The sequence below is a fragment of the Balaenoptera physalus genome, assembly GCF_965194825.1.
Source record: "Balaenoptera physalus genome assembly, chromosome: 17".
NCBI lineage: Eukaryota > Metazoa > Chordata > Mammalia > Artiodactyla > Balaenopteridae > Balaenoptera > Balaenoptera physalus.
This window is the reverse complement of record NC_138895.1, coordinates 43,826,856-43,971,034: the sequence shown is the minus strand read 5'-3', so window position 1 is coordinate 43,971,034 and position 144,179 is coordinate 43,826,856. Positions and strand designations below refer to the sequence as shown.

The window sequence follows — 144,179 nt, the reverse complement described above, 5'->3', positions numbered from 1 at the left end:
AGCTCCATGAAGCTTGGAGGGTATGCAATATGCAAGAACAATTAAGGTGAGCTTGATCAGTGAAGGCAGGTTACAGGATATTATTTATTAAGCAAGTTATGGTTTAAGAGATCTAACTGATGACTGCCTTTGTTTTCAAAATCCTTGCGGAATCCAATGTTATGAAACTTTTCTTCTATGTTTTCTTCTAAGAGTTTTATAGTTTTAACTCTTATGTTTGGGTCTTTGATCTATTTTGAGTTAATTTTTGTATGTGGTGTAAGGTAAGGGTACAACTTCATTATATATATATTTTTTGCATGTGGGAAATAGGCTTCTTGCATCATCTAGAATTCATTGGTTACAAGCAACTGAAACTGAGATAGGCTGATTATTGGTATAATTCTAGATTGTTCATAGGAATTAAGGGAAGCTCTGAATGGTAAAATCTCTGGAAGTACAGAATATGGCAATGATTTAGGAATCTTAGTAACAGGAACTCACGGACTGTTTCTAATGATGCTGTGATCTGAGAGACTTAGCTCCAAAAATCTTGTGTGTATTGTATTTGGCTGGGAGGCCTGTAAGTGGAAGTGTGTGTGTGTGTGTGTGTGTGTGTGTGTGTGTGTGTGTGTATTGAGGATGAGGCAGCATTGTTACTGAATTATCTCAACGAACAAGCCCAGATGAAATGCAGGGTTTGGGTGGGTGGAAGGGAGGGAGGGAGTGATTCCCCAAAGGAAAACCAGAATGTGGTTACAAAAGGACGCGGGAAGGGGTACTGGCTAGGCCAAACAATAAATACTTGCTATTTTTCCTCACTGAAAACTTTCTCAGAAGTTGACTGATAATGAATACATTGTGAATCTCAAGTAGGCAGGAATAGGATAGGGAATGTTTCCCATATCTATTTGTCTAAGATACTCTTAAGTGCATCTTACAGGATTGATGTTCCATAGAACATGCTTTGGGAAATGCTCTCATATGCTAGTAAAAAGAGCTCTGTACTTGTACAATAACAAGTTCAATCCAGGTTGACTCTTTTCTTCAGCGTGTAAATTAGACACAGCTTACATAAAGAGCAAGGACACATTCATGTTACATACATCCAAGCACTGAGCTGAAGTGGGTCTGGACTTCCCAAGTTCGTGCTGGGAAGCTAGGGGTCAGATTCAAGTAACCCTCTTTCATAAACTCACAGATTTAATGATGACTTCACATAAGCCAAGCAGAAAAACAGTTCACAAAATTTTTTGGTGTACATATTATCTATGTGATGGGAATACGTTTCTCTGTGACACTGAGATGTGAGAAATGATACGTTTCTTTATTTTTTAAAAGAAAATTAAATCTTAGTTCAGCACTTTCTCAGCAGGGCTGGTCTTTTTTGGGAGACCACCACTCCTTTGGCTTATTCATGATACTATGGGACTTATTCAAGGCCCAAACAACTGGTCTCTAGGGAATGGTTATCTTAATCACTGTTCTGCTTTCTGATACACAGTACCTCCACTACGTGTTGATCCCCCATGTTTTGGGCACTGATGCTCTAGGTGGGCTTCTGAGATGCCCCGCCCCCCACAGTGCTCTTCACCCCTGACCTCATACTCAGCATGGGGCTCTCAGTGTGGCTTCCCAAATCTCTTAGCATTGGCTTCTGCAGGCACCCATGAAGCCAAACCCAAACTCAAGTCCTCTTGTGTGTGGAGTGGCACAGTGGAATGCTGGGGTAGACCTTCAGAAGACCCCTCCCTTCCCCAGGATCTGGGATTCCAATTCCATTTGACATTGAGTCTTTTCTCTTTCTTACTTCAAAGCGTCAACACCTCCATCTCCTCTTCCTCTGGCACTTAGTGATCCAGCACTTGGGGTAAGGGGAGTGCAGCCCAGTAATCAAACTTCAGTCTCCTGGGACTTTTGAAGCTCCCAGGGCTCTGTCCCCAGAAGTTCTGATTCAGTTCCAGAGGAGTGGGACCCAGAATAAGCTCCCGGGAGAGTCTGATTCAGCAGGTCTTCTGACCATACTTTATGGGCACTGGCCTAGATCTGGGGACAAAATCCTGACAAGACTCCTGGCGGTGGAAAGAGCTCAGTCTTTTGAGATGCCATAGCTAGTCTCCTAGCTTCCAAAAATAGACAGCATGCTTCTAAAGTAGCAACATATAACAAATATGGTTCAATTTCCATATCCTCATTAAATTTGCCATGACTCACCTCTGTAGAGCTGTATTTTGGAAATCCCTGTGAACAGAGAGAAGAGAGTCTCGCTATTGTGGCCTGCAAGGTCCTGGTAGGACCTTGGCCAGGTGCCTGGTTTGCTAACTCTTGGTGTCTGAGAGGCTGTGGGCTTGAAGTGATAGGAAGCAGATCAATGTGGGGGATGGACAGGGGCCTGTGTTCACGGGCATGGCTTGTCTTCCCCAGGGCACAATTGTGAATCCGTCATTGATCTGGGGATCTTTTGTGACTTTCAGAATGGTCAGAATGGGTGCCTTTTTATTGCTGCCAGCGCTCCTTCTTCCTGCTTCTCCAAATTCCATGCAGGCATCCGTATTTCTATTGTTTCACAAATCCTGGTGTTTGAGAAATGAATGGCTGTCCACCAGGACTGCAGCAACCCCCTCAGCTCAGGGAAGGAGGGAATGATGGTTTTTTTTGGTGTTGTTTGTTTTTTGTTTTTTGCATTAGTAGTTCTGTATTTGTTTTCTTTTTTTAAAATTACTTATCTATTTTATACATATTAGAGTATACATGTCAATCCCAATCTCCCAATTCATCCCACCACCACCCCCCACTTTCTTCCCTTGGTGTCCATACATTTGTTCTCTACATCTGTGTCTCTATTTCTGCCTTGCAAATCAGTTCATCTGTACCATCTTTGTAGATTCCACATATATGTGTTAATATACGATATTTGTTTTTCTCTTTCTGACTTACTTCACTCTGTGTGACAGTCTGTAGGTCCATCCACATCTCTACAAATGACCCAACTTCATTCCTTTTTATGGCTGAGTAATATTCCATTGTATATATGTACCACACCTTCTTTATCCATTCGTCTGTCAATGGGCATTTAGGTTGCTTCCATGACCTGGCTATTGTAAACAGTGCTGCAGTGAACATTGGGGTGCATGTGTCTTTTTGAGTTATGGTTTTCTCTGGGTATATGTCCAGTAGTGGGATTGCTGGGTCATATAGTAATTCTATTTTTAGTTTTTAAAGGAACCTCTATACTGTTCTCCATAGTGGCTGTATCAATTTACATTCCCACCAACAGTGCAAGAGGGTTCCCTTTTCTCCACACCCTCTCCAGCATTCGTTGTTTGTAGATTTTCTGATGATGCCCATTCTAACTGGTGTGAGGTGATACCTCATTGTGGTTTTGATTTACATTTCTCTAATAATTAGCGATCTTTTCATGTGCCTCTTGGCCATCTGTATGTCTTCTTTGGAGAAATGTCTATTTAGGTCTTCTGCCCATTTTTGGATTGGGTTTTTCATTTTTGTAATATTGAGCTGCATGAGCTGTTTATATATTTTGGAGATTAATCCTTTGTCTGTTGCTTCTTTTGCAAATATTTTCTCCCATTCTGAGGGTTGTCTTTTCATCTTGTTTATGGTTTCCTTTGCTGTGCAAAAGCTTTTAAGTTTCATGAGGTCCCATTTGTTTATTTTTGTTTTTATTTCCATTACTCTAGGAGGTGGATCAAAAAAGATCTTGCTGTGATTTATGTCAAAGAGTGTTCTTCCTATGTTTTCCTCTAAGAGTTACATAGTGTCTGGTCTTACATTATGTCTTTAATCCATTTTGAGTTTATTTTTGTGTATGGTGTTAGGGAGTGTTCTAATATCATTCTTTTACAAGTAATTTCATTCCTTTTACATGATGAGGAATGATGTTTGTTAATTCCAAAACTTAAGGCCAGGTGGTGGGTGATTCCAGACCCTCCAAGGACGGGTTTCAGAAGGCAGCAATCAGGGCTTTGCTGGGAGCCTCTCAAGGCTTGGATCAGCATTGCTCCTCAGAGGGTCAGGTTTGAGGATGAATGACCCGCATGCCGTGTGCAATAAGCTGGGATCAATGAGAATGGGCAGTGGGAATATTCCTGGTAATGAGGATGGTGTTTTCTAGAATGTGAACCAGGAGGCAGGACACTGGAGACCTGGGACAAGCCTCAGCTCTTCCACAAATGTCTCATCACCTCTATGCAGGATATTTTCCTCTAGAAAGTAAGGAGGGTTGGACTAAATCTATTATTTCAAAAGTAAACGTTTACTGAGCTTTGATGATGCACCAGGCTGTGTGCTAGAGGGATGTGACATTAAATAAAGCCTGACGCATGCTCTTGTGATGATGCTTTCCAAGGTCTCCTGACGCCCCTGCATTCTATGAGTCTATAAACGATGCCTACTCATGGCAGCCCTTGAACACTGTGTTTTCACACACATTATCACGACTGCACTGTGAGATGTGTCATCCTTCCCACTGCATGGGGGTCAAGTGTCTTGTCTAAGGAGACACAGCTATGAAGCAGCAGAACTGGATTTGAATCCTGATTTTCCAGTGTGTCCCATTGTCCCCTCTCCCCTTACTGCCACCCTGTGATTTTCTGGAGGAGTAAACTGGATGTGAGTAAAGCCTGGATACATCCTTATGGTGGGTGGCTGGTAATTTGAGAACTAATTGCCAATTGATAGCTGACCCTCCAGGCCCTGGATTTTAATTATCATGTAAGCAGCCATGATAAGCTTAGACTCATTCATTAGCAAAAGGAAGTGTGTGGGATGTGCAGAGGCTTCAGAAGGACCTTTAAGGTAACCAGCAGCTCAAGTGGAGTAAACAGAACAGCCTAGAGATGAATCTGCAAGCTGCAGGGCCCCAGGAGAGGGGGCTCTGACGGCCGGTGAAGTCACCGTTGCATGACAGATGCTAATGGACAAAGGTCATGGCCTCCATGGAGATGGGCATGAGGCATGCTCTGTGAGTCACTCACAGGCTTGCCCAGAAACTCTGGGACCCGAACCAAGCTGTCGCCAGAGCCACCCTCCTATAAAATACATGATTAATTATGATAAAAGCTTCTTACAAATGTAAGGCTCCAAGCTGGGTTTGCAATTAGCATGAAGAGACAGTGCTTCACATTCAATTAATTTTTATTTGACCTGCCTGATCTCCTGAAGCAAAGCTTGGCCGCTGCTGTAAGGATTACATTCTCTGCCAGGGCCGGGGGGAGCTGAAGCTGGGGGTCCTTCCAGACTGGAGAGTGTATTTGTGAGATGTGCAAACCGAGCAGATGGGGGAATAATGAGATTCACTGTCCTCTCTCCTCCCCCCCCACCCCCCCACCCAGAAACCTGGGGAAGTAAAATCGAGCCTGTTCCTTTGGAATTTGAAAGAGAAATCAGGTGGCACAGTTTTTTCCTCAAGAAAGCATATTTTTTCAATAGATGCAGAAAAAGCTTTTGACAAAATTCAACACCCATTTATGATAAAAACTCTCCAGAAAGTGGGCATAGAGGGAACCTACCTCAACATAACAAAGACCATATACGACAAACCCACAACAAACATCATTCTCAATGGTGAAAAACTGAAAGCATTTCCTCTAAGATCAGGAACGAGACAAGGATGTCCACTCTCACCACTATTATTCAGCATAGTTTTGGAAGTCCTAGCCACGGCAATCAGAGAAGAAAAAGAAATAAAAGGAATACAAATTGGAAAAGAAGTAAAACTGTCACTGTTTGCAGATGACATGATACTATACATAGAGAATCCTGAAAATGCCACCAGAAAACCACTAGAGCTAATCAATGAATTTGGTAAAGTTGCAGGATACAAAATTAGTGCACAGAAATCTCTTGCATTCCTATACACTAATGATGAAAAATCTGAAAGAGAAATTATGGAAACACTCCCATTTACCATTGCAACAAAAAGAATAAACTACCTAGGAATAAACCTACCTAGGGAGACAAAAGACCTGTATGCAGAAAACTATAAGACACTGATGAAAGAAATTAAAGATGATACTAACAGTTGGAGAGATATACCATGTTCTTGGATTGGAAGAATCAATATTGTGAAAATGACTCTACTACTCAAAGCAATCTACAGATTCAATGCAATCCATATCAAATTACCAATGGCATTTTTTATGGAACTAGAACAAATTATCTTAAAATTTGTATGGAAACAAAAAAGACCCCGAATAGCCAAAGCAGTCTTGAGGGAAAAAAACGGAGCTGGAGGAATCAGACTCCCTGACTTCAGACTATACTACAAAGCTACAGTAATCAAGACAATATGGTACTGGCACAAAAACAGAAACACAGATCAATGGAACAAGATAGAAATCCCAGAGATAAACCCACGCACCTATGGTCAACTAATCTATGACAAAGGAGGCAAAGATATACAATGGAGAAAAGACAGTCTCTTCAATAGGTGGTGCTGGGAAAACTGGACAGCTACATGTAAAAGAATGATATTAGAACACTCCCTAACACCATACACAAAAATAAACTCAAAATGGATTAAAGACATAATGTAAGACCAGACACTATGTAACTCTTAGAGGAAAACATAGGAAGAACACTCTTTGACATAAATCACAGCAAGATCTTTTTTGATCCACCTCCTAGAGTAATGGAAATAAAAACAAAAATAAACAAATGGGACCTCATGAAACTTAAAAGCTTTTGCACAGCAAAGGAAACCATAAACAAGACGAAAAGACAACCCTCAGAATGGGATAAAATATTTACAAAAGAATCAACAGACAAAGGATTAATCTCCAAAATATATAAACAGCTCATGCAGCTCAATATTAAAGAAACAAACAACCCAATCCAAAAATGGGCAGAAGACCTAAGTAGACTTTTCTCCAAAGAAGACATACAGATGGCCAAAAGCACATGAAAAGCTGCTCAACATCACTAACTATTAGAGAAATGCAAATCAAAACTACAATGAGGTATCATCACACACCAGTTAGAATGGGCATCATCAGAAAATCTACAAACAACAAATGCTGGAGAGGGTGTGGAGGAAAGGGAACCCTCTTGCACTGTTGGTGGGAATGTAAATTGATACAGCCACTATGGAGAACAGTATGGAGGTTCCTTAAAAAACTAAAAATAGAATTACCATATGATCCAGCAAGCCCACTACTGAGCATATACCCAGAGAAAACCATAATTCAAAAAGACACATGCACCCCAATGTTCATTGCAGCACTATTTACAATAGCAAGGTCATGGAAGCAACCTAAATGCCCATCGACACCGAATGGATAAAGAAGGTGTGGTACATATATTCAATGGAATATTACTCAGCCCTAAAAAGGAACAAAACTGAGTCATTTGTTGAGACGTGGATGGATCTAGAGACTGTCATACAGAGTGAAGTAAGTCAGAAAGACAAAAACAAATATCGTATATTAACGTATGTATGTGGAACCTAAAATAATGGTACAGATGAACTGGTTTGCAGGGCAGAGGTTGAGACACAGATGTAGAGAACAAACGTATGGACACCAAGGGGGGAATACCGCGGTGGGGTGGGGATGGTGGTGTGCTGAATTGGGCGATTGGGATTGACATGTATACACTGATGTGTATAAAATTGATGACTAATAAGAACCTGCAGTATAAAAAAACAAACAAACAAAAAAAGCAACTAATACTAAACTTTCTTTGGGTTATATGTATGGAAATATGTTAATATAAATGTTTCAGATGTTACATGAAATTTCTAAAAATCTTATATGTTCTGGTATAATGTTCTAAGTCATAATTCTAGTTATTACTTTAAAATGTATATCTCAGAAATAACTAAATTTCCTTGTCAATTGCATTATTATGAACTTTCATCAAATCTTTAACTGTGGTCATTTTTAAGTCTTTTGTCATTTACAGACAGTTCTGGGTGTACTCTGATGCTTTTGCAAAAATGTTCCTATAAAAGGGTTTCATCTTCAAGGAATTCATGGAAAAGACTCTGACAAGTACAGGTTTCTGGTAACTGACTATACTGCTGAACTGAATGAATAAGCATTTTCAGAACTCTAATGGAAAACTGATGAATTCATAAAAGTGCTAACAAAAGATCAAGATAAAAAAATAATTAATTACATGGGACTGAGTGAACTGATGAGGATGATTATAATTTTTGTGACTTTCTGTTTGAATAAAAAAAAAATCCCACAAGGACTCAGAGACAAAAAATATACAAATCAATTTTCACTGCAAAGTAAAGGAGCTGTTACAGTGGAGGATTACTGGACTGAATGTCAATATTCTGACATAGTATGAGTGTGTTTTGTGTTTGTTAATTGCAATCATTGTTGCTTTTGTTGTGGTCATCCATTTACAATGCTTGGTGTCAGTCTATTTATCTCTTGTAAAAATAAAATATAGTGTGTGTGTGTGAAAAATAAATAAATAAAATACAGTGTGTGTGTGAAAAAACAAACAACAACAAAACAAACAAACAAACAAAAAAAGAAAGCATATTTTTAGGGGAAAATTTCCAGCATCCAGAGATGATATTGACCCTGCACTGGTAGAGCGAGAGGGGCAGGATCACAAGCCGTGGGTTCCTGATGTTTTCTGTGATGCCCCAGCTTTAACTTGCCCATGTCTTGATTTTCCCCTCCCCTGTGTCACACGGATGGTCGGCGCACACGCTGGAGTGGGTGAGGCTTTCTCTGGGCTGCACAGCCAAGCACAGGCTCTTGCAAAAAGCGCCGCATCTTGGGGCAGAATTGGACCACTGGGTTGAGCAGGGAATGCTAATGTGACCCCCGGGCTGGTCTCCTGATCTGAGGGCCCAGTCCTACCACATGGGGGAAGACGGGGTGGTCACAGGAACTCGGAAGCACTGGCTCTTGTTGAAAGCAGTGCGGATGGGATGGGGGAAGCCAATGGAATTGTTCACCAGAGAGAAAAGTCCGAGGCGGCTGGTTGGGATGGCACTTGAATGGGATGGGAGGATTTGGATCTTGGGATTAGGGGTCACTTTATTCAACCTTTACATAAGGCTGGGGTACAGTGGAATACCACATCCTGGGAAGCCTGGAAGTTTTGAGTTTCAGGAAGAAGGGTTCAGAACTCCTACCTCCTAATCAGATTTACTCAGAAAGCTTGAGTCAGACAAATGCAGTTCTACCTCCTCCCTGTTGAGTCATCTTCGGGAGGTTATTTAACTTTCTAATCCTTATCTTTATAATATGAGAGTAATAAATACCTCCCTGTTAGGGCTGATGTGAGGGTCAAATGGAATAATACCAGCATACCCAGGGGTCAGCTGCTGCGGTGTCCTGAGCCCTCTAGCCTGAGAGACTCATCTTTTCCTTGATACCCTGAAAGTCTTACCTGAAGCCCACTCCACACACTGTAGCTGGTCCCATCTCCCCTCCTTCAGGGCTCTCAGAATTCTTGGGGGGATTTTGTTTTCCTCCTGAGGATTTCTCACTCTGATTTCCTGCCTTCAAAGAATTTTCAGGCCCCGTCTGCATCTTTCTTGCTGTAACTGCCCTCCTGTGACTCCCTGACCCCTGTCCCTTTTATTTACTAGGAAAAGTATCATTACGAAGGTGGTTGTGTTTACTGAAGATCTGGGTCTAGTTGGGGGTGGTTCAAGAGGGTTTACAGCACAGACCAGACAACAACCTAAAGCTGACTGTTAGGTATTACCCTTCTAATGTCTCTCAGCCATTCCACAGGCCGTCTCACTAGTCATCTGTATCAGTTAGCTATTGCTACATAACAAATTACCCACAATTTTTGGTCACAATTCTGTGCATTAGCAATTGATGGTCAGCAATGTGGTTCTTCTGGTTTCAGCTGGTCTCTCATATGGATCGTCAGTTAGCTGTGGTCAGTTTGCTGATCTTGGCTGAACTCTCACATGTCCGGGGGCTTGGTTGGGACATGTAAGCTCTATTTCATGTGGTCTCTCAACTTGTAGCAGTTAAGCCCAGGTTTGTTCACAGGGCAAGTGAATGGAAGCATGCAAGGTCTCCATGATGTAGGCCTACAATTGGCACTCTACTACTTTTACTGTATTCTGTTGGTCAAAGCAACTCATAGAATCAGCCCCGATTCAAGAGGAGACAAAAAGGAATCTCCTTTTGGATACAAGGAGCTGCAAAGCCACATGGCAAAGGTGTGGATACAGGGCAGAGTGAAGTACTGTATCTATGTTTTGTAACCTATGACTCCATCTTTTCCCCTCAGGGTCTCTCCTATTGTCTTATTGTTGGATCTTCAGTCTCTCCTCCTGGACTGTCTGGATCTCTTTCCAAAGAGATCTCTTCTCCCTCTTCTAGGTTCCCCAACTCTTCTTCCTATTTGAAGGACACTCCAACTTCTTGTAACTTTATTATGCAAAATGTTTATTTTTCTTTGTTGACAATGTTTTACTTTCCAATCATGTTCTCACCAAAAATAGTCCTAAGTGTGTTGATTAAAGTATACCAGTGGTTCTCAACCTGGGCATCAGAGTCACCTGCAAAACTTTCAAAAATTACTGATGACTCGGTCCCATCCCCAGATGTGGGGTAGACTTTGATGTTGGTATTTTTAAAAAATCTCTCCAGGTGGTTCTAATATGTAGCTAAGGTTGAAAACCACTGGAATAAACAAAAACACCGTGTATCTCTGAGATGAATTTTGCCCCTTCTTTAAAATGTGGACATCTTAGAAGCTGGATTTTTTTTTTAAATGAGCAAATTCCCTTTTCATACTACACTTGTGTAGTGTCCAGTGCATTGCAGATGGCTCACTAAATATGAGCCATCATCAGTGTTACTATTGCCATCAAGGATAGGACAGTGTGTTGGTAAGGAACGTGGGCTCTGAAGTCAGACCATTTCACCTCTCTCTGCCTCAGTTTCCTCATCTATAAAATGAGGATAATTAAAATTCTTACTTCATAAATATCTACTTACCTCATAGGACTGTTGTGGGGATTGTCTTAATGATTGAACTTAGACACAGAGTAAGTGTTCAATAAATGGTGGGTACTCTGTAATTATTGTTTTATTCTTTCAGCACCCCATTTTTTTTTTAACTGAGCTCAGTTTTCTTTCTCTTTGGACCAGTTTCCAAATCAAATATGATGACAATGGATGGGGAGAGGTGGTGGTGCAGTTACACTGGAGCGTGCTGGGGTTGGAGGATGCGGAAGAGAGACATTTCCATTGCTCGGGGGAGCCCTCAGCTCTGCCAAGTCTAGATTAGTCACAGCATTAAGAAAATTCTCTCACAAACTTGGGAATTGTCTTTCTTTTCCAAGCTGAAGTTTTCTTCAGCCCAAACATTCATTTTAATGGAGGCAGCTTCAAACTTGTGCAATTACTTGAGTAGTGCATAGTTGGCACATTTAGCTAATTCAGATGTCCTGAAGATAATAGATGTGAACTAGGATGCGAAAATCTGCCAGGAGCCTGGACCGGGTCTGAGTGCCCGCCTGGGTGGTGGGGTACAGTCAGCACACTGAGGGGGTGGTGGGTAGGACAGAGGACATCTTGGAACCACAGAGAGAGTCAGTGGGACCCTCTGATGTCTAGACCCACATACAGGGAAACAGAGTCTTAGAAGAATTAAGCATATCCAAAATCACATAACTGTGACTGGTAGAGCTCAGACTAGGGGAATCATGCAGATGTTAACTGTCATTGTGTCCTTCCTTGTGCCAGGCTTGTGTTGGGTCTCTATCTTTACTACCTCAGTTATATCTCACAATTCCAGGAAGTAGGGATTATTGACTACATTTTGTAGCTGAGAAAACTGAGGCTTCAAGTTATGATGCCGCAGCAACTAAATGAAGAGTTAGGTCACCACACAGTGAGCCTGTGACACTACAAGGACTGTTTAAGGCATTGGAATGACTTAAAAAAAAAAAAAACTCCTATAAAATTTCTATTCACCCAGAAGCAAATTGCTCACCTATCTGCAGATGCAGAATGGAATTATCTCCATGGTATGATTGTAGGAAGACCATAAATTAAAAAAAAATCCTTTCCAAAAACTGAAAATCAGAAAACCCAAATCTCACTTCAGTTTCCTCTCACCTTACTCATTGATATGTGAAAATAAATTAGAGCTCAACTTAAGGCTTTAATTTCTGATACAATGAAATCATTCTTGAAAGAAGCTAAAACTCAGTTTGACCTGAAAGAGGCAACATGGTACAGGGTAATGAGCAGTGTGATCTCATATTTTAAAGAACCAATTTGGGTTAAAACTTGGCTGCCCAGAACAAGTCACATATATGGAAAATTCTGGAGGGAAGGGCATGGACAAGATCTTATTTGTTGGAAAACAAGTCAAAATTATAAAATACTTAGAAAATATACAATTTTATTATTATTATTTATAAACAAATGTATGTGATATTTTTGAACTATAAGATGGGGATAAGGAAAAGATAAATCTCAACAGCCCTATTAATGTCTCACAGGCATAAAAACATTACAAAATTAGGATGCCGTGTAGTAGGGTGGCTAAGTTTTTAGACTTGGGAGTCACACTTCCTGGTTTCATATTCTGGTTGTATCATGTTACTAGTTATGTTACTTTGTGTAATTTTAGTTAACTTCTCTGGGGTTGGGGACCCCTGAGTTAATGTATTATTATCTTCTTCCCAGTGCAGGATTCTCTTAATAGAAATCCTCTCTGAATTGTTACCTTATTGCTAGTAATATGTTTTTTTGATTTAAGGCAACCACTTTCCTGGTTTCTGGTCATTATCTTGGCATCGGAATGTCTGGGATTATCTCTTGTCACTTGCCCATGGTTGCCTTGGCTTAGACCAGCTGCTCTTGCATTGTTTTTCACATTAGTCATGATTTGCAGAGCTTTGGCAAATGTACACTGGCCCATTGTTGGCAGCAAGAGGCACTATGGAGGGGAAGGCAGTTTCTCCTGTGTCATTCCCACCAGAAGGTGACCAGGGCATATTTGCTTGCTCTGGACGTGTCTGTTGGGTGTGTAACTCATGGATGGGTGTGTTATTTTCATGTCTGCACCCAGAGGCTTTGCCTAGCACTCAGCCTCTTACCTACTCCTGGTCCTCCTGGAGATCAGGCACTGCACTAAGGCAGGAATAGGGTTATCTGGGACCCATACGGAGAAGAAAGAGATAGACTGCTTTCCTAGCCAAAATACCACCACAGACATTTTTTAAAATTAATTTTTATTGGAGTACAGTTGACTTACAATGTTGTGTTAGTTTCTGCTGTACAGCAAAGTGAAATCAATTATACATATACATATATCCACTCTTTTTTAGATTCTTTTCCCATATAGGTCATTACAGAGTATTGAGTAGAGTTTCCTGTGCTATACAGTAGGTCCTTATTAGTTATCTATTTTATATATAGTAGTGTGTATATGTCAATCCCAATCTCCCAATTTATCCGCCTCCCCAATCCCCCTTGGTCCAACACAAACTTTTACAAGCAAACAGCACAAATGTTTCTATTACCACGTTCTTGGATTGGAAGAATCAATTCTGTGAAAATGACTCTACTACCCAAAGCAATCTACAGATTCAATGCAATCCCTATCAAATTACCAATGGCATTTTTTACAGAACTAGAACAAAAAATCTTAAAATTTGTATGGAGACACAAAAGACCCCGAGTAGCCAAAGCAATCTTGAGGGAAAAAAACGGAGCTGGAGGAATCAGACTCCCTGACTTCAGACTATACTACAAAGCTACAGTAATCAAGACAATATGGTACTGGCACAAAAACAGAAACACAGATCAATGGAACAAGATAGAAATCCCAGAGATAAACCCACGCACCTATAGTCAACTAATCTATGACAAAGGAGGCAAGGATATACAATGGAGAAAAGAGAGTCTCTTCAATAAGCGGTGGTGGAAAAACTGGACAGCTACATGTAAAAGAATGAAATTAGAACACTCCCTAACACCATACACAAAAATAAACTCAAAATGGATTAAAGACCTAAATGTAAGACCGGACACTATAAAACTCCTAGAGGAAAACATAGGAAGAACACTCTTTGACATAAATCACAGCAAGATCTTTTTTGACTCACCTCTTAGAGTAATGGAAATAAAAACAAAAATAAACAAATGGGACCTAATTAAACTTTAAATCTTTTTCACAGCAAAGAAAACTATAAATAAGACAAAAAGACAACCCTCAGAATGGGAGAAAATATTTGCAAATGAATCAGCAGACAAAGGATTAATCTCCAAAATATATAAACAGCTCATGCAACTCAATATTAAAAAAATGAAAAACCCAATTAAAAAATAAGCAGAAAACCTAAATAGACATTTCTGCAAAGAAGACATACAGATGGCCAAGAGGCACATGAAAAGATGCTCAACATCACTAATTATTAGAGAAATGCAAATCAAAACTACAATGAGGTATCACCTAACATGGGTCAGAATGGCCATCATCAAAAAATCTACAAACAGTAAATGCCGGACAGGGTGTAGAGAAAAGGGAACCCTCTTGCACTGTTGGTGAGGATGTAAATTGATACAACCACTATGGAGAACAGTATGGAGGTTCCTTAAAAAACTAAAAATAGAATTACCATATGACCGAGCAATCCCATTACTGGGCATATACCCAGAGAAAACCATAATTCGAAAAGACACATGCACCCAATGTTCATTGCAGCACTATTTACAATAGCCAGGTCATGGAAACAACCTAAATGCCCATCAACAGATGAATGGATAAAGAAGATGTGGTACATATATATAATGATATATATAATATTCCATTGTATATATGTGGTACATATATACAATGGAATATTAGGAATGAAAAGGATTCCTTAAAAAGGAATGAAAGCCGTAAAAAGGAATGAAATTGGGTCATTTGTAGAGACGTGGATGGACCTAAAGACTGTCATACGGAGTGAAGTAAGTCAGAATGAGAAAAACAAATATCGTATATTAATGCATAAATGTGGAATCTAGAAAAATGGTACAGATGAACCGGTTTGCAAGGCAGAAATAGAGACACAGATATAGAGAACAAACATATGAACATCAAAGGGGGAAAGCGGTGGGGGGGGGGTGATGGTGGTGGGATGAATTGGGAGATTGGGATTGACATATATACACTAATATGTATAAAATAGATAACTAATAAGAACCTGCTGTATAAAAAATGAATAAATAAAAAAAAAGAAAAACAAGTTACGCAAGTGAAAAAAAAAAAGAAGAAGAAATAAAATAACCATACCTTGAAATTGATATGAAGATGCTCTCATCAGACAGGTGACCTCTTTGGAGGGCTCCAGAAGACCCCTGGTGCTTGGCATTATGGTGTAGATACTTCCTTCCTCACTTTGTGATGAATCTTGATCGTGTGTGTGTGTGTGTGTGTGTGTGTGAGAGAGAGAGAGAGAGATTGTGACAGTTAAGGGACAATTTGGCTGGGCCATGCTGCCCAGATATGTTGTCAAACATATGTGCTTCTGTGAGAATGTTTTTGGATGTGATTAAAATTTAAATTGGTGGGCTCAAGTAAAGCAGATTGCTCTCCCTAGTGTGGTGAGCCTTACCCAATAAGTTGAAGGCCTGAACAGAACAAGACTGATTTTCCCCTGGGCAAGAATTCTGTCAATCAATGGCCTTTGGACTTGAACTACTCTTCTTGGTTCTCCAGCCTGCTGGCCCACCCTGCAGATTTTGGATTTGCCAGCCTCCATAACTGCATGAGCCAATTCCTTAAAAGAAATCTCTTGCTGTTGGTTCTGCTTCCCTGGAAAACCCTGACTAATTCTGGCGAGACAATAAGGGTATCAGTGTTCTCTGCTGCCTTGTATCAGCTGAGGGACTTCACTTGACAACCCTGCTCATAGCACTTTTTTCACAAAGATTCTTCATTTTAGAAATACTGTAGTCTTTTTGTCTTGTGCCTGCTTTTCAGTATTTCCTTACTTGGGATAAATTAAAAGCATAAAACAGGGAATAATATGGTCATTTTTAGATTGTACTATGTTCAAGGGAATCTTAATTCAAACTAAGACCAAAGACACACACCCACTCCTCTTCTGATGACAAAATAAAAGACAATATAAGCCAGTTTCCATCAACGTAGTTCTATTATAAGGACCTACAAGGCAAGGATCATTTTAATAATTATGATAGTAATAACAATAGCTGCCACTTAGGAGCCCTTACCAATTATTTGGCATATACAGGACTTTACATATATTATTTCCTTAAACAAGATAATAGATTTGGACAGCCTCCCCAAATGTACCGGGGAATCACTGCAGGCTTCCAAGTTGTAGTGTTTAGTATCTCCCTAGAAATGATACATTTTGAAAGGGGTATCTCCAGATGATTTTCTACCAGATTCTTTCCAGTTCAGTTTTATCTATCTTCAACTCTCCATGTGGTAGAGTAAATATGTACGGTGGAGGTTTTGTTTATCTAGATCCAATGACAGAAAAGCCAGCATCATCAGAAAATATGTTTATTCTGGGTAATCAAGTATTCTGGTTATATAGATTTCACATAACCATAAGCAGCTGAACAGTTGTCAGATAAATCTAATTCAATAAGATATATTTAATGCTCTGCCTCTGGAATGTAATTGCATTTTGATGGGTCATAAACCTCTTTAGGATATCTCACTGCCTTTGGGTCATCTTCACAGTCATCAATTCTCACTGTATTGTACCACTACTTTTTTTTTTTGCAAGGGTATAAACTTTATTCCTAATATTTTATGTCATAAGCTGGGCAATAGTAACATGGGAGTTTAATATATAACTTACATCCTTCATGTCTAAACTGTTTAAAACAAAAAACAAGAACAAAGATTCATGCAATCTCTGCTTCCAGAGAGACCTGGTTTTGAATCCTGGCTCTGTTACTTACAAGCTGTGTAATGCTGAGTAAATCACTGAACTCCCCTAAATGTTAGCTTGCTTTTCTGTGATTGAGGTTAAAAATAGAAGCTACCACATAGGAATGCTATAGAATATTGAAATAACAGGATACATTTAAAGCTCTTAGCATACTGCCCTGTTCTAGAATAAGTGGCAAAGAAGAATAACCTCTGTTTAAACATGTTTAAATAGTCTCCTTGATATTTTTTATGCTCTTTATTTTTTTTTGACAACTTTATTGCAGTATAATTGCTTTATAATGTTGTGTTAGTTTCTGCTGTATAACAAAGTGAATCAGCTATACGTACACATACATCCCCATATCTCCTCCCTTTTGTGTCTTCCTCCCACCCTCCCTATCCCACCCCTCTAGGTGGTCACAAAGCACTGAGCTGATCTCCCTGTGCTATGTGGCTGCTTCCCATTAGCTATCTATTTTACATTTGGTAGTGTATATATGTCCATGCCACTCTCTCACTTCGTCCCAGCTTACCCTTCCCCCTCCCCACATCCTCAAGTCCATTCTCTACGTCTACATCTTTATTCCTGTCCTGTCCCTAGGTTTTTCAGAACCATTTTTTTTAGATTCCATATATATGTGCTAGCATATGGTATTTGTTTTTCTCTTTCTGACTTACTTCAATCTGTATGACAGACTCTAGGTCCATCCACCTCACTACAAATAACTCAATTTCGTTTCTTTTTGTGGCTGAATAATATTCCATTGTATATATGTGCCACATCTTCTTTATCCATTCATCTGTCGATGGACACTTAGGTGGCTTCCATGTCCTGGCTACTGTAAATAGACTTGCAATGAACATTGTCGTACATGACTCTTTTTGAATTGTGGTTTTCTCAGGGTATATGCCCAGTAGTGGGATTGCTGTGTCATATAGTAGTTCTATTTTTAGTTTTTTAAGGGACCTCCATACTGTTCTCCATAGTGGCTGTATCAGTTTACATTCCCACCAACAGTGCAAGAGGGTTCCCTTTTCTCCATACCCTCTCTAGCATTTATTGTTTGTAGATTTTTTGATGATGGCCATTCTGACCGGTGTGAGGTGATACCTCATTGTAGTTTTGATTTGCATTTATCTAGTGTGTATCACTACTTTCTAATCAATAGGATGCTAAATAAATGAGCCTTTATTGCATTACTTGCCACAGGGGAAAAGGGTCTGTGTTTATCTATAAAAATATCATTTGAGGTCTATTTAAAAGTGTTATAAGGTAATGGGAAAAAGGAGCTGTGAAATATACTTTCTCCTTACTCACTGCCCACCAGCACCTGTCAGGCTTTCTGGATGTTTTTGTCCTGGATTTGCTGCCCGGATAGGCGTCAGCGGCATACATTGTCTTCTGAACTCACTTAACTTCTGTAACAGGTATTCATCCTTTCCCTGATGGTGTCGTTGCCCTTATTTCAAGGGGTAGGATTTTCACCCAGGAAATGCTCTGTGCATGATGCCTGCAGTGACACCAATCACTGGTGTCCACAAAGTGCTGCCCAAGGCCTGCCAAACCCAGACAGTGGAGGAAGGGTTTTGCAGGCAGACTTCCCTAGGTTCGAGGACAAATGAAGTTACTTGCTAGCTGTGTGACCCTGAGAGGATAATTCGACCTCTCTGAACCTCCTTTTTCTTATCTGTAAAATTGGGGTGATAATTCCTGTGCCATGGTGGGGGGAAGGACTGTGAAGATTCAATGAGGTAATTAATATAAAATGCTTAGTACATGGTCTGGAATGATAATTCATGAACGGCAGTGAGTCTAATTGCTTGTAAACCTGCCATCAGCTCAGATTTCCCTGACCATTGGAGACACAGAATCTCAAATCACGCTGTGAAAGGCTAAAGACATCCCCAAGATGTCTGCAAATTCCTGAGGCTTAATCTCAAGTGGACAGTCTGCCCCTTTCCCCTACACCCCCTTTGCTTCCAGGTAACCAGCTCCTCTGTCTACAAGCACTACTTCTGTTCAGACGCTAACAAAGGAGAACAGTTCTTCTGTTTCAATACTAATATTGTAGTACTTTGACCTCCAAATTTACCTTCCAGTTCAGGAATCTTCATTTACTTTTTCTGAAAGGCCAGATTCAGAATGTGAAATTAGAGGAACAGCACATGGGGTTACGGTGGAACCGTCTCTCCTCCGGCAGCTTTCCAATGAGAATGTGCCCATCACTGTCTCTAAAGAAATAAATGTCTTGATTGTTTGAACAAAAAAAATCACCACTCATCCATTATTGACCCAGATCCTTTGCTCAAAACATGATCAAGAAGGTAGGGAAAGTCAGGGTGTGTGCGTGTGTAACAAATTTTTTCATTTTAAAGTTTTCTAATAGAACATGTCAAAATAAACAAAAGTAGAGAGAATAATGTAATAAACTCCCATGTACCATCATTGCCCAGTTCCTTTGGCAATTATCAGCTCATGCCTAGTCTTGTTTCACTTCTGCTGCCCTCTACCATACTACCCTCCCCGACAGCCGGAATGGATTCTTTTGAAGCAAATACAAGATAGCTGGGCTTCCCTGGTGGCGCAGTGGTTGAGAGTCTGCCTGCCGATACGGGGGACGCGGGTTCGAGCCCTGGTCTGGGAGGATCCCACATGCCGCGGAGCGACTGGGCCCGTGAGCCACAATTGCTGAGCCTGCACGTCTGAAGCCTGTGCTCCGCAACAAGAGAGCCCGTGATAGTGAGAGGCCCGCGCACCGCGATGAAGAGTGGCCCCCACTTGCCGCAACTGGAGAAAGCCCTCGCACAGAAACGAAGACCCAACACAGCCATAAATAAATTAAAAAAAAAAAAAGAGTCAATCTAGAATATTAAAAAAAAAAAAAAGATAGCAAACCACTTCACCCATAACTATTTTTATGTGTATTGCTAAATGAGAACATTTTAAGAACTGTAACCACATAACCATTTTCACACCTAAAAGTGGACAACAAAAGAATTTCCCTATTTATATGTATGTTTTTAAAAAAAGAATTGGTTTGGGGAATTTCCTGGCAGTCCAGTGGTTAGGACTCTGTGCTTTCACTGCCGAGGCCCTGGGTTTGATCCCTGGTTGGTGAACTAAAATCTCACAAGCCTCGGGGTGTGGCCAAAAAAAAAGAAAGAATTGGTTTGTTTCAATCAGGTCCAAATAAGGTCCACACCTTCTCTTAAATTTCTTTAAATCTATAATCTTTTCATCTTTTTTTCCTTTTCAATTTATACATGGAAGAAACAGTCATCTGTCCTGCAGTTTCTCACATTTTGTATTTTGCAGCCCTGAGTGTCATTTCATCTGTAACTTGTTCCTCTGACCAACATTTCCTATAGACTAATTCTTTAGACCTACAGTCTAGAATGGTAGGTTTGATCTGATTTAAGTATAATTTTCCATCAAGAATTCTTCATAAGTGGTATTGCATACTTCTTTCAGGAGGCAAACTGGGTGACCAGTTGTCTGTTTGTTGTAGTTTATCATCTTTGATTAGATCCGATTTTTCAGTAGCGATTGCAAAATGGTAATATTCTAATTCTATCATTCCTTCATTTATTCACTGGAAGACTTCTAGAAAGAGAAACTTTTCCTTAAAACTATTTGATTACCCTGAGATACAGTTTGTATGGCAAGGGCAGATTAAATCCTTGATTCTTAAATGTGTTCAGAATAATGAATTGGTTCTCAGGCATCCTCCAAAGGTGATCAATGAGTTTTTGTTGTCAAGTATAATTACAACTTCATGGATTTTAACATATTTGATGTGTTTCAGTTCATTGCCATCATTATTCTTTTTGGTTTTCAAATATTTCCACCTTTTGCCTCTGAGAGCCTCTTTCTGTTTGCTTCTGAATCCTTTGACACAACCTCAGTATTTTTTGATAACTTCCTTGCTGTCCGTTATGACAAATGTTCTAGGTACGTTTTGTACATTTCCTGCTCCAGACCTAGAATCAGCAATTTCTCCAAGGAGGCTTAGTTCCTTCTGTGAAAAACAATATTTAAAGATCACAAGCTGGCTTTAGGGCTGCTCACTGCTTATGAGTTGGTCATTGTTTCTAGGCTGTTTCAGTGGACAGAATGATAAAAAATATTTAGGAGAAAATACATCATGAGTTCCTGCTAATATTTTGAATTTGAACTTAATACTGCAGGACTTTAACTTCTTTGATTTTGTATTTGTATATTTCCACTCTTCTGCCTAAAATCTTGGTTCCAAACAATATTAACATAATTACTTTTGACTTTACTATCTACTTTTCAGAATGATGATATTAATATAATTGCTAGCAGAATGATTTCTGGAAACAGTTCAAGATTTTTAGAGTGATTTTTGTCCTTAGGTTCTAACCCACTAGGGTTCACAGAGATATTACTGTTTGGTTTTTTTTTCCTTTTTTAAAATTTTATTTTACTTTAATTTATTTTTTGTTGTGTTGGGCTGCGCGCGGGCTTTCTCCAGTTGCAGCAAGCTTGGGCCACTCCTTGATGCGGTGCGCGGGCTTCTCATTGCGGTGTCCTCTCCTATTGTAGAGCATGGACTCCAGGAGCACGGGCTTCAGTAGTGGTGTCTTGCAGGCTTCAGTAGTTGTGTCATGCGGGCTCAGCAGTTGTGGCTTGCAGGCTCTAGAGCCCAGGCTTAGTAGTTGTGGCACATGCGCCTAGCCGCTCCGCAGCATGGGATATCCTCCCGGACCAGGGCTTGAACCCATGTCCCCTGCATTGGCAGGTGGACTCCTAACCACTGTGCCACCAGGAAGCCTGATATTACTGTTTTTAAATTACTTGGATTAGTTCCTCTCAGGTTATGCTTCCGACTCAATATGCAGCGAAGTTCATTTGTTTAATTTGCTTTCTATTTTTAGGAATAGCTCCTTTTCAATTTGATTTAATGTTGTTTTGTAGTTATGTAAAGAATTTACATGGTTCCAATGTCAAATCTATACAGTCAGTTATATTCAGAGAAGTTCTAGTGTCTGTTCTTATTCTCTCCACTTGGATCCCTCGCTTCCCCTAAAGTAACTATTAAACAAATATAGTTTATCCTTCTATTTTCGGAAATATAAGCAAATACACACTTACATGTGTTTATATATGTACATAATTTTATATACATACAAATATATAAATTTGTATCTTCCCCTTCTTCATTATTAGATAAATGGTAGCATACTATATATACTTTTTTCAATCTTGCTTTTTTCACTTAATAGTTATCCTAGAGATTGCTCCATAATGGTATATAGAAATCATCCTTGTTCCTTTTAACTGCAAACTGTTCATTGAGCGGGTGCACCACATTTTATTCAACCAGAACCTTATTGTGGATATTTTGGTTGCTTCTAGTTTTTTTGGTTTTAGGGAATAACTAGTGCTGAAATAAATGACCTTGTACCTACATGTTTGGATAATTTAATTTTTCCAGTGTATCTATGGGATATATTCCTAGAAGTGAGATTTCTAAGACAAAGGGTAAATGTAATTTTGCTAATATTGCCAAGTTCCCATCCACAGCGTTGTTAATACCATTTCGCATTCCCGCTGCTCCCACTAGCAATGTATGAGAGTAGTTCTTTCTCCATAGCCTCTCCAACAGGACTTGTATTTTAGATTTTTATTAATCTGATAGTTAAGAAATAGTCTTTAACTTACAATTTTTTTTTATTTTTAGTGAGGTACAGTGTTTTTCTCATATGTTTTAGGGCTATTCGCATTTCTTTCCTGTAAACTAGTGTTCTTATTGCTTGTCCATTTGTCTACTCTTTTGGGTCTTTTTTGTTTCTATTTTAAGAAGCTCTTATACATTAAATATTTCAAGTCTTTCTCTGTTATATGTTGCATGTGTTTTTTTCCTAGTTTATCATATCTTGATACTTTGTTCTTAGTGTTCATTTCCATGCAAAATTTTAAAAATTAATATTATTAAGTTTATTAGTCTTTTCATTGTTGCTTCTGGATTTTGAGTTAGGAAGATTTTTCCACTTCCTGATTGTAGAGGAATTCAGCCATGTTTTCGTCTGGTACTTGTATGTTTCCTTTAAAAAATTCAATCTGTGGTCTACTTGAAATTTGTCCTGGTGTGAGCATCCTGGTGTGTGAGCATTCAATCTTTCTCATACTCATTCAGGGTTTTGATCAGAACTGGGTAGCAGCAGCCAGACAAGACTCAGCTGGTTAGAAGCTGGTTAGAGCCTGGAAGTCAGTTATTCTAAGTTGTTGATTGGAGGCAGCTATAGATCATTTGTTCAACTCATGAACTTCTGTGTTCAAAGTCAGAACTCATGAACTCCTAGTTAAGAGGCAGAACTTACCAACTTCTGTGATTAAGAGAGCAAAATTCCTCAAATTGTCTACACCAAATGGGTGATGTTAAGAGTAACTTGCATGGTGCCTCTTCAGACTTGAGCACAAGTAGACTTGGAAAAAGCCTCCAAGGACCTAACCAGTACAAGAGGAAAAGAGAAGTTACCACCTTCCTCATCCTCAGGAGAACCTTAGTGAGCCCAGGAGGCTTCTGAAATGGAGAGCATGGCATTTGGACAGAGCAGTCTGGATGAATTCATATAAATATGTCCAGGAGGGACTATAGAAGTAGATGAATTAATAGGGCTTGTTTAATATTGCCTACTTGAACATTAGTGAGTTTACCCAAAGCAGCAGTTTTAGTTTTGACATAAATTCTCCAGAACTTTTTTTAAGACTATGTAAAACAAAGTTGGTTGTATACTAAGGCCTCTTCTGATTGGTGGAGTCACTCAAGGCCAAGTGATGAGAGAAAGGGTGGGGTCACAGTGTCCAGGGTAGAAGCTGTGACTAGGACATCTCTATAAATCAGGAGCAATGTTCACAGTGACAAAGATCTTGAGTCAGTACATCTGAGTTCAAATCCTAGCTCTGTAACCTACCAGCTATGTGTCCTTTAGCAAGGTATTTGACTTCTCTGAACCTCATTTTCCTTAACTGTAAGTGGGGTTGGAGATCGTGACCTAACTTTCAGACTTGTGTACATTAGAGATAACATAAGCCAAGCACTTTGCCCAGTGCCTGGCACAGAATAGACACTTGCTAAATAGACATCATCAAAGTAACTGTTTAAAAGTAATTCAGAAAGAGAAAGACAAATACCATATGATATCACTTATATGTGGAATTTAAGATATGACACAAATGAACTTATCTATGAAACAGAAACAGGCTCACAGACATAGAGAACAGACTTGTGATTGCCAAGGGGGATGTGGGGTGGGGGAGGGATGGACTGGGAGTTTGGAGGAAAAAAAGAGAAGGCATAAATAAACAAATAAATGGAAGAAAAACAAAGTAACTGCTTAATGATCAGACTAAACAGTTAAGCAGGAACTGGGGACCATCCCTAAATTCAGCAGATGAACACTTTAAGTGGCAAAACAACTTCTGGGGCAATCAGATGGGCTACATTTGAAAACTGTGCAAGGTTCCTGCTGGGGAGAGTTGCAGGCTCCACAGAATATGAAGATAGGGTTATAAAGAATATGCTGCAGAATATAAAGAATATGCTGCAGGGTTATAAAGTCAGGGCAACTCTCTAGTCAGCTACCAATAGAAATCAGAGTTCCCACCGCAACTCCAGAAGTCATTTCGTGAGAAACATGTCCAAATTGTGTTCACTGTGGTGTCTAATGACTCATTTCAAGCTTTCTCACTGATGTTTGCTGCATTTTAACTTTTTAAATAGAAACTTATATGAGGATTTGAACTTAACTTTCTGTGGCTTCCTTTGTATTTGGTTTGCTATGTTAACGACACCAATTTTAGTTTCCTAGCAGGCTTTGTAATACAACAAGATAGGGTGATCAAGCCTCCTAGGCTTGTGACAGATGAGGCTAATTGCTGTTGGTTTCTGGTCTGGGCTTGGGAGGCAGATGGCAAAAACACTCTCAAGGCAGGTGGAGTAGAGTTGAAAAGCTGTTTAGAAAAGTAATTAATGGAAGATGTTGGGATTTCCTCTTTCTACCGTCGATATATTCTTAAATATATTGGTACCATTTTTAGACAGAGTTCAGAGCTCCCTACAAACACCCCTAATGCATCTTAGTTTTTCACCCCCTTGGGCCACTGCAGTTATGAGCACAAACAGACTAGGGGCTGAGGTATGGAGGGTCTAATCTAAGATTTCCAAATCCATGTTGGTGATAAATATATAGAAGTCAAAGAATAGCATTGGAATTGGGATTCAGATCCTAATTTGCCAGTACCCAAAATCTGTTGTCTTAAACACTCTGACTCAGAGAATAGTAGACTTGTTTATTAGGGAGCTAAATAAATCCGGGGAGAAATAAGTTCTCATTGCCTATGTCAGTCTCATGAAATGTGTCATTGACACTGAGAACCCCTGGGACTGGCTCCCTGGTAATTTTCCCTTCATTCTTTCCCTCATGATCAATAAAAAAAAGGACCAAAGAGTACTGTATTCTAAAGACAGAAGAAAATTAATTTTCAAAGTCCAAGGTTCTTGTTAAATTCCAGAAGGAAGGTCAGCACGTTGGCATTGCTGCACTGGGAGCCACATGATACCCCAGTAATGGAGAGAATGTTCAGTCACTGAGGGGAGGGTACATGTAGAAAGCTCACTGAGTGAGGGGTAATTGAGTTACTGCTGGGGGCAAGGTGCACCTGGCGTCACGCCTAATTCTTTGAACAATATTGGCTGCTAGGCCTGGCTGGTCTGAGCTGAGCTCCAGTAAAGCTAACCACTTCCTCATTAGCTCTGAGAGAGGGTGACCTTCCTCCAGACCAGCTGAGAGAGAGACTGGATCCAAGTCAGCCAGGGGATGCTCTTGCTCCATGACAAGGAAGGTCAGGGGGATGTCTAAGAGGACACGGCTGGGGAAGAGATCTGGGTAGAAAGCGCTCTATGGGATAAAGTGGTTGATGTTATCAGTGAATGGAAATGACACCCGGGCAGGTTTCACAGCTGGGGCAGGATTCCCAGTGAAGTAACTCTCAGAAAAGGTGGAGTGGAGGGACAGCTGGTGAGAATGTTGCTGGGGTGGAAGTGTTGATGTTTTGGCTGTGGCTCTGTGAGCTGATGCATCTGCCTAGTGGACTGAGCTGCCCATCTGATTGTCGTGCCTGGTAGGTAAGTAGAGCTGTGTAGGAGACGCATTCTACAGGAGCTCAGCCCAGGGCAGCTGTGAAGTGCTTTGATTTTTTTTTTTTTAATTCACACCTGGATTCAAGCCTTGGAGAGTCCATTTTTATCTTCTTTGTTCCTCAGTTTCCTTATTTGTAAAGTAATAAATATAATGACCTCACAGTTTTGTCATGAGGATTCAATGAGATACTCTGCTGAGACCAATTAGGAAAGTGCCCGGCAAAGGCAGGCATTAGATCGGTGGGTCTCAACCTGAGCTGTGTCTTTGGTACCAAGGAGAACCTAGAGATGGTTGCTGTTAGGTCATCAAACACCAATCCTATCAGAATCCCTATGATTCCATACAGCCAGGGCTAAGAACCTCAGTCCTGAAAATTTATTATTTGTCTTCAGAAAACTCTTTCAGGGGTTAGAAAAGAGTGGTGGGTTTTGGTTAACTTTTAGTCAAGTCCTGTGTTGTTAACTGTTATTAGTTTTCTTTTGTATTTGTAACTTAGAGACGGTACAGCCACCTCTGTCTTGTAAGTCTGTTTGGATGTAGTCCTGGTTCTAGGCAACCCCCTTTGTTTCTCATGTTTAGGGAGCAGATTTGGGAGGATATGGGAGTAAAAATAGTCCCTCTGGAGCCCTGCCTCTGTGACACACTGGTCAAGCACATCAGGTTTAAATTAGGGGCATGGGGGTGAGAGGGATTCTAAGCAATTTAATTAAAGGTGCTCTGCAGGTCCTCCCCCATGCTTTGTGAGGGAGACCTGGTGCTTCCTGAGCGTTCATTGGTGACCCCCGAGAATCTCTCCCCAGTGGCTCCCCTCCTCCCCTCCTCCTTCCTCTGCACTGTGAGAAGCTCCTGAGCACTGGCAGAGGCAGGGGAACCAAGTGGATCGCAGATGTGAGATTTCAGTTCCTGGATTTTCTCATGTAGCAACTGGAAAATTTCAGGCTTAAGATAACAGAGGTTTTCCAGAAATTCTCCTGGGTTGTTACTGACACTAGGCTTAATATTACCCTGAGGGGAAAGACCAAAGGGAGAAAAAAATGTCTCCTTTTTCTTCCGAGTTGCTAGGTGTGGTCATGTAGAAAGAAAATTGTCTTCCCTTTTGGGTGGGCAGTGAGTTTAAAGGGTTTCTCTAGTGTTGAACTGCCTGACCTGAAACATTAGGAGAGAGACCGAAGGGCCTGTGGTCACACTGTCTTCTCCTTCCTTCTTTGCTCAGGGCAAAGATAATCTTCAAGTACTGAAATATTCTTATTCACATTTTTAAAAGTAAAACATAAAAGAGGAGATCAAATAATAAGTAAAATAAGTAAAACAAGTATATTTAAGTGAAAATAAAATGATTAAAAGCCCTCAAAACATCTATGATAATAGAACACAATGAATTTGTTCTGAAATGCCTGGTCTGAGGTAACTGCAAATGTTTAGCCTGTGTCTTGTATTTCATATCAGGGTGGGTTTGGCTGCAGGACTTACCTCTTCCTTTTTTTGTTAACAGCTTTATTGAGATAAAATTAATGTACATAAAATGCACCCATTTAAAGTATAGAATTCAATAGTTTTTAGTATATTTACAGAATTGTGCAACCATCATCACAATGAATTTTAGAACATTTTCATCAGCACAGAAAGAAACCCCATATCCTTTAACTATAACCCTCCACCCCATCCCCCTACTCCCTGACCTCAGGCAACCATTAATCTACTTTCTAGCTCTATGAACTTGCCTGTTCCAGACGTTTCACATGAATAGAATCATACAGTACTTGGCCTTTTTTTGTCTGGCTACTTTTACTTCATCCATGTTGTAGCATATGCCAGTGTTTCATTCCTTTTTATGGCTGAAAAATATCCTATTATGTGGATATACCACATTTTGTTTATCCATTTGTCAGATGAATGGACATTTGGTTGTTTTTACTTTTGGTTATTATGAATAATGCTGCCAGGAACATTCATGTACAAGTTTTTGTTTGAACATATGTTTTCATTTTTCTTAGATACATACCTAAGAATGAAATTGCTAGGTCCAATGGTTTAAGTTTTTTTTTTTTTTCTTTTTTTTTTTTTTACAAGAGATAAATAGACTGACACCAAGCATTGTACATGGATGACCACAACAAAAGCAACAATGATTGCAATTCCAATGGTTTAAGTTTTTGAGGAAACTTCCAGATTTTTTCCCCAAAGCGTCTGTATCATTTTACATTCCCACCAGAAGTGTATGAGGATTCTGATTTCTCTACATCCTCTCCAATACTTGTTATTATGTGTGTCCTTTTTATTATAGCTATCTTAATGGGTATAAAGTAGTATCTTATTGTGGTTTTGATTTACATTTTGCTTATGCCTAATCATGTTGACCATCTTTTCATATATTTGTTAGCTATTTGTATACCTTCTTTAATAATGTCTATTCTTACCCTTTGTCTATTTTTTATTAGATTTTTATGTATTTATTTTTGAATTGTAAGAGTTTTTTTTATGTCTTCTAGCTACAATTCCCTTCTCAGATATGTGATTTGCAATATTTTCTCCCATCCTGTGGGTTGTCTTTTCACTTTTTCAATAGTATTCTTTGAAGCACAAATTCTTAATTTTGATGAAGTCCAATTTGTTTATTCTATTGTTTGTGCATTTGCTGTTATATCTAAGAAACCATTGCCAAATCCAAGGACATACAGATTTACCATTGTTTTCTTCTAAGGGTTTTACAGAGTTCTTACACTTAAGTCTTTAATCCATTCTGAGTTAATTTTTCTGGATGGTGTGAGGTAGGAGTTTGACTTCATTCCTTTGCATGTGGATATGCAGTCGTTTCAACACCATTTGTTGAAAAGACTATTTTTTTTCCCAAGAAATACTTCTTAAAGATAACATTTTCAGAGGCAATCCCAATGTTTTGTTGTCTAGTGAGAGACTCATAAGCAGAGAAGGGAAACCAATGTTTATTGAGGCCCCAATATCCAAGTCACAGAGTCCTCCTAGACAAGGTTGGTGATTTCCAGGCATATCCATTGCCAGTCTCCTATTTGTACCCATGACAGGAATTACTAATCAATCACAGCACACATGCTACCAGGGCTAGCATGAAGTGGTGGTGTCCCAGAAGGATCAATTTGGGAGGAATTAAAACCGTGCGGTTAATTTTGGATATGTTGAGTTTCGTTGTGTGTTTGGGAAGTGTAGATGGTGCTCTGGCAAAAATTGGTTGGACTAAAAAGACTGAAGCCCGGACCAAGAGAGAGATCTGGGCTGGAGAGAGAGACTTGAGACTTTGGTGTACAGATGGGAACAGAGCCAACCTCCTAGAATGAGTGATGAGGCCAGATAACTTGGGATTGACCCCAGGAGTCTAGTGAGGCTACAGATAGGACTAGCAGGGACTGGCTCAAGAGGTAGAAGAAAAACCAGGACAGAGTACTGGCAAAAAAACAAGGGTAAAGGGCAATTCAGGGAGAACTGTGGATAGTGTCAGATGTTGTAAGAGGTCTGGTAAGGTGCAGCCCGGAGAGCATCTCTGATTATCATGAGGGGGTGTTATCACCTTGGCGAGGGCAGTTTCAATGGGGTACAGAAAGTGGAAACAAGATGCAATGGTCTGAAGTCACACAGGTGGTAAAGGGCAGAGCTGGGACCAGAACCCCAGCTGTAATTCCCGTCCTCCTGCCGCCTAACCCCAGCTGCCTCTCTAGGCACTTTTCCCTCCTTCCCCTCATCACATGATTCTCCCCTTAGGGGCCCTTTTGTATAGCTAGCGTGCAGTTTCACACGTGAGACTCCAGATCATTCAGTCGACAGCAGATTCCAGGAAGCTGGGGCCCTGAGCATGATCAAGTGCAGGAGAAATAGAGGCCCAGGGATGTTCCAAGACATCAGATAAGGAGGGACCATGTGACGAGGTCCTCATCCAATACCAGTGAAATGAAGTTAGAAGTACTGAAACCATGAACTGCCCCTGGGGTGCTCAGGGCAGAGAAGCGGAAGAGAGGGGAGGGCTGCTGGGTTCCCTCATCCTCCTGCCCCAGCCACACACCTATCTGCACCTGCTCCCGTGTTTATCTCCTCTCCCAGTTCTGTGACAGAGGTGTCACACATCCTAGCATCAGCTAGTCTCTCTGCTGTCACTGAGATATTCACTCATTCATACATTCATGCACTCACCCAGGCTCAGCGCGCCCCACGTGGCTCAGGAACTCCCTGCCAGGGTCCTGCCACTACCTCTCTGACTCCCACTCTCCTCAGCCTCCCGGGCATCCTAATCACCTGGCTCTCAGCAGATGACCTTGCCTCCCAGCTCACAGAGAGGACACAAGACTCTCAGGTCCCACTGTGTCATGGTCAGTTCTACGTGTCAACTTGGTCATGGTGCCCAGATGTTTGGTAGAATACCAGTCTAGATGTTGCTATGAAAGTTTTTTTTAGGTGTGATTAACATTTAAATCAGTAGACTTTGGGTAAAGCAGATTACTCTCCATAACGTGGGTGTGCCTCATCCAAACACTTGGAGGAGTTAAGAGAGAAAGACTGAGGTCCTCAAAAAGAAGAAATCCTGCCCTCAGACCTGCCTTTAGACTCAAGCTGCAACATCAGCCTTCCCTGGTTACCAGCCTGTTGGTCCGTCCTGCAGCCCCGCAATCACATAAACCAGTTCCTTAAAAAAAAATCTGTCTCCATACAAATGCACCTGTACACACACACACATATACACCCTATAGGTTCTGTTTGTCTGAAGAACCCTAATGGCACTCCCCAGCAATCCCTTTAGCAAACTCCTACCCATCTATGCTCAAATGTGACCAGGGTGAGGCCTTGCCCTGACTCCCCCGGGCTCTGTATCTTAGACCCTGAGCACCTTCCATTATGAACATGACTGTGTGGTGCTGGAACTGAGCCCATCTGTGGGTTCTTTAGCACCACTTCCTTTCTCCCCCCAATATTTTAATTAATTATTAATTAATTATTTTTTTCTGTGTAGGTGCTACTAGGGATTTTTTTTTCAGCTTTATTGATGTATGATTGAAAAATAAAATTGTAAGATATTTAAAATGTAAAAAAAAAAAAAAAAAAAAAAAAAGATGCAATGGTCTGGGCAGTGAACTGGATATGAGGAATGACCCATGCTGGTGAAATCTGATAAGAGAGACAGAGATAGGTCTCAGAAAACCAACAAGATTATTGTAATTTCTTGGAATTAAGAAAAAAACTGAGGTCAAATAAAACATTCAGTAGACTGTGAAAAAAAAATGTCTGAGGCAAGATGAGCATCTTTGTGTCTGCCAGATTCAGTCTGCATGTACAACATCAAGCCAACTGCAGTGTTGTATGAGACAGATCCTGCAGAAATGGATCCTAAATGATGGGGGGAAATTAATATCAAGCACAGGCCTTGCTAAAGAATATTTACTGGTGGATAAAGCACAGAATCCTTAAGCTGTGTTTCTCAGCGTAGGGTCCATGTGATTACCCACATAAGGAATCCAGAGGGCTTTAAAAATGTTGATCCCTGGGATGCACCCCAGACCTACTGAACCAGGATCTCATGATATAAGGCCCAGTTTTAATAAACTCTCCAGATTTAGAAAGCTCTAGGCGGCATTTGTCCAATGTATGGCTGATGTGGATATTTACTAACCATTCCAGTCATAAGATTCTCTAGCAGTTTCCTGACATGGGTAACTAGCGCCAGATTAAGGACCTTGCCTAATTGCCTGGAGCAACCATCTATAGATGGAGTAAAAATATTCCTGAAATAAACAACTGCAAACCGGATCTACTTCTGCCAAAATAGATAGCAGGGGAAAAAACCTCTTTATTAGCCTCAAACTGTATTTTTTGAATATTTTTAGGTTGAACACAGGTGACTCTTAGCTAAGATTTTGCAACTGCATTATGTATGGTTTGGTGTTTCTTAGCATTAGTGATTTATTTTCTTATCTAGGTCTTAAATCATTTAATAATTCCTTAAAGTGTCCTGGTGTGGAAAATTGCCCAAAACAACAACATCAAAAGAATCCCAAACTCAAACAAACCCACAGACAAGTATAAGAGCTGTAAAAGTAGGGGGTGTATTGCTTATATTTAAATGGACACTGTCCTGGCCAGTGAAAGGAATTAGGGAAAATTCTGCTTCAGCCTCAAACATTCACTAGCAGAAAATTAGTTTCACCTCATCCCACTAAATAAATATGGAACAAAAGATGTAAAATATTGGTTTGAGGGGGTACAAAATCATTCACTTGTCTGGGTTCCCATCAGCCTTGGTTGAGCCTGCCTGCAATCCTATTTGGAATTATGGAATTAAACAACTGAAAGGAGTTCAATTCTAAAAAGTATTTACTGAGTGCTAATGGAAGACAAAGTTTCTGCCATCATTAAGTTAACCTTAAGAGACAGATATCGAGTAATTTAAAAATATTATTGTTACGTATGTATGTATTATACAACTTCTGTCAGGTGAGGCTGTATGTTGATAGGCCCATGATAAAATGTTCTCAAGACACATGATATGTAATGCAAATAAAGTCCATGTTAAAGTGCAAGTGCATGAAAAATGGAAAAATTTAACATTTGTAGACTTCGTTTACCACGAGTTTTAAATAATAGGAATATTAAAAATGTAACATACTTTGAATTTTAAGAGTCATTCCAAATTTCATAAAGTTTTTATCTGGGAGGCTATCCAAACTTTACTCATTGCTGACTAGCACTGTCCAAAAATTAAATATTACTTACATATTTTCTAGGGCTAATGTTTGAGGAATGGCTAAAACATTATTATAGACAGAAGTGCTAATATGTTTTAATACCATGAAGTATTTGCCCAAATCTTTCCAATTGTTCACTTGTTTCCATCATATACATAATTTATGTCTACTTCACTCTGATACAGGGAATTAGTAATCTTCATCAATTAGATTTTCCTTATTATTCCTATTATTACTGAGCCAGTATTAAACTACTGAACTAGAAATGCCTCATTTTTGTGTGAAAATGGGTTCCTAAAATGCAATGGTGTTCACTCTGAAACACAGGGCAAAACATGCATGCTCTTAATCTTTGGATTTAATCTAGAATTATAAAATCCAGATAATTTTATAAATTATAAATGTATAATTTAATACACAAACGATGAAACACACAGCTCTGAGAACCATGCTAACCTGTTATTGTGGAGAGCACAGGAAAAGCCTTTATAATTCAGAGATGCAATCACCTGTTAATTTCTCTGATGGCTTTTTTAGAGTTTAATCAATCTGATTCTCTGACTTGGAAGCTACAGCCTAGAGGTAGCATAAAATATATAGGAAAGCCCAGTTCAGGAACTTGGCCATCTCCCTTCAGTAACGGCCTCACACAGAGGGATTTCTTCCTGTAGATTTTTTATTACTTGGAGTCAGAAGGAAAATAATCTGGCAAATTCAACACTTGTGGTGAATAGGTTGGGCTTTGACTCAGACAGACGAGGGCTGGAGTCCTGATTCTGTAATCACAGGCTGCGTGACTTGGGCAAGAGGTAAAACCCCTCTGTGCCTTTGTTTTCTGTTTAGAAGATGGAATCCACTTCAGGCCATGTTGTAAAGACTAAACAAGAAAACATCTTTTTTAACATATACTATGAACATAGCTGTATAATATTGCTAAGAAACAATGGTTAAAAGTGATACATATATATATATACATTCTTTTACAGAAAACTTTATAGATTTAAATGTACTTTTTGCATACCTTATTAGAAAGTACCAAATATTTCCAAAGAAGAAGCAAACTCCTTTCAGAGCAATGCCATGAGATTCTTGTCATTGATTCGGGAGGTGAAACATACAAGAGGAAGCTATTTGATTTTGTGGAACAAGGTCATTTCAGTCAGCTCAGGGGAGGGCACAGGTGTTAAGAAAGTGAGAGCTGCTTAGCCTCACTGACCTCATTTCCCTAAATGTGGTTATCTTGGCTGTGAGACAGAGGAAGAAGGATCGTTCCTGGGCCTTCTGGTGCACTGAGTATGCTAACCACTGGCATGCAACTAGGTGGTTTCACTTCACGGTCCCCAAGATAAACGAAGCTTAGGGCTTCCCTGGTGGCGCAGTGTTTGAGAATTTGCCTGCTAATGCAGGGGACACGGGTTCGCGCCCTGGTCTGGGAAGATCCCACATGCCGCGGAGCAACTAGGCCCGTGAGCCACAATTACTGAGCCTGCGCGTCTGGAGCCTGTGCTCCGCAACAAGAGAGGCCGGGATAATGAGAGGCCCGCGCACCGCGATGAAGAGTGGTCCCCACTTGCCCCAACTAGAGAAAGCCCTCACACAGAAACGAAGACCCAACACAGCCATAAATAAATAAATAAATAAATAATTAACAAAAGTGATTGTTTAAAAAAAAAAAAAAACGAAGCTTAGAGCAATCACTAAGTCTTCTGAAGGGGATCTGGGAAGCAAGAAGCCCATCTAAATAGTGGGCTGTGCTCTTGTGCTTTCATTGTGCTAGATGCACACCTAGAGGCAGATGGAAAACACAACACAACTCAGGAGAAGCCCAGAAATGAATATCAGAATGGATATCAAATTTGACACAAAGGTGACCTTGATTCTCATCTTTAGTGTAGATTCCAAGAGTGACTGAGGGGTGGGAATCAGGAATCTGTCTAAGAGAGCCCTTGACTTAAGAAATCTGGGGCCATGTTGTTTAATCGGAAACCTCATTCTGAGTGAAAAAAAGTAGTAACTTGCTCTCAGGCAAATCCATTCTCAGAGTGGTGAGAAAAAGGACTTGGTTTGTGTTTTGGGGGAAGGCTACTGCTGGTTGTTTCATGCAGACTTTGAAGAGGACCCTTGGGTTTCAGAAACAGGTGCAGCCCGTTTGCATCATTGGCTGTACCTTCTGAGTCATTTCCCATGTCTCTCGTGGCTGGTTATCAATGAACTGAGTCACTGCTCAGACATGGCACCCTGTGCTTGTCTGTGTTTAAGACGGAATCTACACAAATATATGTCAGCTGAGTCTTCTGTGCTAAGTGGTGGGGGAGCAAAATATGGATGAAACTCTTGGATGTCATGGACCTCGCACTCTACAGATAGTTGAATACACAGAGAGTTTTTCCACTTTAACTTGTTCTTGTCTTCTAATTTATTAAACCTACATTCCAAAATTCAGAAACCTGTTTTGAGATGTATTAGATGTGAATTAACTTCTTTTGGTACAAACGCATTTCTTTCCTGGAGTACAATACCTTTTATGACATCTGATGGTTCCTGAAAATCAATAAAGCCAGTCGATGGTTAATGTTTGACTGAAGGTGAAGGGAGAGGCTGGGGAAGCAGAGCAGAGCAGAGGGAGTGTCCTCTGGGGAAGACACTCAAGTCCCAGCAAGAGTCTCAACAGTTGAATGGAAGAAAAATAACTTTTAACGACCATTTTGTTACTTACAGAAAGGTAAGCGTTGACATGTCTTAACTATGTCGATAGTATATTTCTTTAAGAATGACAGAATAGATGGTGGCGGGATTACTTAAGTTGCTGGACAAATTTATTCCTTGAGGGGTGCTATGTGTCATTTGCTGGGAAGGAAAGTTTATTTCTAGTGTGATAAGTTTTGCTTACCAAGCATAACTTCTTTCGTGGTTTCTTTTTATTAGTCTATAACTTTTATAAATTCATTTGATGAAGTGGTTTGGCTTGAATCTCGCTTGGTAGTGGCATTAAAGAAAAGAGTAAGCTTTTGGTTGTTTAAATGTGGATTACACCCATTCTTTGTAATTAAAATATAAAAAAAGTTCCTAGCCCTGAGATGCCCTGGGGCTCTTACACTCTACAAATCAGGGCTGGAATCTCATTTTTACGAAGTGTCATCTCTCAGATGTGGTCTTCAAAAACTGAGCATTCTCTTTACTTCTCAGAGAGTGAGATTCAATTTAGGATTCTTAGGACTGACTGCCCAGGACACAGCAGGGAAGGGGAAAGCCATAGGAGGAAAAAAGCCCTTTCTTAAAAGAAGTGGAATAAGATTTGAAAACAGATCTGCCTTCCCAATTGGGAAAGCAAGGCTGGTGTGTATGTTGGTCAGATTCTGGTCATTCTTTCGGCCACATCGGCAGACGTAACATCAACTAATGTGTGATTATTTTGAGATGTCTAAACATGTACAGCTTATTGGTGTCTTCAAAGGTCCAGCCCCTGCCTCTGTCTCAGTTTTTTCTTCATTGTGAGTGAGTGACTTTCTGGGAACAGATGCCCTCTGTGATGGGGGATGCCAAACAGGAGATTGGAAGAGCAATGTATTCTCTAATATTTTCTTGTCTTTATTTTTCTTCAAAAACTTAGATAGCAAGAGAGGAATAATTTGAAAGAAGAAGAAAGCATATGTTTAGATGACATGGAAAATGGATGGCATTCAGCTCTTACCAGGAAACAAATGAGTCTTACTGAGTGAGGGTTTATCATGGACTATAGTGTGAGTGAGGGTTTATCATGGGCTATAGTGTGAGTGAGGGTTTATCATGGACTATAGTGTGAGTGAGGGTTTATCATGGACTGTTAGGTATATAGTTTATGAGTCTTCAGGGTTGGGCAGATGGATTAGGCCAGTTTCATCATTTACCAGCCAGCAGGCACTGAACAGATTGCTTAAGCTCACTGCACCTTAATTTTCTCATCTACAAAATGGAGATATTTGCCTAACCAAGTGGTTGTGAGAGTAAATTAGATCAGCGTGTAAAGAACTCAGTACCTTGTCTGACACTCAACAGACGTTCAATGAATATTAACTCTTCTTTCCATGAGAAAGTTCAAGCAGGTGATGCAGGTCAAACTGAGAAGTTGCTGTTTCATTCTCTAGGGGAAAAAATGAGTAGTGCTGCAATAACTACATCGTCCATTGTGCAAGGGAGAAACCAATTCTATGCCAAAGAAGTGGGGTCAAATAATATGAGAGGATGAGAAAACACTTGAGTTTTGCTTTTTTTTTTTAATGAGGCATTTTATTTTATTTTTTTTTTGAGGTTTTTTTTTTTTTTTTTAACAACTTTATTGGAGTATAATTGCTTTATAATGGTGTGTTAGTTTCTGCTTTATAACAAAGTGAATCAGTTATACATATGTCCCCATATCTCTTCCCTCTTGCGTCTCTGTCCCTCCCACCTTCCCTATCCCACCCCTCTAGGTGGTCACAAAGCACCGAGCTGATCTCCCTGTGCTATGCGGCTGCTTCCCACTAGCTATCTGTTATACGTTTGGTAGTGTATATAACTCCATGCCACTCTCTCACTTTGTCCCAGCTTCCCCTTCCCCTTCCCCGTATCCTCAAGTCCATTCTCTAGTAGGTCTGTGTCTTTATTCCCATCTTGCCCCTAGGTTCTTCATGACCACTTTTTTTTTTTTTTTTCTTAGATTCCATATATATGTGTTAGCATACGGTATTTGTTTTTCTCTTTCTGACTTGCTTCACCCTGTATGACAGACTCCAGGTCCATCCACCTCACTACAAATAACTCAATTTCGTTTCTTTTTATGGTTGAGTAATATTCCATTGTATATATGTGCCACATCTTCTTTATCCATTCATCTGTAGATGGACACTTAGGTTGCTTCCATGTCCTGGCTATTGTAAATAGAGCTGCAATGAACATTATGGTACATGACTCTTTTTGAATTATGGTTTTCTCAGGGTATATGCCCAGTAGTGGGATTGCTGGGTCATATGGTAGTTCTATTTTTAGTTTTTAAAGGAACTTCCATACTGTTCTCCATAGTGGCTGTATCAATTTACATTCCCACCAACAGTGCAAGAGGGTTCCCTTTTCTCCACACCCTCTCCAGTATTGGACCTGCCCACCAGAAAGACAAGATCCAACCTCATCCACCAGAACACAAGCACTAGTCCCCTCCACCAGGAAGCCTACACAACCCACTGAAGCAACCTTAGCCACTGGGGGCAGACACCAAAAACAACGGGAACTACGAAAACTGCAGCCTGCAAAAAGGAGACCCCAAACACAGTAAGTGAAGCAAAATGAGAAGACAGAGAAACACACAGCAGATGAAGGAGCAAGGTAAAAACCCACCAGACCTAACAAATGAAGAGGAAATAGGCAGTCTACCTGAAAAAGAATTCAGAATACTGATAGTAAAGATGATCCAAAATCTTGGAAATAGAATGGAGAAAATACAAGAAACGTTTAACAAGGACCTAGAAGAACTAAAGAGCAAACAAATGATGATGAACAACACAATAAATGAAATTAAAAATTCTCTAGAAGGGATCAATAGCAGAATAACTGAGGCAGAAGAACAGATAAGTGACCTGGAAGACAAAATAGTGGAAATAACTACTGCAGAGCAGAATAAAGAAAAAAGAATGAAAAGAACTGAGGACAGTCTCAGAGACCTGCGGGACAGCATTAATGAGGCATTTTAAAGCCCCTCTGATGTTTCACTATAAGCCTTCTGGTGAGGTGTGGGCGTGGCATCCTTTGAAACTTGCTAAGATGTCCCCTGGGAAAAGTCATTGTCATTCAAGGTGAAGATTGCATTTCTGGTACCTCCTCCTTTCTTTTATGAAAAGCAAAATATATCCTGGCAGCAACTCGACTTCCTATTCCTTTGTCAAAGGAACTCTCTGGAGAGTGTGCTCTCACTTTTCTTCCAGGTCAAGAGAGATGAGTCTGAGAAGGAAAGCTGAACACCACTGTGTCCCTTTCTCCAAAGGCTGACAAATAAATGCTTTTATGGCTGTTAGTTTACACAGATAGAAATATACATATTTATTTGTTGGCATAAAATTGTATTCCTTCAGAAACCTCTGGTGTTGAATTTAAAAGGGGCTAGTTGTTCTGTGGTCTCCCCAATGATTAAACAAGGAAAGAGTACTGAATTTTGTTAGGGGAATATCTATCTATCTATTTGTTACTTGTGAGAACAAACATGAGTGTTTATTGAGGTATAAGAAATATTAACTTAATAAAAGCAGACATTCACCTAGTGGTGGAGGTTTTAACCATACTCAAGATGATTTTTTCACTTATGCATATATAACAGATGAAGATATCCTTGCTTATTGTGTATGTGACACAAAGAAAACTTAATATCTCTTAAAATATTCTGTAAGACTGACACTGAGTTCTCTCATCCATGATATTCTGAATCAATGATTTCTTACCGTATGTTAATTATTTTAAAACTTTAGGACTTGTGTTGCTGAGTAAGAGATAAAGAGAAATCAGAAAGGTAGATTTATGCCCTTAAAGAATATTTAAACTAAGGATGAGCACATCTTCCTCACACAGAGGGTCTGTGCTTGGTCTCTGCAGTCAGACTGACACCCTTTTCTCAACCTCTCTGAGCTGTTTCCTGCCCTGTGGGATGGCAACAGGACCTGCCTATAGGATTGTTGTGAAACTTAAATGAAATAAGTCTTCCAAAGTACTTAGCTTAGTAAATGTTCATTAAATGCTAGTTTTTTAAACTTTCAGTTATTAAAAAAAACTAGCCAATGAGTGAGATTTCATAGTGGTATGGCATCCTTTATGAAGACAGAACTAAATTTATTTCTGCCTTACTCTTTTGCCCATCCCAGTTGTCAATTATGATTTAATTACAGAAATCAGAAAGTTAGCCTACTACACTCGAGCATGACTGCATTTTTGTCATTGCCTCAAGGTCACCTCATAAATGAGCTAGTATTATAGCAAGTCTTTTGTTTTGTTTTGTTTTAAATCTCAGTGTTTAAACCATATGGGATGGGATCTAATTGAGATTTACCTCGTACTGAATTTCTAAGGCCAGAATGTGCAGTTTTATTATCTTGACAAAATACTCATCTGTGCACTTTATAATACACAAAGAAATGTTGTATAATGCATGAAGCAACACTTTGTCAAAAATAATTAAGCCACTTTTTTGAGAAATAGTGATTTCTACCCTCCTTTTTAGGCCAGAAAAGACCCTTGTGATGTTGTTCTGCTAGATATGGAAGAAAGAAAGTCCTCCCTTTGTCTCCCTTGTAGAGTTTCTGGGGTGGAAACCTGTGCACCTCAGAGAACTCACCACTGACATCCTTACTGCCAACCTGCTTCAGACGTCAGAGAAGCACCATGGGGGGGGTGGGTCGCCATCTGTGTCCCCATGTGCGGGGCCTCCCTTCCCTCTGACCTCCTCACCCCTGCTGCCCCTTCCCTTGCTCAGGCTGGGGGAGTGCCGGGTGGGACAATAGCTGGCTGGGAGTAAGAGTGAGCACACTTCCTAAAATATTCCTTAGAACTCATTATTATTTTCTTTAATAATTATGCTTGTAATTTGTATTTAAGTCAATCATAGAAATTTAAAATATTTTAAGAGGAGCCATCTATCCTCTCATAAGACTATTTACCTGATCATGAACCTATTGATTAAGTAAGAAATCACCCTCAATTTTGCATATGTGTAAATCCAGATTTTCATATGCTGAAAGATTGGCATACTTATTGCAAAGTTTAGTGAGAGAACAAAGTGCTTACATTTATGTGTATGTTGGGTGCTGAGGGGGCAATCCACCCTTTGTTTTCCTTCCTTGGTCCTTCCTTCCTCCCTCCTAATCAGTCTGAAGTGCCAGGCAGCAGCCCAGATTTTATGCCTGCCTGTTTGTTTCTAGCTTATTAATGGTCACTTTCATTGGGTCCTTAATTTGCCAAGAGTGCAAATTGGTCAGATCCTCCTGTGATTTTCTCTAAACCTTAAGTGATGTAATTGGTGCCAGAGATTTGTGAGTGAGAACACAAAGATGGGCATGATTGATCTGAACAATACTTGATGAACAATGGTGTGAGCAAGCTTTTTATCTGATCTTTATTCATATCTGGCCTTGCTGTATAATTTATGCTGCTCTTAGCAATATACTATGCAGAGGTAAACTAAATGGCACACAGGATATTTGGTGCTGTTTGGTTCTGGTGATGTTATGAATTCTAGTCACATTCTTTCCTGTCCACATCACTTATAATATTTGAAAACAAATTTTGCAGTCCTCTCCTTCTGTACCTTCTTTGTTCTTTGGAAATGTGTGGTTTAGCCTTAGAGCATGGTGAAGCGTTTTAATTCAAAGCCCTTAACTTTTTTTTTTTAACAAAAAGGATGAGCCATGACTGACTCGATTTAAGGTTTACCTATCACTTAGCTTTTGTAAGAGAGGGGAAAAAATCAGTGCTTATGTATTGATTTACTTGTAGATTTTGAGAACTGAGACCTAGAAATTTCCTGTCCTTACTCAGATAAATGGGGAAATGACAGGAGTGTCTAAAAATGTCTCTTGGAGTCTCTGGAGCCCAGCAGGAGATTCGATCAAGCTTGGAGTGGACCCCCTGGGATGCCGTGGGCACTGCATGTATAATAACTGGATAAAACCCCATCTGAGGCCACCCTATCCTGGGACAGCAGTGCCTTTGTCAGTCAAAACTAGAGTTCCTTGATATGTTAGTTTGCTAGGGCTGCTGTAACAAAGTACCACAGACGGAGTGGCTTAAGCAATAGAAATTTATTGTGTCACAGTTCTGGAGGCTCCAAGTCCAAAATGAAGGTGTCTGCAGGGCTGGTTCCTTCTGAGGGCCATAAGGATTGGTTTGAGGGCTTTCTCCTTGGCTCTCAGACGGCTGTCTTCCCCATGTGTCTTCATGTTGTCTTTCCTCTATGTGTGTCTCCACATCCAAGTTTTCCCTTTTGATGAGGACACCAGTCATATTGGATTAGGGCCCACCCTAATGACTTAGTTCTAACTTCATTACCTCTGTAAAGACCCTGTCTCCAAATAAGATCACATTCTGAGGTACTTGGGGGTTAGGCTCCAACATGAATTTTGAGGCAGGGGACACCATTCAACCCATAACACTTGGCTTGGTTAAAAAATAAGAGACTGCTGAGGTGAAGGTCAGAAGGAAATGAGAAGGAGAGAGGGTACAAATCAGAAATAGATGTGCTGTAGGAGCCAAACTCCTAGGCTGATGGCCCTCTGAGAAGGCAGACTCATGTCAGCATCTGAAGAAGAAGAGCAGCTATGTAGTGACAAAAAACCTTTTTGAATTTTTGGAAAGATGTATAATAGATTCAGTACTGCTAGATATCTTATTTATCAGGATGCTTGTGCTTTCATAGAGAGAATAATATATGAATAAGAGTATAGGTGTGAAATTAGCCAGGCAGTGTGATCTTGTACAAGTCTGGTAACTTTTTTGACCCTCACCTCTTGATTTTTGATCTTTGAGAGAGAAATTTTAACAGTACCTGCTTCATAGGGTTCTTATGAAAAATCAATAAGATAATTCATATAAATCTCTCAGCATGTGCTGAGACAAAGGGCTTCTAGTAGATGTTAGCTGCCTTTGTGATGTTATCCTGGCTGGACACAGATTCAGGATATGGAGGGTTTCAGTGTTGTCTGGGCTACGGTGAATTAAATGAAGCCTTCAGCCTTAATCTGCAAGTCCAGCAGCCCTGATTCTGCATGTGTAAATGGTCCAAGATTAAAGCAAGTGGTGGTGGCTTTTCAAAACCCCCCTAAACCTTTGACCTCTGTTGCTAAGGATGTACTTGCCGTCTCAGATAGTTGCCATAGAAACTGTCTGAATTTAGTCTTTGTACCTGAGGAAACCCTGACAAATAGCAAAAATTCCCAGCAGATGGTTGTATCAACTATTTCAGGTAGTTCAGACGGAATGTCACTGAATTATCTGGAAATCTACTCCAATCCTTTGCCAAGTAGGGTTTGTGAAATAATCTAACAAGTGTGTATGGCTTGGTGATTTTAGGCAATTTCAGTTATAAACCATGGTTTCCCTCCAGCATCATTATGATCCAGGATGTGGTATTCATTAGTGAAATTATGTCTGTAAGAAGAGGAAATACAGGCAAGACTTGTTTGAGAGGCTGAAGTCCTCTTCTGGAATAATCCTAGTAGTGGTGTAGTTTGCCTTGGATCATTCAGACGAAGCCTTTGCCTGGCCACTTCATTTGGCTGTGAGGGTGTTGTTGTGAAGGGTGCTTTTTGAGTATCCTTATGGCCAGGGCCATTGAAAGCTGGGAATTGTGATAGGAGCTGTCCTGTGGGACAATATTTAATTTCTGACTAAGCAAACTTGGGTGGCAGCAGGAATTTTTATTTGACAAACACTGTTCAAAATATTAACTTATTGAGTCCCATAACTCTCAAAAGTAGATACTTTATTATCCTTGCTTTACAGATGAGTAGACATGAGTCAGTGAAGGAGCCAGGATCCAAACCAGCCAATCTAACAACCACATGGTGTGATACATTTGTCCACAAAGAAATCACAAGACCCTAGGCATGGGAGCAGAAAGCAATTACTTCTGTTTCCCACCAGAAACCCTTCTGTGAAGGATGAAACTAAATGTAAATGACAAAAGAAAGGATGAGTGTAATGCTACGTTTACTTTTTAGGTTCCATTAAAACACCCCGGACGGTGGTCTGTTTGAGCATCTGACTAAAATAAGGCATTTATTTTTTATTTTTTAATTTTATTTTTATTTGTTTTTTATCATTCAACTTACATGTCTTTGGAAGATTGAAAAGTGCTAAAAAAATCATTTCAAGTGGAGATGGTATATATATCAACCAGTTCTTAACCTATTTACTGAACAGAAATCTGTTCATGTATTTAAAAGAGAAATAATCCTTTTCATCAACAATAAAAATTTATTACTTTGCATCAGAATAAACCTTTAGATCTCAAATTAGTTTCCTTTAACATTTTCTGTTTATTCTGAAAGCTCTTATAGATTGGACAAATTCATAGAATACCAATCTTAGACAATCACAAGTGTTTTAGAATTTAACAAACATCTGTTGAGAGCTTAGTATGTGCAAGCCATACTATGAAGAGCCATGAGAGGTTAAAAAAATATAATTTTTTTTAATAAGTTTATTTATTTATTTATTTGGCTGTGTTGGGTCTTCGTTTCTGTGCGAGGGCTCTCTCTAGTTGCGGCGAGCGGGGGCCACTCTTCATCGCGGTGCACGGGCCTCTCACTCTCGCGGCCTCTCTTGTTGCGGAGCACAGGCTCCAGACGCACAGGCTCAGTAGTTGTGGCTCACGGGCCCAGTTGCTCCGCGGCATGTGGGATCTTCCCAGACCAGGGGTCAAACCCGTGTCCCCTGCATTGGCAGACGGATTCTTAACCACTGCGCCACCAGGGAAGCCCCAAAAATATAATTTTAAAATGAGGTCTCTGTCTTGAAGGATTTTGTATTCTAGTAGAGGCAGCAACACAGACATGTAAATACCTGATAAAAAGTAAAAGGCAGGCAGGAGGGGCCTTGAGAGGAAGATGCTTCTGGCTGGAAATCAGGGAGAGTTCATGAAGGACGTAGGTTCTAGCTCCATGAAGCAGACCCTGTACCCCTTATTTTGTCATCCCCGTTCTTAGCACAGTATCTGGCACATAATAGAATTATTAAATTCAGTGATTTTAAAATAAATGAATAAGTTGGTCTTAGATGGTAGGGTATGAGAAGTAAAAGTAGAAGTGAGAAAGGATAATCTCAATCCAGCTTGATTCAGAAAATATCAATTGTCATTTACTCCGGGTGGGGCCCTGTGACGGGTGGGGAGAACAGCCAGTGACAAAGCGTGGAGACAGGGAAGCTCGGTGCAAAGTCCATGGGGTGCTCAGCATTACTGGGTGTGGTGGGTGTGGGAGATAAGGCCAGAAGAGTAAAGTGGGAACAGCATTTAAAGGATCTTGAGGGACTTCCCTGGTGGCATAGTGGTTGGGAACCCGCCTGCCAATGCAGGGGACACGGGTTCCAGCCCTGGTCCAGGAGGATCCCACGTGCCACGGAGCAACTAAGGCCGTGCGCCACAACTACTGAGCCTGAGCTCTAGAGCCCGCGAGCCGCAACTGCTGAGGCCTGTGCGCCTGGAGCCCGTGCTCCGCAAAGGGGATGACGGGCCACAGCAGTGAGAAGCCCGCGCGCCGCATTGAAGAGTAGCCCCCACTCGCTGCAACTAGAGAAGACCCACGTGCAGCAGCGAAGACCCAATGCAGCCCCTCCAAAAAAATAAAAATAAATAAATAAAAGTTCTTGAACGCTGAGGGGTTTGAGGAGAAAGATCCTCAAATGTGTCATTATTGTCTGTATTTTTACATAAGCAAATATTGGTTGATAGCTGATCATGTTTATTTGGCTAATATAAAAAAAGACTAGTTAGACTTAAGAATACCAATTTATTCATTTAGATACATTTCATATTGCAATATGCTAGAACCTGCGATTGTTATTTGTTTCTGTGTGTTTCCAAACCCCGTGAGCAGTCTAAAGCAGCAGAAAAATGTCTTGTTTGTGTTTGATAAGGAGCCAATTCTAAAATGATGTTTGGACACATAGACCGGACTAATTCTGTTGCAAAAGCTCATTTCTAAGCATTCACAAAATTTACAGATCTAATTGCATTGAAGGGGTGTAGTCCTAGCTCTTCCTTAAAATAGCTGTAGATCCTTGGGACAAGTTGCTTCATTTATATAACATGTACAAGCAATATGTACATTTTATACGTCTCTACATCTCTACACCTACAGCTACGTCTCTTCGGCTATCACACTGTGTAGGGTATAGCAGAAAGACTCGAAAGACTCTTTGGACTTTGGCATCTGACAGATCTGGTTGGAAACACGGCAATATCACTTTCTAGCTATGTGTCTTTAGGTGAATGGCTTAACTTTGAACCTCAATTTCCTCATGTACAAAATAAGAGTAACATTTCCTAACTCATTATGTCTGTGATAAACTCATAAGAGCACTCATTACTGAGCAATTGCTTTATTACTGAGCAATTGCTATGTATTTTCCATTTGAGGAAACTGAGGCACAGAGAGATTAAGTAGTATACCCATAGCCACACAGCTAATGAAAGGCCAAGCTGGGTTTCCGGTCCAGGCTGACTCAGAGTTTACCTTCTCCACCTCTGTCATTCTGTTTGTAAAGGTCCCTCCACTAATCTACCCTATAGAATGATGCTTGATAAATGCTCATTTCTATCTTTATCTCCCGGGGCATTTGTGAAGCTAAAATGGGATAGTACTTTGACCTTTTCAAAGTTCAAATATAAGCTATCCAAAAATAAGGAATTAAACAGTTTCAGGGTCTAAATTTTTAGAGTAGTTAGAATTTTATAACCATTTTCCCATGCGGATTATATTGATGATATAAGTTCAATGTAGAAAACTTTAAAAAATAAAGAAAAAGATAAAGAAATAAACCAAGATCATCCACAATCCCTAGAGGCAATAAAATAATTGGAATTTTAGTGAAGTGAATGCATTCTTCATTTCCCTGGTTTTTTGTTTTGTTTTGTTTTAGCAGTCCAATATTATGATAGGCAACAACCCTGCTTTACAGGCCATGTGGAAAATTTATCTCAGATCTTAAAATCAGTTAGTCATGACGTGTCTTAGGGTGAAAGTTATAATTTCTGTGAAATGCAAAGGCACAAGGAAAAAGGAAAAATAACATTGAACAGAATAGAAGAGGGGCAGAGTCTGGATTTTTATTGGGTGGCTTTTGAAGTAATAAGAAGTACATTTTTTCCTTAGATGTATTGCATAGTTAACAGCAAGGTTTAGAAGAGCAAAGAGGCAGCTGGTGAGGTCTTTGAATGAAGGGTTGTGAACATTCTTGGGTTCTTCCTGCTTGAAGAAGCTCATCTATTTGCAGCTTTGAATCAGCACCACTAAAATTTCAGTATCTAGTTATTGTGGCATTTGCCAAAACATATATCCCACACACATATAATGAGTGAAAATTGTACTTATTGCCTATCATTTAAGACTCTTAAATGAAGAAGACTAATAAAGTGAAGCGGTTAGTAAAGATGGAATTAGCACATGCTTGTTTCCGGATGTTGACTTGTAGTTGCTGTGGACAAGGTATCAGGAAGCTTCTGGAAGTCCAGGCTGTTCCACAGAGGAGAGGCTGAACTTCAAGGATGCATTCTACTAGGTTTATAAATGAATATCATCCAATGATCCTTTATGCTTGGAGAAACATGGTTTTAACAGGATGGCAACTAATCAACTTATCTCCGGTTTATTCACAGGAGTTTGAATAGAGAAAACCATGATGTTGCAAGCCCAACTGCACTGCTTGTGTCTCTTTGCACTTTACTTGGTAAGAGAAGAGAATGTTCTTTATTTATTTAGTAGAATATTTCCAGTCATCCTTCTACCCCGTACCAGGGAAGCAACGGCTATCATCATTTAAAAAATAGTCTATCAAAATGAACTCATTGCGAACAAAGGACACTTTGCCCCGATGGACTATTTTTGTTGAAATAGCTACAAGTCATATGTCCAACCTTCAACCAGAGATGTGCTTTCTCCTCAGCTCTTAAAAGCCAATGCCACTTCACAGGCAAGGTTTAAACAAATCCATCTACTTAGCTTTAGACCATTGCATACAGCTCAGGGAATCTGGAAAGAAAAGTATACTGATACATGTGTTAGTCTATGTCCCTTAATCATGACTTTTTTTTTTTTTAACTTTGACCATGAGAAATTACCACCAAAATTAAGAAAAGCATTTTCTCCATTTTTGACCCTTCTCTGCTCTGTACTTTTCTTCCCGTATATGGCTTGGAGTTTTCTGACCAAATTTGTGCTTAGTCACTTGTTGAGCTAACCCTATCGACTCGGGCTTCTAGAAGTTGGAGCTGGATGGAAACTGGGGAGACCAGATCTTAACCTCCGGTAGAGACAGGGATGCCGTCTTCACTCTCCTTATTAAGCTCATAAAGGTTATACACTTTCCAAATCTGTTGTATTATGAAGCAAGATTATGGGGAAGCATTTGCTTTCTCCTTAGAAGGAAGCTACTAGATCCTCATACCTCTAATCTTGGTTCCTTTCTTCTAAAACCCAAATATAACATATTGAATTTCAAGCTCCAGAGAGCCCCTGAGAGCCCACACAGTTCAAAATATTTAGAGTGAAATACAGCCAAACTTGTAAACCTACCAGAGCTTTCCCCTTGGGGGGAAAATCTGCAGTTCAAACCTTATGAGCAAGGTGCATCCTCACAGACCTGGGCTTGAAGCTTGTAGCTAAGACTGCCTAAGGACTGGGTCCAACATCCCCACTTGACTTCTCTCCTCCTCCTACCCTCTCAGATGTCCTTTGCTATCTATATTATCTCAGAATGGTGGTGAAGTCAGTGCCTAGTTCAAACTTGGCACTGCTATTGATCAGTGACAAGAACTTGGGTGAGTTACTAAGCTCTGAACCTCAGTTTTCTGCCCTGTGAAATGGGTCTAATAATAGTACTTGCCTTATGTGGCAATTAAATGAGATAATGCATTTATAAAGCCCTTGGATCAATGACTGGCACAGTCTAAGGGCTTGATAAATATTAGCTATTAGTATTACTACCACATTTTAAATATTCAGCATCTACACTCAAATGGACTCTGACCTCCATGAGGAGGACTGTGTTTTAATCATCTTTGCAGCCTCAGCACATAGCACAGTGCCTGGAACAAGTTAGAAATTAAATACATAATTATGGATTTATATTAGGAAACATTAGGAAACAACAGTGAGACCTTAAGAGAGACAGAAGATTCTGTCGCGATAATCTGACATCAGCAGGCTCATCAGCTTCTTGTCTGAGAAGGAGACATGCATTCTTCTTCCAAGATAAAGGATGAAAGTAAGTTTTCCTTTTTCCCTGCTCTCACCCCAGTGGGATTTCTACCTGGAGTAAGAAACACTGCCCAAACTGCTGCTGGCAGCAAGAGCCTTGCCCAGGAGACAGCCACGTGCACAGCTGTCTCTGGGTGAAGGAGGGAGGCTGAGACCTGTGTGCTGGGATTTCAGGGGCATTGGGACAGAGCCATTTCTCTTCTGCCTTCACCAACCCCTATGCCCAGACTCCCTCCTGTGAAGGCTGGAAGTTCCATTGGAGCTTCTTTCCTTCAGCATAAAGTTTTTTTAATCAGCAGAGGTAGCCATTTAAAGTGATTGCCAGTCATTTATTCTATACTATGAGTGGCTCTCCTGTCCTTTCCTGAGAACTGGTTCTCATAGGGGGTTAGAAACACTGCATGAACATATTGTAAGGGCACTGATGAGAGGGTTTGGGAAAGAGTGCTGAGTAGGGAGGCAGGGAAATCAAGGAGAAGCCAACTATTTTGGAGTTTTGCCTGGGACTATGCTTCTTCCGGAAGGAAGAAGAGCTGACATACATACTATGTAAACAATGCAGAGCACTCTTGCTGGAAAGTACAATGACGGTGGCTACTAGGCAGGCAGATCTGACAACAGCATGCATCCTTTGCTGGCCTGGAAGGCAGTGGAGCAACATGGTGCAGAGTTGGGGCTTGGTGGTCCAACAGAGCTGGCACCATCCCACAGCAGCACCAATTACATGTGCCTCTGCTGTGGGACTTCTCCAGAGCTTCCCTGATATTGTTGAGGATCAGAAGAAATGATGTGTGTGGAGGGTCTAGTTCCATAGCTGCCATACAGGAAACACTCAAAAATATCAGTTCCATTCTCTTCCTACTTGTCACCTCTTTATGCAAGATGGTGGGTTTTATTCTTCCAACTCTTTTCACAAATTTCCACCATAGCATTCTTCCCAATTATGGATGTATGACTTGATGACTCATGATGTGCCCATGCATTTTGAAATCTTTATAGCTCAGATAGCCAGGTTAATGGGCAGGAAGAGAGATTTGTTGCCCTGATACGAGAACCCAACCCAACTTTGAACATTGCAGCTGAGACTTATCCTTTATTTCTCATAGGTGAGTCAGCTCGTCCACCTGGGAAAAATGCAGGCTTATTTGTGAGGTTTGCCTGACTAATGTAGTTTTCCTATAGATGCCATCACTGGTGTGATCAGCTGAAAGATGGACTGCTTGCTGATGTGAGCAGAAAGTTGATGAAACCGTTTGCTGTTAAGCAGTAGCCCCTCAAAAAGCACTGCCCTTGTCCTGTACCAACCATGGCACCCACTTCTTGTGTCCTGCCTTCCAGAGGAACTGATGGAGCTGGAGAAGATGTGGAAAGGAGTGGAAGGGAGGAAGAGCCCCCAGAGGAAAATACACTTTGAGAGGAACTGATGAGCTAGAAGTCTATATAATTATTGTGTCAGTTAAGAATGCTTTTAGCTACAAGCAAATTTAGAGTGTCTCCAGTCAATAGGGATTTATTTTTCTCAGACAATGAGAAGCCTGCCGTGGGCAGTCCCGAGCAGGTTTAGCAGTTCTGTGATGTTATCAGAGATTTGGGCTTCTTTCTCTTTGCTCCACCGTTGTTTGAGCTGGTTTGTCCCCTCGTGGTTTCATGATGGCTGCCACAGCTACAGACATGAGGTCCATTGCTTGAGCAAGAAGAACAGGGCAGATGCCACCCACATCTGTCTTTCTTAATCAGGAATACAAAATCTTGACCAGAACCATTCCCCCACCTCCACCCAGACACAGCAGACTCCACCTTTTGTTTCACAAACCAGAACTGGGTCACTTGGTCACCCTCCTAGCAGCAAGGGAGTCTGGGAAAGAGATCACTTGTCTTCCCAAGGGAGAGAGGCTGGCGATGGCTGGGGTCAGCTAACCCAAGGGCCTGACACAACTCTGAGGGAGAGGAGACCAAATTCCAAAGTCCTCTGTATTCTTGTTTGTTACTATTTTTTTGTTGGACAACCCAGATCAACTTAAGATTCAATGAACCAAGGGATATAGTACAAGATCTTCTTCCCCATGATTTCATCCTAATTGTTTTTGGGTTATTCCCAGTGTTTCTATACAATAAGAGTGTACTAGCTCCTCATAAAGAAATGGAAAATAAATTCTCTTCTCGCCAGTTCTTCTTTCTTTTCTGGTTTTACCTGTCCAGTTCCCCAAACCATTAACTTTCCGTATCATACTTCTGATTCTAACCTATCCCACCCCTGATTCCCATAACAAGTAGGAGACCTAAAGAACCACTCGGGAAGGAGGGGGGACTGGCATCGGTGTGGGTGCTAGATCCTTCGTTCCAGAGGGTGCTCTCTGTGGGGGTTTACGGCTGGCTGTCCCTTCCTGTGTTCTGCCTGCTCCGCTCTGCCTCGCGACTCCCATTCGTGACCAGTCCTGGTGGGAGACGAAGGGATGGCAGGAACTACTGCTGAATGCACCCTCCTGCACATCCCCATGCTGCCAGCTTCCCACCCCCCCCGACCCCCACCCCAGGCTGTCTTGGCTGCTTTTGCTGGTGTGTAGTGGGGGTAGTGGCTAAGAGGGCCGGGTCTGGAGTTGCAGGTTCGAATCCTGCTTCCTGCACTACCTGGGCAAATTTCTTAACCTCTCTGTGTCTCAGTCTAATCACCGGTGAAACAGAGCTGGCAATAATAATCTACCCTGTAGGGTTGTTGTCGGGATTCAATGTGTTTAGGACAAAGCTCAGCATATACTAATTTAGCAAGTGCGAGCTCTTCTTGTTGGGTGCCAGGCAAGCATTGTACTAAACACGTCTACATATTTTTTCCCCTTAAAAGTTCAATTGTCTTTGAGGTGCCTGAACTCTAGTGTGCTGGGAATCTGCCATGGATTTCCTTATAAACCAACAGGAGTGGAATAGAGGGGTTTTAAGAAGCTGGTGTAGGGCTTCCCTGGTGGTGCAGTGGTTAAGAATCCACCAGCCAATGCAGGGGATAGGGGTTCGAGCCCTGGTCCGGGAAGATCTCACATGTCGCGGAGCAACTAAGCCCGTGCACCACAATTACTGAGCCTGCGCTCTAGAGCCTGCGAGCCACAACTACTGAGCCCACGTGCTGCAACTACTGAAGCCCATGTGCCTAGAGCCCATGCTCTGCAACAGGAGAAGCCACTGCAGTGAGAAGCCCTGGCACCGCAACGAAGAATAGCCCCTGCTCGCCGGAACTAGAGAAAACCTGTGCACAGCAACGAAGACCCAATGCAGCCAAAAATAAAAAAATTTAAAAAAAAAAAGAAGCTTATGTAAAACCATGTAGAATTTAACAGCATAGTGGCATTGTGGGAAGATCATGAACTTTCCTTCAGTTAGAACCCAGTGTGTGTGCCATGTCAACTGCTTATGGGTTTTACTCTGGGCAAGTAGCTAACCTCTGTGAGCCTCATTTATAAAACGAGAGTGTTAATTTCTCCCCACAGGGTGATTGCTTGAATGGTTAAATGAGAAAAGCAGTGCTAGGCTCTAAGCAAACCATTTTGACATAGTAGAGCCTCAACAAATATTAGATCCCTTCCTGCCTGTTTTGACTAGATTTCACACTGTTTTGAGCCCGGTTAGAATCTTAGGTTTCATATATCAGTCCTGGAACCATAAGAAAATCAGCAAGTGACACATATACATTCATAGTAGATGGTGATGCTAATTTTCTTTTTCTTTCTTTTTTTAACAGACAACTGGATATGGCCAAGAGGGAAAGTTTAGTGGACCCCTGAAGCCCATGACCTTTTCTATTTTTGAAGGCCAAGGACCGAGTCAAATCATATTCCAGGTAATGGCTGCTCTTGATCACTGTCATCTTGATTTTGCAGGCTCTCTCAGCGGACTTTTACTCCTTTATCTACCGTACACCCAGAAATAAAATATAGGCATAGTAGATCTCATTACCAAGAATGATTTCAGAAGCTAAGTTAAACACAGAGATGAGTGGCTTCAGTGTTGTAAGACGCTCTACCTGACATCCTCATTCGGACTTCCTCAGTGGTGCCTGGGGCAAGTACTCCCATCTCTGGGGTGGGGACCTTGGTGCCTGTAGACTCCGCCTCTTCCCCCAGGGTGGGAAGGGAACCTGTCTCTGGAGTGGCATGGCCATCTGAGTATCTGTCTCTTCAATGAGCTGGCTGCTTGAAGCATTTGAAGATGAGGGTTCTCTGGATTAGCGCTGGAATGGCCTGCTTTCCTCACCGCCTCCTCTGAGCCCATCCCTGGGCCCTCACCCATGGGTTGGACAAGGCACACTGGGAGGCAGTCATCTCATTTAGTTAACTGAGAAAAGCATCAGATTGAGGGGTGGACTGCAAGAGACTTCAGCTTTAAGGGCACTGAAATAATCCCGGAAATGTAATGGAGAGAGGGAGAAAAACATACTACTGCACGGACCAGAAATCCCCTGGGCAAGCCTGCTTGGCCTTGGAGTGGTTGAGGATACTTTGATGAGCCTCTGGGTGTGCCCATGATCTCCCATCCCATGCACTGGGGGAGCAACAGAGGGTTGCTAAACTACCATCTAAGGTGGATGCCTTCTGTTAACTGTCCAAGCATTTGTTTTCGGCAGTTCCTATCCACAGAGGAGAGACTGAAAGCTGCCTCATCCCACCTTCTCTCATTTGGTACCAAATTAGTGCCAAGGGGCTCCATAGTATGAGCTGCTGGGGGTGCACGTGTATCTCTGTGCCCTGCTGTGGGTATTTTAGAGGCTTTGACCTCTGCAGTCAGGGAAGCCGCCACTGAGCGAGCAGCAAATGCTTTGAGAGCTGGAGGCTAATAAGAGAGGAGTGTCCCAGCAAAGGCACAGCTTGGACACCTGTCCTGTGCTGGGAGAGGGCAGGGCATGCCCCGAGTTTTGGCAGAAGGCCAGCAGAGATCCTAAAGGAGAAGGTAGGAGAGGAGGCTGCAGAGACAGGAAGGGTCCTGACCTCTAATGCTCTTAGATTTTCTCCTCAAAGCAGCGGGCCTGAATCAAGTTTCCATTCAGGGCTACAAACTGGAGGGGGGGCGGGAAACAGAAGAGGTTGCAAAGGAACTGGTTGGGAGTCTATGGCAGGGCTCACACAAGAGGTGATCTCGTTAACTAACTTTCTTTCCCTTGCCAGGGAGCACTTAGTTATAGATATCTCGCTTACATTAAAAAAATTCTGTTCAAGATGTAGAGAACAAACATATGGACACCAAGGGGGGAAAGGGGGGGTGGGATGAATTGGGAGATTGGGATTGACATATATACACTGATATGTATAAAACAGATAACTGATGAGAACCTACTGTATAGCATAGGGAACTCCACTTTGCTGTACAGTAGAAACTAACACAACATTGTAGAACAACTATACTCCAATAAAAAAAATTCTGTTCATTTGTGTATTTTTATGCTTCATAAGCTGGTAAGAATGCTGTGGGCTAGGCACACGTTCATCTTTTTTTTTGAATTTGATATATTCTTATTTATTTTTATTGGGGTATATTTGCTTTACAATATTGCATTAGTTTCTGCTGTACAACAGAGTGAATCAGCTATATGTATACATATATCCCCTCCCTCTTGGACCTCCCCCTCCCATCCCACCCATCTAGGTCACAACAGAGCACCGAGCTGAGCTCCCTGCGCTATATAGCAGGTTCCCACTAGCTATCTATTTTACACATGGTAGTGTATATATGTCATTCCCAATCTACCAATTCATCCCACCCCCCTATGCCCCTGCCCCGTGTCCACATGTCAGTTCTCTATGTCTGTGTCTCTATTCCTGTGTTGCGAATAGGTTCATCTGTACCGTTTTTCTAAATTCCACATATATGTGTTAAGATACAATATTTATTTTTCTCCTTCTGATTTACTTCACTCTGTATGACAGACTCTAGGTCCATCCACATCTCTACAAATGACCCAGTTTCGTTCCTGATGGTGCCTATTGTTACAAGGCACTATGCTGGGACTGAGGATACAAGATGACCCCAACACCATCCCTGCGCCCAGTGAGCTCATAGGGTAGTAGCTCTACCATTGAGTAATCCATTAACTCAAAATGGATTAAAGACCCAAATGTAAGACCGAAACCATAAAACTCCTAGAAGAACACATAAGCAGAACACTCTTTGATATAAATCATAGGAATATTTTTTGGATCTGTCTCCTAAAGCAAAGGAAATAAAAGCAAAAATAAACAAATGGAAACTAATTAAACTCAAAAGCTTTTGCACAGCAAAGGAAACCATTGACAAAATGAAAAGACAAACTACGGAATGGGAGAAAATGTTTGCAAATGATGTGACTGATAAGAGGTTAATATCAAAAAGATAGAAAGAGATCATACAACTCAACATCAAAAAGCGAACAACCCAATTAAAAAATGGGTAGAAGACCTGAATAGACATTTTTCCAAAGAGGACATGTAGAAGGCCAACAGTCACATGAAAAGATGTTCAACATCATTAATCATCAGAGAAATGCAAGTTAAAACCACAATGAGATATCACCTCACACCTGCCAAATGGCTATCATTAAAAAGAACACAAATAACAAATGTTGGTAAGGATGTGGAGAAAAGGGAACCTTCATGCACTGTTGGTGGGAGTGTAAATTGGTGTAGCCAAGGAAAATAGTGTGGAGCTTTCTCAAAAAACTAGAAATAGAACTACCATATGACCCAGCAATTCCACTCCTGGGGTATATATCTGAAAAAAATGAAAATACTAATTTGAGAAGATACATTCACCCCAATATTCATAGTAGTATTATTTACAGTTGCCAAGATATGGAAGCAACCTAAGTGTCCATCAATGAATGAATGGATAAAGAAGATATAATATATATATATATACATATATGCACACACACACACACACAATGGAATACTACTCAGCATAAAAAAGAATGAAATTTTGCCATTTGCAACAATGTGGATGGACTTGGGGGGTATTATGCTTAGTGAAATAAGTCAGACAGAGAAAGATAAATACTGAATGATATCACATGTGGAAACTAAAAAATAAAACAAACTAGTGAATATAACAAAAAAGAAAAGACAGATACAGAAAACAGAATAGTTGTTACCCGTGGGGGGAGTGCAGGGGAGAGGGACAAGATAGGAGTAGGGGATTAAGAGGTACAAACCATTATGCATAAAATAAATAAGCTACAAGGATGTCTTGTACAACACAGGGAATACAGCCAGTATTTTGTAGTAACTATTACTGGAATATGACCTTTAAACATTTTGAATCACTATGCTGTACACCTATAATTTATGTAGTATTGTACATCAACTATACTTCAATTTAAAAAAAGGCCAAAATAAAAAGTAGGTTACATAGCAAAAAAATAAAATAAAATCTGGAATATACAAAAAAAAAAAAAAAAAATAGCATACCATGCTCTCTCCATCTTCTTATGTGGAAATGATGTAGAAAACCCAGCCTTGGTAAGATGTACTTTGGGCTCTTTATTACAGTGGTGGGAAGGAGTTGTCCCAGTTCCCTCATCTGTATCACTTGAAATGTTCTTACCTGAAGTCAGGGAGGCCCAAAGCAAGCTTTTTGCCCCATGAGGTTGATCCTTGGGTTATTAACATGTCCTCCAAAAAAGAAAAGAAACAAAGAAAGAAAGAAAGGAAGAAAAAAGAACTAAACACCTACAGACTTCTTTCACTGAGGATTTTCAACTGTCCCCAGCTCTGTACTCTCAGGGGCTTCCAGATCTAAGGATAGTATGATATATATCTCAGATACGTAATTTTTTTTCTTTTTTTTTTTTTTTTTTGCTTCAAAGAAGTAATTTTATTTTATAATTCTCCCCATTTTTTAGTTACTTAGTACTTGATTTTTAAAACTGCACATTAAAAAAATGATTACTTTAAAAATGAGAGTTGAATACAGGACTTTGGAATAAAGAGGTCAGGAATACCGAATAAATTGAGTCCGTTTTTAGTTTTGTTCATAATAATTAAAGATGATTCAGCAACGATGGCCATTTTACGCAGCTCATTCAGGAGGGCTTCTGGTACATGCAAGTGCATGAACTTGATACAGAGGAGGATTTCACGAAGTTTTAATGACGACTAGAAATATCATAAGGTGACTATGGATGATCTATAAACACCTGTTGTTGTCACTGGACAGAGAAGGCTTCCAGTTTTCCAGTTCACAGCTGGAACCAAGCTCTTGGATCTTCCACTCGTCTTCACTGGCCAAAGGAAAATTTGTAATGGCTGATATTTTTTCCTTACAATTTCAATGAAGCCTTAGATTGGATCACATGAAAATGCCTCTGCGTATCTTCCAGAACTCCCCAATACCTTCCTTAATAGCATATTCAGCACAGTTCTTGCACTCTTGGGGTGTAAGTCCAATTAATGCTCTCCCTGTAGTACCAATTCCCCGATCACTAGTCAATTTTTTAACTTGAGCTTCTATGTAATGAGGAGATGCATAATAAAAATGGTCCCCAAGGACACTGTAAGCCATGTATTGAGAGCCTTCTGAGGTTTATGTAACTTCTTGATCTTCAAAACTCTCTACATTGCAAGCTATCTCCATTTTCCCTTCGTGAGGAAAAGCCATCGTTTGGACGCCCTTCAGTCCATTCACATTTGAGCCCCGAATGGCACTAGCGATCTCTTTTCCCAGAGCCAAGTCTTGAGAATCTATGGTAACATTGCAGTTCATCACATACGGGCTAGCTACGATCGATGCCTGATGTGAAAGTTTGTTTCTCAGTTTGAGGTTTCACTCAGCTCCTGCCTCCCGCAGATTGGCTCTCGGCTGCTCTAGCGGCGGCATGAATCTCCTCACGGCAAAGCTGAAATTCCAATTTTATTCCAACGCAACTGTCACAACGCCCTGAAGCAAGCTGTTAAACCACATCTTCGGGCAGGTGCAGCTCCCAGGTCAGGTTTAAGAGCACTGAAATCCCTCCTTGTGAACCAGCCCAGTTGCTTCCTTCTCTGGACAAGAGTGTGCTTCTCAGGCAGGTCAGCCTCACCAAAGAGAAACACACTGCAGCCAGGAACACGCTGGACCAGACTCTCAGCAAGGCTTCTGGCCACAGCTCCACACTCTTCCACTCCAACACCAGAGAGAGGGTAAATGGGAATCAGGTCCACTGCTCCCAGGCAAGGATGGATCCCCTCTTGAACCTCCATATCAATTGACTGGAAGGCCTCCAGGCAGGCAGCCAGAAGGGAATTGCCTAACTCAGCAAGAGAAGCTGCTATTGTAGTGACTGATCTGTTGCACTCTTGATCAGAAAATATATTGAGCACTGAGACCTCAGGATGTTTCTGTCCATTTTTTTTCAAGAAAAGCTGCTTTCGCTGCGTTCTCACCAATGTATTTTCTTCTGGCTTCTGAAATGTTTCATAAACAGGCAGCCAAACGGAGCCCCAGTCTGTGTCCTGCGCACACACCACCGTTGGCACTTTTAGGGCGGCAGAGGCTCTCCGAGGAGGCCGTAGTGCGAGGTCTGGGCAGACACCGGCGCTGGGACCCCCTGCGCGGTCCCGCCCAGGTTCTGGTGTGGAGTGGCCCAGACCCACGTGGGCCGAAGGGTAACCCGAGGGACTCGCTGAGGGCCCCGGGAGACTCCAGCAGGGGGATCAGCGTCCGCGGGCGGCGGGGCCCGGAGCGAGGGGCGGCCGGCGGCGGCGCTGCCCCGAGCCCGCCTCCAGCCTGCGACCACGCCGGCAGCTCCGCGGTTTGGGGGGACCCACCTGCGGGGGCGGAGGACGTCGCGGTAGGACGGCCTCTTTTTTCTCTGTGTGAGATATAGCTTATGTATCATAAGATCTACCCTTTTAAAATGTCCAATTCAGTAGTTTTTAATATATCACAAAAATGTACAACCATCACCACTATCTGATCCCAGAACACTTTCACCAGACTCAAAGAAACCCTGTACCAACTAGCAGTCACTCCCTATTCTCCTCTCCTCCCAGCCCCTGGCAAACACTAATCGACTTGCAGTCTCTAGAGATTTCCTTTATAGACATTTCATATAAATGGAATCATGTAACATGTGACCCTATGTGTATAATTTCTTTTACTTAGCGTAATGTTTTCAAGGTTCATCTATATTGTAGCAGGTATTAGTACTTCTTTCCTTTTTTTTATGGCTGATTAATATCCCATTGTATGAATATAATACGTTTTGAATATCCAGTTATCATTTGATGGACATTTATGGCTATTATAAATAATGCTATTATGGACATTCATGTACAATTTTTGTGAGGATATGTTTTCCATTCTCTTGGATATATACCTAGGAGTAAAATTTCTGGGACATAGTTAATTCAATTTTTAACTTTTTAAATAACTGCAAAACTGTTCTGCAATACAACTGAACCATTTTACATTCCCACCAGCATTGTGTAAGTGTTCTGATTTCTCCACATCCTTGCCAACACTTGTTACTTATCTGTTTCTTTATTGTAATGATAGCTATCCTAGTGGAGTAAAGTGATATTTCTCTGTGGTTTGGGTTTGCATTTCCCTAATGACTAATGTTAATATCTTTTAATGTGCTTATTGGCTATTTGTATATCTTCTTTGGAGAACTGTCTGTTCAAATCCTTTACCTCTTTTTAAATTGAATTATTTGTTTTTTATTGTTGTAAGAACCCTTTATATATTCTGCATAAAATTCCTTATCATACACATGATTTGCAAATATTTTCTCACATTCTATAGGTTACTTTTCACTTTCTTGATAGTTCATTTGAAGCACAAAAGCTTTTAATTTTGATGAAGTTCAATTTATTTTCTTTTTTGTTTGTGCTTTTGCTATAATATCTAAAAACCTATTGCCTCATCCAGAGTCACAAAGATTTATGCCTGTGTTTTCTTCTCAGTTTTAGAGTTTTAACTCTTAACATTTAGGCCTTTGGTCTATTTTTAGTTAATTTTTGTGCATGATACGAGAGGTAGGGATCTAACTTCATTCTTTTGCATGTAGATATCCAGTTGTTCCAGCACCATTTGTTGAAAACACTATTTTTTCCCCATTGAATTATCTTAGCACCTTTGTCAGAAATTAATTTGACCATAAATACAAAAGTTTATTTCTGTACTCCTGATTTTGAATCCATTGATCTATATGTCTGTCCTTATGCCAGTTCCACACTCTCTAGAATACTGTAGCTTTGTAGTAGATTTTGAAATCGGGCAGTGTTAAGTCTCCCAACTTTGTTCTTCTTTTTCAAGATTGTTTTGGTTATTCTGGGCCTTATACATTTTTATATAAATTTTAGGATCATCATGTCAATTCTACAAACAAGACAAAAGTAATTTTGATAGGGATTGTGTTGAATTAGTATCTCAACTTGGAGAATAGTACTATCTTAACAATATTAAGTTTTTCAAGTTTTGAGCATGGGATGTTTTTCCATTTATTTAGATCTTCTTTAATTTCTTTTAACAATGTTTCATAGTTTTCAGTTTACAAATCTTGTGTTTCTTTGGTTAAATTTATTCTGAAGTATGTTATTACTTTTAATCCTATTGTAAATGGAATTGTTTTCTTATCATCATTTTCAGATTTCTTTTTGCTAGTGTATAGAAATACAGTTGATTTTTTTTGTATATTGATCTTTTATCTTGCAACCTTACTGGACTTGTTTATTTGCTGTAAAACTTTTTTAGATTCCTTAGGATTTTCCATATGTAAGATCATGTCATCTGTGACTAGAGATACTTTTACTCATTTCTTTCCAATCTGGATGACTTTTATTTCTTTCTCTTGCCTAGGATTTCAAGTACAATGTTATATAGAAGTGACAAAATTGGGCATCATTATCTTGTTCCTGGTCATATAGGGAAAGCTTTCAGTCTTTCACCATTATGTATAATATTAGCTGTGGGTTTTTCTTAGATACCATTTATCAGGTTGAGGAATTTACCTTCTATTCCTACTTTCTTTTTTTTTAAATTTATTTAAACATCTGTATTGGAGTATAATTGCTTTACAATGGTGTGTAAGTTTCTGCTTTATAACAAAGTGAATCAGTTATACATATACATATGTTCCCATATCTCTTCCCTTTTGCATCTCCCTCCCTCCCTTTGCCAGTGGTAGTTTGATAGGGATTGCATTGAATCTGTAGATTGCTTTGGGTAATAGAGTCATTTTCACAATGTTGATTCTTCCAATCCAAGAACATGGTATATCTCTCCATCTATTGGTATCATCTTTAATTTCTTTCATCAGTGTCTTATAATTTTCTGCATATAGGCCTTTTGTCTCCTTAAGTAGGTTTATTCCTAGATATTTTATTCTTTTTGTTGCAATGGTAAATGGGAGTGTCTTCTTAATTTCACTTTCAGATTTTTCATCATTAGTGTAGAGGAATGCAAGAGATTTCTGTGCATTAATTTTGTATCCTACTACTTTACCAAATTCATTGATTAGCTCTAGTAGTTTTCTGGTAGCATCTTTAGGATTCTCTATGTATAGTATCATGTCATCTGCAAACAGTGACAGCTTTACTTCTTCTTTTCCGATTTGGATTCCTTTTATTTCTTTTTCTTCTCTGATTGCTGTGGCTAAAACTTCCAAATGTTGAATAATAGTGGTGAGAGTGGGCAACTTTGTCTTGTTCCTGATCTTAGTGGAAATGGTTTCAGTTTTTCACCATTGAGGACGATGTTGGCTGTGGGTTTGTCATATATGGCCTTTATTATGTTGAGGAAAGTTCCTTCTATGCCTATTTTCTGCAGGGCTTTTATCATAAATGGGTGTTGAATTTTGTCGAAAGCTTTCTCTGCATCTATTGAGATGATCATATGGTTTTTCTCCTTCAATTTGTTAATATGGTGTATCACATTGATTGATTTGCATATATTGAAGAATCCTTGCATTACTGGAATAAACCCCACTTGATCATGGTGTATGATCCTTTTAATGTGCTGTTGGATTCTGTTTGCTAGTATTTTGTTGAGGATTTTTGCATCTATGTTCATCAGTGATATTGGCCTGTAGTTTTCTTTCTTTGTAACATATTTGTCTGATTTTGGTATCAGGGTGATGGTGGCCTCATAGAATGAGTTTGGGAGTGTTCCTCCCTCTGCAATATTTTGGAAGAATTTGAGAAGGATAGGTGTTAACTCTTCTCTAAATGTTTGACAGAATTCGCCTGTGAAGCCATCTGGTCCTGGGTTTTTGTTTGTTGGAAGGTTTTTAATCACAGTTTCAATTTCAGTGTTTGTGATTGATCTGTTCATATTTTCTATTTTTTCCTGGTTCAGTCTCGGCAGTTGTGCATTTCTAAGAATTTGTCCATTTCTTCCAGGTTGTCCATTTTATTGGCATAGAGTTGCTTGTAGTAATCTCTCATGATCATTTGTATTTCTGCAGTGACAGTTGTTACTTCCCCTTTTTCATTTCTAATTCTATTGATTTGAGTCTTCTCCCTTTTTTTCTTGATGAGTCTGGCTAATGGTTTATCAATTTTCTTTATCTTCTCAAAGAACCAGCTTTTAGTTTTATTGATCTTTGCTATCGTTTCCTTCATTTCTTTTTCATTTATTTCTGATGTGATCTATATGATTTCTTTCCTTCTGCTAACTTTGGGGTTTTTTTTGTTCTTCTTTCTCTAATTGCTTAAGTGCAAGGTTAGGTTGTTTCCTTGAGATGTTTCCTGTTTCTTAAGGTAGGATTGTACTGCTATAAACTTCCCTCTTAGAATTGCTTTTGCTGCAACCCATAGGTTTTGGGTTGTCGTGTCTCCATTGTCATTTGTTTCTAGGTATTTTTTTATTTCCTCTTTGATTTCTTCAGTGATCACTTCGTTATTAAGTAGTGTATCATTTAGCCTCCATGTGTTTGTATTTTTTACAGATCTTTTCCTGTAATTGATATCTAGTCTCATAGTGTTGTGGTCAGAAAAGATACTTGATACAATTTCAATTTTCTTAAATTTACCAAGGCTTGATTTGTGACCGAAGATGTGATCTATCCTGGAGAATGTTCCATGAGCACTTGAGAAAAATGTGTATTCTGTTGTTTTGGGGTGGAATGTCCTATAAATATCAATTAAGCCCATCTTGTTTAATGTATCATTTAAAGCTCGTGTTTCCTTATTTATTTTCATCTTGGGTGATCTGTCCATTGGTGAAAGTGGGGTGTTAAAATCCCCTACTATGATTGTGTTACTGTCGATTTCCCCTTTTATGGCTGTTAGTATTTGCCTTATGTATTGAGGTGTTCCTATGTTGGGTGCATAAATATTTACAATTGTTATATCTACTTCTTGGATTGATCCCTTGATCATTATGTAGTGTCCTTCTTTGTCTCTTGTAATAGTCTTTATTTTAAAGTCTATTTTGTCTGATATGACAACTGCTACTCCAGCTTTCTTTTGATTTCCATTTGCATGGAATATCTTTTTCCATCGCCTCACTTTCAGTCTGTATGTGTCCCTAGGTCTGAAGTGGGTTTCTTGTAGACAGCATATATACGGGTCTTGTTTTTGTATCCATTCAGCCAGTCTGTGTCTTTTGGTAGGAGCATTTAATCCATTTACATTTAAGGTAATTATCTATTCCTACTTTGTTGTGTATTTTTTTATCATGAAAGGATGCTGGATTTTGTCAAATGATTTTCTGCCTCTATAGAGATACTCATCTGGTTTTGTCCTTTATTCTATTAATATGGGGTATTAAATTAATTGATTTTCATATGTTGAACCAGCCTTGTATTCTGAGATAAATTCCACTTGGTCATGATATGTAATTCTTTTTATATATTGCAGGATTCAGTTTGCTAGTATTCTGTTGAAAACTTTTGCGTCTATATTTATGAGATATTGCTCTGTAGTTTTATTGTGTTATTTTTTTTTCCTGTTTTGCATATAAGGATGACACTGGCCTCATAGAATAAGTTGGGAAGTATTCCATACTCTTCTACTTTTTGGAAGCATTTGTGAAGGTTTGATGTTAATTCTCCCATACTTGTTAGGTAGAATTCACCAGTGAAGTTACCTGGTCCTGGACTTTCCTTTGTGGGAATTTTTTTGATTACTAACTCAAGCTCCTTACTTGTTATAGTTCTATTCAGACTTTCTACTTATTCTTTGGTCAATTTTGGTAGTTTTTATCTAAGAATTCATCCATTTCACTTAGGTTGTCTGATTTGTGGGAAAACAATTGCTTATAGTATTCTATTTCATCCTTTTTATCTCTGTAAATTTGGTAGTACTGTCCCCTCTTACATTCCTGATTTTAGTTGTTTGATTCTTGTGTTTTTAAAAAATATATTTATTTGTTTATTTATTTATTTTGGCTGTGCTCGGTCTTAGTTTTGGCACGTGGGATCTTTTTTTTTTAGTTGCGGTGTGTGGGTTTCTTAGTTGCGGCATGTGGACTTCTTAGTAGTGGCATGCATGCAAGATCTAATTCCCTGACCAGGGATCAAATCCAGGCCCTCTGCATTGGAAGCAGGGAGTCTTACCCACTGGACCACCAGGGAAGTCCCTCTTGTGTCTATTTTTTTCTTGGTAAGTCCAGTTGAAGATTTGTCCATTTTGTTGATCTTTTCAAAAGACCAACTTTTGGTTTTGCTGATTTTCTCCTTTGTTTTTGTATTCTCCATTTTATTAATTTCCACTCTAATCTTTATTTCCTTCTGCTTGCTTTAGGTTAGTTTATTCATCTTCTTCTAGCCTCTTAAGGTAGAAGATTATTGATTTGAGATTTTCTTCTTTTATAGGCATTTACAGCTATAGATTTGCCTCCATGTACTGCTTAATCTGTATCCCATAGAGTTTGGTATGCTGTGTTTTCATTTTCATTCATCTAAAAGTATATTCTAATTTCCCTTTTAATTTCCTCTTTGACCTATTGGTTATTAGAGTGTATTGTTATTTCCATATATTTGTGGTTTTCCTACATTTCCTGCTATTTGGTTTTAGTTTCTCCATTGTGGTTAGAGAACATATTTTGTATGATTTCAATGTTTTAAATTTACTGAGACTTGTTTTGTGATCTATCGTATGATCTAGCCTGGAGAATGTTTAATGTATATTTAAGAAGAATGTGTGTTAGGATTTTGTTGGATGGAGTGTTCCATAGATGTCTGTTAGCTTCTAGTTGGTTTATAGTGTTGTTCAAGTCTTCTATTTTCTTGTTGATCTTCTGTCTGTTTGTTATATTCATTATTGAAAGTGAAGTTTTCGAGTCACCAACTATTATTGTTGAATTGTATATTTTATCTTCAATTCTGTCAGTTTTTGCTTCATGTATTTTGGGGTCTGTTGGTAGGTGCATATATGTTTATAACTGTTATAGAATCTTGATGGATTGACACTTGTATCAGTATAGAATATCCTTTTTTCTCTAGTAATAATTTTTATCTTAAAGTTTGTTTGTTCTAATAGTAGTATAGTTTAATTTCACCCTCATTTTGAAGGATCGTTTTGTTGCATATACAATTCTTAGTTGGCAGTCTTTTTCTTTCAGCACTTTGAATATGTCATTTCACTGTCTTCTGACCTCCATGAGAAATCAGCTGTTCAGTTTATTGAGGATCCTTTGTATGTGATGAGTCTCTGCACTTCCAAATTCTCTTTTTGGTTTTTTTTAAAATAAATTTATTTATTTTTATTTATTTATTTGTGGTTGCATTTGTTCTCTGTTGCTGCACGAGGGCTTCCTCTAGTTGCGGTGAGTGGGGGCTACTCTTCGTTGCAGTGTGCAGGCTTCTCATTGCAGTGGCTTCTCTTGTTGTGGAGCATGAGCTCTAGGTGCACGGGCTTCAGTAATTGTGTCATGCAGCTCAGTAGTTGTGGCTCGCAGGCTCAAGAGCACAGGCTCAGTAGTTGTGGCACATGGGCTTAGTTGCTCCATGGCACATGGGATCTTCCTGGACCAAGGATCGAACCCATGTCCCCTGCATTAGCAGGTGGGTTCTTAACCACTGCACCACCAGAAAAGTCCCTGTTTGTTTGTTTTGTGTTTTATTATGATGAGTCTAAGTTTGAGTCTCTTTGAGTTTATTGTATTTCGAGTTCAGTGAACTTCTTGGAAGCATAGATTAATGTTTTTCTCAAATTTGGGAAGTTTTTGATTAGTCTTTCTTCAAATAATCTTTCTGCCCCTTTCACTCTTCCCTTTTCTTCTATGACTCTCATTATGCATGTTTGCTTGATGATGTTCCATTTGCCTCTAGGGTTCTGTTAATATTTCTTCTTTCTTTCTGTCAGGATGGATAACCTCACTTGATCTATTATCAAATTCACAAATTCTTCTCCTGCTAGCTGAGACTTACTGTTGGGCCTTTTCTAATGAATTTTTCATTTCAGTTATTATGCTTGTCAACTCTAGAATTCTTATTTGTTTTTTAAAAAAATAATTTCCATGTCTTTATGTATATTGTCTATTTGGTAAGACATTGTTATAATACTTTAGTTCTTTAGAGAAAGTTTCCTTTTGTCTTTGAACCTGTTTAAAATAGTTAATTTAAAATCCTATTTAGTCTAGACTTCCTTGGGGACAGTTTCTGTAGACTGCTATTTTTCCTATATATGGGCCTTATTTTTCTTTTATTTGCATGTCTCACAATCATTTGTTGAAAACTGGACTTTATAAATAATATGATGTGGCAACGCCAGAAATCATATCCCATTTTCTTCCCAGGATTTGTTGTTGTTGCTGTTTATTTGTTTAATGACTTTCCTGAATTAATTCTGTAAAGTCTGTATTCTTTGCCATATGTAGCCACTGAAGTCTGTTTGGTTAGCTTAGTGTTCAGCTAATGATTGAATTAAGATTTCCTTACAAGCCTAGAATCAATAAGTCTTCCAGCCTTTGCCAATAGGCTCTGAGTACTTGTTGGGTACATCTTCAAAGATGTGGCAAATGGTTTACAACTCTGCCTTAGCCTTTACTTCCTGCTTGCACAGAGCCTCAAGGTCAGTCAGAGGTGAGAGATTAGGGCCAAGGTTTTTCCTGGGCATGTGTACAGCTCTACTTATGAATGTGGCCTTTTAGACTCCCAGAAATCTATTGGAGATTTTTGATGCTCCCCCAGCCCCTGCAAGGAACATCTTATTCTCAAGTTTTACCTTTTAAATGTTTTAGTTAGAGTCCTGTTTGCATCAGCTGTTATCACTGTCTCAGGTAGCTGCAGTGTTAAGCAACTGCTGATGATTATTTTCAACAAATTCCCCAGGAGGAAAATTGTTTGCAGTGAGTGAGCTCTGAGTTGGGTCAAATAAAGACAAGCTGCATGAGTAGGTGTTTCCAGGGAGCTTCCAGATAGGTTAGATAGTATCCGTTCTTTGGGGACAGGACTTCTGGGAAACTCCAAACTCCAAACTCCTTCTACCCCCTACATAGTACCGTGGTTGTGAGGCTGTTGGTTTTCAAGGCCACTGCATATCCTGAGAAAGGATGATGCCATTAGGGCAAGTCAAAGCAACTACAAAGCTTGGCTCTAACTGATAGTAATTTTCTTAAATAAACAGTCCTTGGATTTTGCAAGCATTTGGTTTATTTCCAAGGTTCTGAAAAAGTTGATATTTACAATTTTTGCCAGTTTCTCATTACTTTTATGGAGAGGGAGTTTTTGTAGATCCTTACTCCACCTTTCCATTGATTTCCAGGCTTTTTAATTAAAATGCAAAATAGTAACACTTTCATTTATTATATAAACAACATAATATCAACAAGCAAACACTCATAAAAAGCTCTTCATCCACAGTTCTACCCAGGTAACACATCAGCTGTTTTTTTTTTTAATTCCATTTCTTGCCAGCTGACATGAATACACTTGGTACTGTTACAATCATAGTCTAGATTTACTCATGTTCTCCTTTTGTTACTTTACACCGTATCATTGTTCTTTTGCTGATTCATAATTTATAGAATGAACATTTTAATGCTTAAAATTCATTGTCTATGTGTTATATAATTGTATACCTTTCTTTTTTTGACCATTTAGGAGTTTTCAACTTTACCACTATTGTAGGCTACTATACTACAAGCATGCAGTTTATTGTTTAAAAAATATTTCCTTACAATAAATTCTGTTTAGTAATATTTGCTATCAAAGGTTACAAACATTTTATGCCTCAAGTTATTTCCAAAAGGATTATGCTAATTTATATTTTCATCAATAATATGTGTGTTTATTTACATCCTTTACAACATTGACTATTAATGTTTATTTTTTAAATATATAAAAATATATTAAAAATTATTAATGAGGTTGAACAACTTTTACATCTGCTTTATTTTATGTAAATTTTCTATTCTTGTGGTCTTAAAAGTATTATAGCTATCCCATGAATAATCATTGGGATTTTCTTTACTTCTGAAAAATTAAGTGAGATTGTCATATAGAACTTTATCAATTAAAGCCAATTTTAAGTTGTTTTCCTTAATATTAAAATGTCTTTTAATCTTTGTTACAATTTTTAGAAGTACTAAATGACATCTTTTTTATCCTAGCAATGAAGCTACCCTTTTTAATGTTACTTAAAAGCTAGTAGTATTATAGCTTTCCGATATTCCCGGAAAAATCTCATCTAACTTTAGCTTGAATTTAAAGCATCTATTGGCTTTCGTCAATGTACTGAATTATGTCACACATTGTTTCTTAAGGAAAATGTATTTTGAATGTACATAGCTAACGTTCAAGCAGACTTTTAGAATGTATCACTTTAAAAGCTTAGAATTTCTTATTTTAGTGATTGTACAAATGAAAACGTTACCTGAAATTGGTGACTTACTACAAATTCTACAACATTGTTTTTCCTTACAACCTAATCTAATGTTTGCTTTTTCCCAGTTTAAGGCCAGTCCTCTTGCTGTGACTTTCAAACTAACTGGGGAGACAGATGACATATTTCAGATACAACCAGATGGACTTCTGTATCACAACAAAGCCCTGGACAGGGAAACAAGAGCTGTTCACAAACTCCAGGTGAACTGAGACCAGACAAAGAACACTAACTCTAATCTCTCTGAGCACTCTTTGTCCTGGAAGTATCACTGGCACCTTCTTCCCTAGCACAGAATCCTGTTTCAGCTCTCCTGACACTAATGACATGCTTTGCAAATCTCATTTGTCTTTTTTTAATTTAATTTTATTTTTTAACAACTAGAGAGGCGTGTGGCAAAGGTATCCTCTTTTTTAGGCTTTTTGACCAGAGTAACCCAATTTATATTGCTAAGGCTCTTAGATGGCATTACTCATCAAAATGAGTGGAAACCTGGATGGCACCTGGATCAAAATGATGGCACCTGGATCAAAACTAGCCAGTACTTCTCTGATATTTCACTGGTGTCTGCCTATGGCTGTTGGGTGGGCTCTGGACCCACAAAGAAGGCAGCACTGGTACTAGATGGAGCTCCTTTGGGCCTTGCAAGAAGCAGAAGTAATCAATGACCAAAGTCAGAGGCTGCCTAGAGAGACCCTTCTCTCTCTCTTTCCCCCTTAGTTTTCATGGTTTGTATCTCTCTCTGAATGATAGAGAGCTAATTGTGGGGAAAGAGCAAGCCAAAAGATTTCTGTTTAAGTTTTACTACTGGCTCTGCAGATCACCACTAAAATGCCTCTGTAACAGGACATATTTTCATACCCTCAAGGGTCAAAGTGTTCTTATTTTACTGATTCCAGCTATTTAGAAAAAAAGCATGTCTAGTGTCCAGCCAACCCCACTGCTGGAAAAACACAGTCATGATTAGATCGCTTTAACTGATAGGGCCTCTATTTTAGCAGCTCCCAATTTGGGCTCTTATGGGTGTCTTTCTCCCCTGTAGTGACCAGGTTATTGGTTATTTGGGCTCTAATTTCCTTCAAGTGACTTTTGACTGTGTGATATGAGGTCCAGACTCACCAAGGAGGTTTCCTTTTCCTGTCAACATCAGGTCTCAGCCCTGGATGCTGATGGCAATACAGTGGAGGGCCCAGTCCCCATCACCATAGAAGTGAAGGACATCAACGACAATCGACCTGTGTTTCTCCAGCCAAAGTATGAAGGTTCAGTAAGGCAGAATTCTCGCCCAGGTAATAGGCAGGAGCCTGGAGATATCTGTGGAAAGATGGAAGTGTAACAGGCAGAGGGGCAGATTTGTGTGGCTAACATGTGTAACTATCATTCATTAAGTACTTACCATCTTATTTAAATTTTATTTATCTTATATAAACTTCACAGCAATCCTCTGGGAGTTGTTTTATTATCCCCATTGCTCTAGGACACAACTTCTCCACGTTGGCACTATTGACATCTTGGGCCTGATCATTCTTTTTTTGTTAGGGGCTGTTCTGTGCGTTATAGGATGTTAGGCAGCATCCCTGACATCTGTCAATGCACCAGATGCCAGGAGCAACACTTCCCTTCTAAATTGTGACAGCAAAGACGTCTTCAGACATCGCCAAATGTCCCCTGGGGGGCAAAATCACCCCTAGTTAAGAATCACCATTTTAGGGTGAGAATTTAGAACACCTTACAGCTTTAGAACACTCTAGAACACTCTGGAAAGGTAAGCTTACTCTCCCACATCCTCCCAGAAATCCACACTCTCATGGTCACTGCTGGCTTCCAGTTCTTATTCTTCTCTGTCTTCAGCTCCTAGCTATGGCTCATCCCTTCACTCTTTTACTTTTCATTTCTACAAAAGCCCCTCATCAAAGCATAGGTGTGTGTGGCAGGTTTTACTGAAGATTTAGAGGAATGAAGGAGCATCATGTCATAACAGTGCACAAAATAAACATGAATATTAGAGTGTGAGTTCTCAGAAAGACTTTTGGCCATTTCCGTCAACTCACTGTCAAGCTTCCCTCTGGGTCACTTAATCGCTCTCACTCTTCAATGCCCACTTCCAATAACGCAGGAAGAATATTCCTTCCACTTTATTATGTGGAGCAATTTCACGTGTCTCTGCCCCTGAGGTTGCATACCAAAGGCTCACCACTAAACTCTGCCAAGTAATAATCTTCCAGGTCTTATTCTTTACCAATAGGGTTTTCTAATTCAGTGATTCTCAAACTTTTTGGTCTCAGGGCCCTTGTAGTCTCATAAAAACTATTGTGGACTCCAAGAAACTTTTGGTTGTATCCAGTGGTGTGCTGGTAAATTTTAATAGCTGTCTCTCTGGGGAGAAAAAACCCTGATTCGTAGAATTTGTCAATTTCTGTGGTATAAGTACTCTCACCATAACCTATTTTAAGCTACCACTGGTGTTAATAATTGGCTCACAAAATTTCTGAAAATTCAACTAGGTCTCACGAGTTGACTCCAATACATCACTGGCTATATCTATCAATATTTATCGTATTTGAAATTAAAACTGAGAAATTTAAAAATACTTATTTAGTAATTGATTTAAAGTAATAAACATATTTTAATAAAAATAACTATTTTCAAAGACAAAAGGAATGTTAAGAAGAATGGCATTGTTTTAATCTTTGCACATCTCTTTAATGTCTGGATTAATTGAGAACAGTTGGATTCTCATTTCTGTTTCTGCATTCATTTTGTTGCTGTATGCTGTTTTGGTTGAAATATTTAAAGAAAAACTCTCCTTACACAGTGTTAATAGTGTAATAACGCTTCACATAATTATGGATATTCTTTGATACTAGACCAAAACTCAACAAGTGGTGGTTTCTTAAATGCTAGTTGGAATGTATAATCTGAAACCATATTAATGCCTTTTTGGGGATATTCCTTTATGCTAAAATCCATCAAATTATGTTTTAATTTGAATGGGTCTTTTACACATGTATGACCCTAAAAACAGTCTCAAAGACCTCTAGAGGTCCCTGGACCATACTTTAAGAAACCTCATCCTAGAGGAAAGGGGCAGAATAAAGAATTATTCCACCACTGATATGAATTATGGCACCTTCCTCCATTCTATTTCTGCCTCTTAGAAGGCAAATGTGTCTATGGTTGGTTTGGGTTTCAATTAATATCTTTTTTTTCTGGGTACATTTTGTTAAACAGGAAAGCCCTTTATGTATGTCAATGCTACAGACTTGGATGATCCAGCCACACCCAATGGCCAGCTTATTTATCAAATTATCATGCAGCTTCCCAAGGTCAACAATGTCATGTACTTTCAGATCAACAACAAAACGGGGGCAATTTCACTTACTCGAGAAGGTAAGTTAAGTGATGCCCTCATATGACTCCATGAGTCAGTAAAAAGGACCTAGATCTGTATCACCTTCAGAGACATTTCCTTTTCTTTTCTCTCCTACTTCCCATAGGATCCCAGGAACTGGATCCTTTGAAGAATCCTTCCTACAAGCTGGTGGTCTCAGTGGAGGACATGGGAGGCCAGAATGATCATTCCTTTAGTGACAGCACATCTGTGGATATTATGGTGAAGGAGAATATTTGGAAAGCACCAGAACCAGTGGAGATTGAAGAAAACTCAACTAATCCTTACCCCATTAAAATCACTCAGGTAGTGCCCAAGGAATGCCTAGAGCTTACCCAGTCAATCAGCACTTACATTGTAGGGGCCCACCCTCATGGTCTTCACTGACATTTTTGCATAGCATCATTATGAAGCAAACTAAATAGACAAGGTCTCTGGCCCCAAGTCTCTGGAGTTTGCCATCATGGGTAAACTCTGGACTTTACAACTTGGATTCAGATATATATATGTGTATATATATATATATATATATATATATATATATATATACACATATATATATGAGTTTTAAAAGAGAACTTCACTCACCTTCACCTTCCAAGTAGATAATACTGTTGTTCCCTGTCAGTAGTGTAGGATATGGCTGCCCTAGAGTGGGTTGTATATGGTACATGTACATGATTCAAATTTGGGGCTGCAAATTATTTTTGAAAAGCTGTTTTTTATTCCTTTGGGAAAAATCTCTATGCGAAAGACTCAACCCACCACAGGCTGAAGAACAGAGATAAGACTGGTCAAGTGTAAAAGCTGAGTAGACAACCTTTACCCTTGGAGCCCACCCCTGCCAACTCCATCTCCTGTGGGTACCTCTCCCCTCCATTCAAACCCTCCCCTGGTCCCACCTCTATGGCTGGTGTTCAACCTGAGCCCCCTCCTCTTTCTTTAGCTCCTGGAAATCCACTCTGGTGTTCACCCAGATCTGATCTTTTCTGGAAGATCAGGAAGTTTCTTGACACAAAAGCTGTGAGTTAATGGGAGAGCACTGGATTTGGAAACAGATAAACTGTTATGAGCCCCAACTTCTCACCAATAAAATGGGGATAATAACAGATCTTTGGGTTGTTGTGGATATTAATTAGTATCTGTGGAAGTGAATAAAAGTTATTAATGTTATGAAGGAGTTGTAGTCTGTAGTAGCCCTAATTTTTTTTAGATGACACTGTTGTTGTTAAGGGGTACTGGAATCGCCTATCCCACCATATCTATTGTCTAACTTAAAAGGATTTTTATTTATTAAACGTTGAATTAATGAATTTCACCTTCAGAGGAAAAAAAAAAAAGAATGAAAGCAAGAAATATTCTGCTTTACGAGCTAAGAAAGTATGTCAGGACTCTTTACCATGAGAATTTCAGATTGGGTTCCTTTACTAAAGTCTTCCTGTTTATTGTTTAGGTTACCTTCATAAGGATTTGTAAATGCTAAAAAGAACACATACACATTGTTTTCTCTTAGGGCTGTCAAAGAAAAGAAAATCTAAAGAGCCACACCCAGTACCTAGGCCTGGGGAAGGTGCTTTGTGTGTCTTGAAACTGAAGAAGAGTGGAGGGGGACAGCTCAAGAGAGAAGAACTTAGGCTGAATTTTTAGGGCATAAAAGGAGCTCGCTTACAACTAAGAACATGGTCTTTGGCTTGGACAGAGGGTGTGCTTAAATAACTAGAAAGGGATACCCTTCCCAGCCTGGTTTGAGAGAATAGTTTAGTGTGGAAATTTCAAATGGCTGTAAGACTATAGGCAAGTCACTTAAATTTTTGTGCCCTAGTTTCCCCATTTATAAGGTGGGGATAACAATAGTCTCTACCTCATGGGGCTGTTTGAGGATTTAATGAGATAACATATAAAAGTGTTTAGAATTATGTCTGGAATGGGGTAAAACCCTCAATACTTGTTGTTATTAGTAGTAGACTATCAGATAGGCCAGGCTCTGTCTGTAGCAAGTAGACAGGTCTTACTATTGAGTTTATTGATTTTTTTTTTCAAACATCTTTATTGGAGTATAATTGCTTTACAATGTTGTGTTAGTTTCTGCTGTATAACAAAGTGAATCAGCTATATTCACTTATATCCCCATATCCCCTCCATCTTACACCTCCCTCCCACCCTCCCTATCCCACCCTTCTACGTGGTCACAGAGCACCGAGCTGATCTCCCTGTGCTATGCAGCGGCTTCCCACTAGCTATCTATTTTACATTTGGTAGTGTATATATGTCCATGCTACTCTCTCACTTCGTCCCAGCTTACCCTTCCCCCTCCCCATGTCCTCAAGTCCATTCTCTATGTCTGCGTCTTTATTCCTGTCCTGCCCCTAGGTTCATCAGAACCATTTTTTTCTTAGATTCCATATACATGTGTTAGCATATGGGATTTGTTTTTCTCTTTCTGACTTACTTCACTCTGTATGACAGACTCTAGGTTCATCCACCTCACTACAAATAACTCAATTTTGTTTCTTTTTATGGCTGAGTAATATTCCATTGTATATATATGTCACATCTTCTTTATCCATTCATCTATCAATGGACACTTAGGTTGCTTCCATGTCCTGGCTATTGTAAATAGTACTGCAATGAATATTGTGGTACATGTCTCTTTTAAAATTATGATTCTCTCAGGGTATATGCCCAGTAGTGGGATTGCTGGGTCATATGGTAGTTCTATTTTTAGTGTTTTAAGGAACCTCCATACTGTTCTCCATAGTGGCTGTATCAATTTACATTCCCACCAACAATGCAGGAGGGTTCCCTTTTCACCACACCTTTTCCAGCATTTATTGTTTCTAGATTTTTTGATGATGGCCATTCTGACCGGTGTGACGTGATACCTCATTGTGGTTTTGATTTGCATTTCTCTAATGATTAGTGATGTTGAGCATCCTTTCATGTGTTTGTTGGCAATGTGTATGTCTTCTTTGGAGAAATGTCTATTTAGGTCTTCTGCCCATTTTCGGATTGGGTTGTTTATTTTTTTGATATTGAGCTGCATGAGCTGCTTGTATATTTTGGAGATTAATCCTTTGTCAGTTGCTTGGTTTGCAATATTTTCTCCCATTCTGAGGGTTGTCTTTTCGTCTTGTTTATGGTTTCCTTTCCCATTTGTTTATTTTTGTTTTTATTTCCATTTCTCTAGGAGGTGGGTCAAAAAGGATCTTGCTGTGATTTATGTCATAGAGTATTCTGCCTATGTTTTCCTCTAAGAGTTTGATAGTGTCTGGCCTTACATTTAGGTCTTTAATCCATTTTGAGTTTATTTTTGTGTATGGTGTTAGGAAGTGTTCTAATTTAATTCTTTTACATGTAGTTGTCCAATTTTCCCAGAACCACTTTATTGATTTTTTTTGCCAAGTTGTTCACAAAACAACTCTAGGAGTTGGCAAATATTCTTTGTTTTAAAAAAGTAATTAATTAGTTAATTTATTTCTTTCTGGCTGCGTTGGGTCTTCGTTGCTGCACGCAGGCTTTTCTCTAGTTGTGGTGAGTGGGGGCTGCTCTTCGTTGCGGTGCGCAGGCTTCACATTGTGGTGGCTTCTCTTGTTGTGGATCATGGGCTCTAGGCACGCGGGCTTCAGTAGTTGTGGCTCGCGGGCTCTAGAGCGCAGGCTCAGTAGTTGTGGTGCATGGGCTTAGTTGCTCCGCAGCATGTGGGATCTTCCCTCACCAGGGATCGAACCCGTGTTGCCTGCATTGGCAGGTGGATTCTTAACCACTGCACCACCAGGGAAGTCTGTTGACAAATATTCTTATCCCTGAAGTCTTTAAGACTAAAGATTTAAGGGAGGAATGTTCTTTACTTATGTGTCGTTTGTCTTGCTTAAATAATAGCATGGTGAAGAACTGAAAGTGTCTCATCATCTTCACTGGTGAGTTCTGGGAGCTTGTTGTCCATCAGGGCTTAGTGCTCAGATAATGCCACTACTAAGTACATTTTGTTTCTTAAATTGGTGTTTCATGACATGAAGTCTTCACATTCGGACTTCCAAAAGAACAACCCACAAACTCTTTAGAGGGTTCACAAAGAATTGCTTTAGAAAAGAAAGATACCCTTATGTGCTTATTTGGAGCAATATAACTTAGTAAAAAGGAGAAAAAAGGGGAGGGATTATTTTAAGCTGAAAATGAAAAATGTAATTTAGTAGTTATAAGAAACCACAGACATCTAAACAAGGTTGTCAGAAATTTCAAATCGAGAACCAGAAAATTGTTTATTTCCTTTCCAGTTCTCTCTGTCTGGATGTATCTTTCCTAACAATTCACTTTGGGCCCTGTAGGTGCAGTGGAATGATCCAGGTGCACTATATTCATTAGTGGACAAGGAGAAGCCATCAAAATTCCCATTTTCAATCGACCAGGAAGGAGATATCTATGTGACTCAGCCCTTGGACCGAGAAGAAAAGGACGCAGTGAGTAAAATTAGGAGGAGTTTCACAGGTGATGAGATCCTGGGCCCATGGATATCTGAGAGCAGAAACAATTTTACTTAACACCCTGCCCCCCACCAATATCCCCCAAACTGTGTTCTGAACCTCAGTGCATTATTGCTCTCAGAGACTTGATAATACCCCGACAAATTCAACCCATTTTATATTTTCTCATTTCCCAATTCTAAGCGAATTGATGATAAGGGGATAAATGAAATAGCATTGAAATAGTTGTTTTCTCTGCCTTTTAAAGGAGATGATGAAGGATTCATGTCTTAACTCTGATCTCGTTGTAGTATGTTTTTTATGCGGTTGCAAAGGATGAGCATGGAAAACCACTCGCCTTTCCACTGCAAATTCAAGTGAAAGTTAAAGACATTAATGATAATCCACCTACATGTCCATCTGCAGTGACTGTACTTGAGGTCCAGGAGAATGAACAAATAGGTAAGAAACCGTGTATCTGTCCTCCCTATGTTAACTCTGTAATCCCTTTCTCCTCTTTGTCAGGTAAAAGATGGGCAGGTAAACCTGATTGGGGATCAGTGGTCCATGCCCAGCACAGCATAGAGGTAGAATAGACTTTGGGACTCACATAGGTACAGTATTTAATTTCAAGCAATATCTGGGAAGTGTTTTAAAATTGGAGATTTTATAACTACTACCCCTACTCCTAGCACTGTTACTGCCACTACTATTACTACTACTACTACCACCCTTACCACTACCACTAGCACCGTAACCATTTACACCAGTATCCTGTATACATGTATAAGGTTATCTCTTTGCAAGGTTTTTTTTTTTTTTTTTTTAGATTTTATTTATTTATTTACTTATTTACTTATTTACTTATTGGCTGCATTGGATCTTCCGTTGCTGTGCACCGGCTTTCTCTAGTTACAGTGAGTGGGGGCTAGTCTTCGTTGCTGTGCGAGGGCTTTTCATTGCAGTGGCTTCTCTTGTTGTGGAGCACAGGCTCTAGGCACACAGGCTTCAGTAGTTGTGGCACACGGGTTTCAGTAGTTGTGGCTCACTGGCTCAAGAGAGCAGGCTCAGTAGTTGTGGCACACGGGCTTAGTTGCTCCACAGCATGTGGGACCTTCCCAGACCAGGGCTCGAACCCGTGTCCCCTGCATTGGCAGGCGGATTCTTTTTATTTTTTTTTATAATTCATCTATTTTATTTATTTTTGGCTGCGTTGGGTCTCCGTTGGTGCGCGCGGGCCCTCTCCAGCTGTGGAGAGCGTGGGCCACTCTTCGTTGCGGTGCGCATGCCTATTGTGGTGGCTTCTCTTGCTGTGGAGCACGGGCTCCAGGCTCATGGGCTTCAGTAGTTGTGGCACGCGGGCTCAGCAGTTGTGGCACACGGGCTCAGTAGCTCCGCGGCACGTGGGATCCTCCCGGACCAGGGCCCGAACCTGCGTCTCCTGCATTGGCAGGAGGATTCTTAACCACTGCACCACCAGGGAAGCCCCTGCAAGGTTTTTCCATAGATTCTTATTTGCCTTCAACAAACTCAGTGACAGGTAAAATCCCATCAAATTTGCTAAATAATTTAAACAAACATTCACACTCAATGTCAGATATCCTGCAATTGACCCTTGATTGTCCCTCTCTAGGAAGCTGATAATAGCGCATGAGGCTGGAAGATGAAGTTCAAATCCTATCTGTTTTTGTCCTTTTGTTCTTGACCTGTTTTGTTTCCTTGTACTGTGCCAGGATAGCTTTAGTTTTGTACAGGGACAACTACTATTAGAGCACTGTGATTTCTGGGAGTTTTATGACTTTGCTGGATTTGGGACACCTATTGTCTATTACCCCTTGGTGTTGAGCCCATTGGCTGAGCAGGCTGGCATTGCTTGAAATGTTTTTGTCTGTTTCGTGTAAGTTTCAGGGCTTACAGGGTTAGCAGGCTCCCATGACTACCATTCCCAGGGCTTGGCTGCCCTTGTAGGCAGATCCTCACCTGCTTCATGGGCATTCTCATCATTTTCTTTTGATCTCTTTACTCTTCTTGCCACACACTTTTCACACAGTGGGTGCTGTCTTGGTGGCTTGGTGGACACTGCTCACATGGCTTGCTTGCTCAATGCTCACTTTTTTTCCTTCTTGCTGTCAAGAGTCACATGTAGGCTACCTATTGTCAGTGTGTTCTGCTTAGGTCTTCTCTTTTTCATTTATTCCAGTTATTCTTACAACAGGAAGTATTAAATGACAGTTTGAAGGATTTCAGTTAATTATAAGGAAGAATCTTCTAAAGTGACAGTGGAGTAACAATGAAATGTGTGACAATAGCCAAGAAACACTTATGGCATCACCCTTTTTGAAAACATGGGATGGTCTGTGATGCTGAATGAAGGCAGAAGACCTTTGAAGACCTTTGTAGATGATACCTCAAGTCTCTTTGCACAGGGCCTAACATTTAGTGTATTAGTCATCTATGTTGCATAACAAATTGTCCCAAAATTTAGCAGCTTAAAACAGCAAACATTTATTATCTCACAGTTTCTGTGAGTCAGGAATCTGGATATGGGGTGCATGCCTTTGATTCAGAATTTGGATGTGAGGTGAGTGCCTTTGATTCAGAGAGAGAGAGAAAGAGAAAGAGAGAGAGCTCAGAAAATGGCAAGTAAGATGGAAGTCAGTCTTCTTATAACTAATCTCAGAAGTAACATCCCATAACTTTTGCCATATTCATTAGAAATGAGTCACTAGGCCCAGTTCACACTCAAAAGGAGGAGGTTACACCAAGGCATCAATATCAGGGTTGGGGGGATTGCTGGGAGCCACCGTAGAGGCTGCCTGCCTTATTTGGGAGGAGGACAGTACTAGTTTTCTGAAGCTGCTAAGGATGTCATTGTTGGTAAAATAAATTGTTCAGAGGTGCAGCATGTTCTTTGCATCTCCAAAAGTGAGAATTTATTTTGTAACAATATTTCACAAAGTCTTGAATTGTGGACTTAATGGACCAGGAATTCTTATAAATCAACACAGATTGAGTCTATTTTCTATATGTAGCCCAAAGGGGTACAAAAAATGTCCCTGCCTTTTGGGGGCTTACCGTCTAGCTCAATAAAATACTCGATTATCCCTTAGTATATTTATATTCTCCTGTTTGGTGTCTTATATTGGCCAGAATCTTGTGGGACTTATGTCCCCAAGTCTCAGCAATAACAACATTAATTCTGAAATCCCACCTGCTACCAAGACCTTTGTGTTCATACGGGAACTTTACCCTCTTGTAAAAGCCCCACCTCCCTAAAGTATTTCTGAGTGCCCCAAGAGTTGCTGTATGTACCTCTGAATCAATTTGGGCTGGCCTTTATCACTCAGGGACATGGCACTTCTTTGACTCCTGGCTCATTCATAAGTTCTCTGCTCCCACTGAGTGGCATCTCCTACTGGAATTTCCCTGTCACTGACGTCAACAGACTTCACGGTGCCTCTGACAGCTGGAGGTTTCCTCCGTGGTGAGAGAAGGACAGTGTCCTCTGTGTTATGCTCACTTGCTGGGGGAAAGGTCCAGAGCAGGGCTGCTCAGACACCAAACAATCACAGAAGTTTGCAAGACACTCTTTCATTCCAACACACAGATGCTTTTCTTACAAGGGCAGATGCATATTCCAAAGGTGACTCAGTTGTTTGTGAAAGCAGAAATGGCAGCAGCTGCAACACTAGATATGTGTTCTCTTCTGCTACCCACGTTGCCCCTCCTCCCCAGCCCATGAGACACATCTGCTCGTGACAGCTCCATCATAGACATAACATAGGTACTTCCATTCCTCCCCTCACAAACCCTCCAAATCTCCCAGTAAATCAGTAGATGCAAAGTAACATGGGGGAGGGGATGAAACCGACCTCCACAAGTGGGGAATACATATTCAAGTTTTAGCCCTCACATGGGATTCTGGCTGTGTGTAGAGAAACCCACAATTCCCATTTCACGGAGCAAGATGACCCAGCACCAACCAGAACTCACCCAGACCTGGGTGGAGCACTGAGTCAGAGCCGGACTTCTGGAACTCCCTGGACTGAGAAGTCAATAGAAATAAAACTTAGGACTATAAACTGCAGCAAGGCAGAGACAGTGTCTGCCTGCTCTCTGTCCCGTGCCTGTCTTTATCTTTGGGGTGGAGTCAGTCTCTGCCATTTTTCCAGAAAGTTACTTAGAAGTAACCACGGTTGGCTTGTCCTTGTTAAGTTTTACCGTTTGCCTTGTGTATTAGTATCTGAGGGTGGCCGTAACAAATTACCACAGACTTGGTGACTTAAAACAACAGAAATTTATTTGCTAAGAGTTCTGGAGACTAGAAGTCTGAAATCAAGGTGCCAGCTAGGGGAGAAGTCTTGCTTGCCTCTTCTGGCTTCTTGTGGCTCCTTGGCTGCTTGTGGCAGCATCACTGCAGTCTCTGCGCTCTCTTCACATTGCCTCCTCCTCCTCTGTGGGCATCTCTGTGTCTTCTCTTCCTCTTATAAGAACGCCCATCACTGGATTTAAGGCCCACTCCAAATGCAGGATGAGGGACTTCCCTGGTGGTGCAGTGGTTAAGAATACGCCTGCAAATGCAGGGGACACAGGTTCGATCCCTGGTCCGGGGAGACCCCACATGCTGCGGAGCAATTAAGCCGCGTGCCACAACTACTGAGCTTGCGCTCTAGAGCCCGCGAACCACAACTACTGAGCCTGTGTGCCATAACTATTGAAACCCATGTGCCTAGAACCTGTGCTCTGCAACAAGAGAAGCCACCGCAATGAGAAGCCCACACACTGCAACGAAGAGTAGCCCCCTCTTGCCACAACTAGAGAAAGCCCGTGCACAGCAAGAAGACCCAACATAGCCAAAAGTAAATTAAAAAAAAAAAAAAAAGCAAATCCAAGATGACTTCATCTCAAGATCCTGGATTATGTCCTCCCAAAATTTATATGATGAAGTCCTAACCTCCAGCACCTCAAAGTGTGACTATTATTTAGAGATTGGATCTTTAAAGAGGTAATTAAGTTAAAATGATGTCATTAGTATGGGTCTTAAGCCAATATGACTGGTGTCCTTCTAAGAAGAAAAAATCTGGATAGATACAAGTACTGGGGAAGACCATCTGAAAACATGCACCAGACAGTTATCTACAAGCCAAGGAGAAAGGTCTCAGAAGACATCAGCCCTGCTGACACCTTGATCTCAGACCTCTAGTATCCAGAAACTGTGAGAAAATAAGTTTCTGTTGTTAAAGCCATCCAGTTTGTGGTACTTTGTTATGGTGCCCCTAGCAGACTAAGACACTTCTCCACACACTGCACTACTGAAAGGGTTAGAAGAACCAACATCGATCTAAGAACTTTAGTCTGCTACTCAAAGTTACTTCCAGTGCTTTCTAGGAACCTGATTCTTCAGTGAAATCATTTTTTAATAGAGTAAAAAGAGCCTATAATGGATGGGTTTCCTTCTTTTCTTCTCTACAGGGAGCAGTATTGGAACACTTATTGCTCATGACATGGATGAAGAAAACACTATCAACAGTGTTTTAGAATACAGAATTGTGGATCAAACCCCCAAAGTTCCTAGAGATGGACTCTTCCTGGTCCAAATCTACTCAGGAACATTCCAGTTAGCCGTGCAGTCTTTGCGGAAGCGAGACACTCCGCAGTACAATTTGACAGTAGAGGTGTCTGACAAAGGTTAGTATCGCGTTCACTGTGTCAAGAGTGATAACACTTGTTTTCTTTCTAGTTGTGATTTGTTAGGCTGCTCTAATGCCTGGGTGTATTACAGAAGGATGCTGTTTAAGAGTTCTTGCTTCCTATGTAAAACACAGCATAAAGGCAGCAGGCCCAACATGGTAACGGCCAGAGTTGCAGCTTAGGCAACGTTATTATGTTGGTTCCTTGAGAAGAAGATGCCCAAGAGGGGATTAAATATATAAGGATTTTATTAGGGGAATTGCCTATGAGAAAAAATGGGGAGGGATACAGAGAAGGCTGGGCGAGCCATCAGAACTCAATATAAGCCGGACGCTGAGTGAAGGAGAGAAGGAAGGACAGTGGTGGGAGTACCATAGACCACTAAGCAGTCAAAGGGAAGCTCAGCAAGGTCATTAGGAGTCCAAAGTTGGCCGTGGAAGGAGTCTGTGATCTCCAAAACAGGCCTACCTTAGCCTGCCGGCCTTGCTCTGTCACTGGCTTGGGGCAGCCAATGGGAAGCAAGGCCTTGGTGCAAATGTGGTGATGGGTTTCAGAGCAAGGCGGCATGTTGTCAATTAAGATCTCTGGTGTTAGGGGTTGGCAAGGCACGTTGTCATGGCCACCATGGTCACAAACAAGAAAATTAGTTGTATTTCCCAAGTCTCCCTTTCAGACTCAAAGGATTCTACTATATGACAGTGAAGGAAAAATATATCGTTTGGGAAGTTTTGTCTTCTTATATTAGCTTCTAGTTGGCCATTTGACGATATCTGGAGACATTCTTCCTTACGCCTTATACAATTTCAAAGCAAGTGGTTTTTAATCTGTGTTAAGTCATGAGACCCTTTGAGAATCTGATGGAAACTATGAATTCCTAAACAAATGTACACATTATCAACAAATCGCACAGACACACAAACTTACATGAACTCAGGGGCAGGCTTATTTTAAGATCATTAATACTCCTAGGTTAAGAATCTTTCTTTAACTAGCACTGAATCTTAGATTACCAAATAGTTCAGTGATTGTTATGTTACAAGAGAGAGATTATACAGGTGTGCGGAAGTGAAGAGCATCATTTCATACTGTGCGTCACATTTTTTTTTCATTACACAGTTGCTGAGATACTGAAGAGAGCTGGGGTTTAGCAGGCCCCCGAAGCAGAATGTTTGAGACATAGTGATTAGGCAAATATTGAGGGCCTAACATAATGTCTAGTGTTATGTTAAGAGGTACAATAGAAGTGGGTATAATAAATCACCCCTGTCCATGATGAGCTGACAATCTCACACCATTAGCCAGCCATTCTTTCAGCAGCTATTGAGCATTTACCATGATTGAGGCACCATTCAAGGTACTGGAGATACACAAATGAATAAGACCCAGTGTCTGTCTTCAAGGAGCATTTGTGGTAGAGGAGATGGACATGTGACTAAATAAATTGTAAGAAATATGTACAAGGTAGCCCATGAAGGCAATGAGTGATTCAGTGGAGAGGGAGAGAGCTGATAAAGCTTTCTGGAAGAGGTGTCATTGATCTGAATTTTGATGGATGAATATGACAAGTTACAAAATAGTGTAGAGGCTTACAGAGGAGAAGAAAGCCCATGTGAAAATGCATGGGGACCTGAAGCAGTTTGAGGCTGCAAGAGCATCAGATTACAAATTGTCTATGTACCTGACTACATCTATAGACTATATGGACCAGATTATACAGTATATTTATATATAACTATATATGTGTATTGATGGAGTTAAACATCCAGTTGTGTACTATAGAAAATTAGACTGGTAGGCTGTAATGAACATAGTTTTACCTAAAATCAGGGAAGATCTGTTAGCCAGGAGGTCCACTGCTGGCCCAAATAAGGTTTGTGCAGAGCAGGGAGCCAGTGAGTTCAGGCCCTGGGACCTCCTGAAATCTTCAGCCATTCTTGCTGTCTACAAACGTTCTGGGGACTGGACCCGACTTGAGTTAACATCCACTTCTTTGTAATACTGTTATTATTAGATTACACGCCTGGTTTTGTGTCCAGTGCGTCGAGCACAAGCTTTAGAGCTAGGCTGTGTGAGTATATTTGTCAGGATCCCAGCAGGAAACAGACAGCCCCCTCAAAAGAAGTAACCAAAAAGTGTTTAGAGAGGGGATTATTTGTAAAGGCTGGGGGTAGGGGTTATGGGAAACCAACAGGAGGTGTGAAGCACAATGGCAGCCTTTCTTACCTGAAGGTGAGAAGGGATGAGGGAAGGTAACATTCCCTGAAGGAGCAAGGCCTGTCCCTGTGACTATAGAAGAGGCTGCTGGCAGGTGGGGAACTAGACCCTGACCCTGTTCCTCCTGCCCTTCCTTAGATCTCCTGCCAGTGCTCCCACTGGTAGAACCCAGAGGGCCAGGATGCCCACTGATGCAGTTCCTAAGGTCAGCCTCCGGGGCACAAAGCAGGGTGAAGGGCGGAGAGTGGACAGAGAGGGAAAAGAAGCGCATGGATTTGAATTCTGGCTTGACCACTAGTTAGTTGTATGACCTTGAGCAGGTCACCAACTTCTCTGTCCTTTGGCTTCCTCATTTGTGAACTCAATGAGAATGATAATTGTACCTACATCACGGAGTTAGAATGAAGATGAAATGAGTCATGCAAGCAAAGCACTTAATATGGTGCCTGGTACATAGAGAGTGCTAACAATGTCAGTTAGGACGAGAACCTTGGCTCTGTTGGAATCTACATTTTCTAGATAAACTGACGACTGCACAGAGATTTTGAGTGACATTCCCAAGCTCTCACACATCTGATAAGTAGCAGAGATATAATGTGAACAGTGGGGTTCCAAAACCCAGAGTCTTCGCCCTTGTATAATACACTACTTCATAGTTAGAACAATGGAAACCCCAACAAAAAACCTATCATGTTGGGTCTCACTGTGGATATTTCCCTGGGGACCCCATCCCCACCTGTACTCCATGCTCATCTTGGACCTAGGTTGAACCTGCTGTCTCTGACTAGGTCTCTGAATTGTCAAACCCACCCCTCAAAGCCTATGCCATCTCCCAGAGTTCTATGAGCTACCTCTGCCTCTGTAGGCTGGGCAGCCAGGCCTTTTGAAGGGGGCTAATTGTACATTTCCTCCCTCACTTGGGCCTTCCCTTTAGGGGGGCAGAAGGGATACAGGACAGTAAGTGCTGGAAGTGTTCAGAGTAGGAAAGACAACCCTCTGGGATGCTCAAAGAAGTCTTTCTAGAAGGATAGTTTTGTACTGGGCTTTGAAGGCTACATAAGTTTCACTAGCCAGAAAAGAGAGGCTTGCCTCACAGAAAAGAAACCATCTTGCTCAGGGACAAGCCTTACTGAGGAGGGGGCAGGTAGAGGGAGTGGGAAGCCCAGGGGAGCCTCTCGTGGGGTTTTCTTCAGCCCCTGGTGACCTGCTCATGGCTGCAGGTGGGGAGCAGAGAATCCCCTCACCACACAAATCTCATGTCAATAGTAAAATTGTGGCTATGGCTGTCACTTTACATGCCAACTGTTTTTCTTGCAGATTTCTGATTTTAATGCATGATTTTCAATGAAAATTTTTGTGATATGACTTTGATTTTCAGATTTCAAGACCCTCTGCTTTGTGCAGATCAACACTATTGATATCAATGATCAGATCCCCATCTTTGAAAAACCAGATGTGAGTAGTTATCACCTTGTTTTTTCTTTACTTTGTTCATATTACCTGACCCCTACTTCTGGGATAAAGACACAAACAGTAGTTAGGGAAAATGGCAGACTTAATATCTTAGTCAATGCACTGGTACCAAACTCAAGCATCATCTTCAGTGGAAATCTTCAGGGAACAGTAACATTCACTGTTATAGTATCTGGGAGCATCTGTTCTTTTTATTAGAAACTTTTGCCAACAACTCATTTATTTCAAGGACTGCTTGGAAGCTACAACCACAATCTTTGTCCAATTGAAAGGAGTTGAGTGGCTGCTTGCAGTTTGTCATTATATATTTTGTGGGTAGTAGGACAATAAATAGATGACTGCTAGGTCTCAAACAAGCATGTGTAGTCAGAATTTAAAATTTTGAATATTGGCAATTAAAACTCATTTTGTAATTATTGGATAAGAGAAAAGGGGAAGAAAATACTAATCTCTGGTTTATGCCAAAAAATGTGCCCAAGACATCTGCAAGAATTAGAATTGGGAAAAAAGAGCAGGAGAAAAAAGATCGGTTGAGTATATCAAGAGGAATTCAAGTTAACTTATTATTAATGTGGGGGTAGTTTGACCGTTGCTTCCCTTAAAATGGATGCCTCTATTTATTTATTCTGGAGAAGAGAGAAGCCCTTTTGGCTAGATTGTTGTGTTTGAAGTCAGTTTATGAGGTGGCCCAGAGCCTTGTGATTATGTTCATAAATCACAATAGGGATAAGGCAGTGACAAAGAACGGGAATTGGTTTATGGGAGGGTTTGAGGAGGTAAAAGGTGTGACAATATAACTTGTAGAGTAGGCACTGAGGTTAAGCAAGTGTGAGACTAAGAGCCTGTTTCTACTCTGCCTCTATTCTCTTGGGCATTTGGTCCTTTCTGTGTGTTGTAGTTTCCTTGCATTACCTCTAGACAGTGTTTTTAGATTGAGGGTAAGAGTCCTGCTTTGGGAATCTCAGAGCTTGGAAAGGCAAACTGGGCCTTAGAAAGGTTAGTCCACATCTTTCATTGCTGTGGTCCTTTCCTGGACCCTGCCTGTTACCATCTTCATGATCATCATGCCAAGAGACATGATCTGGGGGATTTTCAGCAGAGGAGTGGGAGATGGTCTAGGTCAGTGTTAATTAAGAGCACCTGCTTTGGAGTTGGACAAACATTGGTTTGAATCCCAATTCTGTGACCAGCTAGCTGTGTGGTCTTGGGTGGGTTTTACCTCTCCAGTCTTTTGCTCCTCTGTCAAATGGAGATGATAATATAGCTACTCAGTAGGGTGCTTTGTTTTGTTGCTTATCTTTATTGAGCACTTATTATGTGCCAGGCATTCAGGAGTTTTATATGCATTGTCTCTGTAAATCACCACAGCACACATGAAGTAGGTTCTGTTATTATTATTATTATTATCATCATCATCATCATCTCCAAGGACAGATGATGAACCTGAGACTTTAAAAAATTAGATAACTTATTTCAGTTCACCCAGGTCATAAGTGACAAGCCTAGGATTCATACCCAGGCCATTTGACTCCGAAGTTCAGGCTCTTAACCACTATTCCCTGATTGATTTAAGAATTAATTAAAATAATGTAAAGTGCCTGCCACATTGTAGGTACGCCATTCATAGTAGCTATCTATTTGTCTCAACTATAATGATAATTACAGTTATTAAACATATTGGATGTGAGTGGAAGGATACGTTTTAGAATCCTATCAGTAGATCTCTGAGACGTTGTGTTTCCTGGTATGATGGATATCAGTCTACAAGTATGACTGATGTCAAAATCAACTGTAACCCACTCATTAATAGAAAAAAACATGCTTGGTAAGTATTGACGCAAACTGTGACTTGTGTCCATTCTGAAACCAAGGAGACAAGTTTGCCCTTTGACAACTGTACTCGCTGACAATGGACATTCTCATTGTTTCCTTCCCCTGTTTCCTTCTTAGTATGGAAACCTAACTTTCCCTGAAGATACAGCCATTGGAACTGTCATCTTAACCATCCAGGCCACCGATGCCGATGAACCACATACGGGAAGTTCTAAAATCCTGTACCGAATTACACAGGGAGACAGTGAGGGACGTTTGGAGATTGAAACAGATCCCGAAACCAATACTGGATATGTCAAGGTTAAAAAGGTAAATAGCACATTGAATGGAATTTGTCTTTTTCAAAGGTTAATTTACTTAGGACCATTCAAGGACCTATAAGCAGAGGTGACATATTAGCAGTGACCTCTCGGGTGTGTGATGGACTCCTGGAACACTCTCAGTCATTCCTGTCCTCCCAAAAGACAGAAGGCAGGATTCTTGTTCTGGGTCTGTCACTAACTGACCAAGTAGCCTTTGCAGAGTGAGGTAGAATTAACATATAAAATATATAAACTACAAGATAGAAAATTTTTTAGTACAAGTATGTCCCATGAAATACTTGGGACATACTTATACTAAAAAATTGCTTGTTGTTTACCTGAAATTCCAATATAACCAGTTGTTCTATATTTTTATTTGCTAAATCTTGGGCAAGGTGGTGCTCCGGGCTTTATTTCTCTCTTTGCAAATGTGCGGTATTAGACTAGACGAACCCTATGAGCCCTTTAGGCTGTAGACTCTTTATCCTAATGGGCCAGCCATTGGCTCCTCTTTAATAATGACTGGAAATTGGTAGGTATCCTTTAATAGACAAGTTTTAATAAACAAGTTTATTCTTTCATGGCTTCTTCCCTGCCTACCCCTTACTTTCATCTTTTATGGTATTGCTGAGTCCACTGGCTCTTGCTTTGTAAGGACTGGGTAGTCTAGAGCCAAAATCTTGATTACCATGATACTTTCTTTTTAATAGAGGGTCTTCCCATCCTTCCCTCAATCTACTCCCATCCCCCACTGTGTACAGCTGAAGTTTGACCCTTTCCTCCATGGCTGCCTTACTTATGCTTTAGAGCATGTAAACAGTTTAGCAGATGACTCAATAGGAAGCAGCACTTGTCATCCAATGTAGTTAGAATTAAAAGGGGTCAGAGTTACACCAATGGAGACTTTGCAGACATGGTTGAATGCTGAAGGCAGTGTGTTGGAGGCTGCAAAAGAAAGCTCGGGAGGAAAGTTTTGACCCAGAATAAAGGAAAGCTGAAGTAGACGCTAAAAATGAAGACAAAATAGAATAATTTCACAGAAAATGAATAGAAGCACAGGGAGAAAAGTGCTAGTGCTGAAGGAAGCCCTGGGGCAGAATCTCAGAATTCTGATACCATTATGACTATATGACCCACCTCTGACAAAGAGCCTCGCTGGGTTTTAGCTGTGAGGTTTTTGTGTGGACCTACTCAACCCATTAGTATTTTGTGTGAGTCTAGAGATTTGGAAAAGGTGCCATAACATCTTCCCCCTCTATTCATGGCTGCCTACATGGAGACAAAGAACCCAGAAGAAAAGGCCAGTTTTCAGAGTTTGCAGTGGGTGGTCCAGGCAACATACGTGATCTTTTTGCAGGAGGCGGGGGCAGATAGCTTCAATCCTCCTACAGGCCCAGAGGTCTCTAGGCATCTAAGAGAAGATAAAGTCCTGTCCATCTCAGTATGAATGAGTCCCACATGTCAGTAATTTTTCACAGTGGCTTGTTGTGAATCAACTTAATTGGACCATTTGTGGCTAAAGGTCACCTATAGGGAAAAATTGGTAACCTTGATGATTAACAGTAAGTGAGGGCTGTAAGTATCCTCCCACACGCTCTTGACATGAGGAGGTATGTTACAGTACAGCAGGCCTCTGGCCAAAATCTTTGTCACATCCTTATTTTGTTTGTGGTTATATTCCAAGTGTCCAGAATATTGCCTGGCACACAGTGGAGGTTCAATAAACATTGGTTGCATTGAATAAATAATTGAATTCTGTGCCACGTACAATTAATAACAAGCAGGGACAAAAACCATCATCCAACTTGTGCTTTAGGCTTGTGATGTCCCAGCTCTCTGTCCCTCAGGCACTGTGGGCACAGTACTCTAGTGAGAGGATTCATGTGACTGTCCAGAGAAAAGGTGTTGATAGACAGAACAGAACTGGCGCCCTGGAACTATGAAGGGTATAAGCTGCTGGACTAGCCAGATGCTACACTCTTGTTCATTTAATGACCAAGAGGTATACTGTATTTTTAACCAAACTGCGTGTCTTGAATACCACTAATATCACAAAACCTCTTTGTGAGATCACTTTGCTAATTAACAAACCTTCTAGTGCAGCTTGAGATAGTGTGAGCTCAAAGCCTGTAGTAGCTGCCTCTGGAGTGTGGATCTCTGATTAGGATCTGTCAAATGCTAAGTGACAGCCAGCCCAGAGGTGTGGATTCTTGATGAGGATACACTAGATGTTAGCCAACTGCCCTAGGATGTGTGTACTCACGTTGACAGATGTATGTATTCATACAGTTTTCAGTATTTTAAATAAATTAGACTCTATTATGTGGTTTTTCGTGTGTAGCTTAGCCTTACTTCTAACTCCCTCCCCATTAAGCCATCCATTGCTTCAGAACCATTGTGTTGATCATTTTTTAAAAATTTAAAATCCCAATGTAGGCTACTTTTATTTCCTGATATTTTCTTCTTTTTTTTTTTTAAATAAATTTATTTAATTATTTATTTATTTTTGGCTGTGTTGGGTCTTCGTTTCTGTGCGAGGGCTTTCTCTAGTTGCAGTGAGCGGGGGCCACTCTTCATCGCCGTGCGCGGGCCTCTCACTGTCGCGGCCTCTCTTGTTGCGGAGCACAGGCTCCAGACGCGCAGGTTCAGTAGTTGTGGCTCACGGGCCTAGTTGCTCTGCGGCATGTGGGATCTTCCCAGACCAGGGCTCGAACCCGTGTCCCCTGCATTGGCAGGCAGATTCTCAACCACTGCGCCACCAGGGAAGGCCTCTTCTTTTTTTTTTTAACATCTTTATTGGAGTATAATTGCTTTACATTGTTGTGTTATTTGCTGCTGTATAACAAAGTGAATCAGCTCTACATATACATATATCCCCATATCCCCTCCCTTTTGCATCTCCCTCCCACCCTCGCTATCCCACCCCCTAGGTGGTCACAAAGCACCGAGCTGATCTCCCTGTGCTATGCAGCTGCTTCCCACTAGCTATCTATTTTACATTTGGTAGTGTATATATGACCATGCCACTCTCTCACTTTGTCTCAGCTTACCCTACCCCTCCCCATGTCCTCAGGTCTGCTCTCTACTTCTGTGTCTTTATTCCTGTCCTGCTCCTAGGTTCTTCAGAACTATTGTTTTTTTTTTTTTAGATTCCATATATATGTGTTAGCATATAGTATTTGTTTTTCTCTTTCTGACTTACTTCACTCTGTATGACAGTCTCTAGGTCCATCCACCTCACTACAAATAACTCAATTTTGTTTCTTTTTATGGCTGAGTAATATTCCATTGTATACATGTGCCACATCTTGTTTATCCATTCATCTGTCGATGGATACTTAGGTTGCTTCCATGTCCTGGCTATTGTAAATAGTGCTGCAATGAATATTGTGATACATGTCTCTTTTTGAATTATGGTTTTTTCAGGGTATATGCCCAGTAGTGGGGTTGATGGGTCATATGGTAGTTCTATTTTTAGTTTTTTAAGGAACCTCCATACTGTTCTCCATAGTGGCTATATCAATTTACATTCCCACCAACAGTGCAAGAGGGTTCTCTTTTCTCCACACCCTCTCCAGCATTTATTGTTTGTAGATTTTTTGATGATGGCCATTCTGTCCCATGTGAGGTGATACCTCATTGTAGTTTTGACTTGCATTTGTCTAATGATTAGTGACGTTGAGCATCTTTTCATGTGTTTGTTGGCAATCTGTATATCTTCTTTGGAGAAATGTCTATTTAGGTCTTCTACCCATTTTTGGATTGGGTTGTTTGTTTTTTTCACATTGAGCTGCTTGTATATTTTGGAGATTAATCCTTTGTCACTAGTTTCATTTGCAAATATTTTCTCCCATTCTGAGGGTTGTCTTTTTGTCTTGTTTATGGTTTCCTTTGCTGTGCAAAAGCTTTTAAGTTTCATTAGGTCCAATTTCTTTATTTTTTTAATTTCCATTTCTCTAGGAGGTGGGTCAAAAAGGATCTTGCTGTGATTTATGTCATAGAGTGTTCTGCCTATGTTTTTCTCGAAGAGTTTTATAGTGTCTGGCCTTACATTTAGGTCTTTAATACATTTTGAGTTTATTTTTGTGTATGGTATTAAGGAGTGTTCTAATTTCATTCTTTTACATGTAACTGTCCAGTTTTCCCAGCACCACATATTGAAGAGGCTGTCTTTTCTCCATTGTATATTCTTGCCTCCTTTATCAAAGATAAGGAGACCCTATGTGCATGGGTTTATCTCTGGGCTTTCAATCCTGTTTCATTGATCTATATTTCTGTTTTTGTGCCAGCACCATATTGTCTTGATTACTGTAGCTTTGTAGTATAGTCTGTAGTTTGGGGAGCCTGATTCCCCCAGCTCCTTTTTTCTTTCTCAAGATTGCTTTTGCAATTTGGGGTCTTTTGTGTTTCCATACAAATTGTGAAATTTTTTGTTCTAGTTCTGTGAAAAATGCCAGTGGTAGTTTGATAGGGATTGCATTGAATCTGTAGATTGCTTTGGGTAGTGGAGTCATTTTCACAATGTTGATTCTTCCAATCCAAGAACATGGTATATCTCTCCATCTGTTTGTATCATCTTTAATTTCTTTCATCAGTGTCTTATAGTTTTCTGCATACAGGTCTTTTGACTCCTTAGGTAGGTTTATTCCTAGGTATTTTATTCTTTTTATTGCAGTGGTAAATGGGAGTGTTTCCTTAAGTTCTCTTTCAGATTTTTCATCATTAGTGTATAAGAATGCAAGAGATTTCTGTGCATTAATTTTGTATCCTGCTACTATACCAAATTCATTGATTAACTCTAGTAGTTTTCTGATAGTATCTTTAGGATTCTCTATGTATAGTATCATGTCATCTGCAAACAGTGACAGTTTTATTCCTTCTTATCCAATTTTTATTCCTTTTATTTCTTTTTCTTCTCTGATTGCTGTGGCTAAAACTTCCAAAACTATGTTGAATAATAATTGTGAGATTGGGCAACCTTGCCTTGTTCCTGATCTTGGTGGAAATGGTTTCGGTTTTCCACCATTGAGAATGATGTTGGCTGTGGGTTTGTCATATATGGCCTTTATTATGTTTAGGTAAGTTCCCTCTATGCCTACTTTCTGTAGGGCTTTTATCATAAATCGGTGTTGAATTTTGTCAAAAGCTTTTTCTGCATCTATTGAGATTACCATATGGTTTTCATCCTTCAATTTGTTAATATGGTGTATCACATTGACTGATTTGCATATATTGAAGAATCCTTGCATTCCTGGGATAAATCTCACTTGATCATGATGTATGATCCTTTTAATGTGCTGTTGGATTATGTTTGCTATTATTTTGTTGAGGATTTTTGCATCCATGTTCATCAGTGATATTGGCCTGTAGTTTTCTTTTTTTGTAACATCTTTGTCTTGTTTTGGTATCAGGATGATGGTGGCCTCGTAGAATGAATTTGGGAGGTTTCCTCCCTCTGCTATATTTTGGAAGAGTTTGAGAAGGATAGGTGTTCGCTCTTCTCTAAATGTTTGATAGAATTCACCTGTGAATCAGTCTGGTCCCAGGCTTTTGTTTGTTGGAAGATTTTAAATCACAGTTTCAATTTCAGTGCTTGTGATGTGTCTGTTCATATTTTCAATTTCTTCTTTGTTCAGTCTTGGAAGGTTGTGCTTTCCTAAGAATTTGTCCATTTTATTGGCATATAGTTGCTTGTAGTAATCTCTCATCCTTTGTATTTCTGCAGTGTCAGTTGTTACTTCTCCTTTTTCATTCTAAATCTGTTGATTTGAGTCTTCTCCCTTTTCTTCTTGATGAGTCTGGCTAATGGTTTATCAATTTTCTTTATCTTCTCAAAGAACCAGCTTTTAGTTTTATTGATCTTTGCTATCATTTCCTTCATTTCTTTTTCATGTATTTCTGATCTGATCTTTATGATTTCTTTCCTTCTGCTAACTTAGGGGTTTTTTTGTTCTTCTTTCTCTAACTGCTTTAGATGTAAGGTTACATTGTTTTTTTGAGATTTTTCTTGTTTCTTGAGGTAGGATTGTATTGCTATAATCTTCCCTCTTAGAAATGCTTTTGCTGCATCCCATAGGTTTTGGGCCATCGAGTATTCATTGTCATTTGTTTCTAGGTATTTTTTGATTTCCTCTTTGATTTCTTAAGTGATCTCTTGGTTATTTAATAGTGTATTGTTTAGCTTCCGTGTGTTTGTATTTTTTACATTTTTTTTTCCTGTAATTGATATCTAGTCTCATAGCGCTGTGGTCAGAAAAGAGAGTTGATACGATTTCAATTTTCTTAAATTTACCAAGGCTTGATTTGTGACCCAAGATATGATCTATCCTGGAGAATGTTCCATGAGCACTTGAGAAGAAAGTGTATTCTGTTGTTTTTGGATGGAATATCCTATAAATATCGATTAAGTCCATCTTGTTTAATGTATCATTTAAAGCTTGTGTTTCCTTATTTATTTTCATTTTGGATGATCTGTTCATTGGTGAAAGTGAGGTATTAAATTCTCCTACTATTATTGTGTTACTGTCACTTTACCCTTTTATGGCTGTTAGCATTTGCCTTATGTATTGAGGTGCTCCTATGTTGGGTGCATAAATATTTACAATTGTTATATCTTCTTGGATTGATCCCTTGATCATTATATAGTGTCCTTCTTTGTCTCTTGTAATAGTCTTTATTTTAAGGTCAATTTTGTCTGATATGAGAATTGTTATTCCAGCTTTCTTTTGATTTCCATTTGCATGGAATATCTTTTTTCATCCCCTCACTTTCAGTCTGTATGTGTCCCTAGGTCTGAAGTGGGTTTCTTGTAGACAGCATATATATGGGTCTTGTTTTTATATCCACTCAGCCAGTCTATGTCTTTTGGTTGGAGCTTTTAATCCATTTACATTTAAGGTAATTACTGATATGTATGTTCCTATTACCATTTTCTTAATTGTTCTGTGTTTGTTTGTTATTGTAGGTCTTTTCCTTCTCTTGTGTTTCCTACCTAGAGAAGTTTCTTTAGCATTTGTTTTAAGGCTGGTTTGGTGGTGCTGAATTCTCTTAGCTTTTGCTTGTCTGTAAATGTTTTAATTTCTCAGTGAATCTGAATGAGATTCTTGCTGGGTAGAATAATCTTGGTTGTAGGTTTTTCCCTTTCATCACTTTAAATATGTCCTGCCACTCCCTTCTGGCTGCAGAGTCTCCACTGAAAGATCAGTTGTTAACCTTATGGGGATTCCCTTGTATGTTATTTGTTGCTTTTCCCTTGTTGCTTTTAATATTTTTTCTTTGTATTTAATTGTTGATAGTTTGATTAATATGTGTCTTGGTGTGCTTCTCCTTGGATTTATCCTGTATGGGACTCTCTGCACTTCCTGGACTTGATTGACTATTTCCTTTCCCATATTAGGGAAGTTTTCAACTATAATCTCTTGAAATATTTTCTCAGTCCCTTTCTTTTTCTCTTCTTCTTCTGGGTCCCCTATAATTCGAATGTTGGTGCATTTAATGTTGTCCCAGAGGTCTCTGAGACTGTCCTCAATTCTTTTCATTCTTTTTTCTTTATTCTGCTCTGCAGTAGTTATTTCCACTATTTTATCTTCCAGGTCACTTATCCGTCCTTCTGCCTCCATTATTCTGCTACTGTTTCCTTCTAGAGAATTTTAAATTTCATTTATTGTGTTATCATTTTTTGCTCTTTAGTTCTTCTAGTTCCTTGTTAAAGGTTTCTTTATTTTCTCCATTCTATTTCCATGGTTTTGGATCATCTTTGCTATCATTACTCTGAATTCTTTTTCAGGTAGACTGCCTATTTCCTATTCATTTGTTTGGTCTGGTGGGTTTTTACCTTGCTCCTTCATTTGCTGTGTATTTCTCTGTCTTCTCATTTTGCTTAACTTACTGTGTTTGGGGTCTCCTTTTCACAGTCTGCAGGTTTGTAGTTCCTGTTGTTTTTGGTGTCTTCCCCCAGTGGGTAAGATTAGTTCAGTGGGTTGTGTAAGCTTCCTGGTGGAGGGGACTGGTGCCTGTGTTCTGGTGGATGAGGCTGGATCCTGTCTTTCGGGTGGGCAGGACCACATCCAGTGGTGTATTTTGGGATGTCTGTGAACTTATTATGATTTTAGGCAAACTCTCTGCTAATGGGTGGAGTTGTGCTCCTGTCTTGCTAGTTGTTCTGTAGGGGGTGTCCAGCACTGGAGCTTGCTGGTCCTTGAGTGGAGCTGGATATTAGTGTTGAGATAGAGATCTCTGGGAGAGCTCTTGCTGATTGATGTTATGTGGGGCCAGAAGTTCTCTGGTGGCCCAATGTCCTGAACTTGGCTCTCCCACCTCAGAGACTCAGGCCTGACACCCGGCCAGAGCACCAAGACCCTGTCAGCCACACAGCTCAGAAGAAAAGGGAGAAAAAATAGAAAGAAAGAAAAATAAATAAAATTAATAAAGTTATTAAACTAAAAAAAAATTTTAAATTATTAAAATAAAAATAATAAAAAAAGAAGAGAGCAGCCAAACCAATAAACAAATCCACCCATGATAACAAGTGCTAAAAACTAAACTAAGATATCCATATAAATTAGAAACTAGTCAGTTGCATACAGCAAACCCGAAGTCTACAGTTGCTCCCAAAGGCCACCACCTCAATTTTGGGATGATTCATTGTCTAGTCAGGTATTCCACAGATGCAAGTACATCAAGTTGATTATGGAGATTTAATCTGCTGTTCCTGAGGCTGCACAGAGATATTTCCCTTTCTCTTCTTTGTTTGCACAGCTCCTGGGGTTCAGCTTTGGATTTGGCCCCACCTCTGCATGTAGGTCATCCTCTGGTGTCTGTTCTTCACCCAGACAGGAGGGGGTTAAAGGAGCGGCTGAATAGGGGGCTCTGGCTCACTCAGGCCAGTGGGAGGGAGAGGTATGGAATGCGGGGAGAGCCTGTGGCGGCAGAGGCCAGTGTGACTTAGCAACAGCCCAAGGCATGCCGTGTGTTCTACCGGGGAAGTTGTCCCTGGATCACAGGACCCTGGCAGTGGTGGGCTGCATAGGGTCCCGGTAGGGGAGGTGTGGATAGTGACCTGTGCTTGCACACAGGCTTCTTGGTGGCTGCAGCAGCAGCCTTAGCGTTTCATGCCTGTCTCTGGTGTCCGTGCTGATAGCTGCAGCTCACGCCCTTCTCTGAAGCTTGTTTAGGCGGTGCTCTGAATCCCCTCTCCTTGTGCACCCCGAAACAATGGTCTCTTGCCTCTTAGGCAGGTCCAGACTTTTTCCTGGACTCCCTCCCAGCTAGCTGTGGCGCACTAGCCCCCTTCAGGCTGTGTTCATGCAGCCAACCCCAGTCCTCTCCCTGGGGTCTGACCTCCGAAGCCGGAGCCTCAGCTCCCAGCCCCCACCCGCCCCGGAGGGTGAGCAGACAAGCCTCTCGGGCTGGTGAGTGCTGGTCGGCACCGATCCTCTGTGCAGGAATCTCTCCGCTTTGCCCTCCGCACCCCTGTGGCTGTGCTCTCCCCCATGGCTCCGAAGCTTACCCCCTCCACCAACCCCCATCTCCACCAGTGAAGGGGCTTCCTAGTGTGTGGAAACTTTTCCTCCTTCACCGCTCCCTCTCAGAGGGGCAGGTCCCGTCCCTATTCTTTTGTCTCTGTTTTTTCTTTTTTCTTTTGCCCTACCCAGGTACGTGGGGAGTTTCTTGCCTTTTGGGAAGTCTGAGGTCTTCTGCCAGCGTTCAGTAGGTGTTCTGTAGGAGTTGTTCCACAAGTAGATGTATTTCTGATGTATTTGTGGGGAGGAAGGTGATCTCAGCTTACTCCTCTGCCATCTTGAAGGCCCTCTCCCTGATATTTGCTTAATCACAATTCTATCAGCACCTGTTCATCTGAATTACAAATGTGCTAACGGCAGGTAAAATTCACTGAGGAGCACACACTCCACAGCTGAAGCCCCTTGTGCTTCATGAAGCGCTTCTGCACACGCTCCTTTTCTTCTCACGCCGACTCTGAGGGAGGCAGAAATAACCCCGTTGTACAGATGAGGTTCAGGCCCACAGCAAGATACAGTCAGTCCCCCAGGGATGGCAGAGTTGGGAACTTGACCCCAGGCTTCTGACTCCCTTCAGGAAATGATTTCTGTTGGGGCCTGGCATTGCCATTTACTAGCTCTGCGACCTTGACCAAATGTTGTAACCTCAGACCTCAGTTTTCTGATCTGAAACATTGGTGAAATGGCAACACCTTCTTGATAAGGACATTGGAGGATTCGGTGTGAAAATACATATATAGCTCTTAACACAGCCCCCAGAAGGTAGCAGTCAATTTAATAAATGTCCAGCATTATCTTAATTCTAATTAATTAGAGTGAGGGCAGAAGCCAGGATTCTGCCTGTGGACAGATGTGTTTTCGCTTCTTGCCAAGGGGACCAAACTTGTCTAATCCAAGAGTCAAATGGTGCCCACTGGGGACTGCTGACTCAGCCTCTCTATGGGAGGACCTGGAAATCAGTAATTTTAGTGCCCTGCAAAGTGTTCCTCCTTTACTCTTGCATTACTACCACACTTCCCTTTTCACACCAGGTTTGTGGGTTTTCCACACATCAAGCCATTCTCCAACAACAGCCTGATGTCCTACAATTTAACTCAGTTCTGACACTGTCTACCTGGAGATAGCATCAGACCCCACAGGTTAAGGGCTCAGTCCCACAAGACTCCCCCCACCTCACTTCAAGAGTCAGTTGCAAGTCCTAGGTTGTCACCTGTCCTTCTGACTGACTGGCTATAAATCAGAGGTTCCCATGACTCTCTCCTTGGGTTGGATCATTCGCTAGAACAGCTCACAGAGCTCAGGGAAACATATTTACCAATTTTTATTTAACAAAGGATATGATAAGGGATATAGATGAGCAGCCAGATGAGGAGATACATAGGGCGAGATCTGGGAGGGCCCCAAGAGTAGGAGCTTCTGTCCCATGGAGTTAGGGTGTGTATCACTTTCCCAGCACATGGATGTGTTCACTAACCCACAAGCTCTCTGAAGGCCTTACTTTGGGGATTTTTACTGAGGCTTCATCATGTAGACATGATTGATCATTAACTCAGTCTCCAGCCCCTCTCCCCTTCCGGGGGAGGGGGGGTGGTGGGGCTGAAAGTCCCAAGCTTCTAATCATGGCTTGGTCTTTCTGGTAACCAGCCCCCATCCTGAAACCATCCAAGGAGCCACCAAGAGTCACCTCATTAGAATAAAAGGCACTCTTATCATCCAGGAAATTCCAAGGGATTTAGGAGCTCAGTGTCAGGAACCAGGGGCAGAGACCAAAATATACATTTTTTATTGTTTCACTTGCCCCAAGTGATGCTTAGGATTAAGCAAGTTTTAGAAGTGCTGTCCTCTCTCTGTTTACTGCTGCCCCAAGCTCTCGCCTGCTGTGTGGTAAATCATCATACTCTTGGGACCAAGCAGGTGTCAGGAGCCAGGAAGGCTATTTCTTTGAGCCCTGCCTGGCTCATCAATAACTCTCCTGGCACCCCTTTCTTGAAATTCAGGGGTTTGTTTTGGCTTTAATTTTTTTTTTTTATACAAATTTCGTCACTTCTTCATTATAGCTGATCCTTTTTAATTCTTAGTACGTGACTTATTTTTAACCAACCAGAGTATCATCTGGAAAACGAATGTGCACTTTTTTCTCATCACTGATGATTGGTGAAAATGTTAAATATCCCCAGTCTCAATTCCTTTCCTTCAGCACTTTATCTCTGCTTCCAGGTTGAATCTAAATCATGGGGCTTGACCTTTTGAGCAGTTGTATGCAGAAGAGGGATTGTGGCATGAGTATGTGTTTTCAGCTTACCTGATGAGTAAGTTGCCCAGATGGGCCCGAGGTTATCCCAAGAGGCCATGAGGGTCTCTTGACTTGGTTTTGCAGGCCTGCCATGTCATGAAAGACAGTATACGTGGTTTGACAAGGCTTGTCCTTGATTAAACTCTGCTGATTATCATTTGAAAATTTAGCATCTTCCATTTCTAATTTTATCCCTGGAAAATTTGGTTCAGTGTTTTACGTGGTGTGAAAGTTAAGCAGACTGATTGATGACAGGCTGATTCTTCCATTCAGTAAGTGTTTCAGGAGCACTGACACCCTCTCCTAGGAGGGTGACTCCCAGGAGACTGACACTGGTCTCCCTGCCCAGGTCAGATAAATTCAAATCCATCCCTCCCATGGCTGCTCCCAGAGTTAACTTTCTACAACACAAATCCCCCGCTTGTCAGTCTTGCACTCACCACCTCTCTCTGCTCATCAAGAATAAAGTCCCAACTTCTTAGCTTGATGTGCATCTTCTCTGTCATCCCTCTCTTCTCTCAGCTTCACATGTTCTGTTCTGGTAACACAGGCTGCTCCTCATCTGCAGATATACCATCTCATTTCTTTACCCCTCACCTCTGGTGACCACATGAAGGGATGGAAAAGCCAGGGAGGGCACTTAGGACCTGATGGCAAGAATGGAGGGTGTGCATACTCTGCCTGAGCACATAGAATGCTGTGCTGCCTGTCTGAGCCTGGGTGTGGCTGGACCCACAAGGAACAGAGTGCTGTGTCCTTTATCCACATGGCAGGCTTGCTCTGGGGGCCGCTGCCTTTCTGCTCCATCAACCAGACCTTCTCAGTTTGACACCCCTGCCCTTATCCCTTGAGATGATGAATGGGTCCCGGGGAGTCAGATGCTCCAGCTTGCACGCACTTCCTCACAACCCTCTAGGTGAGGGGCCCTTTCAGACCATGTGGTAGTGATCAAGAGGTCATCATGGGGTTGTGCCCTGCAGGCAGTGGGTGCTTATCTCTATGAAAAACCTCTTTTATTACATCTTAGCTAGCTTACAAAATTTTATATCCTGTATTTTAACAAAGGTCAATTGATTCTTATTTTCTATCTCAAATGACCTTGAGTCTTCATACTTAATTCTTTCTTTTCCATATGGGCAAACTTTCTATTATACTTTCTTTTGAACTAGAAATTGGGTTGTGATGTTGTGTGTGTTTGTGTGTACATGGAGGAGAGGGTTTCTAGAGAGTGGGGATTTTCTCCAGAATCTCTTTCCCACTGGAGTCTGCAAGGGCTTGAGAAGGACCAAGGCCTTCTCATTTTTATCTTTCCTAATGGATATACTATAGGCACTGCATGTCAGGGAAGTGACGAGAAGCAAAGAAGAATATAAAACAATTCCTCTTCTCAGAGAGCTCATGGTCAATAAGGATCTAGAATACATAACCAAACAATTAGAATCCTGAGTTAAGTATGATGAGATTACAGAGGACATGGAGCTCACCCATTTGGGGATAGAGAGGAAGGTCCAGGGAAGCCAATATGGAGAGGACAGCATTGAGCCAATTTTTGACTGAGGGGGAGAATTTTTTCGGATGTTGGGGAAGGGCAGGTCAAGCTAATGCAATCATGTGTCAGTTTTTCTCTTCATGAAAGGATACTACCATTTTTGTTTAACTGATGAGAAACTGATATAAACTCAAGTTAAAGAGCTGACAGCTCACCAGGAGATCCTGGGTCCTCCAGGCCTGGAAGAGTGAATAAAACAGTGCAGTTCCCATAATCTATAATGTGCCTTTTGGGCTTTACTTTGGTTCCTTCATCTTTTTGAGGTCATGGGTACCTTTGAGACTCTGACAAAAGCTACATATCCTCTCCCTACCAAAAGATTCACATATGTATTGTTAAACAACAAAAATTCAATTGAGTAAATTTAAGGATCAAATTGGCTTTATTAAATACTTCATAAATCAACTGTCATCCCATTTAGCAAAAAGAAAGAAGCTCCACCAAGCTGTAGAAAAGAAAAGATTTTTTAAAGGTAGAAAGGGGAGGGACAAACGAAATTATTAACAAAGAATTCATTGTTTCAGACAAGGTTGCCCCCCTAAGGGGAACAAAAGGGCCTATGGGGTGGATTACCTCACTAGTGCTGACCAGATAATTCAAGACTGACTGGTTAAAGGTTGCATTCCTGGAGCAGGGATTGAAACTGCAATAAGTTAGTTATTAAGTTTTGATTTGCTTACATGGGGTTTAGCACAAGTGACTCCATTTTGGGCCTGCTGTTTCTTTTTAACAATTTTCCCCTTTTGATCAGACTCTCAGCTTATCTGAGAGATGTGATCAAAATTTAAGGCATTAAATGCCACTATCACATACCTCTCTGTAGTTCTCTCAGCTTCTGTTGATCCTCTGTGTGGTATTCACAAGTCATAATGTTTTTTTGCTTAATCTCTGTGATAGTCACAGGCATCAGCTTCAGGTTCACAATTTTTAAGTTGGTCATTCTCTTTGTCTCTTTTCTGATGTTCTAGTCTTAGGGAGACTTGGTAGTTAGCAGTTGTGAGCATGCATTTAATGCTTTTGAGAGAATACAGCACATGAGGGAGAGTACTCTGATTCTAACAAGCAGGATAATTCCCAATGTTTGGAGTGCACTTTGGAGCCATGGTCCCCAAGACCCAAACCAATCAAATCAAATAAGTCAAAGAAAGACTCCATTGCAGGAGTCACCCTTTTAAGCCAAGAGGAGTGGCTTGCTCAGTGATCTTATGGAACTGAATTTCAGCTTCCCCAGAAGTGTTACTCCAGCTGCAGCAGGTGGTGTTGGCCACAGTGCAGACACCTCCTTGCTCAGCTAAAAGAGAATCAAGGGCTATATTATTATCAAGAACAACTTTGGCCAGAAAGTCTAAAGATTTTTTTGTTGGACACCTATTGCTCTAACAGAGGATTTTTCAATATGTTTCAATATTTTCAAGAGTTAAGGAAAGGTTCCTGATCTAGTCTCATTTACATATACTCTTTTTTTTCCCTCTCATTTACATATACTCTTAACCGGGGAAGTATGGCCCTGCTAAAGGAAGTGAATCCTGAGTCATGAATACCTCTTGATAATTCCTTTCTAACTCGATGTAAATCCAGGGGAGTCAACCAATGAGGTGTCTCAGTTTGTTTGTGAACAGTTAGGGGAACAGTTAGATAACCTAAGAGACATTGCCTGATATGTACCAGCCGTCTAGGTACATAAGAAGAATGACAACCACCACAGAAAAAGATAAATCCCGTCGGGACACAAATCACTTCCACCAAGGTGGCACTGTTAATAGATTCACTTGCAGGGATAGTTGCATTTGCCTGTTCAAACTAGATGTCAGTTAGGTTTTCTCCTAGCCTGAAATAGTAGTTGTTTTAAATTTCAGAGGTTACCTCCCTTAGCAATGGCCTGGAAGATACAGATGATGGTGTTACCTTTCCAGGCCAATGCCAGAGTAAAAGAAAGGGAAAGAAAAAAGAAAGTTTCTTGTTCAGTTGAAGTGTGATGTGGTGTCTTGGAAGGAAGCATCTACCTCAGTGTCAGCTACTTCTCTTCCCAGTCAATTTGATTTGGAGATTTCCAGCATTTGTATAAGACCTGATGTCAGGTGGAGCCTTCTTCAGCTGTGAGATGTGTATCCAAGGTTTAAGACCCTGAAGTTTGGCTGCCATCTGGGTAGTGAGGAGGACCTTGTATAGTCCCTTCCAAGGAGATTCAAGGGCAGTCTTTGTTCTTAGTGATTCCAATTCAGAAGGGTGGGAGAAAACTGGAAACATTAGCTTGGAAAGTTGTAGCCAGATATTTGAGGAAAGTAGAAAAATTCAGGATCCAGTCCAGTTTACAGGTATATAACAAATCCTTAAAGATAATTAGCGGGATTAGAATCTAATATAGATAAAGGTACAAACATAATTTATTAAGCAGTTAATAAATTTAAGCAGTTATTCCTGCTTTTTAAAAGAAGTATTTTTAAGGATAATCCCACTAAAACTTAATTTGTTTGCATTAAATTTGCCTTGATTATTTACATAAGTGCAGCAAGAATAGTGATTGACTATATAAGCTCTTTTTTTTTTTTAACATCTTTATTGGAGTTAAATTGCTTTACAATGGTGTGTTAGTTTCTGCTTTATAACAAAGTGAATCAGTTATACATATACATATACATATGTTCCCATATCTCTTCCCTCTTGCATCTCCCTCCCTCCCACCCTCCCTATCCCACCCCTCTAGGTGATCACAAAGCACAGAGCTGATCTCCCTGTGCTACGCGGTTGCTTCCCACTGGCTATCTATTTTACGTTTGGTAGTGTATATATGTCCATGCCACTCTCTCACTTTGTCACATCAAGCTCTTTTTAAGATTGCTTTGCTGGAACCTTGGAAGCAAGGTACTCTCTGAGTCTATGTACATCTCTCTCAAATGTGACAATTCAGTCCAAGCCTTGGTAATATGGTCAATGTTTCCAGTTGTGTTCCATTACAGGAGAACAGATTCTTATTGAACTTACGTGAATGACTACCTATATTGCCATGAAAAGAATACATTAAGAGTTTCTGAATTCTGGAGAGATCATGTAGAAAAAAATGTCATTTTTGTTTACAGAGGTATAGTGTATCAATTTCTGTAAGTCATAAATAGCTTAAGAGAAAAGATTTCTTTAAATCTGGAAAACCAAAACATTAAGGAACCAGCAGTGTTTTAAAAGTCATACAAATTATAATCAGTCATCCTCCTCAGTTTATTTAATCCAATGTAATTAATACTTGCTCTATTTGAATCTAGTTTTTCCACTAGTTCTGGAAATTCTTACTCAGTTTAGTTTTATGATCTTAAAATGATCAGAAACCTGTATTCTAGAATACCTGTCAGTCCTTTTTATGGATTTCTCTGAAGATGAAGCAATTTTGTAGGAACATTTTTGCAAAAGCATTAGAATAAAAAAATTAACTATCTGTAAATGACAAAATCCTTAAAATGCCCGTTATTAAAGATCGAATGAGAATTCATTATAATAGAATTGACAAGGAAATTTGGTTATTTTTGTAATATGTAATATTTAAGATAATAATTACAATTATGACTGATAACATCATACCAGGAAATAATAGATTTCCAGGAATTTTATCCCATTTCTGTAACACTTATAACATGTACCTATACAAATATAACATAAAGAAGGCTCGGTATTACTTGTTTGATGATTTTTCCCATGTAATTTAACATATCAAATAAGCCTAATTAGTGTAATATCTCTCTTTTTATAAGGAGAAAGAAGAAATCTTTTCTGATTTTTCCAAAGGCCCTCTGGAAAATCCCAAAGTTATTTCCAGGTCAAAAAGACTTCACTTAGAATTTGATTTGGGGAAGTTTGCCAAAAACTTCAAAAGGTTTTGGACACTTGGCTAAAAAGGATTACAGATCATTATGAAACAATACTTAATTATCCACTTAATTATCCAAAGTGACAATAAAAGATTTCAAGAGCAAATGCAATAAGTTACATACTTTTGAGCCAAACTTTGCTCTTTTAATATTGAGAAGACTCAGTTTACTTAAGTAATCAAAGACCTGATAATAAAGATATAAAACCCAAAAAGTTATTTTGATAAAACACAAAATCTTTGCTTTCCAGGCAGGTTATTTTAAAGGTAAAGAAAAAACTTTGTTTAAATTTCTTATTAAGAGTAGATCTCATTTATTAGTAAATCTAATAAAACTTTGTCCTTTTAACAGAGGAAAGAAAATTAAGTTTTAGTTTTACATAAGTATACTACTGGTATTAAATCTTATTTTAAAACCCTTATAATAACAATTTAATTTTTAACCAACTTGACCACACAAGATTTCCTCTTTCTTCCTCTCTTTTTCTTTTTCTCTCTTTCATTCTTCTTAACTTCCTATGTCCATAGTTTGTCCTTTTTTTTTCTTCCCATTTTGAAATAACTAGTTTTACTTTAGAGCAAAATCACTTTTATTTCCCTCAACAAAATGTATCTCCATACTTCATACCCTTTTAACCAAAAAAAAAACCAACTCCAAAACAAAAAACACATCCAATTTTCCTTGCATACAGAGTTGTTTCTTATTATTTTAAATTGCATATATTAGAATTCTAAACCCTTAGAAACCTTAATTTATAGTGAAAACTTAGTAAGCAGTTGTGAACTATTACACTAGCATTCTTTAGATTAGCAAATTTGTGAATACATTTCATAATTTTTAGAAATACATGCTTCTTCATAGTAAAATTTGTAATGTGGCACAAACCATATATACTAATAGAGCCAAATATCTTTAGTTCCTCTGCAAAAGGAAACCAAAAGTAGGTAAAAATCTATGTTCAGTAATTAATGTTTTAGTATTTTATATTATTTAGAAGTGATCTAGATATTCAATGAACTTCTATCATTTAATTTAGCAAAATGCTAAGGGTGTAAGTTATTAAAGAGATTTGGGAGACTAAGTACACATACCATAAAATATAATTATTGCAGAAAAAAGGTTACCTAAAAACTCTTATCCCACTTCCATCTATCTAAATCACTTGCTCCCAACTAGTATGTTTAGATTACTCATGAAAACTTCATGAGACATTAGACAAAGTCAGCCATCACCCCAAGCTATTTTTTTTTTTTAATTTTTTGCTGACAAATTTTGTAACAGAGATAACATGGACTTATTTGACTAATAAACCCATGTAGAATAAAACTTGTGTGCCTGTATTATATTCAGTGTAATTCTAGACACATTCTATTTTAATCAAACCAGCAACTTTAAATTAACTTTGATATAAAATATTTTCCCAGAATATATAAACCTGAAAAACATTTGGATTAGCCTCTATTATATTTTTAAGACTTTCTATGAAGACTAAATTTATATAAATGCTTGTTTGTTTAAGCCAGCTAAATAGAACTCTTTTGTAAATGAGTTTTAGCAATACCATACATCTGCAACACATGTATATGTAGACACACACGAACATACAGACGGATGCAGAGACCTTATCGCTTCTGTTTTACTAGTTATTAAAAGAGTTGAATTTAAGTTGCTTTTTTTGGTCCTAAATTTCAAATGACCTTTCCCCTTTTTGTTTTTCTTCTGATAAAACTTACCTCCCTGAAGTTTGTACTTTAACATTTACATCTCAGAGGCACAGGGAAAGAATGCAAGTTATAAGCCTTTTAAGATAAAATAGGGGAGGTTTGGAGATGATTGGTAAAAGGAATAGGTGAACTTTGAATCTCCTCTAGAGCTGCATATCTAGTTTTGCAAAGATTTGTAAGATGAAAAGAATTGTTCTTGATTCCTCAAGGAATTGGGTTGAAACCTAAACGACATCATAAATAGCTTGTCAGTGTTCAGCCTGTTTAAATGGTAAATGTTTCTGGCAGTATTAAAGAACTCCATGGACCCAAGAGGTATCCTCAAAGAGGGTGCAAAGGTTACTACCTTTCCAAGATCCAGAGTTACTCCCAAAGATAGCGAAGGGAAAAAACTGACAGCCTGCTTGCCCTAGGTAGGCAGAAAGCCAAGCCAAGCTCTTATTTTATTAATAAAAGGTAACTAATTAATAGTTTCTTCAGAGTGGAGAGGCAATTCAGACAGAAAATTACCAGAATGAATATTCTAATAAAGGAGGATGGAGGGGAACACTAGGAATTACGTCAGTCCTATAGTCTTTTTTGGATACCTTTTATATCTCTAATTTTTTATTAGCCTCTTGCAATGAAATTTTCAATGACACTATTTTGGAATTTTTAAGTCTTTTGTAGGCTTCTGCATGCCAATTAAAATAGGTATTCCTTGATTTTAAGTGCAATTCTTAAATGCTTTTATCTAATTGGAACGTTCCTCATGATGGTCATTGTCATTCCCCTGAGGGCTGGCAGCAGTTTGCTAGGACCCTTAGCAGCAAATGGAGTTCAACTTCCATTACTTTCTGTTCAGCCATATTTGGGACCTCAATCCGATGGTTACCAAGCCAAGTTCTTATGCACAAAATTCTAGGTTGTCTTTAGTAAAATTTTGGCCATTTTTTGGTAGGTATTTATAGCTCCTGAGACATAGTTTTCAGACATAAAATAAGCAAGTATGCTGGAAGGTGGCACACTTAACTCTTTAGAGTTTATGGATCCCATTAGCTATGCTGAACTAATACCTAAAAGGCCTGTGCCACTGACTTGGGGATTGTGCATTGTTTTACCATGTACTGTACCTTGTTGCACAGAAATTTTCTTTAGGTTGGCAGGTGGTCTGTATCAATCTAACCTGTTCTATGATCAATTTATCCTAATACAGGGGTCTTTGAGTTAGGTGGTGAGCACTCTAACAGCCCTAAAATGCTCCATCTGTACCCACCAAATTTTGCAGCTTTTTTTTTTTTTTTTGGCTTCTGAGATCTCTGCTAGCAATAGCCCTTACCTACACAAAATAAGACAAACAAACATGTACACCTTAACACCAGAGGTAACACACCAGAGGTAACCAAGAGATGTTACTGCAGACTGACCAAGAGAAGGCTGTGCACACCATCAGCAATTCTCAGCTTGGATTAAGCCAACAGACTCCAGTAAATGGGGACTGTGGAGTGGAACTAGGGAAAGGGATTCTATACAACCGAGGGGAACTTCAGACAGAACAATGGGCTAGGGACTCAGATTCTGCATCGAACCCTCTGCCAGCTCAAGTTGACCCACTGAGCCCTGGACTGGAAAGCCAATTGGATCAGGAGCTAAACACAAAGAGAGTGGAGCTCAGAGGGGTTTACCCCCAGCTCTTGGAAATGGCAAGAACAACGGTGAACTTAGAGTTTTTGAGGGGTACCACACCTGTGTTTCTCATTGTCCTCAAAGCTGTTGTAAAAGTCTCCTTCTATCCCACCACTGCCACCAAATATGTTAACAAAAATTCAACTGAGGAAATTTAAGGATCCAATTGGCTTTAGTAAACAATTAATGGATTGGGCATTAGCAATCTAGCAAATAGAAAGAACCTCCACCAAGCTGTAGAAAAGGAGAGGTTATTAAAGGCAGAAAGGAGGCAGAAAAAGGAAATTATTAGCAAAGAATGCATTGTTGCAGGCAAGGTTGCCCTCCTAAAGGGAACAAAAGGGCCTATTGGGCAGATTACCTCACTAGTTCTGATGAGGTAATTCCAGGTTGATTGGTTAAAGGTTGCATTTCTGGGCGGGGGTTGAGACTGTCATTAGGTTAGGTATTAAGTTTTGGTTTGTTGACATGGGGTTTAGCACAGGTGACCCCATTTTGGGCCTCCTGTTTCTTTTTAACAATACAATATTTAGATTTTGGTTTCTAGGAGTTCATGGATCCCAGGAAACCCTTTTTTCCCCCTTTAGAGGCCCTACTTTAGGGTCTGTCTCACTCCTCAGCAGGACGCTAGGATTAGGACTTTTCCCCCATAGAATTATGGATTCTGCCTTGAGAGGAACCTTAAAAGAATGTAAACCAATCGTTTGGGTGATATTTTTAAAAAAAAACAATTGCTTAAATGATACTTAAGTCCTTTTATTCTAGCCTGACATGCATTGTTTAAGCCTATTCTTGAAAGCTTCCAGAGTTAGGAACTTGCTTTTTGAAGCAACTCTTTCTGTCTTGGGTAGTCCTAACTGTTAAATTCTTCCTCAAACTAAACCAAAATTAGTTTCTTGATTTTCATTCCTGGTCCTGTCTGACATGGCTTGAATCAGAACAGACCATCAATCTCTTGATTGTCTCTGCTAACCTCTCCCACCCTCCATGAGTTTAAAGTCTTTTATTTTGAGGTTTATTTTGAGGTTTCTGGGAAATCATCCTCCACCAATGTGAAAATCTCTGCATAAGCGTTTCCCAATGACTTCTGAGAACCATCTTGAGAGAATCAGTAAGTTTCTGCTGAATGAATGAATTACTCCAGGGTTAATAAACTTGAGGAGTGCTGCATTGATTTCCTCTTCTAGGAGAGTCAGAACACATATTAGCATCTTAAAAGTCCTGAGAAGTCCTGCAGCAAAAACTTTTCCATGGCTCTATTATCCTGAAAAGTAAGTTTTTGCTGACACTAGATTAAGAACTGCTGCTCTGTAAGCGTTTTTCAAGGAACATAGGGAATGAATCTTAAGAGAGCTAATTATCCCCCAATTAATTTTCCTTCTTTTTTTCCCCTACACAGCCTCTTGATTTTGAAGCAGTAGCCGTTCACAATATTGTGTTCCAAGCAGAAAATCCTGAGCCTCTGGTGCTTGGTGTACAGTACAATGCCAGCTCTTCTGCTACATTCAGACTTATTGTGACAGATGTGAATGAAGCACCACAATTTTCCCAACAAGTATACCAAACAAAAGTCAGTGAGGATGTGGCTAAAGGCACTAAAGTGGGCAACGTGACTGCCAAGGATCCGGAAGGTCTGGACATAAGGTAGAGGAGAGCAGTGCTGGGCAGGCCTAGCCGCGCGCTGTGACCACAGATGGTGGGGAGGAAGAAGGGCTGGGAGGGGCAGAGAAGCTGGCCTGACTCCAGGACTCTCCCCTAAGGGAGCAGCCAGCAATCTGAGGCCATGTTCCAGTGCACTTGGTGAATCTGCCCTTGGTTCTGGCAGGTGCCAGTACCCTGGGGGGCATCAGTGAGAATCCAGGCTCGGGCAAGCAGGAAGCGGGTCAGATTCCACCCCAGCCTGCCTACTGCAGGTCCCAGCTGAGAGCTGGTGAGTTCAGGAGGTGGGGTCTAGAGACTGGGCTGTCCAAAGCTAGGCCCTCTGTCTGGACCATTCATGGGACCGGGGTCTGGGGAAGAGTTCCAGCCCCTAAGGCGGACTGGAGTTCTAAACAGAAGAATAAAGCAAAAACCTGACTGGGCAGACTCAGCCACCTGACAGCGTGAAGGGAATCTTCTCAAAGGGGGTTGTATAGGATCCTCAGCTTTGCAGAGAGCAGGTCTGGGGCAACAAGACTCATTCCAGAACTCAGCCCTGGAGAGATGAGTACATGGGCTAAGAAGGTTAAACAAGATGTGTAACTCTTTCTATCTTAGCAATTCTCAAACTTTTTTTTTTTCAGTGCAATAGAACCCACACAGATTTGCCTTAAATATGTACAATGATAATTAATTTTTCCAAGATAACATATGTATGTGTATGTATCCATATCTGTATCAATATCTATAACCTTTTTAAGATCATCTAGTTAATAAGCACACAGATAGGACTTGAACCAGGATCTTTTGCTTCTATTGTATAACATCAGTCCTACTGTCCATGGCATGACAAATATTTTAGCATGACTTAAAACCCATGCATGTGGTTATGAATGACAATTCCTTAAGTGCCTCTAAACATTTAAGGGGAGTTTTGCCTCCCATTGAAAGATCATTTAGGCAATTGGAATCAGTTCCAAGACCTTTTTCTTATTGTCTGTCAGAGTAAAGATCCCACCTACTGTTCCGCTCTGCAAGCACTTGCCAACTTTCATAAAGACAAATATGAGAAAGGAAAGAAGACTTGGGTTGTACTGTATGGATAGTGTAGATACTGCTTCATACATCAGAGTCACTAATTATGATGAGGCACAAAATGTTCCTAATTTAACAGCCATTTATTGTTTAACAAATGCTTCTATCTCCCTTATGAGAATGCTATGAAAGTTATTAGTCAGAGACAAGTGAGTAAAAATCTGAGTTTATGAGTGGAGAAAACAAAGGCATTTAAGATCATTCCTCAGATGGATCCAGGAAAAGATATAACGCATGTACTATTAAGTTAAAATCAGGAAGATGAGAAAGAAGACTGAGAAAGGGAGTGTCCTGTAAGAGACAAATGAAAAAAATACTTCATGAATGAGGAATAATCAATAGTTCGAATGCTAGTAATGAGTCAGTTAAGAATTAAGGATGACTCCAAAGCTGCCAAAGCCTGAGCAATTTAATTCTTTTCTTTCTTTCAGGTCCACAAACTTAGAATCCATTAGCACCCAAGGGCTCCTAATCCAATGTATCAGTAAATATTAGAGATTCTTTCATTGAAACATATCCAGAATCCACCTGCTTCTCACCACTTCTGCAATGGTCCAGGTCACCATAATCATCTCCTCCACCCCTCCCTGAGTCCATTCACTGCAATCAGAGTGTGGGTCTTTAAAAAAGTAAATCAGATCATGTGACTCCTCTGAAAACCCTCCAAAGGGTGTCTGTCTTACTCAGAAATCCCAACTACATAGGAATTTTTAATTCACCGACCATACACATAACCTAACACAGTGCTTGGCATATAGAATATTCTAACACTGGGGAAAAATTAATTTGAACTAACACATCATAACTTCTTAATCATTCTCCTATTACTGGACATGTAGGTTGCTTCCAGTATTTTTTTTTTTAATTCTAGAAAAGTTTTGAATGTATGTATATAATTCTTTTTTTTAACTTCTATTCAATTGTTTTTTATTTGGAGAACATTTCCAGAGGTGGGATTCTTTGACCTAAAGATATAGACATCCTTATGGCTCTGATGTGTTGTTCCCAAAAGGCTATAGAAATTGGTTTTCCTGGGTTCTAGGCTTGTCTCTCTCAAATTCACCTTTCATACACCTACCAATGAGTTCCACTGAAGACACAAACATGACTAGGTCACCGTCCTGCTTACCACCATTCCCTGGCTGCCCACTGCTACTCATGATCCAGCTCTTTCCAATCTCTCTGGCTTCATCTTTTGCCATCCACTGCGTCCTATTGATATTTTATCCCACCACTGCTGGAATGTCTGATGCCTCCACACCCTAAGCTACTCCTTGGCCTCTCAGCCTTAGTTCATACAATTCCTTGTGCTTAAAGCATCCTTCTTTTTCTTGCTTTAGTTAACATCTACTCTTTCAGAAAGACTTCTCTGGTTCCCATTAACTTATTTGGGATTCCACATGGCCTCTTTGTATTCACCACATTTTACTGGAATTGTCTGTCTCCGTGTCTGTCTCCTCCACTGGCCTAGAACTTCTTTTTGTAATCTCCTCTCTTGGTCCACAGCCTGATGTTTGCTAAGCCCTCAATAGATGTCTGCTGAATGAGGAATTCACTGTGCCACCCACCAGTAGCCTCTGAGTATCCACCCATTCGCACATTTCCACCAATGAGTGTTCAAGTTTTCTGAGAGGGGGCGGTTTGCTAATCAATTTAAAAAGATAATTCCAGGTTGTTTTAATTGAAAATCTTTGATTGCCAGAAAAGTTTAACTTTTTTTCTGCTAGGGTTTGTGACTATACCTTTTCTTTTAAAACAAGTACAAAAACCACTTTGTAAGGATGAACAAATCCTCCCTTTGAAGGCAGATGGTATACAAATAAAGCAGTAATAATATTAGATCATGCTTCTTTAAATATGTTGTCAGTAATATGCAAGGAATAGTGCTGATATAATAGCATAGTGATGCATAAACTATCTTACATTTTCATGCAGAGTAACGTGGGCTTTCTTTTGCTCTTTTCTCTTACTAAAGTTATTCATTAAGAGGTGACAAGAGAGGTTGGCTAAAAATTGACCCCGTCACCGGCGAGATCTTTAGTGTGGCTCCGCTGGACAGGGAAGCTGAAAGTCTGTATCGGGTACAAGTGGTGGCAACAGAAGTAGGTGAGCCTAAATAGATAAATAAATTTAAAAAATAATAAATAAAAGGTAACACAAATGATTAGGGGCTACATCAGTACAAATGGGAAGGAGGGTGAGGTGGGTGGGAAACTGGGTCAAATTGTCAGAATATCTTACAGTGGAAAAATGAGAAGGGTACAAAAGTGGAGAGAAGTGCTCACACCTCAGTTTTGTTCAAGATGAGAACCCCCATGCCCGGTAGCAGGGCTCTTTCAGGCAGGGATGCACCTGGAGGCTGGCTAGGCTTCAGGGCTGCTGCTCACTCTGGGGTGTCCTGAAGGGACCACAGCTTCTAGGATGGTTCCTGTGTCCCCACTGAGCTACCTCCCTTCCTCCAAAGTGGCTGTGGGTTTCTCCAGGGAGCAGGGTCAAACCACTGCCCTGCTGACCTAGACTATTACTTGTTCCTTCAGGCTTAAACTGCAGTGACCGAGGTCTCATCCTTTTGAAACATAAAATGTTTTGTTCAATGTTCTCAACTTTATATATGCCAGAATCACCCGGGAGCTTGTTCAATACAGATAGGAATTCACCTGGCAGATTCTGATTTGGTAGATTTGGGTGGCCCTGGATATCTGTTTTGATGAAACCGGGTGAACTTTTGAAAGGAAAGATGTATTATAAAGATAAGCCAAGGATGTTTGAATCTTATATAATCTATAAAAATAAACTCACAGGAATATTATGCTTACCAGGGATAAGGCTTGTGATTAAAACACTGAGTTTCTTTACGTTTAAATGGAATTTTCCAACTTGGAGTCGGGATTCTGTTGATCTTATGCTGGTCAGAGCCTCTAATTAGACAAATATATCTGCCTGGTTTACCAAAAAATTAGAATTGAACAAATTATGACTAAATAAATATAGTTTTATACCAAAGAAGGAAACTTTCAAAATGTGAAGCCCAGGGTTGGGAGCTGGAATGTGGAACATTCCAATAGGTGGGAATCATGAAAATGGTCCCTGTCTGTGAAAAGATGAAGAAAAACAAAAGTACTGCAGTCACGTTAAACCAATGAGGGTAGACATGCAGAAGCGTGTGTCGAACTTGGAATGGTGTGTGTGAGTGGACCGGCCTCGCTGAGGCAGGTCGGGGACTGGCTCTCTCTCTTACTTCTAGTTGATGTGCTTCTAGCACATACCACTATCACACTCTATAAATTTAACTCTCAATTTAAAAGTTCCTGATTTAATCAGCAGGAAGTTTCTGGCTAAGCCTTTGTGCTGTCCCTTCCGCTAAAATGTATTGTGGTGTCAGCACTTCGCTTTAGATGTGTCCTAAAGGCCTCTCACATTTTAGAAGTTTCATGAATCAAAACCAGGGTTCAAAACCCTGCTCTGTTTGCAGTTGTTGGCCCTGAAATGATACACATTGATGAAATGACTTCCTCCTTTGGTTAAGGAGACGGCTGACAAGAAAAGCAGGCAAATAGGGTTTACCGTAATTGAAGCAGCTCGGAGTCAGAAATTCTAGAAACATCAGGGAGAATGAGAATAGTAAGTGTTTACGTTGTACTGACCATCCTGTTCTAAGCACTTACCCCTCATACAACACTATGGGGGTAGGTACTATTATTGACCGTATTTGATGTATGAAGAAACCAAGGTACTGAGAAGTAACTTGCCCATGATCACACAGTTACCAATTGTTCAGGCTACAGAGGTCAAAATTTTCTCCGCAATACCACAGCAAATAACATTTGTACAGCTCTGTACAATTTTCTAAGAATACATGTCAGATCCTCATAAAGTCACGTTTTACAGCTGAAGAAATGAGCCTTAGAAAACTTAACGAACATGCCTAAGTCAGTGTTGAGCAATTAAAGGTGTGGGCTCTAGAGTCAGATCCCCTGGGTTGGAAGCCTCTCTACCGCTACGTGACCTTGGGCAAGTCACACAACTTCTCTGAGCCTGTCTTCTCATCTGTAAATGTACACCAGTGTTGTTTTGAAGTAATGTATATAAAATATTAGCACATAATTCTTCTTATTATCAAGACTTTCTAAGCAGAAAACGAAACTAGGTCTGGATTGTAAATTCTTGTTTAAAGAAAAGGAAATATCCTTTCTTATTGAGAGGAGAATGAGAAAGCAGATACCCTATTTCAATGGTTCAATTCCTTAGGTGGATCCTCCTTAAGCTCCATGGCGCAATTCCACCTGACCCTCACGGATGTGAACGACAACCCGCCGCGGCTGGCCAAGGAGTACACAGGCTTGTTCTTCTGCCATCCCCCTAAAGCACCCGAAAGTCTCATTTTCGAGGCCACTGATGATGATCAGCAGTCATTTCGGGGTCGACACTTTACATTTTCCCTTGGCAGTGAAAGCTTACAAAAAGACTGGGAAGTTTCCAAAATCAATGGTGAGTTGTCAAAAGAACATCGAGAAAAACACTGATGGGCGATGGAGTGAGTTTTTATTTGCCTTGGTATGCATGCAGCACTCAACACAGAGCTTTCTTCCACGCTCCAGGAAGGAAGTTCCTGCTGTGGAAACTTGCACAGGCAAGCTCTCCAGAGGGTTGAAAGCCCCCGGGGTTTGGAGGAAAGAAAGATTGTTAATACACAACATCTCTCTTAGTGTACATGAGTAGTTGGACGATCAGAGCAGCATTGCAAAATTTCCAGCGGCAGCTGAGAAACAGGTTTCATCATGATTTTTTTAAAAATAAATTTATTTATTTTATTTATTTTTATTTTTGGCTGTGTTGGGTCTTCCTTGCTGCGCGGGCTTTCTCTAGTTGCGGCGAGCGGGGGCTACTCTTGGTTGCGGCACATGGGCTTCTCATTGCGGTGGCTTCTCTTGTTGCCGAGCATGGGCTCTAGGCATGAGGGCTTCAGTAGTTGTGGTGCACGGGCTCAGTAGTTGTGGCACGTGGGCTCTAGAGTGCAGGCTCAGTATTGTGGCACATGGGCTTAGTTGCTCCACGGCATGTGGGATCTTCCCGGACCAGGGCTCGAACCCGTGTCCCCTGCATTGGCAGGTGGACTCTTAACCACTGCGCACTAGGGAAACCCGCTCATCATGATTTTCAAAAAGAGCTTTACTGAAATGTAATTGACTTACAATTAACAGCACATATTTAAAGCGTACAATTTTATAAAAATCAATATATGTATATACTATTGAAGCCATCAGCACAATCAGATAAGAACAGTTCCACCACCCCCAAAGTTTTATTCATGCTCTGCTGCAATCCCTATTTTCCACCCCACACTGTCCATCCCTCACCCCCAGGTAATCACTGATCTGCTTCCTGTCACTATAGATTCGTTTGCATTTTCAAGAATTTTATCTAAATAAAATAAGAGCATGTACTCTTTTTTTGTTTGGCGAATATCACTTAGTATACTTATTTGGGGATTTCACCATGTTGTTGCATATATCAACACTTCACTCCTTTATATTGTAGAGTAGTATTCCATTGTATGACTATATCATGATTTATTATTCATTAACATATTGATTATTACTTAAATTGCTTCCAAGTTTTGCTATTTCAAATAAAGCTGCTATGAACATTTGTGAACAAATGCTTTGTAGGAGCTATGTTTTCATTTTTCTTGGTTAAATACCTACAAGTCATCATGTGGTAGCTATACAGTCCAATTTTTAAGAGAATATCAAATTGCTTCCCGAATAGTCTGTAACATTTTACATTCCCACCAGTGAATGAGAATTCTAGTTGCTTAGTATTCTTCCCAATGCTTGCTATGCTCAGTCTTTTTAATTTTAGCCATTGTAGTGAGAGTGTAGTATTTCATTATGGTTTTAATTTATATTTTCTTAATGACTAATGGTGTTGAACATCTTTTCATATGCTTATTTGCCATCCATATATCTTCACTGGTGTAATGTCTGGTCAAATATTGTGCCTGCTTAAAATATTTAGCAGTTTGGCTTCTGTTGTTGCGTCATAAACATTCTTTATATAGTCTAGATTCAAGTTCTTTGTCAGATATATGTTTATAAATATTTTTTCCCAGGCCATGGCTTATGTTTTTATTTTGTAACAGTGCCTTTTGAAGAGCAAATTAAAATTTTTTGATGACATCTGGTTTACTGATTTTTTTCTTCTATAATTTGTGACTATTTTGGGTATTAAGAAATTTTTGCCAAGGTCACTAAATTTTTCTAATTTTTTTTCTGCCAGAGGTCTTATAGTTTTAGCTTTTACAGTTATGGCTATCTAATTGTTTAAACACTATTTATTGAAAATATCCTTTTCACATTGAATTATCTTGGCAGCTTTGTCAAAAATCAGGTGACCACATATATATGAGTCCATTTCTGGACTTTCTTTTCTGTTTCACTGATCTCTTTGTCCTTATAGCAATACTCTAATGTTTTGATTACTGCAGCTCAATAGTAAGACTTGAAATCAGGTAGTGTAAATGTCCTTGCTTTGTTCTTTTTCAAAACATTTATTTTGCATTTCTATATAAATTTTAGAATTGAACTTGTCTATTTCTACCCAAAAAACCTATGCAGATTGTGATTGAGATTGTGTGAATCTATAGCTGAATTTGGGGGAGAATTTACATCTGAACAAAATCAAATTTTCCAATCCATGAATATGATTATGTCTCCACGTATTTAAGTCTTCGTTACTTTCTCTGAGCAATGTGTTTTAATTTTCAATGTATAGTTCTTATAGAATTTCCCCTAAGCATTTCATATGTTTATGCTATTTTAAATATTTAAAAATTTAAAATTTTTAAGTAATTCCAGGATGTGGAAATATAATTGATGATTTTTGTATATTGATCTTGTAGCCTATAATATTGCTGACCTCACTTGTAAGTTCTCTCTCCCTCTTTTTCTTACATATTCATAGATTTTCTACATAGACAGTCATGTTGTCTGTGAATTATGTTTTATTTCCTTTCCAGTCTGGATGGCTTTTATATCTTTAGCTTGCTTTCTTAGAGGCTAAAATCTTCAGGACAATATTGAATGAAGGTAGTGAGAGCAGAAACAACTTAGCTTGTTCCTGATCTTAGGGAGAAGGCATTAATAGTCTTTCACCATTAAGTATAAAGTTAGCTATAGGTTTTTTGTAGATGCCCTTTATCAGACTAAGGACTTTATATTCTATTCTTAACTTGCTGAGAGGTGTTTTTTGGTTTTTTAAAATTAGGAATGGGTGCTAAAAATTTCAGCGTTTTTTTCTGCATCTATTGAGATGATTGTATGGTTGATTTGGGGTTTTGGTTGTTGTTGTTTTTGTCTGTTAACTGGAGAAGTATATCAATCAACTTTTGGATGTTAATTCAGTCTTCTCTTCCTGGGATAAAGCTTACTTGGTGGTGAAATATTAGCATTTTTATATGCGGTTGGATTTTATCTGCTAAAATTTTAAGGATATTTCTATCTATATTCATAAGGGATATTGGTCTGTATTTTTCTCTTCTTGCAGTGTCTTCATCTGATTTTGGTATCAGAGTAGTGCTGGCTTCATAGAATGAGTTAGGAAGGGTTCTACTTCTTCAATTACCTGGAAGTTTGTGTAAAATTGTTTTTTATTTCTTCCTTAATGTTTGATAGAATTCACCAGTGAAGGTTTCTGGCCCAAAGTTTTCTACAGTAGGACTCAGTGCCTACTGTAGTCCTTACCCTCTTTCAACTGGTGTCCTTACCATAAGTTAACTACAAGTTCAATTTCTTTAATAGATATAGGGCTACTCAAGTTATAGATTTATTTTTGGTTGAGCTTGTTAGTTTGTTTCTTTCAAATAATTTCTCTATTTCATTTGATTTGTCTAATTTATTGGCACAAAGTTATTCATAATGTTATTTTATTATTCTTTTAATATCTGCAGAATATATAGTGATATCACCTCATTCTGATATTGGAAAATTTTGCCTCTTTTTTGGTCCTGATCAAGCTGGCTAGAGGTTATTAATTTTGTTGATATATTCTCAATGAACCAGCTTTTGGTTTCATTGATTTTGCTCTATTTTTTTGTTTTGTATTTAATTGTTCAGATCTTTGTTATTTCCTTTATTCTTCTTATGTTGTATTTAGCTTTTTCTTCTGGTTCTATTTTTATTTAGATGGAAGCTGAGGCAATTGAGAACTTTTTCTTTGTTAACACAGGCATTTGGTGCTTTAAATTTATCTCTTAGTGTCATGTTAGCTGTATTCTATAAAGTTTGATATGTTTTCATTTTCATTCAGTTCAAAATACTTTCTAATTTCCCTTTAGATTTCTCCTGTGACACATGGTTTATTTAGAAGTGGGCTATTTAGTTCTCATATATGTGGGGATTTCCCACATATTCCTGGTTACTGATTTCTAATTTAATTCTGTAGTGAACAGAGAACATTTGACTGGAATATTTTTAAACTTATTGAGACTTTTTTCTTTGAGTACTTTAAAGATATTTCTCCATTGTGTTCTGGATTGTATTGTTTCTTCTTCATTTCTTTGAATGTCATGTGTCTTTTTTCTCTGGATGTCTTTAAGATTTTCTTTTTCACTAGTTTTAAGTAATTTGAGTATTATGTGACTTGGTGTAGTTTTGTTCATTTTTCTTTTTCCTAAGATTTGTCTGTCTTCTTGGATCTGAGGATTTAGACTTTTCATCAAATTTGGAAAAAAGTTAGCAGTTATTTTTTCAAATATGTTTTCTCTTTCTAATTCAGTGTTTGCGGTCACTATATAGAACATAACTACCATGAGTAATGACAACCTACTATATTTAGTATTCATTTCTACAGAGAAGTCATGAATTGAGAACTTGAAGGATGCTTTAGCATCCTTTTTGACATTATGGAGGGTACCTGTGGAGTGGTGATACTTTTGGTAGTTTAACTCATACTTATATCTAACCATTTCCCAGTCAACTTTAGTATTATATGATACAGAGATGAGCTTTATTCCTGCTCATCCAGGGGCCTACAGTTGTGTTTTCATGTCAGTCATTTTTTCCCTATTCTGACAGGAACTCATGCCAGCCTCTCCACCAAGCACACGGGCTTTGAGGAGAGAGTTTACCACATCCCAGTCCGCATCAATGACGGTGGTCGGCCACCCTTGGAAGGGACTGTCTCTTTACCAGGTAGATATTTTGCTGCAGGCAACTTGGGATAATGTCTGTCAATATGGTAGTTTGTAGGAATTCTTGTCTTTGAGATGGGATTCTGCAATTGTTCGCTAGAAAATTTATCTATCAAATATTGTTCTGTTTTTCAGTTACTTTCTGCAAGTGTGTGGAAGATAGGTGTTTCCAACCAGCAGGTCACATGCCTGGGATACCCACTGTGGGCGTGACAGTTGGTGTACTCCTTACCACCTTTTTGGTCATTGGTGAGTATAATTTCTCAGATTCAAGGATTTCTGTTCTGGGCCTTGGAAACATAAGCTCACATCAGGGTCTGACTTCATGGACTGGTCTGGGACTGCTCAAATGGCAATCTAGGCAATAACCAAGAATATAGATCACCAGTAAACCATATCCAACTTTCCTGATTGGGAGCTACTGCTTTAGTACCACCCTCTACCTATCACTGCCTTGCTGGTTAGTTTGGGAAATACAGCATAAGAGGCTTTAAAGAATAAATTAATGTATTTTATGCCTAGTTACCAAGTTTTCATGATGAAAGAGAAAGAAATGCAGTAGCTGTGCCTCTGCTATGTGTCAGGCACTGTGCTTGGTGGGGAACACAGTGACAGACATACACAGATCCTTCACTCACAGAGCTTATGGTCTAGTCTGCCATTGTTGGAATAGGTAGAAGCTAGCCTTCCAGTGGAGATGCTGGCATACCTGAAAGTTTGCAGAACTCCCCTTTTTATGTTTTGTGACTGCGGGCCTTGATTCTTTATTATCTCAGAATAATTCCACTGCATCACAGGCCTCACTCTGCCATGGCCCCTGGCCCGGCTAGACAGCAGAGTTCCCTGTCTTCTTTTTTGTAAACAGCTCAGTGCCTACTGTAGTCCTTACCCTCTTTCAACTGGTGTCCTCACCACAAGTTAAGTATTAGAAGTAGATACTTCTTCTGCCCATTTTTTAATTGAGTTGTTTGTTTTTTTGCTGTTGAGCTCCATGAGCTACTTGTATATCACCAAAGAAGACATATAGGTGGCCAAGAGGCACATGAAAAGATGCTCAAAATCACTAATTGTTAGAGAAATGCAAATCAAAACTACAATGAGGTATCACCTCACGCCAGTGGGAATGGCCATCATCAAAAAATCTATAAACAATGAATGCTGGAAAGGGTGTGGTGAAAAGGGAACCCTCCTGCACTGTTGGTGGAAATGTAAATTGATACAACCACTATGGAGAACAGTATGGAGGTTCCTTTAAAAACTAAAAATAGAACTACCATATGACCCAGCAATCCCACTACTGGGCATATACCCTGAGAAAACCATAATTCAAAAAGAGACATGTACCCCAATGTTCATTGCAGCACTATTTACAATAGCCAGGACATGGAAGCAACCTAAGTGTCCATCAACAGATGAATGGATAAAGAAGATGTGGCACATATATACAATGGAATATTACTCAGCCATGAAAAGAAACGAAATTGAGTTATTTGTAGTGAGGTGGGTGGACCTAGAGTCTGTCATACAGAGTGAAGTAAGTCAGAAAGAGAAAAACAAATACTGTATGCTAACGTATATGTATATATGGAATCGAAAAAAAAAAAAAATGGTACTGATGAACCTAGTGGCAGGGCAGGAATAAAGACGTAGACATAGAGGATGGACTTGAGGACACAGGGTGGTGAGGGGGAAGCTGGGGTGAAGTGAGAGTAGCATCAACATATGTACACTACCAAATGTAAAATAGATGGCTAGTGGGATGCAGCAGCATAGCACAGGGAGATCAGCTCGGTGCTTTGCGAAACCTAGAGGGATGGGATAAGGAGGGTGGGAGGGAGGCTCAAGAGGGAGGGGATATGGGGATATATGTATGCATATGGCTGATTCATTTTGTTATACAACAGAAACTAACACAGCATTAGGAAGCAATTATACTCCAAAAAAGATGTATTAAAAATAAAAAGTAGATACTTCATCAATTCACCTGTGTAAAGGGGTTTATACAGTTCCACATCCTTTCTCTTTTAAAGGAAGAGCTGGGATTATTCTAAGTCTTCTTAATTGCTCTCTTGGCATCTCGTCTTTTCTGCTGCCATCCAATCTACCACATTGGACTCTGATTCACATCTCTAAAAGGGATCTCATTTCTTTATACCCTTCCATTCGAATTCCTCATTATTATGACATAGAAGGGCCTTTGTGACATGACCATTGTGCATCCTAATATTGCATGGTGACCATCATTTCTCTTTGAGAACCACAGTTTGGTGCACACCTTTTATACTAATTGAGCTGGCTTTTGAGGTTTACTCACTTATCAAACTCCCCTCTACCTCTATGCCTTTTCTTATTCTATTTGTCCTCTCATCTTGAAAGGATTTTTGAGTTTATATGCCATGGTTTTCTAACATGACCATTTACTCTCATAATTTTACCACAAGTTAAAGATTGGATGAGTTTGGTGATCTAAAGATAGGATCTTGTAGTTTCATATCCTTACTTTTTTCAAAATTAGGAGGGTTGGGATTATTGCAAGATTCTTAACGGGCTTCTGAGCAACCAGTCTTTTTTGCCATGATTCCTCTTGTAAACTTACTGACAAGTTAATTTCTTAAAAACAACTTACTTTTCCAGATAAGTCTCTGATTTATAGTATACATTTAGTGCTAAAATGCACAATGTAATTTTGTAGGAAGTCAGAGATGGGGGAAACCAGAGAGGTTAGGTAGTCTACTCAAGCTAGAGTGATGAGGAAGATGGCAAAGAAAATGTAATACTTGATGTGGACATGGTGAAAGTAGGCTTTAGGTAGGTGAATTGGTCTAAGAACAGCTTTCTGGTTTTTCTCATTGGACTACTTCCTCTAGGGAAGAGGAAGAAGAACTGGAATCAACACTTATTGACTGTGTCTGAAGTTCAGGAATTCTGTCCGATGCTCATACACTTAGTCTTCAGGGTAGTGCAGGCATTAGGTCCTATATTCCTTGATAGAGACCCAGCAATCACCACCAGCTTCGATATGACTTGGGACTTGTTACATACTTACTGACAGCAAGATAAGTGGTAAGCTTACTTATCCAAGAAAGCCCATGCCTAGAATCCCTTAATCACCAGGACAATGAAACTTTGTTGAACCACAAACAAAAATGAAATTATATGAGTCATTTTTTCCTATGTGGGTGCTACTTTATAAATGAATGTGACAATACATTTTAAGACTCCATCTATTTGACTCTGAATTTTCTCTTTTAGGTATAATTTTAGCAGTTGTGTTTTTCCAGATAAAGAAGAATAAAGGCCAACATAATGTTGAAAGTGCTCAAGCATCTGAAGTCAAGCCTCTGAGAAACTGAATATGAAAAGGAATGTTTGAGTCTATGTACCAAGTGCTATTTCAGTAACACAACCATTTAATCCCATAATTTTGCTTTTCATCCAACATGTGCACTATAATTTTTTATGATATACCCTCTTGCCCTTTACTATTTTATTACTCTTAGATATTTCATGTGCTATAGACATTAGAGATATTTTCCATTTTCTCATGACACTTTTCCACCCTGCAAAAGCCTTAGCTATTTATCCAAACACAAAAATGTATGTGCTTTTCCCTCTTAGGGAAAGAGGGGCTGATGAAATACTCTGTGCATCTTTTTCTTCGTCAAGAGATCTATCAGTCATCCATCACAGCACATCCTGGATTCCATTTATGCTTTTTCTAATTCCATCCCGTGTCTCCTTCCTCCATATCTCCTTTGGTATTTCACTAATTTTAAAACATTTGTTGGAGGAAAGAACAAAGCTAAGTCTCAGGAAAAAAGTTAAAGCGCAGACCTGTCCCTTAGTTTGAACAGAAACTCTTTGTTGTTATTAGACTCCTTTAGCCCCACGTGGCTTATGTTGCTTTTCGTTGGAGGATTTTGCACTTGGGAACAGCATGAACTCACTGCAGACCATGCAGAGGCCTGCTTCATAAACCCTGGTGCCAACACCAGCCGCTAACCTGTTTACTCACTACCTACCATGCTCGCATGCTGCGCATGTTTTCTTTATGTGTATATTAGTAAAGTTTCGGTTATTATATATTTAACAGTAGAGGAAGATAAAGAAGCACAAAAGATGTAGTGACAAAAATCAAGAATAAACATTGGCTTTGGTTTTGTTTCTTGGATCTCTTTGTCTCTGCTTCCTGGTTCTCTGCATTTGTTGAGGGAAGGACTAGATAACAATGGTTATCTGTCATTTATCAAAATTGCCTCCCATGTAGAATTAACCCATAAAGAGGGGGTCCACAATGAAATAAAAATTCCCTGTGCTCATGACTGTGGATTGGGGTGTTCAAGGCAGATACACTAGGAATTTTAAAATTTTAAATAAGAAAACCTTAGAGATTTGGAAGCATTTTGAGGCCCTGTAGCTGTTTTCTGGCTCCTGATTCGAGGCTTGAAAGCATTCAACATTACACAGCCTCTCAGAATTTTCAAGAATTTTTGGGAAAACAACTTGTATCTGAAAAGGTGCTCCTACAATGACGGCTGAAGCAGGCCATGGAGTTCTGTTTTTCATAAATAATCCTCTTTGTGGATTTTTATTATATTTTTTAAAGGCAAAGAAGTAAAACAAAAGAAAATATCCAAACTCTATTTCTAAGACCTCAGTATTACTTTCTTGTATTGATATAATGTTATCCTGTGCTTCAGGATGATATTGAGCTCTTTCACCTGTTTTTTTTCCACACAAGTCTCATCAGAAATCTCATAATGGCGAGGTTCTCTCTTGTCTCACCATATGCTGAAAGACAAAACAAGAAAACAAAAATCTAAGAGCACCAACAGCAAATTATACCCCAACCTAAGGAATGGCTTAACTTTCTCAGCAACTTCTATAGGTATTTTTTTGTGTGTTTTTGACCAAGAGTGACTGTGATATGACATTTAGTTCACTTAAAATTGCATCATTGCTAGCCCTGCTTATTTTCCGGAAATCACTTTATCATTCCTGAAAGACTGAGGCAGTCCCAAGGCAGGTCTGCTCAGAGGGCTCAGGGATGCCTCCTGCCTCAGTTCAGGGTTGTTCTCTCTGGACCAACTTGTATCACCTAATAATGGACTGATCACACATAACCTTCTCGTCTAAAATCACTGATTAGTATTCACATTTCTTGTGCTGTTCTTCCTCTGGGTGGGCCTTCCCTCTAAACCTTCTCTTCCTTCCACGACCAGATCCCACCCATTCCTAAAGGCTTAAAGACCAATTTATATACTGGTCCCTTTGGGAAGCCTTCTCTTAGGAAACTACAGGGTACCAGGCCACTACCTCATCTAAACTTCTATACTGTGGTGAGGAAAATTCTAGGATCTACTCCCTCTTCTGGTAAAGATGGTTCCATTTCCACTGAAAAACATCTTCCCCTCTCCTTCACCTGGCTCTTCCACACCTAGTCTGTATAGTTTGAGTAGAGTCAACTTCCTGTTCTCCCCCATCTTCCCATCTCTCACTTCTAGAATTTTGTTGAAACTCTTAGAAAATAGCTCTCTTTAAGTGGAATTTGCTAAACTAGTAGAAAATAAACTCAGAGCATTCTAGTTACCACAAAATGCAAGCCTACCCCAGAACAAGGACCACAGAGACTTGAGAGAAGATTCTGAAGATGTTGAGTGCCTGGATCCAGCTGTGTCTGAAGGCAACCTTGCCCTGGACTTTCCTATCCTGTGAGCCAGTACATTCCTTATTACTTAAAGCTCAATATATTTCTGCCCTTGCAACCAAGAGTGCATATTTGTGCCTTGCTTATGGACCTTATGTTCTACAGTTAGAGCCCATTTGATCTCCCCAACTAGTCTGGGACTTCTTGGAATCCTTTCAATGTCTCTATGACAAGTCTTGGCTCATAGTGGCTCCTCTATAAGTTTTTGAAGAATGAATACATGAAATAGCTGATTCATGTAGGCCACTTATGCTGTTGTCGTCTTAGAGCCACCCACTTGACAAAACTGAAACTAATCCTCTCTCTGTTTTTAGTTACAGTATCCTCAAAGAGGCCTTAAACTCCCACTTCACTACACTCCGTTTCCCTACATACAAACTCTGATGCTCCGTTCAAACATCCTCTGAGCTGAATGCAGTGGTGAATGAGGCTGTGAGTGACAAAGCCCTCAAGAATTTCTGGATGGTTAAGAAATAGCAGGGAGAGTGAGAGGGTCTCAGGGTGGGGGTGGGAAGTATAGGGGCAACTCCTGTGAGCAGCTACGTAGAAAGTCTCAGGGGTTTCTGAAGAGCAGTAAATTAAGAGTAGAGATCTCAGGGTGCTGGTCCATAGTCTAGATAGCTCACAAGAAGGAAGCTGAGATTACCTTTGAAGTATCTAGGGCAAGAAGGAAATAATTTGTTTCCAAGATTCTGTGTAATGCCATATGCATCATGGGAACTTGTTAAACTTGGAACCTTAAAAGTTACCTGAAAAGATACAATATCTTACAATTTGATTTTAAAAACTCATTTAAACTGTTTTGAAATGTACAGTTCAGTTGCATTAAGTCCATTCACATTGTTGGGCAATCACCACCATCATCCACCTCCAGAACCTTTTCATCTTCCTAAATGAAACTCTACTCATTAAATAAGAACTCCCCATTCCTTCCTACCTCCAGTCCCTGGTAACGACTATTCTAACTTTCTGTCTCCATGAATTTGAGTGTGCTAGGTATAAATGGAATCATACAATATTTGTTCATAATATCAATGTTTTAAAACAGGTTTTAAAATAGTAAGGGAGAAAAAAATAGAATTCAAACCTAAAAGTTATCTTATGAGGAGACTCTCTCAAGACTAATGCTATTTTTGATTTTGTTGCATTCAAATGTGTCACACATTGTATATACTTAAATATACATTTTACACACCTGTGAAGATATCCATACAATGTATACACAATGCAGGTGTGTTCTCCAAACACCACTCATTGCTCCTAAATTTCTTCTCACCAAAGCCTGTCTTATTCTGACTGAGTCCCAAAACTGTGGTCAGGTGTCGGATGCCCAGCTCTCTACCACAGGAGTGCTCAATGGATGCAGGTTAGAAACACCTGGGGGAGTTTTTCAAAAATACTCATTCCAGAGCCCTATCCCCAACTGAGTCAGCATCTCTGGGCAGGGTGCCCTAGCTTTAATATTCTGAAAAAATATCCCCATGTGAGTTTAATGGGCAACCACAGCTGAGATCCCTTATTCCAGACAATCCCCAGAGGAGTTAGTACCAGTCTGGTGCAGAATATGATCTTTTGTAGGGTCTGAATCAACGTCTTTCTTCAGAACATCAGCTTCCCAATCCTCTCAACTTTCTGGGCACCTTTAATCCTAACCAGGCCTGCTTAGACCCTTTCCCAATGCAAACATGGGCCATGCCCCAGAGTTCAGGGAAGGTAGGAAGGGCTGCTGTCAAGAGAGCCATCCCTTGGCCCACAGAGATCCTTCAGCTAAGAGCAGCCTGGTGGGTCAGGACCCAGGTCACTCTTGCCAGCACATCGGAGCCTATGAAATCCAGCCACGAAGCTGAGAAGAAAGAAGCTGGTTTCACCTGCAGGAGAGTCGCCCCTTTGTAGACCAGAGCAAAAATTATTGTGAAAACACACATTTCTGTAAAGTGATCTTCTTGTGCTTGTGCTTGGAAAACTGGCTATTTAAAGGGAAATTCCTGACAATGTTAACAAAAATAAATAACATGTTTTATAACACAAACAATTATTTCCCATTTTATTGGTTTTCCACTTTTACCTCCTAGCATAGTTCAGGCTCCATTCGACATTTCAAAATGACTATATGCTATGTGTTAGTCGTGTGTCAGCCATCTGGGCCCTTAAGACAAGCAGGACGGCCTCCTGAGATGGTAGATAATTCTAAAGGGTAAGATGCTGCCCTGGAATCCAGGGCTAATAATGTCGATGGCTAAAGCACAAGTCCCACTTTAGGCCTCCACAAGTTCCTTGCCTCGAACAGTCATTGGTTTCTTTGGGCGGAAATCAAAACTCCCCTTTTTTTCATGTGATCCTTATCCTGGAAGGGCCGACTGAGTGCACAGTGCTACAGGAAGGGGTGTGACGAATGGCCGGTTATGGAAACAAGCGTTCATCTGATTGAGAGAAAGAGTTCTCATTTTTTCCATTGCAGCACTTGGGCTGAGGGTAAGTCCAGGATTTGGAGGGCTGCATTTGGAAGGGGAGGAGGGTATGCAGAAGGAGGTGGGAATAAAAATAGCCCCTGTGTGTACCCAGCATTTCAGTTAATCTCTTGAATTAAGCACAGGACAGGGAGACAACAGAATATATTTTTAGTAACAGAAGTTAAACTGAGCCTCTTTGGCTCCTGGCCAAGAAGAGATCCCGGAGGCAGAGTTTCCGGGGGCTCTGCTCTGGGACAACCAGAGTCAGCCATGGCCTTGGTTGGCGGTGGACACAAAGAACGAGGGAAAGGTCCACTGTGGGGCAGGAGAGGAGAGGCCCCAGCTGAGGTTCCCTGCTGAGTTTTGCCTTTTGTGGTGGGGTCTCAGACAGCCTTCCTGGAGCCTACGAGGGGGAGGGAGTCCCCTGAGTAAGGAAACATGGCTTGGTGTATGCTCGCAGAAATCCCAGCACAGGGATTTTGACCTTGAGCCGTGATGGAAGGTTGACAGGTGTTAAAGAAGAGAAAGAGGGAGGGGGTATTGATGCGAAGAGCCTCAGGCCCATTATACAGCTCTGAGAGAGCCTGGGCCAGGCAGGAGCAGAGCCCCGAAGCAAAGACTGATGGAGGAGCCCATGTTTGGCAGAAACCACTGATCTTAGAACCCCTACTCTGCCAGGTTGCTGACTAGGGGTGTGATCCTGAAGGTGAAGATGGCAGTCAGCCAGCTCCTGCAGTGGGGGCCTCTTGAAGGAAGGTCTGAGCCTGCCCTCCCATGGCTGTCATAGTTTGCTGTTTTGCTCTTTTGCTTATTTGTCGGATATTTATCGAACCCCCATCATGGCCAGATACTGAGTTGGTCACTAGGAACACAAACAGCAGTAGCTAATAATTCTACAACATTTATAATGTGCCCTGAACTATTCTAAATGCCTTACAAAATATTGTCATTGAATCCTTACAACAATTGTATGAGTGAGATACAATTATTATGTCTATTGTACCGATCAGAAACAGTGATAGAGAAAGCTTAAGCATGTAACTTGCTCAAGGTCACAAATAAACGATTCCAGAAGTCTTACTCTGAAGGCCATGCCCAAAGCTACCGTATTTCGTCTAATCTATGGAACCATATATTGTAAGATGTGTTGTTATTTTATGTGACACTAAGAAAGAAAAGAGCACTATCAGTTAACTTTGCCGTACCATTATATGATTGCATCCTCAACTTCAGAGATGTTAAAATGTGAAAAAATGTGAGTCTTGAATCGACAGTTGTTATGCAGAGGCACTTTCTCTGTTCTCATGGGCTGCACAATTGCACAGGAGAGACAACCTAAACAGTCATTATGCAATAAGGTGAGCATCAGGTATCACCAAGGTGGAGCACACAGATTGCTGTGGTGATGAGAGAAGAGAGACCTTCACTTTTGCCTGAGGGTCTGGGAACCCATCACAGAAGTGACACCCAGCTGTGCCTTAGTGTTTCTCCAAATACAGAAGGGGAGGATGAAATGGGAAGTCTGGGGCATTTTAAGGGCCATGGTTGATAATGCTAATGCTAATAATATAGCTATAGCTAACAACAGCTAATCATGAAGCATTCACTGTGTGCCAGGCACTGCCTAAGGGCTTTCTTTGCATCATCCCATTTAATCCCCACAGAAACTCCTTGAGAAAGCACTCTTGTCAGGAAGAAACCTGAGGCTAAGGAGGTGAACCGATTCATCCCGAAGGGCACAGCTAGAGGGAAATATACCAGGATAAGGACCTCCGGAAGCCTGACTCCCAAGTTTCAGACTTTAACCACACTGCTGGACCACCTCTCAGAAGTAAATTAGTCTGATAACACTGTATTGTGTAACTGAAACTTGGAAGACAGTAGAACTTCAATGTTCTCACACACACACACACAAAAGGTAAATATGTGTGGTGATGATTGTGTTAATTTAAATAGTTCAATGGGAGGAATCCTTTCATAATGTGTACATAACTCAAATCATCACGTTGTACACTTTTGAATACTGGATTGGCCAAAAAGTTCATTTGTAACATCTTACAGAAAAACTCGGACGAACTTTTTGGCCAACCAAATTTTATTTTATTTGTCAATTACTGTACATCTCAATAAAACTGAAAAAAAGAAAAAGAAGAGAGTTAGTGATGAGACATGCTCACCAAAGTCATTCTCATCCACTGAGCTCTCCATTTCCTGGGATAAGCACGAATGAGGACTGGACACTGTCAAACACAAGGATTGAAGAGAGACCTTTGGGAGACCTGACTCTGAATTTGGGCAGAGAATGACTGATGGGTGGGAGGTTCTGGAAGGGTTGCTCAAGACTGGGACCTCAGTCATTTCAACTATCAAGTATCTTCTGAAATCTCATCCTGAGCAAAGGTCTGTGCCGGGCATTAAGGGGACTGTTGAAGGAAGTCGTGTCCTGAGAGCCAAATGCTGAATGAAAGAAGTATAGTGTTGAATCCCTTCGCAGGCCTGCCTGGTGCGGCACTCTGACCTGGTCTCCTTCCTCTTGCTCACCATGCTTTAGCCACACTGACCATCCGGCACATTCTTGAGGAGGCTGAATGCCTTCCATTTCATTCCTTTATGCGTGCCTTGCCTGGAACATTCTCCCAGCTCCAGCCTCTTTTGTATGGCTTGCCTTTTCTCTTGCTTTAGGTCTCTGTAAAGTTGGTCTCCTCCGAGCTGTCCTGCCAGTTATTTTCTACCTGTTAATTTTCTTCCTAGCACTTTTCGTAGTGTATAATATGTCCTTTATTAGTTTGCATCTTTGGGGGCAGAAATTTTGTTCACTGTTGTGTCCCAGCACTGAGCATGGTGCTGGCATATAGTAGACACTCCCTATTTGAATGGATGAATGGCTTAGCTTAGAATCTAATCATGGAGCCAAGAGGTACGTCTATGATACAGAAAATAGCTGCTGAACTTCTCAAGGAATGGAGAGATTGATGTGGGTGGAAATTGTCAAGGAGACGCAAGCATTGAACAGGGTGGGCAGAATTCAGACACTTAGGGATGGCCTTGGAGAAAAACCAACCGGGGGAGATAATGCAGTCTGTGGGAGAACAAAAAATAGTTTTCTCTTCCCTGCAGGTTTGAAGCACCTTTATTTTCAGTATCTGGAATCACCCTAGCTTTCTTTACCTCCTGAGCTCTCCTTCAACTTACTGTAACATGGGTGAAAGCCATGGCGGCCAGTTGTCCAGCCTTCTCTCCCCAGAGTGCTTTGGTGGACTCCCTTCGGGGACCAAACACAACATTGAGACTGAACTCTCATATGGCTCCTCAGCCTAGGAATGAGGATGTTTTGGGGAAACCATTATGGATGCTGTTCTCACTTCGAGCATCGTGAACAAAGTGATTCCCAATGTCCAGAAAGGACCTCAGATGGCCATATTTTAAAATCCCTTCAAGGATTTTAGAAGCAGAGATATAGCTCAACAATTATAGTGTCTTCAGTCAGCTATTCCTGTCTCCCCTCCACCCACTCACACAGATCTAATAGAGCACATCATTTGATTCACTCTCTTAATAGTTGTACTTGTACAACTTTGAATTTCATGGATTTCCACACCATAAATTTTGAAGGTCAAGATTTGTTACCATTTTATACATGTTTTGCCTTATTTATCTTACATGTCTAGAAGGATGTCTGTCTATAGAGTATCAAGTCTTATTTTTATTATTTATTCATGTGTTTACCTCTCCTCACCCCACCCCCTGAGGGCAGGAGACCATATCTTATTATCATTGTAACTCTGCTGCTAGCAAAGCATCTTTAATAAAAGTTTCTTGGTAAATGTTGAATTAAATTGAAGAGTTCCAAGACCTTCCAGAAGTTCAGTTCTCTTTTTAGCAGAGCAAGTTGCCTCAATTCACCTGAGCCCAAGGTTGTTGCCTGTTAACCATATAAACCAAATTCGTGTCCTCCTTGTCAAAGACTATTAAAGAGAAGAAATCTCATTTTAGCTTTAATTGATCTGTGACTTAATTTGGGAAGCCTTGCCTTACCCAAGATTAGACATTATTGAACAAGAATACAGAAGAATGAATTAAAATAACTTTCTGCTATAATGGAACAACAATTTAAAAATTTAAGGAAAACTCTTTGCCATAAACTTCAACCCTTTAAAAAGCATCTAGTTATTTCAGAATTTGTAGGGAATATTAATTGCCACTTTTCAGCCAAGGACAACACCATGCAATGGAGCTAGGAATGAAGTCATTTTGGTATGTGTTTTCTGGAACTGTGCCCTGAATAGTTTTCTTCTTGACATATGTCCAGCTCTTTAATACAGCTTAACATTAGTAATGCTCATAGTTTGTTTATAAAAATCATGTTTAGAATATAAAGGAAGCATGGAAAAATGCTCAGAGTGAGGGAAAGGAGAGAAAAGTAAGGAAAAAAGCAGTTGTTGAGGATGAGTGAGCATTTACCCTGAGAGTGCATGATGAGATTGCTCTGTCAATGAGAACCTTATCCAAAGAGTCATCCCAATGATTGACATGACATTTGCTCCTTGAATTAGGACACTCTGAATTTAGCTAAGGATTATCTTCTTCAGATTCATGCATTATTCACTTAATCCACAAATGACTATTTATTACTTTTTTATTCCTACGAAGCAGGCAGAAGCAGTGGTAACAACCCCTATAGCTTTTGTTCATGCAGTTTCCTCTCCATTAATCTTCTCATTCAACAGAACTCTGTCAAGTCTTCAGAAGGAATTGTGGATGTTCCCAGACTCCAGGTTCAAGGACTCTTCCACCAAGCGATTATTAAGTAAATGTTTGCAGTAATATTTACCCACTTTGGACTGTTCCTATCTCTGGTGTTTCACCACAATCAGAGCCTGATCCTAAGATCAACTGGGAAACATTTTAAGGAAATAAAAGGTAAAATCCCTTTGTGAGGGCAGAACTATGGAATTACAGAGAGACTTGGTAAATTCTCCCCAGCAGCTGGGAACAGTCAGCCAGAGAGTGATGCAGAATTCATAAACCATGTTAAAAGTTTTGGTGCCCTGGAAAAAGCTCTGAAATGTTCCAATCATTAAATTACTCAACTGAAATCACTTTCAGATGAGCAAATTCAGAGCAAACATTACCAAGCTTTTAAACTACATCATATGTTCCAAAAGTAAAATGGAAAACAATAAAGCAGAAAGGTCTGTTCCCTCACTGGCTTATGCAGGTGATTTCAGATTTAATACAAAGAAATCTCCAGTATGTCTGCCATCAGCGCCAATAATGTGAATAAGCTTGGACCACTGATTCCAAGCAGTTTAATCTTTAAATGGTTCTGCCAATTAGAGTGGTTAATGTCAGGACACTTCATACGTGGTAGATGTTCAGTAATGTTCATTTCACTGATACATAAACACATGGATAAATAACATGTGATGAAGAGAATAAGGTGAAAACTCCTTATTTTAAGATAAGGATAAAGGGCATAAGATAGCCCTATGAAAGAGGATAAAAACAGAGGTCAAAAAAGTAAGACAAAAACTTGCAGACTAAAGGGTTGACAAAAATCAGAGAAGAAAATTATAGAAAGGAGTAAGTGGTTGACAAGATCAAATGTAGTGAGATGCCTTGGACTGATAAGTGTCAAGTGGATTTAATAACAAAGTGGTAATCTGGATGATGATAGTTGCAATTTGCATATAAGACCAATTAAGTAGGCAGGCTTTACCACTACCTCCAACTTCCTGCGTTCACACCCTTGTATAATCTCCTACCAGGAGTGTGGGCTGGATTTAGTGACAGAATCCTAGTGAATAGAATCTGGCAGAAGTTAGGGATGTCACTTCTGGTGTTAGGTAGCAGAAAGACTGTGGCTTCTCTCTTGGGCTGCCCTCTCATTCTCACTCTCTGATTTGCTTTTTCTGGGGAAGCCAGCTGCCACGTTGTGAGCTGTCCTAAGGAGAGAGTCACATGACAAAACCCCTAATGTTTCTGGCTGGTAGCCAGGGTGGACCTGAGGCCTGCCAGCAGCCATATGTACCCAAGCACATTTCTGCAGTCACTTACCCTGTTAGGAATATGTATTAATAGACATGGATTATTTTCATTGGTCTCAAGAAGTACTGCTATGCTATTGCTGAAGATCACAGGGTAGCCATTCTGTCACCTAACAGCAAAGAGTGGTGGCCCTATGGGCTTAAGGATAACTATGGAAGACATCCCTCCTAAATGACTGAGCTAAGAAGATGTATGTCTTCTCATATTCAATTTACTCTATAGTCTCCCAATTCATGGTTTCACCTATTGCTTCAAGGTCCATTTAGAAAATTCTAATCTGTTTTGACTAAATAGACAAAATAGATAACTAAGAGCCAAAACAAAATATTTCAGAAATTGTGATATTTTAAAATGGGATGTGTTTTAAAGTCACTTTCTCTTTTGAAAAAAAATACCTGAAGAAAAACATTTTAACAGGATTGATTAACACAGCCATTTGGTTGTGGTTATTTTGATATAGAAAGTATTTTGATGTAACTATTTTGATCACAGTATTCTGTTGCTTCAACAGAATGAAAAATTACTGTTTATTTTTTAAAATTACCAACTGATATACCCAATAAATTAGTGGATATTTCTACTCTGATCCTCCCCCATCCTAGATCACTTTGATCTTAATTTCCAGGTACAAGTTGACGATGGGATGAAACTTGGGGATTGGGTAAGGATGACAACTTCACAGTATTGCAGAATGATATTTAAAATGTAAAATTTTACATTACAAGGAACTAGCAGACTAGGATGGTAAAACAGCTGTATTTGAGTGTTTAAAGACAAAATATTGAGATCAGTAGAGCTATAAATAAGAACTGAAATGGAAATTCTAGAGATAAAAACCACAATATCTGAAATTTTAAAAAGTTCACTGGATGATATTAATAGCCAATTAGCCACTACAGAAGAAAAGATTAGTGAATTTGAAGACATAGCAATAGAATCTATACAAACTGAAGCAGAGAGAAAAAAGACTGTAAAAAATGAGCAACTCAGTAGAATGAAAAGACAAGTCACAGACTGTGAAAAAATATTTGCAAAAGACATATATGAAAAGGGATTGTTACCCAAAATACATAATAACTCATAAAACTCAACAATAAGAAAATGAACCTGATTTAAAAATGGGCAAAAGACCTAAACAGAGGCCACACTAAAGAAGATATACAGATAAAAAAGTACATGAAAATATAGTCAACATCATATGTCATTAGGGAATTGCAAATTAAAAAAACAATGAGACACCACCACAAAAAATTTAGAAAACATTTAGATTTAAATGAAAATTAAAACACAACATATAAAATGTGTAGGATTCAGCTAAAGCAGTTCCTAAGAGGGAATTTTATAACTCTACAAGCTTATATTAGAAAAAAGGAGGGCCAAAATCAATGATCTAAAATTTCACCTTATAAAACAAAAAAAAGAAGGGTAAGTTAAACCTAAAGTAACAAGAAGGAAGAAAGTAATAAAGAGCAGAAAACAATAAATTAGAAAATGGAAAGAAATAGCAAAAATCAATTTATGTAAAAGCTGATTCTTTGAAAAGATCAACGAGGGGCTTCCCTGGTGGCGCAGTGGTTGAGAATCTGCCTGCCAATGCAGGGGACACGGGTTCGAGCCCTTGTCTGGGAAGATCCCACATGCTGCGGAGCAACTGGTCCTGTGAACCACAATTACTGAGCTTGTGCGTCTGGAGCCTGTGCTCCGCAACAAGAGAGGCCACGATAGTGAGAGGCCTGTGCACCACGATGAAGAGGGGCCCCTGCTTGCCACAACTAGAGAAAGCCCTCGCACAGAAACAAAGACCCAACACAGCCATAAATTAATTAATTAATTAATTTTAAAAAAAATCAATGAAATTGATGAACATTTAGCTGGACTGATCACAGAGAGAGAGAGAGAGAGAAGACACAAATTACCAATATCAGAAATGAAAGAAGGAACATCACTATAGATCTTATAGACATTAAAATGATAATAAGGTAATATTATGGGCAACTTTATACCAACAAATTTAAAAATTTAGACAAAATGGACAAATTCTTGAAAGACTCAAATTACCAAAACTGACTCAGGAATAAGTAGATGATACTTATGGAGTCAACCTAGCACTGATTCACTGAATGCTATTGAAAATGACTGGTTTTGATCAGATTTTATCTAAATACATCAGTGGACCAAAATTACAGAAGATTTGAACAAGATTCGGGTGTCCAACTAAAGCCAAACAACCCATTAAATAATAAAATATACAATGCAATTGATCGCTGCACCACCAAACAAATCAAATATTTTTCATTGAGTTGCTGAACACCTTGAGTCAGTTATTTAGGAGTTTTATAAACCTAACCTTCAAGATTTAGATGTGAAGGCACTGTGGGTTGGCTTACTCAACAGCCTTTCCCCTTCCCTCTTGCTTATTTTCTAAGCCTCCCTTGCAGCTAAATAAAGGTGGCCATATGCACCAATCTGGCAAGAGTTATAAGCAGATGTCTGCTAGAGGGTGGGGGAAACACCTTGATAAAAGGAAACAAAGTTCAGCAGCCATCTTGCAAATGAGAAAATTGCAGAGTCAGTAGTCCTAACATTTTTAGCTGTTGAATCAGTAATGGAAATAATGGCCTTCCTATTGATTTTTTATTGTTGTTATGTGAGAAAAATATTTATTTAAACAGTTGATGTTGAGCTTTCATTTACTTGCAACTAAACACAGTCTTAACCAAAGAAGACTAGGGCACATTTATATACCCCCATAATGAAGGAAACAACTAAGGCAAAAAGGGAGCCATCATTCAGCTCTTCCCTTGACTGGCTACAAAATCTTAGAACCATTACTTAGCATCAATGTACCTGAGTTTTGACACCAATAGATTAATAAAAATAATAACAACAATAATAGCTATCTAGTAAAAATAGTGCTGAGAGAGGGAAGAAAGAGGCTTCAGAATCCCTTTTGGCCACTGGAAAGAAAGACAGTATGTCAATACAGGAATTTTTTACACATCAGAATTGCTAAATCTAGGCTGTGATTCTCCATGTGGCATAATAAGACTTCACTAAGCATCAGTTTTAGTATGAATATGAAGAGTCTTGAAATTTTTTAGAGGCACTGACACTAAGAAGGAGTCAACTCCTAAGAGGAACAGGAAAAGTAAATTAAGCACATTCAGTGTTCCCCCAACAGAAGCCTGTGACAATATTTCATATGAAGGAATCTTTGCCTCTGTGATTCACTGCAAATCCCATGACCCGTGTTTCTTTTTACATGACAAACCACCAGGGTTCCCCCAGAATAACTCCTTGTTTAGCAGATATTTGTGGTCAAGGTTCAGAGAAGATTTTTGCCCATAAATGGCTTGTGCTCTATCCAGCTGGAGGAAAGGAGGTCTCATGGAATTTCAGAAGACTGCAACTGCCCAGGGAAATCCATGCAAACCAAATGGGCATGTAAGCAAACAGAGCAAGCCACAGTCATGCGCCACTTCCAGTTGAAAAGGAAAGGTAATAAGATTGGAATACACACAACCATGGTGCCTTACCTTTCTTTCTTGAAGCATGGAAGTCTGTTAGCTTGCTAGTCTAATTGGTTTCCTGTATAAAAAGAAGGGCTCTGACATCACCCAGCTCCACCACTTACCAGCCGGCTGAGTTGATATTGGGGAAGTAAACAAGTTGTGTCTCAGTTTTATCATACGTAAAATAAGGATAATAATAGCCCCTCAATAATAATAATAATAATAATAACAATAATATTAAATTTATTGAGCATTTACCTTATACAGAACACTATTTTAAGCACATTAAGTATGTTAAACTCTTGTAATCTTCACAACTCTATGACGTAGACTCTATTATCATTATTGTATTTTATGTTGAAAAAAATTCAAGAAAGAGTAAGAACCTTCCTGAGGTCACATAGCTGGTAAGTGGCAGAGATTAGATAGAGGGTGACTGTCAGGATTGAATGCAATAATGTATGTATGTAAAGCCCTGCCTGGCACGTAGTAGGTATGTGCCATGATAAATGCTAGTTGTTATTTCTAGGTCACCTTTTGCCCATGATGTCACCTTAGCAACAATTACAGGAATCTATTGGAGGCCATGAGTAGGGAAAGTACCACAAATAAAAGCACTGAATCTTTTCATTGAAAACAAAGTTAGTGGGATAGGAACATGTTGGGTAAGGCAGTTGTAATAGTTTTCTTGGAAGCCTTTCGGGAGAAGCAGCCAGCACAAACCAGATACAGAGCCATTGTCAATGGAGAACTAAAGTCAAGCTTAGGAGAGAAACAAATGCTGAATTCTCACAATGGCAGGGGAGCTATAAGAGAATGTAAAGTGGGTAACACTGAAACAGACACATTCCCACTTCTTTCCAAAATAATCTACAGTGATCTAATCCTTTTGTTTTTCTATTTCATAATTAAAGAGTCACTGGCTATCTTTCTGCTCCCCAGACAACCCCTTCTATTAATATGGACTCTTAGAACATTTTTTCCATTCCCCAAGATATACTTACTGCTAATCCACTCTTGATTTCATCTTTATCCAAGCTGAATTTTATGCATCTTTACTTGTATTGACTCCAACCCAGTTTAGAACTATTCACTGAGCTATTTTCTCAAAGATTTTTTCTGCAATCAAAAAGATTTATTCCTTAATGAACTTCATGGAAATAATTTTAAGGTTTTTTTTTTCTTTCTTTTTTACAACTCTCCAACACAGCTTTCTGTTCTGATATATGGGACCTTTGGGAGCTATCTTGTGATTTGTAATATTCTCAGAGAGATGACTCCTTCCTTTCCCAGAGGTCTTGCCCTCTGACCAAGGTTAGCCTCCTGTGCACACCCTTGGCTCCTTCTCTCCTTCTTCCCCTTTGAGTCCATTCTTACAATTCTCTTCCACCATCATCCATCACTCCCTCTCCTGTGTCCCCACTTCCCACAGTCTCATTGACCTCTTGTCCCTTTAGCACACTAGTCCCCTCTGCTGTCTTCTTACTTCCTTCCCACAGTAGTCAGTTCTCTCCAACAAGTGGTATCACTTGTAGTTTCAGCTTTGCCACTGCCTCAGTCTTATTTCCCTTTAAAAATACCCTCTCCTTGATGACCTATGACCTCCTACTTGTCAAAGTCAACAACCTTTCCCTGGTTTTTGTCCTCCTTAAGCACTCGGTACTATTTGGTGCTGTTTACTCACCACACCCTTCCTGAAATTCTCTTCCTTCTTCTGGCTCCTCTTCCTGACAGAGGTGTTTCCTTGGGGTAGCTGTCTATCCCTGATTTCCCCAAATGAGATGTGACTTCCTCCTTCCTGCAATTGCATGTGTCTATGTCGTATCTGTTCTAGATTATTAATTCCTTGAGTGCAGTGACTTTGTTTTTATCTCTTTCTCCACATACATATATACACATACAACCTGGAACTAATACAGTGCCCTGCTCAAAGCTAGTATTTAACAACAATGAGCACAGATAGAAACATGGCCTCAAAATGTCAGGATGGAGGCCCAAAGTCTGAATGTGGCCCAAAGATTAATTTAATTTGTCCCACTTAGTTACTTTAAAAGATTTAATAATCAGCTTTTTAAAATTGGGATATTTCGGGCTTCCCCGAAATATTTCGGGTGGCGCAGTGGTTGAGAATCTGCCTGCTAATGCAGGGGACACGGGTTTGAGCCCTGGTCTGGTAAGATCCCACATGCCACGGAGCAACTAGGCCCGTGAGCCACAACTACTGAGTCTACGCGTCTGGAGCCTGTGCTCCGCAACAAGAGAGGCCACGATAGTGAGAGGTCCGCGCACTGCGATGAAGAGTGGCCCCTGCTTGCCGCAACTGGAGAAAGCCCTCGCACAGAAACGAAGATCCAACACAGCCAAAAATAAATAAATAAAATTTAAAAAATAATAATAAATAAAATAAAATAAAATTGGGATATTTCACATAAAATATTCATATGTTTTGGTCATTTTTTTGACAAATCTGATTTAATCTGATCTGGGTCCCTATTCCTATATGGCAACACTTAGAGGGTCTGAGCATCCACTGTCACCATGGGGAGGACACATGTCCCCAGTTTTCCACTTCACTCATTGATATTTCCTCCGTGGACCTTCTAGGTACTTTTGTTTTATGAACTCTTTTTTTTTTTTATTTTGGGAACTCTTGATAAATGAACCAAGACAATTGGATCAAGCAGAGATAGACTCTTCAATTTCTCCATCAGTTTTCCTATCAGCTCTGTCCTCTGGCTATCTATTAAGAATTTGGAGTGAATGGCAAATTGTAAGTCTCTCTGAGCTTCCTGTAACTGGCCAGGATCTGGAGCTAATGCTTCCTCCATGAAGTCTTCCATGGTTGCTCCTGCTAATACAGGACCCTCAAACTCAACACACACACACACACACACACACACACATACACACACACACACACACACACATACACACACTTCAGTCAGCTTTGGCTATATATATGGTTTAACTTTGACCGCCTACACCATGATTGCATCTTGGGGTCTATTCCCCTCTGTTCATATGTGTCTGAGCTTTTGATTGGTGAGCAGTAGAGGAGGAAGAGCCTTGGTGGGGGCAGGGAGAAGAGGAGGAGGACATTAGAAAGGATGATTTGGTCTCTTCCTCAAGGGCTGGCCCTATGGACTGAGTGCGCCTCATGGTGAAGAGGGAGAGCCTGAAGCTGACACCAGTGTCTGGAGGGGTTCTGGGTAGAGCTGCCCAGATGCCCAGGAGACACAAGGTGGCCAGATTTGCAAAAGAGTCCCTACTTAACTTTGTAAAGAACTTTGGCACCGCTATTTACCCAGAAGTCTGGAGAGGTTGGAAGTGGGGGAAATAGTCTCTTGGCCTGGGTAGTGGCCATCTTGTGATGGGCTGTGACTGTGGCAAGGCAGGCCAGGCTGAAGGCAATGTGGGTGATGGAGCAGAAAAGGAAGGATAGAAGAAGTGTGCACATTAACAAACTAGTTGTGGGCCACTTGTAAAGCACCTTCTGGGGCTCCCAGGAGTAAGTGGGGACACCATTACGCAAACGGGGCTTACCCAGTTATTGGGCACTGATTTACAGGTATTTGTGTTCATATTTCTATTAATTGGTGTCTTTAACAAAGAGACCTAAATAATAGTGATTTAAATGATAAGTTGACTTCCCTCTCAGGTAAAAGTACAGAGAGATAGTCCAAGGCTGATATGTCAGCTATATAATCATCACAGTCTTAGCTCCTTCTTTGTTGCTGCTCTGCCATCCTGAATATGTGGCTTCCACTTCATGATTCTAGATGGCACTTCTTGCTCCTGCCATCATGTCTGCATTCCAAGCAGCAGGAAGGAAAAGGAGGGGGAAAGAATGAGGACATTGCTTCTTTTTCTTTTTTCTTTTTTTAAATTTATTTTTTATATTTATTTATTTTTTTATTGAGGTATAGTTGATGTACAATATTAGGTAAGTTTCAGGTGTACAACATAGTTACTCACAATTTTTAAAGGTTATATTCCATTTATAGTTATACAATATTGGCTATATTCCCTGTGTTGTACAATATATCCATGCTGTTGCAAATGGCAAAATTTTTTTTATGGCTGAGTAGTATTCCATTGTGTATACATACCATTTCTTTTTATCCATTTATCTGTTGATGGACACTTAGGTTGCTTCCATATCCTGACAATTATAAACAATGCTGCTATGAACATTGGAGTGCATGTACCTTTTTTTTAAATTTTAAAATATTTTATTGCTAAAAATTCCAAAACAATTACAATAGTAACATCAAAGATCACAGATCACCATAATAAGTATAATAATAATAATGAAAATGTTTAAAATATTGCAAGAATTACCAAAATGTGACACAGAGATATGAAATGAGCAAATGCTATTGGAAAACTGGTGCTGACAGACTTGCTCAACAGAGGGTTGCTAAAAACCTTCAATTTGTAAAAAAAAAAAAAAAAAAAGCAATATCTTTGAAGCACAATAAAGCTAAGTGCAATAACACTAGGTGTGCCTGCAGTTGTAGTACTACACTTATGTTACTATTAGCAGTCTTTGGTCACAGTGAAGCCCTCCAGACAAGGTGCTAAACCTTTCCTGGTTCTCAGTCACTTGTCTCAAGATTCCTATTTACTACTCACTCTTAAAGTCAGCATCCCACAGTTTAACATGTTTAAATGTCCTCTAGTTTCTTCATGTGCTTTAGTCTTCTTAATTGTAAGTATTATAGGGCAGAGACCATGTCTTGAATTCTCAGAGATTCTGATTCAGCTAAGCTAGCATGGGGTGCAACGGTTTGTTATAAGCACCTGAAGTGATTCTGATGCAGGTGGTTTATGCAGACCACATTTTGAGAAACAATAAGATAATGGTTTAGAGTGAGCTCTGGAGCCAGGCTGCTAGTGAGTGGTTGTAGGCGTGGGCAAGTCAACTTGCCTCTCTTATGCTCAGTTTTCTTGTCTGTGAAAAATGAATAATAGTATCTGCCTCACAAAAGTTGCTGTGAGGATTGAATGACATATATTGATTTAAAGCGTGTCTCATTTGATGTGCCTGACCCACCATAAGTGCTCAATAAACAGTAGCTCTTATTCCTGTAATGCTATTTATATTAATCACTGCACGTATCTTTTTGAGTTAGTGTTTTTATTTTTTTCAGATATACACCCAAGAGTGGAATTGCTGAATTTTATGGTAGTTCTCTTTTTAGTTTTTTGAAAAACCTCCGTACTGTTTTCCACAGTGGCTGCACCAATTTACATTCCCATCAACAACAGTGTACAAGCGTTGTTTTACACTCCACATCCTCATCAACATTTGTTATTCATATTCTTTTTGATGATAGTCATTCTGACAGCTGTGAGGTGATATCTCTTTGTGGTTTTAATTTGCATTTCTCTGATGATTAACAATGTTGAGCACCTCTTCATGTGCCTGCTGACCATCTGTATGTCTTCTTTGGCAAAATGTCTATTCAGGTCTTCTGCCCATTTAAAAATTGGTTTGTTTGTTTTTATGATGTTGAGTTGTGTGAACTGTTTATATATGTTGGATATTAACCCTTATCAGTCTTATCATTTGCAAGTAAATATTTTTTCCCATCCAGTAGGTTGTGTTTTTGTTTTGTCTTTTCTGTGTAAAAGCTTTTAAGTTTAATTCAGTATCATTTGTTCATTTTTGCTTTTGTTTCCTTTACCTTAGTAGACAGATCCAAAAAAAGATTGCTTTGATTTACATCAAAGAGTGTTCTGCCTCTATTTCCCTCTAGGAGTTTTATGGTTTTGGTCTAACATTTTGGTCTTTAATCCATTTTGGGTTTATTTTTGTATATGGTGTGAGAAAATGTTCTAATTTCATTCTTTTACATGTAGCTGTTCAGTTTTCTCAGCACCACTTATTGAAGAGACTGTCTTCTCCATTGTATTTTCTCTCCTCCTTTGTCGTAGATTAATTGGCCGTAAGTACCTGGGTTTGTTTCTGGGCTCTCTATTCTATTCCATTGATCTATGTGTTTGTTTTTGTGCCAGTACCATACTGTTTTGATTACTGTAGCTTTGTAGTATAGTCTGAAGTCAGGGAGCATGATACCTCTACCTCTGTTCTTCTTTCTCAACATGGCTTTGGCTA

The 144,179-nt window shown here is 40.0% G+C and overlaps 1 protein-coding gene and 1 pseudogene across 7 annotated transcripts; one reads left to right on the top strand and one right to left on the bottom strand.

Moving 5' to 3' along the window:
• Positions 1-24,413: 24,413 nt before the first annotated feature.
• Positions 24,414-124,506, top strand: CDH17 (cadherin 17; the record flags this gene model as incomplete). 6 transcript variants are annotated; one of them, XM_082433420.1, is made up of 18 exons in its annotated part: positions 24,414-26,003; positions 47,086-47,156; positions 52,413-52,511; positions 68,517-68,651; positions 69,599-69,737; positions 71,680-71,838; positions 71,946-72,145; positions 76,165-76,296; positions 76,611-76,761; positions 81,772-81,987; positions 85,583-85,659; positions 87,628-87,819; positions 109,818-110,062; positions 113,127-113,257; positions 115,400-115,639; positions 120,226-120,342; positions 120,477-120,590; positions 123,594-124,506. In XM_082433420.1, the coding sequence occupies 17 exons, from the start codon at positions 47,106-47,108 to the stop codon at positions 123,692-123,694; spliced, it is 2,499 nt and encodes an 832-aa protein (XP_082289546.1). In that variant the 3' UTR covers positions 123,695-124,506. The 6 variants fall into 6 exon arrangements, with proteins under 6 accessions (XP_082289546.1, XP_082289545.1, XP_082289543.1 ...); XM_082433419.1 differs by having other exon boundaries at positions 24,414-25,999; positions 120,477-123,686; XM_082433417.1 differs by having other exon boundaries at positions 120,477-123,686.
• LOC309646736 (formimidoyltransferase-cyclodeaminase-like) lies at positions 53,752-67,127 on the bottom strand (annotated as a pseudogene). Its single transcript has 2 exons — positions 67,067-67,127; positions 53,752-58,443 (listed from the first exon to the last, which is right to left on the bottom strand). The product of its transcript is annotated as a formimidoyltransferase-cyclodeaminase-like (transcript).
• Positions 124,507-144,179: the final 19,673 nt, after the last annotated feature.